This window comes from Camelus bactrianus, chromosome 10, assembly GCF_048773025.1.
Source record: "Camelus bactrianus isolate YW-2024 breed Bactrian camel chromosome 10, ASM4877302v1, whole genome shotgun sequence".
NCBI lineage: Eukaryota > Metazoa > Chordata > Mammalia > Artiodactyla > Camelidae > Camelus > Camelus bactrianus.
In genome coordinates, this window is record NC_133548.1 from 43,259,542 (window position 1) to 43,401,055 (window position 141,514).

Genomic DNA, 141,514 nt, shown 5'->3' on the forward strand with positions numbered 1-141,514 from the left:
CTGAAAATTTGGGTCTTATTTCACTGCTCACCACCATGATTCCTGTCTTTAATAATGGTCTATGACTCTGCAATGGGGTGGCCATTGTTCCTTATGGGCTCTTTAAAATTGTTTTCAGAGGCCAAGGTACATCCTTGGAATCTCCCCTGGGATGAAAAAGCATCAATCACAGGGGGAATTACATTTTTGGAAATAGCCAAAGTCACTGTATTAGTCAGAGTTCCCCAGAGAAACAGAGCCAATTGGATGTCTGTGTATGGAGAGGGAGAGAGAGAATGAATGTTGATTTTAAGGAATTGGCGCATGTGATAATAGAGGTCCAAAATCTTTGGAGTGAGGTGGCAGGCTGGAGACCCAGGAAGAGCTGATGCTATGGTTGGTTCAAGTCTGAAGATCTCCTGCTGCAGAATTTTCTCTTACTCTGGGGACATCAGTCTTTTGTTCTATTTAGGCCTTCAGCTGATTGGGTGAGGCCCATTTACATCATGGAGGACCAGATGTTTTACTCAAATGCCATCAATTGAAATGTTAATCTCATCCAACATACCCTCACAGAAACATTCGGAATAATGTATCACCATATATCTGGGGACTGTGGCCCAGCCAAATTGACATAAAATTAACCATTACAGTCATTAGTGGGCACATTTGGTGGATATGGTAGAGTGACCTATGGTGGGCAAAATCAGTGACTTTTTGATATGAGATTCTTTAGGGTGATTCTTTTTTTCTAAACCATGTCTTTTTTAATTGAGATGTAACTGACATATTAGTTTCGGGTATACAACATAATGATTCAATATTTGCATATATTGCAAATTGATCACCACAATAAGTCTAGTTAGCACTCATTACCACTCATAATTTTTTTTCTTATGATGAGAAATTTTAAGATCTACTCTCTTGGCAACTTCCAAATATATAATAATGTATTATTAACTATAGTTATCAAGCTGTATATAACATCCCCAGGACTGACTTATTTTATAACTGAAAGTTAGTGCCTTTGAAGGCAACTCCTCAAAAAAAAAAACAAAACAAACAAAAAAAAAAAACCTGATTGTCGATTCCTAGAAAGATGTGTAGTTGCTCAGAGCAGTGGCAGAATCAGTGTGTGTTTCTGAAACCAGCAGCCTTATACGTTAATAAGTGATTACTGTGAACCAATTCTGTGCTTAGTCATGGCATGGGGAGAAGACAATCTTATCCTCTTGGAGTTTCCACTTAGGTGAAAAGACCCAACAAGCCCATGAGAAAAAATGGCCACAGGAATTCAGTGAAGGGAAGACTCAGCATGGGCTGGAGTGTTCAGGAGAGCTTCCTGGAAGAGGCTCAATTTCTTTGGGCCTTGTATATTAGGGAAGATTGGCCATGCAAGGGGAGAAGGGAAGGAAATCAGGTAAATAATTGTCCTGAGAGAGGAATAAACTGAGCTCATGCTGGTCCAGACAGGAGGGCAGCTGGGGGCAAGAGGATGAATTATGCAGGTCCTTGAAAGGGAGACCAATGAGTTGGACCTTAATATGGCAGCCAAAAGGGAGTCATTGAAGTCTTTCAAGCAGAGGAGGGTCGAGAGCTTGGACTCAGGAATAATAGCCTTGTCTGGACAGGACCTGGGAGCCTGCAGGCAGGGAGTTCATGAGAAAGCTACTGTTTCGTGTCCATTCTTCTCCTTGGTCTTCTTTCCTCCTTGGTCTTCTTTCCTCTACTTTCTCTCCCACTCTCCCTTTCTTATTTTTAGTTCCCATTTAGAAATTCTTCCTTCAAATACCTTGTGTGAGTTCTCCTTTGTCCTCCCCCTCCTTCTTCCTTCACTTCCTCTCGTGCCTATCTTCCAGGGAGACCTCATATTTAGGAATTAATGAAACAGCTGTCAATTCAATCCTAGGAGAAGTTTACTTTATAATTATTTATAGGTAAATGCCTTAGAGGGAAGGGTATAGCTCAGTGGTAGAGCATGTGCTGAGTATGCAAGAGATCCTGGGTCCCAGTACCTCTATTAAAAAATAATAATAATAAAATAAATTAATAAACAAACCTAATTACTGCCCCCCACAAAAAAAGTGACTATATAAGTAAATGCCTTGAGTTATATTTCCCTTAACCTCCACTTGTCCCCTGTAAGAATTCAACTGGTGTCCAATGTTAAAGAAATTTGATGTTAGGGCTGATTTCGTGGACTGTCTTCCAAATCACCTTGATAAACATTCTGGGGCACTTCCTCACAGGCTGTCAAATGGGAAAAGGACACAGGGAAGCTCAGATTCCTTAAATGCAGTAAATGAAGGTTCTAGCTGTTACTTTCGAAGACAGTTTCCTCATTACTGCCCCAAAGAATTGGCAGGCATGCAGGGAGCATGGGAGGTGTAGAGAGAAGCCTGGTCTGGGAGTTGGGAGATCTGGGTTTCAATCCTGGTGCAGTCACTAATTATCAGGGTGATCCATGGCAAATCCCTTCCCCTTTGCAGACCTCAGTTTTCCTGTTGGTCCAATAACAAGACAGCTTACTAACTGATCTCTAAGGGACTCTCCAATTATCCGTCCCTCCCCTGCTCACCTTCGGTCTTCTAGCATGGGCCCCTTGGAGGCTGTCAGTCTCAGGGGATGCTTTGGAGATTCCAGATCCTACCCAGAATGTGCTGCTTGGAAGATGCTCTTAATCTTCAGGGAGAGAACAGGGAATCCCTGACTGTCTTTAATCCTCAAAGGGAGCCCCTTTGCTAAGCTGGAGTGAATTCTGAATGAATATTTCATCACATTTCCAAACCTTCACCACACTCAAGTCCTTTCCCACCCTGCTTGTTCTCAGATAATGGCATGACCATTTCCTTTACCAAAAAGACTGTGGCAATAGCAAGTGAACCCCTCTGACTTGCTGTCCCTATGCCACTCCTTTTGTGTGTACCTGAACTCACTCCCAGGAGATTTTCCTGATTCCTCCTCCTTCCAGTTAAGCTGAGCGCCACAGAGTCCAGAATATTTCCTGCATTTTCTTGTTTCAATAACTATCTACCCCATAGGGAACCCATTTTATTCATCAGACTCTGGAGTGCCATTTCAGGTTGTGATATACAGTAAGAATCACTAGAATGTTGATTAAATAAATGCATAAAGACAATAACGAATACTGTGGGGATACAGAGGAAGGAGAGGCTGACTGAAGAGGTTTCATGAGGGTAATATTTTTCAGCTGTTCTTTGAGAAGTTTTTAACAGGTGGAGATGTGTTAGGAATTTTCCAGGTAGAGGTAATAGAACAATCAAAAGACCCTTGAAAGCAAAGAAAAAGCTGGGGAAATAGCAAATGATCTAGTTTTGATGAAGCATTGATAAGGCCAGATCACGGAGGGCCGCGGGGTCATAGAACGGAGTTTGACCCTCGTTCTTAGAATAAAGAGGAGTATTCGACCGATTTTAAGCTATGGGGAGCTAAAAACGCATTAGACCTGCATTTTGGCTGCAGATGAGAAGGGATATGAGGGGCATGAGTCGAGCAGTAACTAGGAAACTGTTAGGAGTGAGCAGTGTGGTGAGCAAGGATGGAGAGAAGGGCACAACTGGAGGTTTGGCCGGTAGACCGCCCAGTGGGGCGTGGGGCAGAGGGAGGAGTTTCGGCTCGTACAAATGAGAGCGCGCAGGTGCGGTTCATCTCACCAGGCGACCGCGCGGGAGGAGCAAGTCAGCCCCGCATGACGGAGTTGGAGGCGCGGGCGCCGGGCTCACGTGTCCCTCGCGCGTCGCCGTCCGTGCAGCCCTCGGTGGGGTTGGCGGAGGCCGCGGGCGCTGCGGTTCCGGTTCCGGTTCCGGTTCCGGCTGGAGCCCGCGCCTGCGGCGAGGGCGGGCGACCATGGCGTACTCCACCGTGCAGAGGGTGACCCTGGCCTCGGGGCTCGTCCTGGCTGTGTCGCTGCTGCTGCCCAAGGCCTTCCTGTCCCGCGGAAAGCGGCCGGAGCCGCCGCCGGCCCCCGAAGGTAAGCGCGGCCCGCTTCCCCCTCCCCCAGCCGCCGAGCGAGCCCGGAGGGCGCCGCTCCAGGGACGGCGGCTTCCGGAGTCTCCATCCCTGCCGGAGAAGGCGGGCCCAGCGGCGACTGGGAGGTGCCAAACCCCACGGTTCTCTTGGCACCAGCGGGCCGCCCCCCAACCGGGTCCCTCCTGATCTTGCGCCTCAGGCCAGGCCCGGAACGCAGGCATCCAAGCCCCGGCACCTTCCAGCTGGCCTCTCACACACCGGTTGTTCATAGCCCCTTCCCCTCTCTGGCCTAACTCATTTACGCACCGTCCGTTCAGGTGCTTTGGGTTAAGAGGGCTCCCAGTTGGATTGCTCTCTTTAGGGTTTCCGTGTGCTTTCTGAATGAAATCGTCAGTTGGAATTGGTATTGTTAACCTTAATTCGTTGCGTACTTTTCAGTTTGGTGTTGGATGCTCACTGCTTCAGGCTCTTTTTGTGAATATAACTTGAAGATTTTAATAACCCGAATTTCAGTTACTGAGATGAACAAAGCTCTGCGTTCCCCTTACCTGTACAAATATTTGTTAATCCTTTGTTATTGGCATGCTGTATGTGCTGGCTAAAAATCCACCCTGTGGGTTGCATTCTAGGCCTTTTACATAATGAGTGAGTGTACGGGCAGGGATGCCAAAGGCCGGAAGCAGGAACTAGAACAATTCTCTATAGGTCGTGAAGTTCTGGTAACTTTTTCCTAGAAATTATCTGTGTAACATCCTTGAGACATGGATTTACAGTCTCCACACTTCCACTAATAGTCAACCTGTTGATTGTTGGACAGCTCCTTTTCAGCTGAAGTTCATTTCCTTCTAATTCGTGCACGCTGGCTGTCGCTCCGCCCTCTTTTGCGCATCATAGATAATAAAGACTACAAATGCAAAGCACCAAGCTCTAGAGGTGGAGGACAGATTGAACCCAGAATTCTGTTTATAGAATTTGCTTGATAGTTTTTATGTTTGTAAAACTATCTATCTGGGAGAGACTTCTAAAAAAAAAACTTACATATTTGGTTTTCTTTTTTTTTTCTGTCTTATTACAAAAACAACCTAAAAGATTTTACTCACTTTGCTTATATTGTCTGCGTTGACGAAGTCAACTCATGATGATCCTAAGCAATAAAGATTTGTCTAGGATAGTGTTTTAACACATTGAATTTTCATTATGCTGAATTATGTTGAATAAGTTCTGTTCAATGTGAGTGCCAGACACTCTTCTGAATGTTGTATAGAAAAGAGATTAGACATGGTTCTTTCTCTTAAGAACTCAAGTTCTAATATTCGGTGTCCTCGTCTTCCAATCTGTGCACTTTGTTCTGTTTATTCCTCAAGTGTTCTTCCTTCAGCTTCCTTCCTAGCACTCAAGTTGCAGCTCAAATGTAATCTTCTTAGAGAGACTTCCCCTGATTACCCTAGCTCAAGTAACTCTTTCCTCTCTCATCATTCCTTATTCTATCATGTTATTTTATTTTCTCTGTTGCAGGCATTACTATATGGTATGACATTTTCTTGTTCGTTTACTCATTTATTTTTTTGTCTCCACCTTCTAAATCTAAGCTCCTGAGGGCAAGCAGTTTGTCTTGTTCACCACTGTTTCTTTAGCAGTTGGCATATAATGGGCAATCAATACTTTTACATGAATAAGATGATGAAGCTACTGATATTGTGAGTTGTTTTTTGAGTTAGTTACCAAAGTAGTATAATCGAGGCAGAAACCTACCTTAAATGATGCATTCCAGTAACTGAAATTTGCTAACTAAAATCCCTGCCCTGGTACACTGACATTTTAAAAACAGTGAATCCTAGCCATTTTGGGGTTGTATATCACTTTGAGAATTTGATGAAAATTATGGATTTTTCCCCAGGAGAAAATGCACATACTTTTTTATACATACATTCAGAATTTGAATGTCAGTTCAGAGAATCCACAAAACCCAGAAACCTTTGCTTTGAAGAAAGGGACAGCCCTGATTATTTGAAAATTCTTAAAATTCATGTCATTGTAGTTTCCGTTTCTGCCCACTGGAGTATGTGAGACAAGCACAGTTCCTTTCCCACATGACAGCCATTAAGATAGTCTTTTAACAAATATTTATGATGTACCTTTAACATAGTTTACATACAATGTATAAATACTACAGATTCCATGAAAAAATGAGTCAGATCTCTGCCTTGATGAAGCCACAATTTAGTAGGGAGAAACAGACATTAAATAAGTGCAAAAAGGGTCCATTGCAGGTACTTAAGTCCTTTTAGGGAATGAGAGAGACACATGTTAGAATGATCAGTTTTACTGGTGGCTCAGGAAAGGTGTCATGGAGGAGGAAAGTCTTTTTTTGTTTTTGTTTTTGTTTGTTTTTTGATAATTGCTGTCTTGACATATAATGTGTGTACCATGGAATTCAGCCATTTAAAGTGTACTTTTGAATGGCTTTTAGCATATTCAGAGTCATGCAACCATCACCACAATCAATTTTAGAACATTTCATCATCCCCCCGCCCCCAGACTCATACTCTTTTGCCATCACCTTTCAACACCCCCCCCACCTCAACCCCTTCTGCCCTAGGCAGCCACTGTCTACTATCTGTCTTCATAGATTTGCCTGTTCTAGATATTTCATATAAATGGAATCATACAATGTGATCTTTTGTGACTGGCTTCTTTCATATAGCATGTTTTCAAGGTTCATTCACGTTGTAGCATGTATCAATACTTCATTACTTTTTATGCCTGAATAATATTCCATTGTGTGGCTGTACCACATTTTATTTATCCATCAGTTGATGGGCATTTTGGGTTTTGATTATTATGAATAATTCTGCTGTTAACATCTGTGTACAGGTTTTTGTGTGGATAAATGCTTTCATTTCTCTGGAGTCTATGCACTTGGGAAATGAGAGCATTTTAGTGTGGCTGGAACTAAGAGTAGAATTTCTGGTTCATATGGTTACTCTGTGAACAGTTTTGAAGAACCACTAGATTGTTTTCCAAAGTAGCTACACCACTTTACATTCCCGCTGGCAATGCATGGGGGTTCCAGTTTCTCTGCATCTTCATGGACACTTGTTATTGTCTGCCTTTTTGATTATAGCCATCCTAGTAGGTGTGAAGTGGTATCTTTATTGTGGTTTTTTCTTTTGCGTTTCCATGATAACAACATTGATATCTTTTCATGTGTTTATCGGCTATTTGTGTATCTTCTTTGGAGAGATGTCTATTCAGACTTTTGACCATTTTTAAATTGAGGTTTTGTCTTTTTATTGTTGAGTTACAAGAGTTCTTTATTTTAGGTACAAGTCCATTATCAGATATTTGATTTGCAATTATTTTCTTCCATTTCAGCCTTTGTGGGTTGTCTTTGCTTTCTTGATGGTCTCCATTTAAAAAGAAAAGTGTTTAATTTCGATGAAGTGCAACTTACCTATTTTTTCTTCTCTTCTGCTTTTGGTACCATATCTAAAAACAACAATTTGCCAAATCCAGGGTCATGAAGATTTATGCCCATGTTTTCAAGTTTTATGGTATTTACTCTTTAATCCATTTTGAGTTAGTTTTTATATATGGTGTGAGGTAGAAGTCCAGCTTCATGTGGATATGCAGTTGTCCCAGCATCATTTGTTGAAGACTATTCTGTTTACATTGTTTTGATGCCCTTGTCAAAATTCAGTTGACTATAAGTGTGAGAGCTTGTTTTTGATCCACTCTCAATTCTGATCCATTGATACAAATATCAACTATACTTATCCTTATGCCAGTACCATACTATCTCAATTACTGTAGCTTTGTGGTAAGTTTTGAGGTTGTGAAGCATTGTCTTCCTATTGTGTTCTTTTTTCTAGATTGATTTCTGATTCCTATGACCCAGCAGTTTTGTACACATTATAGGATCAGCTTGTCAATTTCTGTAGAAAAAGCCAGCTGGGGTTTTGATTGTGTGCAATCTGTAGATCAATTTGGAGATTATTGCCATCCTAACAATATTAAGTCTTTTAATCTAGGAACACAGGGTTTTTTAGAAATTTATTTGGGTTTTTATTTCAAAGAAGTTTGTAGTGTACAAGTCTTATTTTGTTAAGTATTTATATTTCTTATTTGTATTTCTAAGTATTTTATTATTTTTGGTGTTATTGTAAATTGAATTATTTTGTTAATTTTATTTTCAAATTGTTCATTACTGTTTTTAGAAACAACTTTTGTGTATTAATATTGATTCTGCAAACTTGGTGGATTGTTTCTTAGCTCCAATACATGATTATGTTGTCTGCTAGTAGAGATTGTTTTACTAATTTTTTTCCAATCTACATGCTATTCATTTTTCTTTCCTAACTGCCTGAGTTAGAACCTCTAGTACAATGCTGAGTAGAAGTAGTGAAGAGATAACAACCTTGATTGTTCCTAACCTTAAGAAACCTTTCATACCATTAAGGATATTGTTAGATATGGATTTTTTTTTAAGATGCCCTTTATCAGCTTGAGGGAATTCCCTTTATTCCTAGTTTGTTGAGTATTTTTATTATGAAGGGGTGTTGAATTTTGCTTTTTCTGTGTTTATTGAAGTGATGATGGGGATTTTGTCCTTCATTCTATTGATATGTATTACATAATTGATTTCTGAATGTTAAACCAGCCTGTATTCTTTGGCTAAATTGAGGAGGTAACTCTTGAAGTGTTTTATTAGCCAGATTAAGAAGGACATTCTATAGATAAACAACAAGGACCTACTGTATAGCATAGGGAGCTATATTCAATATCTATAATAACCTAAAATGAAAAAGAATATGAAAAGAATATATATGTATAACTGAATCACTATGCTGTACACCATAAACTAACACAACGTTGTAAATTAACTATACTTCAATTTAAAAAATAAAAAAGGACATTCCAGGCAGAGGGAATACAGAGCAAAAAAGAACACCCAGAGGCTTGAAATAGCCTTAGAGCTAGCTGTAAGAGAAGACACCAGAGAAGTTGTAAGGAGCCAAAGTGTAAAGGTTTTTTTTTCCGCCATACTTAAGGAGTTTGGATGTTATTCTAAAGACAGAAGAGGCCATTGTAAATTTGTAAATAGAAGAGAAACATCCAGTTTAGTTTTAGAAAGGACACCTTGACAACAGTGTAAAGGCTGGATGGTGAGGATTTCATTAGGGAGAACATTGTTGAAGTAGTCCATTTGAGACACCAGGAACATCATTAAGCCAGGGTCTTTGGGCTCATCCATTAGGATTCTCATGATAAGTGACAGAAAGTTCAGGTGAACTGTCTTAAGTCAAAAAGAGAATTTATTGTGCAAATGAATTGACCCTGTGTTAGAACTGGCCTCCTGTGTGGTTTGATCTAGAGATTCACAGTCTCATCAGGGCTTCTGTCTGATTTTCTGTGTCCTTTTCACTTCTGGGTTCTTTCTCAAGTTGGCTCTGTCTGATTTCTCTCTTAGGGTAGCAACAGTGGTTGCATGAGTTCCAGATACCACTTCCTCACATTCAATTATCCAGAGAAGGAGAGAATGTTTTTCTTTTCTTTTGAACTCTTCCTTCACTCCCCTCTCACTCTTATCCCCTCCTCCCATCTTCCCAGTTCTTTCCCAGTAATTCCTGCTAGCATAGCCACTCATCTTAATGGCTTGAATTAAGTTACTTGTAGTGCTGTGGGTAGAAACAATATGCAGATTAACCACTGTAGAGTTGAGAGTGATTCCCAAAGGGAAATAGGGGTACAGGAGGAAGATGGAGTAAATGGAGCAAGGGAGGCAGTCAATACTGGCTGGGAGGAAAGAACAATTCTAAGAGATGTTTTTAAATAGAAGTGGAAGGTAAAGGAGAGGGAGGCATCTTGAATTATTCTCAGTTTATTGGCTATAAACTGAGAATATATAGATTTATGACACCCTTTACCAAAATAGTAATGAAGTAAAGTAGATTAAAGGGGAAAGATAATGAGTTCAGGAATTTGAAGACTAGTATCATATCCCCTTCTTCCATCTTTTTTCCTACATTGGCATCCCTAGCTCCTTTATCTATTCCTCATATGACATAGTTGCAAGTATCTAAACATAGCCCTCTTAGAAGGCAAACAATAGAAAGAGTAATCCAGTTACCTCATGGAAGAGCAGCTGATTGCATTCCCCACCCTCTTTTTTAAAATTCTGTACTTCAATTAATGCATCCTGGGGATTGCTTTAGATTTTTTGGCACTTGCTGTTTAATTGGAATCTTAAACTTAATTTTAAATAGGAGCTGCTCATCTAGGTTTTGTCCATTTTGTACTGTTCATTTGATGTTTCAGAACCAAATATAGGACTTGGTAGCCTTCCCTGTCGCATTTTATCTATTTAAATTTGGTCCAGAATTCTAGCCTCTTGACATTTTTTCAGAACATTTATTGTTCTGTTTAGTGTATATGTTTACTATCTCTCTCAGCTATATGCTATTCTTCATTTTCTAAAACCTTTTTTTTGGTTAAAGACATTTTCAAACATAAGCAAAAGTAGAGAGAGTAGTAAAATGAATCCACATTACCCTGCTTCAACAACCATCATCTTGTGTCATGAATATCCCCACTTACTTTTTCCTTCATATGCTCAATTATTTTGAAGCAAATCCCAGACATTGGGTCATTTCACCCTTAAATACTTTCATATACATCTCTAAAAACATAAGAATTCTTCTTAAAATATAGCCACAATATTATTATTACATCTAAAAATCAATAATTCCTTAATGTCATGAAATATCCAGTTGGTGTTCAAATTTCTCCCACTGCCTCTTAATTTTTTTTCACAATTTCACCGTTGATTAGGATGGCATGTCTTCTTGATAGACCATTTAAATTATTTTTTTAAATGTATCAGTGTTTTGAAACTGCTTTTAGGATCACCTTCACTTTTTGTGAACTGGAACAAATTATCTATCTCCGTTCATTCAAGATTTCTCTTTTAATCAATATAATTTCTTAAATTTTTTTTAGTTCGGTGATCTTATTTGCAAGTTTTACCAGTCTTCTTGGTAGAAATTATTTAGTGGACAGACTTGAACTCCTCACCCATCTGGGACATTTTTTCCCTCTAGGACTATTAATTCTCCATTTAACCCCAAATTCATACCTTTTGGTAAAGAATATGTTAGCAGAATAGAGATAAGAAGTTCTGCTTTCTCAGCGTTACGTTTTATCATCAGGCAAACTGCCTTTTCACTCTAAAAATGCCCCTTTTGCTTTTGCTAGCCTTTTTGTAAACCTTGATTTATTTTGGACCTTGGCCTCCTAATGTGGTTCTTTCAAGATGTGAGGAAGACAGAGTCAGCTGTTGCTAGTGCACCACTTTAAGCAATGCTGAATTAAATATGGCCTCTAGAACTTCCTCAGTATTTAGGGAGAAGCTTACGTATCTTAAAGAACCATCCATTAAGACCTTTCTTGTATTGCGGTAATCAGAAGTATAAACACATCCAGTTCTTTATTGATTTATTTGCCCTAAGAATGAAATGCTGCAGATGGTTTAATGTTGCTTTCAGAAAGCTCTTTTGTTAACAGTGCTAGTTTTTGTTTTTGTTGTTAGCAATAGGGATGGTTATTAACAAGGGAAAGCAGAGCTTCACTCTATAAAACCCATTAAGTTTTTAGTCAAGCTTAAGTGATTTGCTAAGTGAAATTTTAATAATTAAATAAACCTAAATATGGGGAAAGCTTTCAATAAACAATTGGAATTTAGTCAAGTCCATTTTATAGAATATTTAAGTACATATGGAGATAAGGATACAGTTGTTTTCTATTTTGGAAAGTACAATTTTAATGTTCTAATATCTTAATGTTCTGATTTCTTTAGCTGTTTTTTTTAAATATTTTTTTTTTAGAAACCACAAATCCTTCTTGTAATGTAGCTATAAAGGAAGCATTTGTAATGATGAGAAATGCAAAATAGGTAACCTAAATGTTCATCAGCTTGAATGGGGGGTGGGGTAAGTGAATTGTGATATAGATATACAAGGAGATGCCATATAGCAGTTTGAATGAATGAACTAGGGCTCCATATATCAACATGAATAGATTTCTAAGATAAAATACTGATTCCTCACCTAGAAAAAAAGGCAAAAAGGGAAGTTGCAGAAGCATAAGTACAATATGATACTATAATATACATTTTTTTAAAATTTTGGTTAAAATATCCATAACATAAAATTTATCATTTCAGCCATTAGGTATACAGTTTAGTAGTATATAACCATCACTACCAACTGTTACATAACCATCACTACCATCCATTCATAATATAGTTTTAAAACACTCAAGACAATGTTATATATTGTTCATGGATGTATACTTACGTGTAAAGTGTAAAAGCACACATTCTAATAAGAATAAATTTGGAGTTGTGGCTATCTCAGGGTAGGTGGAAGAATACACAAGGGGCTCCAGTTAGCTCTGCTGGTAGATAGGTATACATGTGCTCATGTATTATCATCTAGAGTTTTTTGTACACTTGGATTATTTTCTTTAAAAAATTGATTTTTTAAAAAATCATTTCAACTAGACATCTCCAGGTGTTTTCTAGCCATTGACTTTTTCAATATTCTGGAATATTCAGTTCTAAGAAACATAGTGGCACCAAGATCCAAGAGGTGAGATTACTCCCTGTTGAGAACAGTTAACTTTACAAAGAGAATCTCTTCCAAATTCAGCATTCTAACCCCAGCCTGTCATCTCAAGTGTACCCTTGGTCCCAAGTGGCAGAGGTTATAGGTGTGATGCCTAAAGGTCTGAGAGAATGACTCTACAAAGAAAAGAAATAAAAAAGAGAGCAAGTTTTTGAAGGTCAAAATAAGTTTCATTTTTAGGTTTGAAGTGATAGACACCAAAGGACATATACACTAATGGAATTTAGAGAGAAGAGGTAAGAGCTTGGAGGAAGGTCAGAACTAGAGCTATACATTTTGGAAATTGTAATGGATACCTTGAGAATGAATGAGTTTGCCAAAGGATGAAGAAAAAAGAAAGAACGAAGTTTGAAACAGAATCTTGGGGAGAGAGGATTAAAGAAGAACCAGTGAAAGATGAAAAGGAATAGGTAGAAGGACCAGTCATTGGGGAAAGAAGAGATCAGCAGAGTGATGTTATACAGATATTAAGGCAGTAAAATTTGACAAGGATTTGTTCAGATTAATCCAATATTTGTTGAATGACTTGTGGTAATCACTTTCTTGTGTAGCAGAGGAGTCTTAAGAATGAGAACTGAGTAAAAGCCATTGGATTTGATGGTTAAGGTTTAGTTACCATGTTGCTATAACTATTCTTTTTGTCTATAAACTCTTCAAAGACAGGAATTCTGTTTTATTTATCATTTTAATCTCAGTGTCTGGCACAGTACCTGGCACATTAAGTACTCAGTAGCAAATCTGTGATCTACTAAACTGAGTATAAACTGCACAGATTTCTCCTAGGATATAAAACATATTTTACCATCTAGCCTGTCTGTTCCATTGCTCTCCAATCCCCTCTCCTACCTTTGAAAATAGTATTTTGTACTTTTTCAGTGCTTCTTTGATTCTAGTCTGCAACTGCTTTTTCCAAAACTTTTTTAAAAATCAATTTTAATGTTTCAGTGCTTCTTGCCACATCATGATTCATTTAGTGTTGCTTTTTGAAACCCTGTATTATACTTCCTTTCTTACTCCCATTACTCATTCATTAATTCAGTATAAAGAAGACAGTTCTAACAGTCAGAGCTGTACAGAGGTGGCCAGGGCTTCTAGGGGGCCAGGGGGAGTGGAGTACTGAGTTTCCTGTTCAATGATACTCAGCAGAATCAGGACCACAACTTAAGGGAAGTGAGGGTGAGGGTTTGAACAAAAGTAGTTAGAGTAGGTGACTCCTTCAAAAAATTTCAACTTCGTTGGGATATAATTCACATGTCATGCAGTTTACCTATTTAAAGTGCACAATCAGTGGTTTTTAATATAGTCACAAAGTTGTACAACCATCACAGTTTGCTATTCTGAATCTCATTCCCTCCTTCAGTGATGACTCCTATCCTCTTTTTGTTCCTTTTTGCATTCTTTCAGTACTTAGACATTTGGTCTGTCTAGTAATAAGATCCATGATACCCTGTTCCTTTTTTGCTGTTTTGGATATACTACTTTTTTAAAAGCATCGTTTGATGGGGGAACCATCGTTTCTGTTTCATTTATGGTTCTCCTCCTTTCCTACCCATAGCACAGAGTGCTGAACATAATAGCTGTCCAATAAATATTCTTGGATGACAGATCTATAAAAGTTTTGGGGGGAAATGTGTGATGTTTAGCATCATCATCATTTTTCAATTTTAGAAATGCAAACTAATGCCTTTTGTGCCATTACTTGGTTTGAATTTTTTATATCTTGTTTTATGCCAAGTTTTTAAAACAGTCTTCTCAGTACAGTAAAATGAAATTCAACAAGATATTAATACAGATATTAAATCTAGTATATTGAACACTAGATAAATCAGATTCTCTCACAAGAAAGGCTAGCTTCTCGGATGTTGGCTAGCCATTTGTTCAAAGTGCATTATAGCCTTAGAGCTAGTATGATATTAAGATCTTTGACAATTTGGTAGCAAAATAAGTCACCAGCACCCAAAAAAAGTAGTAGTGACCTGGTTTCCTCCTTCTGCTGTCTGAAGCTGTGCTTCTGTTGCTGCCCTACTCTTAAAAAGAAGCATTTCTTCTCATAATTTCCATGTCATTTGAAGTCAGTATCAGGAGGGAAAGGAGGATTGTTGGAGTGGAGCTTGGCTGAGAGAGGACGCAAGGCAGAAGACAGCTCCCTGGCGCAGACCCTGGCTGTCTCACTCCCTGCCTGCCCTCCCAGCATCTTACCTCAGGAGCAGAGAGTTGACTTAAAGATGGTTCTCAGTTCATAGCACCTGATTAACATCACAGTGCAAGGTTGCTTTCTTATTTTATTTTCTTTTTAACCCTTTATCTTCAATCCACATGCCCATTCCTTTCCCCATTCACGTGCACCCACTCTAATGTGTTTGTTTTATGTTCTTAGACCTACACATTTGTTTGAAAGACACATAGTATAATTATGATGTGTCTTTAGCTTACGTATGGTATTTGCTTATTTTTTTTACTCACTGCTGTGCTTCTCAAGATATATTCCTATTGCTGAAGGTACATATAAAGTGTGTTTTCTGAAAGCTATGTAGAATTCCATGATTGTATCTTCTCCATTTTGACTTTCCATTCTCACAGTTATGGAGGTCAGTTACTTCAGGCTCCCTGCTACAACATCATCACAGTGAACATTCCCACACAGGTCTCTAAAGTCTATAGCTCGCATTTGGATATAGGTAGCTTTATTTGAGAATTTCTCTGGAATTTATCCACCAGAGTGGGATCACTGGATTATAGGGCATAGATATACTGAATGTCACTCAGTACAGTTAGATCACTTAGCAGAATGGCTGTATCTGTCTACAGTCTTACCCACTGTAAGAGAGTTCTTGCCTCCCTACATCTTTGCCAGCGCCTGCTATTACCCACCATTCCAATCTTTGCCCTTCTGATAGGTATAAGTGCTATCTCATTGTTTTAATTGGTATTTTTCTTGTTGGTTTTAGTTTGAATTTGATCATCTCTTTATATACTTGTTAACCATACTAGTTCATAGCTACTCATGTCTTTTGGCCATTTTTCTATTGGGTCTCCTGTAATGTTCATATCAAATAGTGGGAGTTCCTTATCTATTCTAGAGATTTAATCCCTTGTCAATTTTAGATGTTGCAAAAGCTTCCCTTGTCTGTCCTCTATCTTCACACTATTCATGGTGTTCTTCATTGAACAGAAATCCACAGTTTTTTTGAGGTCAAATCCAACAATTTTTCACTGTATCATTTGTATTTTTAGAGTCTGATTCATGAATTCTTTCTGCTGCTTCATGTTTTTCTTTATTATCTCCCAGTGGTTTTTCCATGCAAGCCTGTTTACATAGCCTTTTGAAGAGGTATCTTTCCTTTTTTTCTCACCTATGACTCTCAGGAGACTTGGCAGCTGGTGTTAATGTTTGGCTGCTCCTGGTGGAGGAGAAAAATGTAAGAAAATTGATGCATCCTCCTTTCTCTAAGCCCTGCACTTCCACAAATAGGGATGAGTCCCTGTGACCCTAATTGTACTCCATGAATCTTGTCTACTCAGCTCCAGCTGATTGGAAAGTGCTGTATACCTACCCAAGCTGAGTACTCAAGATCTTCCTGCAAAGAATTTGAAATTAAGACCAGTCTCCACTGTCCTCTTGAAGGACATGCAAATTGAGGGGTTTGGGGGTGAACATCTTCCTGCATGTTCAAAAAGAAGCAGGAGCAATTCTTTGCAGAGGAATGAGAATGAGGAAGATATGCACAGAATAACAAGGAAAAGCCTTATGGCCCTCTTATAGAGAGGGAGAAAGATTGAGATAGAAAGTGAGGGTAGCTGTCTTGGACCCTAATGGTGTTCCAGTTTCTGGTTGTATTCTCTTCTGAGACCAGATTGCATTTCCTCATCTGTATTAGTTAGAGGTGGCTAACTGCTCTAACAGATAGACTTCAAAGCGTATAATGGCCCTAGCAAAATAGAAGTTTATTTCTCACTCACATAAACAGGTCCAGATGGTTCTAAGTTGGTAGGGTGGCAGCAGTGGAGGGCTCTGTGACACACAGTTACTCAGGATTCCAGGTTGATGGAGGCTCTGCCTTTTTTAACATATGTCCTCCAAGGTCTCCCTGGGTGCCAGCATCCAGCCTGCAGAAAGGAAATGAACATGGAGTTCAATACATAGGAAGCTTCATAGGCCAGGCCTTGAACCAGCACCTGTCATTCACATTCCTTTAGCTAGAACTCAGTTACATGATCCCATTTAACTGAATGGAAGCTGAAAAATGTCATCTACCTGTGGTCTCAAAAGGAAGAGAAGGTGGGTTTGGTGAAGAGCTAGAGATTGCCATATCGTATTTATTTTCTGTGAGATAACTCTTGTGATGCCTCTATAGCCTTGTAATCGAGTTCTTATATTTTTTAAACTTGTTTGAATTGGCTCCTATTTGTCTCAGTGCATGAGGTGTTTTCATGATAGCCATATTTAAAATGGTAGAGGAAATGATTAATGATTAAGACTGATTAATTTGTTTTCTCAGGGAAGTTGGGTCGATTTCCGCCGATGATGCATCATCACCAGGCACCCTCAGATGGCCAGACCCCTGGGGCTCGTTTCCAGAGGTCTCACCTTGCAGAGGCCTTTGCAAAAGCCAAAGGATCAGGTGGAGGCACTGGAGGAGGAGGTAGTGGAAGAGGCCTGATGGGGCAGATTATTCCAATCTATGGTTTTGGGATTTTTTTATACATACTGTATATTCTATTTAAGGTAAGTGGAATCATCCTGGTCATGTTACATCAATGAAAATCTAATATCATCATAATAAAAATCATTGTCAGCATTAAAACTCTTTACAGTTCATAACCCTTTTTCAAACCCATCATCTCTTTAAACCTTGCCTCCTTTTTATGAGGTACTTAAGATAGCTATTATCTCAGTTTTACAGATGAGAAAATTTTTGCTCAGAGCCTAAACAATTTGCCCCAGAATTCACAGCTAAAAATTCAGAATCAGGACTTGAACCCGAATCTCCTAGTTCCTAATCCACTGAGCAATAAGTAATAAAGTTCAACACCTCCCCTCCCTGCACCCTGCCCGCGCACCCCCCCACCTTTTTTTGACTGGGCATCTTTGCAAGCTGTAAAGGCACAAAGATGTTCTAAGAAGTCCTTTATTATTAGGATTGGCACAGTGATTTCCAAGTAGCCACTGCGAGGCCAAATAATGACTGTACCAACACTACTTTTTCCTTCTTTTACCCCCAAGAGTATGAGGTGCTGTTTTTAAAATCAGTTGCAGTAATTGGCAGTTCTGAAACAGAACTGCCACGTCCTGAAACTAAGCCTGATATTGCCTAGCTCTGGGTAGACATGGTTTGGGTCCTTTAAATGCAGACTTCCAGTTAAGTTCCACCTCTAGGCAGGCTTTGGTCGGCCATGGGGCTGGGCACCGTAAGTGGAGGCAGGAGATTCACTTGTCCTCCTAACAAAAGTAAGAGGTGGAATTCTTGAGGCAGCCCAAGCTGAATCTTAGGTGAACAGGGGATGGCAGATGTCCTGTAAAGAGATATTTTTCCTTGTGTCTCAATAATTTTTTACTTGGAAACCTTCTATTGGGTGGTTTTTGTTTTGTTTTGTTTTGTTTTGTTCAGGTGTTTCTCTAATGTTATTTCATTTGATTTCTCCCAACCTTTTTTTTCCTTCATTTACTATGAGGGGTTCCATGACTTTGAGGGTCTGAGCTGCTGTTGATGTGCTGTACCTCCTTCAATTCTCAGCTCTCAAAGGGGAAAAGTACTGCAGAGGACCGGAAATGCTCTCCTGCCACACCTGGAAACACCCACAGGAAAATTAGTAAGTGCCTCTTCAGCATATTCGTAAGTTTCATTGAGTTAGACAGCCATACAGCTGGAGGGACAATCTGTGGACGGGTCTTAAAAGCATTTCTCAAAAGTTGTCCCAGACGAATCTGATGCCATTTTTACCTTAGCTCTGGGAAGTCTCAGAAGTTTCCATATTGATATTAGGCTTTTAAAGGAAGGAGAGTTGTAAAAAGTACAAAACCACCAGTTTACTTTTTTATATATTAGCAAATTAATATTTACATTTGAAATGGATTACTTCTCATTTCCAGACTTCAGAATATGGGAGGAAATTTCACATAGAGGAAAACTGAGACAGTGAGATCAAGTCATTGCCAAAGTCAGTTATTAGATCTACGGACAGAGTTGAACACTTCTGACTCTTAAAATGTGATCATCAAATACTTATTGACCAATTAGAATATTCTCTCTGGAGAAATGAAACGTTAGTGGCACGGCTCTTCCCTCTGAGAATTTATAGTCTAAAAATGGATGTCAGGAAAAACCACTTGTGAAAAGTTTACTACCTAGAAAGAAGGGACTTGGCAAAAGCCTTGTGGGAAATCACGTCTTGCTGGGTGGCTGTGGTGGAAGGCCTGTTAGATAGGGCGCTTGAGGAAGATGCAGCCTGACACGGGGCACCTGTGGGAAAGAAGGCATGAAGGGTGGGTAGGTTAAGCCATATTGTTGCAGGCCTCGAGGGTCAGACTATCCTGTAGATACTGAAGCCTCATCAGAGGTTTTTAAAAGAAAGACATCAGCAAAATGAAGTAAGGCTGGGCCACTGAAGCATCTGCCCTCGGCCATAATTGCTTTTGTATTTCTGGATTTAGTCTGGATTCTCTTTGGAAATAGATATCCCAGTCACATCTACATCCTGAAATCTTAAATGTTCAGATTTAAGTGACTGATTCCAGCTGTATTCTTAACTGAGATAGTGTCTAACCAAAAGTGATGGTGAATATGTCATAAAAATCTTTTTTTTTAAAGATTTGTGAACTCTTTAAAGAGTAGCGAATTCTGTATCCTGTCACGTAATACATTTAAAATAGAAGTAAATAAAATGAATTCCTAAAAGTAGCCATTTTATAATGTAGTAGCAGTTATGTCAGCTTCTTATGCTTCAATTTTGAATTATATGGAAAATAAATACAACCTAAGCGTTTATGTGGCACAGATGTTAACTGCATGCATAAGAATTTTTTGTAGAAGTAGTAAAAGGCCTTTGAAATATTACATTTTATGATGACCCTCTAAATATATGTGTAGAATGATACTCGGGTAGGAAACAGAATAACTAAATTATCTACATAATGAACAACATTTAATTTTCCTATTGCTTTAAAGTTCATTTCTTGTACTGAATGAGTGATTTACTTTTTATGCTCTACTTTTAGAGTCTTAACATTAGTTTCAATAGATAGATGTGCTCCTTACTGACCCTTGTTGAGGGAACTGCTTCTGGAAGGCAGGGTTACACCCCTTCACCCCAGATGACTGAAGTAGAAGACCGTGGGCGGGAAGGTCTCAGCCCTAGTTCAAGACTTCTTCTATTGAAGAAGAGTAACTTTCAAACAATTATCTTTCATATATATTTTCAGATCTTATGTAGCTGTAAAATATTGCTCATTTCAGGGTCGTAACTCCTGAAGTCCCTTATGGTTTGGTACTTTATCCTGAAGCATCATTTAAATTAGAAATGATATGTTGATCTTCATTTCTTTTTGGCTGACTGTGTAAGGCTATGTTTTTCACTCCTAGGTGTTTTCTTTGGCTGGTCCTGCTGTATTTCTGTGTGTCAGAGAGAGTGATTTATTCATCACTCACTCAACGTGTATTCTTAGATCTTGGTGCCTATACCTCTGGACCCTTTCTTTGTGTCCTGATTGAATTAACCAGAGGACTCTCAGTCTCTTCTCTGAGTCTTAGGCCAGCCTGGATTATTGTAGTGTCACAGCAAGCCGAGCTTCAGAAAAGAGTTTACGGAATTGTATATGATGGTTCTTAGATCGATGCTTATTTTTCAGCCAATTTTGAGCTTGTTCAACTGCAAGAAAAACTGAAGGAGACAGAGGAAGCCATGGAAAAATTAATCAACAGAGTGGGGCCTAATGGTGAGAGGTAGGTTTTGACATAACAGGAATCAGACTGTTTCCCATTTAGAGAGTCAATTCAAAAATTTGTTTTTCTTTGATTTCTGGCCCACTTACTTTCATTTTATGTAATTGTCAACATATTTGTTATTTACATATTATTTTTCACTTAACATTTCCATTTTCATGCTATCAAGTAATCTCATTTTCAAGAGTATGTTCAGCATTGTGCATATTATTGGGCGAGTGAGTAAATTTGTGAGCAGAACCTACAGGGTAAAAGAACTGGGTTTTAAGAAAGACAGTTTCCTAGCTGGCTAAAAAAGGCATAATTTTAAGTAAAACCAGGTTATTAAATATTATGCTTTCTTCTTGAGACAAAATGAGAGAAGAGAGCTAATGTGATCACAGTAGGCATTTGTTTCATGTTGGCTGTGCCAGAACTGAATTAGACGTGTCAATAGGTGTCAGGAGCAACACTAGCCCTTTAGGATGCCCTGCAGTGAAGGCGTTCTTCTCTTGCTGCAGGGCTGCTGAGGGTCTGAAAAGGTGGCTTCCAGAGATTGATAGAAAGTGAGCATCAACTAAGAAAACATGGGTGTTCGAAGGCCAGGGAAGAGAAACTAGAATGTGAGATTAAGAACAAAGAGGGATTCACTTTGAGCTCGGCCTTCTGACCAGAATGGAGGAAGAACTGGGAGTGAATGGCAGAATCCCATGTAGGAGGATGCATTGAAAGATCCCTCTTACAACCTCATGTGGAGTTTTTGCCTCAGAAAACTTCCGCTCTTGGCCTCTTCTGTTTACCATCCTTGGTGGTACTAGTGCCCCATACTCTCTTCCCTGCTTCCTGGCTCCTGCCTTGCCCATCTTTGGCTGGGTAGGAGAAGAGTAAACATCCTCGAATTGCAGCCCCTTGGCTTGGCTTTTCCTTGCATTTCTGTTGAAATGACATTTATGAGGATGAACCTTGCCTATCTGGGCCCAGGACCCTTGACTTTCTTTTGGTCCAGAAAGCAGAGTGACTGTTTGGACTTTTCCCAAGTGGTAGAGATAAGGGTGCATATCTATTCGTGAGTATACCTGTGTGAGCAGAGAATACTATTGGGTATTTATTGAGCACTTACTAGGAACCAAGCTTTGAGCTAAATGCTTTATCTACATTATCTGGTATTTGAGTGTTTTGTATGAGTGTGACTAAACCAGTTTGTGCAACTATACTTTTCTGGCCTTTTCTGCCCTTACCCTGTACCCCTCACAGTCTGGGTGGGGAAGTACCAGACTTATATAGACCCCAGTGCCTCACAAAATACCTGTACCCTGGACCTGGTCTATTTGAAGCTCTAGGCCACACCTAAGGGTCGTGAAAACTATAGATGAATATCCGTGGGCAGGGCCTCTCACCTGGGAGACCCAACCCCTGGGCCTTGGGGTAAGAAATAAGAAACCACATGAAGATATTTTCTCACTATTATTCACTGCCATTCAGACTCCCTTAGCTCAAATCAAATAACCCCACCACGCACACCATCTTTCCATTGCCCAAGCTAGGGATGCAGCACTGTGACCCCTAACTACTGTTTGTCCTCTCTGTGCCAGGATTGCTTCTCCTCATTGTATGTGCAAGGGCAGAGGAGCTGTGTGTCCCCTCCACCACCCCACACCATCACTGCAGCTGGAGTTGTGCCGTCTCACTGTTTCTGGGGCCACAGATCCTAGCTAGGATCATTTATTTACTCCTTGTAAGACGCCGGAGTGTAGACTCTTTGAGAATATACAGATTCCAGACTGCCACATGGCAATGACTGTGTAAAACGTTTCCCCCGGTACCTCTCAGGAACCGGAGAGCCTCTCTCCTTCCACTGCGGAGAGCAGAGCTTGTGTCTTTCTTTCCCAGGTCTCTCATTTTCCAGGCCATAAGGATGTGCCTTTCTCTCTGAAAAGCCTTAATCTAAGACCTTTTATCCTTATAGGTAGGCCCTCTGGGACTTCCGCCTTCAAAACTGGAAGGGCTAGGTAGCTGCATGTTTTACATTCTTTTCCTTTTTATACTTAAATCCTTTAACCTTAGTTTCTGCGGCATTTGTTCTTTTACAAGTCTGTGCTTCTAGGATTATTAGAAGAGCCCAAAATACCCCTGTATTTTTTCTGTCAGATCAAGATTTTATCACATCTCCAGGCTTCTGGGGGTCAGGGAGAGGATTTCAGACAAAGAAGACATGTTCGTTTACAGCCTTCAAAGTCCTTTTATATAATGTCACTCCATAACTGTAAGACTTCGCTTAAAATTCCAGTATAGTTACTGAAACTTCATCTCAATGTTTATGTAAGACTCAAAATATGAAAAAAAGAATCAAAATATGGGAAAGATTTTTGATATTACCTAATAAAACTTTTCAGACAGCTTTCACCTGTGAACAATGTAAGTCTGCACACATTTTTAAATAATTAAGCCTCCTGGAAGGTCGGTATTGTGCCAGGGTTTGTCTAATATTAAGCACATTCTCTAGCCCAAGGATACAAAGGCTAAGGAAAGGATCTAGGAATCAGAATTGAGGTGCCCTCATTTCTGTCCTTGTGATCAGCACAATTTCCTTCCTGGAGCAGCATGTCCAGCTGTAATTATTTACCTAGAAGCATGGCATAGACCAAGAGGAGAAGCGAGGGTGCAAACATGTTGGCAGGCATGTTGAGTGTGTGAGACTGTAGATTTCTGGCATCATTGTTGGGATATAAACTCTTTGAGGACAGGCTTAGTCTGTTTTGTTCACTGTGTTCACTTAGTAGGTACTAAGTAAATATTATTGGAAAAGAGTAGATACTCACTTGTGATACAAGCATGTGTACATATATTATCACGGTGGAAGAGTAAATCATGATTATTCTGTGTTGAGCTTCTCTTCATTTCCTAAACTCTGTGTTCAGGGTCCTACTAGACATGTCTCATAGATACCTCCCCTTATCCTCATCAAACAATAAATGTCTTTTGAGTGAGTGAGTGTCCAAAATGGAACTCACCATCTACCCGTGGATGAACCTGTACTTCCTTTAATGTTCCCCATCTCAGCAAACGGCTCCACCATCTACTTAGTTGTCCAAAGCAGAAATTTAGATGTCATCTTTGATTCACCTTTTCCTTCATTTCCCATGTCTCATCAATCACCATGTCTTGCCATTTCTTCCTAATTAATAGGTCTGTGTCCCTGCAAATGACTTTAAACTCTACTAGGCAGGGATTATCCTCCTTTTTCCCAGAGCCTAGCATAGGCCAATAGTAGCCTTTAGAAAAGTATTAGTTGAAATGGAAGAATAAGTGGGTGAGTGGAGTATGCCTTTACTTTTTGACATAGGTCAGAACTATCTCATGTAGTTTCTTTTTCTCTAATGTTGCCTCCTTCTAGTTCACTTTCTGCTTTCCAACCCAGTGGGTTACATCTTTTGTTTTAACCCTTCAGTAGGTCCCTGTTGCTCTTGATGAAGTGCAGAATCTTTAACAGGACTTGCATGGTCCTGGGTGACGTGGCTCTGCATACTTCAGTTGCTTTAACCTTCTCCATTCTTTTCTGTCTGTGGACCAGCCACACTGACTGCTTGCTGTTTGTTCCTCTGAGGAACTGTGCACTTTTGCTTCTAGGACTTTACGTATACTTTTTTCCTTTGCTTGGGTGTCCCCCCAACCCCCTCCCCACACACACTTATTTTAACTCTTGCTTGTCTTAAAGTCTCAACTTAGACATCATTTCCTCCGAGAGCCTTTCCCTGAACCCACAGCTTGGTTAGGTGTTCCTCCTATGTGCTCTCAGGCCACCTGCTTCTGCTGGATATTGTAAGCATATTACTTCCTTATTTTCTGTTAACTTTTCTGTCTTCCCTAATGCCCTGTAACCTTCTTGAGGATAGGGAATTTTCATTGTTCAAATTTGCATTCCTAAGTGCTGGCACACTGGCAGTGTCTGTACATGTTGAAGGAATGATTGAGGTAGATGTAAAGAAACTACTTTAAAGCAGGCATTTTCAGCAATAATAAGAATATTTTGGTACCTATTTTGATTTGTTCTGCACAGCCCTAGATGGTTGTCAGTGGCAGGTGTTTTCTCTATAAGGAATTGATCTCAGAGAGAAAATACACGCTCTAGGAACATGTTTTCTATGGCTGCTGTAACAAATGACCCCTAACTTGATGCCTTAAAACAACACACATTTGTTATCTTACAGTTCTGTATATTGGAAAGTCCTACCCTGGACTAAAATCAAAGCGTTGGCAGGACTGCATTCCCTTCTGGAGGCTCTGGGGTAAAACCTATTTCCTTGCCTTTTTCAGATTTTCGAAGCTGCCACATTCCTTGGCTCATGGACTTTCCTCCACTTTCAAAGCAACAGTGGGTTGAGACTCTCATATCGTATTATTTTAGCCTCTTCTGCCTCCCCGCACTGCTTTTAAGGACCTTCATAATTGTATTGTGTCCTCCCAAATAATCCAGGATCATCTATTTGCAATCTTTATTCCATTTGCAGCCTGAAGCCCCCTTATGTGTGAGGCAACGTCATTATAGGTTCCAGGGTTTTGGATGTGGACATCTTTGGAGGGTGGGGAGGGGATGTTACTCTGCCTACCACAGAAGGTCTAAGGGAAAGGGAGAATTTGAATAAGCCTTACAGGAGGGAAGGATTCCCTCAGGCAGAGTTTGGGGAAAAATGTTTCAGAGGGAGGGGCTGGCACCAGCAGCAAACAAGGTGAGAGAATCAAGGCATGTTTTTTGGAATAGCAGGTCATTCTGAGTAACTGGAGTGAAGTACACCAGGGCTGTGGTAGATGGGAGGCAACTGATGGGAGAGAAAACGAGACAAGTAAACGGGGCCAGACTGGAAAGCCCTGAATGGTAGGCTGAGAAATTGGAATTCATTGTCTTTACAGTAGAGGGCCTCTGAAGGCTTTTGAGGAGAAAGGCCATGATCTGCTATGCTTTAGAAGAGTAAATCATATGTAAAGTGCTATATGCTAGGATATTGAAAGAGTTCTAGCAAAGGTAATAAACAGGCCGGGAGAGAGGAAAATAGGTGGGGGGCAAATTAAGGGGACTTCAAGGAGGAGGAAAAATCATAGGCTGTATCAGGATTCCTTGGATGCAAGCAGCCAACTCTGGGTAGCAAAAATTTGGAGGGCGCAGCAGAATTTGTTGGAAGAGTATGGGGTAGCTTACAATATCAAAAGAATAGCTGAAGATTAAGTGTTAGCAAGAAGAGTGGGAACCAGAGTAGGTATGAGTATTTAGGGAATAGGAACAAATGGGCAGTCTCGTCAAGGACTGCTGCCAGGATGAATTAATGTGAAAAATTTTCAGTTCGGGCTTCACTGTGCTCAAGATCCAGTTTTAGAAAGTATAGTTGGCCCAGCTCGGGTCATATATTACTGAATATCACTGAATCGATCACTGCAGCCAAAGGGATGGAGTGTGATGGTTGGCCATGGGCTACGTGGCCAACCTTGAAAGAGAAGTCAGGGGACGGATGGCTTTAACATCTACACCGTGAGCAGAAGAGGGATTGGTTTTCCAAAAGAAGACTAACTAGATAAGAGAAACAAAGGACAAGAGAGAGATGATTTGGAGATTTACAGCCCAAACTAGAAGGAAGATTATGGCATCAACCAAAATAAAAGCACAGAATGACGGTAAGGTGTTAGGATAGGATCATGAGTTCAGCTTTGAATGTGGTTGAAGTGCAATCAGAACACCCATGTATGATGTATCACAACAATAGGAAATTTGGGTATTGAGGTCAGAACAAAGGACACAAGTTAGGAAGTCGTTTGACTGGGTGTAAGAGGTAAGGGCCAGGGGGAAAATGAGATCACCAAACCCTTGAGGCATATCACACTTTGTGGGAGTCACCTGCATTCTTTTGCTGGTCTGATTTCTGTGCTCATCATGAACGGTGTTGTAAGAGACTGTTTCATTCTCTCTGGGTTTAACTTTTGGATGATTCCTCTGGGTTTGTAGCCTTCAGAAGTCTCAGTTATCTCCCAGCGTGACCTTTTATTTTCTAATATCTTAGAATCTGCCCTCCCCGCTCTCACCTAGCTTGCCTGGTCGTGCAGAGCTGCTCATGATCCTGGGCCAACTAGGATATGGTTTTGAAGGGTGAATTTAAGATTAACTTCATTACAGTGGCAAGGCCTCCTAGTAGAAATGCCCAAGAGATAACTGGTGTTATGAGACTGGCCTTTGTGTCAAAAGTCCAGGTTAGAGGTAGAGTTTGGGCATCATCTTTGTAGAGGTGATGGTTTAATCTGTGATAATTGGGTCTGATTACTGAGGGCATGACTGTAGGAGTGGAGAACGAGATTCCCAGGATTGAGCCTTCTGGAAAACCATGTTTTAGGAGGGGACTAAGAAAGTGAGCCAGGATCAGATTTACAAGGAATGGTTAAATAAGTGGGAGGAATACAGATGTCTCCGTAGCCAGAGGAGGAGGACCTATCAGGAGAGGCTGGTCCACAGAATGAAATGCGAGCAAGAGACCTTCGGACTTGAGAGTAAATTGGGCATTGATATTCACAAGTTTTGGTAAAATGATGGAGCAGAAGCCAGATTTCAGGGAGGCAGGAGAAGATGGATGTTGGGAATGTGAGGACTGATCAAACACGTTTGTCGAGCAGTTACAGCATTCATGGCACTTGTGCCTACGCTGTTGTGAACTTACCACTTACTGATACACCATCCAAGAGTATCAAACCAGGTTGCCACAATGAAGAATCCATGAGTGTTCATTGCAATAAGTTCAGAAGACGTAAGTGGATCATGATTAATTGCCTAATGCATGATATGGACACTGTGAGTACATTTGAGGGCACTTTAGTTTGGAATTCTCTCTGAAAGCTTCTCTTGTCTGTTTCTGCCTCTCTTAGCCTACCCATCCCTCTTCTAATTAAGGGTTCCAATTTTCCATGAGTTAGGAGACAGTCAAGACCATTTCATTCAGTAAAAATCAGAATATACTGAGTACAGTCCAGAGAGGTAACATGTGCAGCATGTTGTGACAAGCATATGGGCTCTTTAGCTAGGGGTGGCCTAGCCGCCTCAGAAGCCTCCCGGAAAGTGGGTTGTTACAAGAAAGAATTAGGGGTTATGAAACAGGTGCGCAGTTGTGGTGAGTCAGGACTCCGGTCCTGATGGGAAGAGTAACGCAGCCGTTCAGCTGCTTGCGGGACAGCCTGGCTTCTTCAGATCGTGGCTTTGAGGCCATTCAGCGTGGGAAAAGTGGCACTCGTGGGGTTTTTGTTTTCCTCCCACTGAGGTCTGTAGAAACGTTGTGTCTTCATTATCTAGTTAACCATCTTAACGTTGGAGGGAGAAGCCCTTTTTTCTTTTTCCCTATCAGTCATTAAGGCTAACGTCAATGTAGGTTAAGTGTAAAAAGAAATGTAGGTTCGGGACTAGACGATTAGAACAATTGGTGTTACCTCCACAAGGCTAGTATAGAATGTAGCATGTCCCCTTCATGAGTGTTGACTTCAAATGCTTTGGGTTTTTAAGAGGAGAATAAGTAGCCTCTGTTAAATCCTGCCACTAGATAAAAGCCGTCCCAAAGCAGATGGCTCTCAGTCTTCTGAGCAGGGCCTTGCCTGCCTGTCAGTGTGAGGCAGTGCTTCCCTCTCAAAGGAAATAGTCACATCGTCATCCATGAGCCTCATCTCACTTGTGCCGACATCTCCCCAGAGCCACACAGCTAGGGTAGTACTCACACCCAGGTTTTCTAACCTGTGGAACTGGAGCGCTGTGCTTCAGTAATCGCACAGAATGCTCAGAAGTCAGGAGACTTTAGTTTCAGTTAGAGTGCTGACATTAACTAGCAATGTGAGTAAATGTGCATTTTCCCCTCCATGGGGCCTCAGTTTACCCAATTTCTCTGGTCTAGATGATTTGTCAGAATGATCCAGCTCTGAAATTTTAAGATCTATCTTTATTTCTGCATGAGTAGCTTCAGCCTGGTGATTCTAGGGTTGGCCTGGTAGCATATTTTTTCCTAGTTGAAGCTAATGATCCAGCACATTTTCTTTTGATGATCTTACTTCAGAGAAAAGTGGCTTGTAGTAAATGGAATAATGTGAGTAATGGTGAAATTGCTTGGAGATTAGAGAATCAGGGCAGTGAGGTGTACTGGAAGAACACTGAACTGAAAGCTAAGACATTTGGGGTCTTGTCCCAGTATTGACATTAAGTCATTCTGGGACCTTGGACAATCACTTGAACTATTCTGGGCCTTAGTTTTCCCATTTATAAAATCACAACATTGAACCAACATCTCTAGTTCCCAGCTGTGCAGTTCCAGGGTCAGTTCCTAGAATTATTATCTGTTGCTGTTGGACTTCCTATTCTGGAATCCAGACAGAGCATAGTGATGTTTATGTTCATTGCCTTGGAATACTTACCACTCACTGGCCGGATTGTCTGATATTTCTAAGCAGAGCACAGACAGTGACTTCTGACCAAGAAAAACGGTTGCTGCATCAGCTCCGAGAAATCACCAGGGTCATGAAAGAAGGAAAACTCATTGACAGACCCACTCCAGAGAAAGAAGCTGAGGAGGCCCCTTACATGGAGGACTGGGAAGGTAAACAGTGTCTTCTTACTTCTTTGTTAACCATCAGCCCAGAAGAGAGATCTTATAAAATTTTTTTAATCAGCTTTATTACTGAGGTATAATGTATATACAATAAAATTCACAAATGTTAAGTGCATAGTTGGATGAGTTGTGACGGATGTGTAGAGTTGTGTAATCATACCACAGTCACGATATTACCATCATCTCGGAAAGTTCCCTCTTTTGCTGCGAATCCCCTCCTTCTGCCCCTGCAACAGCTGAACTGCTTTCTGTCTCTATAGCTTTACCTTTTCTATATAAATGGATCATAGCACGTGCTCTTCTGTTTCTGCCTTCATTGATTCAGTGTAATGCTTTTGAGATTCATGCGTTGAGTGGTATGAGTAGTTCCCTGTCTTTTTTTTTAATTGCTAAATGGTGTTCTGTTGTCTGGATGTACCACAATTTGCTTCTCCACTCACCAGTTTAGGAACAATTGGGTTGTTTCCAGCTTTGAGCTATTATGAATCAAACTGCTATGAACTTTTGCATACAAGTTTTTACTGGAACATATATTTGTATTTCTTTGGGTATATACCTAAGAATGAGGTTTCTGGATTTTATAAGTGTATGTTCAACTTTGTTAGAAACTGTCAGTCTGCTTTCCATTTTGCCTTCCCACCTGAAATGTGTGAGAATTGCAGTCACTCCACATCCTTGGTAACACTTGGTACTGCCAGTCCTTTTAATTTTAGCTGTTTTAGTGAGTGTATAGTGGTATCTCGATTGTGACTTTAGTATGTATTTCCCCAGTGACTGATGATGTTGAATATTTGTTCACGTACTTATTTGCCATCTGTATATCTTCAGTGAAGCGTCTGTTCATTGTTTGCCACTTTCTTTACTGAGTTGGTTGTGTTCGTATTGAGTTGCAAGAGTTCCTTCTATATTCTGGGCATAAGTTATCAGTTACAAATTTTGAAAATATTTCCTCCTAATCTGTGGCTTGCCTTTTTCTTAGTGGCATCTTTCCAAGAGCAGATTTTTTTCATTTCAGTGAAGTCCAGTTTATCATTTTCTCTTTTATGATTCACTTTCTTGTGTGTCTAAGATAACTGCCTAACTCAAGGTTTGCCTAACTTCTCTGTTTTCTTCTAGAAATGTTATGGTTTTAGCTCTTACATTTAGGCCTATGGTCCATTTTGAGTTAGTTTTTATATGGACTGAGGGGTTTTTTTCCATTTGATATTTAATTATTCTAGCTTATTTTGTTACATTTTATTACCTTGGCATGTTGGTTGGAAATCAACCCTTCCCCTTTTGGAAAATGGAAAATCAGTTGACCATATGTGTGAGTCTATTCTGGACTTGCTGTTCTCTTTCATTGATCTGTGTGTCTGTACTTATGCCAAGACCACAATGTCTTTTTTCGCTGTGTCTTTATATTGTCTTGAAATCAGGTAGTGCAAGTTCTTCAACTATGTTTTGTTCAAAATTATTTCAGTAATTCTAGGCTCTTCACATTTGCATATAAATTAAGAATCAGTGTGTCAGTTTCTACAAAGAAAAGCCTGATGGCATTTTGATTGGCATTACATTGAATCTTTAAATCAGTTTAGAAGAATTGACATGAAAACAATATTGAATCTTCCATTCCGTGAACATTTTATATCTCTCCATTTACTTAGATCTTTAAGATTTCAGCAATTTTTTTAATAGTTTTCAGTATCTAGGGTCTTGCACATGTTTTGTAAATTTATCCTTAAAGTTTGTTTTTTTGATGGTGATATTTAAAATTTTTAAATTGCTTATTGCTATTTGTATAGAAACACAATTTATTTTTGTATTCTGATCTTGTATCCTGCAACTGTCCTAAACAGACTTAAGTCTAGTAGCTTTTTTTAATATTTCTTATAAAAGAAAATATTTAGTTGAAAAAAGACTCAAGTCTTTGGCCGGAAAGAACTCACTAAATGTTAGGCAAAAATACTTGGAAAAATCCACACATTAATAGTACTCAGACATATGCTGATGAATCTGTACAAATTCAAATTTTTCAGTGTAAAAAGAATACAAACTTCCATACAGAAACCAAAAACTAGCTAACTAAAAACAGGTTGCCCATTGAGAAAAAGACTCAGACTGGGATAAGATTTGTCATTTTCAACATCAAATGGAAAGAGAATGAAGCAATGTTTTCAGACTTATAAGGGAAAATGGCATGATCTATGATTTTATACCCAGCCAAACAATTCTTTCTATAAAGGTGAAAAGTGGTTATGTGTAGTACTCAGAAAGTACACCAGTCTATTGGGGGGGGTGCTTAAGGAAGTATTCTGACAGATACAAAAATTAAAATTCAAGGAAGAAGATACTGTATAGAAGAAAGTGTTGAACAATGAAATCAGTAAGAGTTACCTGCCCTCTCATTCTAGAATTCTGAGATTGGATCTTGAATGAGTCTTCTTTGCAGCTTATCTTTATAATTTCCATTTCTTTGTCATTTTTATCTTTGTCCTAGGAGAATTCCTCACCTTGAACTTCTAGCATATTATTGTGGTTCTCAGTCATGTCCATTTCAACCTGCTGTTTTCTTCTATTAAGTTTAATTTTGTTTTGCAGTTATGGCTTTCTTTTTCTAACAGCTCTTTGCTCCCTGTTTTAGAGTGAAGCCTGGTTGGTTTTATCAGTGCAATAACCTGTTGAGTATTACTGGCAGTCAGTTATAAGTTTGACATTAACTCTTTGTTTCCTGCGTTGACTTTTTTTAGGGCCCATTTATATAGTTTGCTTAGTTTGGTTTCTCTGTTTTGAACTGCTTATTTCCTCTTAGGACAGTGAGTTTTTGTTGCTTGCTCATATTTTTAGTGAAGTTCTTGAGTAACCAGTAATAGTGACTGACATGGGCTACCTTAGTAGTTACGTGAGTTACTATTTGATTTTTCCTCAGCAGGCTTCCCCCTCTTAAACCAAAGCAGATAGTCATGGAAGTCCAAAGGTAAGCTTTGCTCTTGGTGTGGGGAGAAGGCAGGAACATGCCAGAAAATGGACTTCTCTTAAGCATTCAGTGGCTAGGAGCTAACTTGCAAGTAGACTTGCCCAGCCTCTGCCCTTCACCAGGTTGACTATGAGGGCCTTGGGTAGCTGAGATCCATTTCACCAAGCCTTCATCCATAGTCAGTTAAGCCTAGGAGTGAGGACTGCGTTGACAAGGTTCCTAACGTACTACAATCGGTGCTCATGAGGATGTGATAAGATGGACAGTTTTTTACATCACTGGTAGGACTAAGAATTTATACAATTCTTCTGGAAAGTAATTTGGCAGAGTGTAAAAAAGGCTTTTAAAATGTCCATTCCCTTTGATCTGGTTTTCATATTTCTAAAAGTCTATCTTAAAGAAATAGGGAAGTGGACATGGATTTATATTCAGAGATCTTAACTAATATGTAACTTATAATGGAAATTTGGAAAGAAACTGTCTTAAAAAGGAGAGGGATGGTGTATCATGTCAGTTATGTAGCTGTGCGGTGGCATAATTGTAGCCAACTTTAAAATGCCTGATAACATTATTATATCGTGAGCATTTCTCCATGTTGAATGAAAAAAATCCGGGTACAACATTTATATCCAGTATGATCCTTCTTTGTTAAAGAAAAGAAAAATATATGTTTATATATGATAAAAAAGACCAGAGATAGTACAGCAAATTGTTATCAGTGGTGGGATTCTAGGTGATTTGTGTTTTCTTTTTAAAACTTGTGTTTTTCAAATTTTCTACAATGAGTCTGTATAACTTTTACTGTTTTTTGTTTGGTTTTTTTTTTTGTTTTTTTTTTTTTGATTATCAATGTTGTAAAAATGTCTCTTCACACCCACCACGGCACCAAAAAAGACCCCTGGTTTTCAGAATTTGTAGGTGAAAAAAATTTGCCAATTATCATAATGTGCAAGTGGATTTTGAATTCTCCAGCTTTCACATTGCGCAGGGAGCATGGCTGCTGTTGCCAGCACTGGCATATGAGCTCCAGCACGGCCCATCTGCCGCTCAGGCGCGGCTTGGCTGACACAGATTTATTTCATTTCGTTCTTTAATTTGGCACCATTTTCCCTTTTCTCATTATCGTTGCTGGGATTCATTTTGTTTACCAGTTTGTTGTTTTCTTTTGTTCCCTTTTGTGAAAATGGAGAAGCCAACAATGGGAATTCTGTCTTCTGAAAATGCAGTCCTTGTCCTTCGGGATCTTGGGCATGTCTCGCTGAAGTGCTCTGTTTCTGACACTTGCAAGCCATTTCAATTGTTTTGATGAGTAGAAGGCTTTGTGGTGTATTTTTCAAAGAGCTCAGCATTCCTTCCCTCCTCCCCTCCCCACCCCGGGAAGATTTAGAAATGGTTCCAAATAGAAATTATAAACATTAGCCTTGAGCTATGTGCTCTCCATCTGGTGTTTGGTACATTTTTTCCCCCTGTAACTGAGACTCACGTTGTTTGTTTAATCTTCATCATTACTGCAGAAGCTTGAGGTGTGAGACGTACACTCTGCCCCGAGCACCCTGCACTTAAGAAGGGGATTTTCACCTGAATTGGTTTGTGTTTCAGAGAGCTGGGGGACGGTCAGCAGACCGTCAAGAATTTGCTCAGGTGACACTTTAGCACTGTTAGAGGCGTTTTAGAGTTTTCTGGAATGGATTTGTTGGATAGGATGGCTGCTGCCTGAGAAGCCTCTTTAAGCCTGACGCTGTTTATTTTGAAGAGAAATTCTTTGTAAGACCTTGTGCCACTTTTTTCTCTAGGTTACCCTGAAGAGACTTATCCAATTTATGACCTTTCAGATTGCATCAAGCGTAGGCAAGAAACCATCCTAGTGGATTACCCCAACCCACAAGAGCCCTCTGCTGAAGAAATAGCTGAAAGAATGGGGGTGCTGGAAGAGGAAGAATCCGACCATTTGGGTTGGGAAATGCCTACTGACCCCAGAGCTCAGGAAGAGAATTCTGTTACCTTCTGTGACCCAAAGCCAGAAACATGCTCCTGCTGTTTTCCTGAAGAAGAGGATCCCGCTGTCTTGGCAGAAAATGCTGGATTCAGTGCAGACAGTTACAGTGAGCAAGAGGAAACCACCAAAGAAGTGTGGCCCCAGGGCTTCAGAGGTGAAGGCTTGGGCATCAGTGATGATAAGGCACATCCAGGTGGCATGTTGAGGAAGCGGGGCCCCCAGGGTCTGGAATGAAAACAGCCAGTTGGGTGAGGTATCCATTACTCTAATCCCAAGGCAACCTTTCTCCATCTCTGATTTCATCCTTGGCCCTGTGTCCTGTACTTCCTTCTCTGTGTTTGAATATCATAGCCAATCAGGCCACTACCATGTATATCATGTATCCTTCCTGGTGCTTACACACCTGTCACCTTGTAGAACATCACAGAGATTAGTATGAATGCAAGACAGCTTCACTCTTTCTCTTCCTGCCTGTCCTCCATCAGAATTGATCCACTGAGTCATCTTTGATCTGTTGTAATTACAGATGGCACCCCTTGGGGCAGAGGTCAGACTCTTCGCACTAGGAATAACAGATGGTTTACCTGTGAACGAACATCAGATTACACATGATGAGGACTTAAGATTACAAGAGTGAAGATTTCAGAGTCCAAGATGCCTTATTCTGTAGGCCTTGAGCAGGTTAGTGGTCCGCTGGGTTCAAGAAGAAAACATTTTGTTTGTGGGGCTGATGGGGCCAGAGCTGGGCGAGACTTTGCTGTCTGAGCTGAAGCCCCTTCTTCACGCAAGGGCCTTTTTTAGGAGCATCGAGGCCTCCTCAGATCTGCGCTTTTCTCCAGAGTAGCAGAAGACTCCCACTGACCCAAGAATGAGCCCAGAAGTTTGTTGGGACGGTTTTGCCTGGATCTCAAGCTTCCTTTATCCCTGTTCTGCTTAATGGAACTGCCAAACCCAGAAGCACTTTATACCTCTGGTCTTCAGCGGCCAGAGGACGCTTTACGTAGAGACTTTAGTCCTTGCCCTGCAGAGCCAGGGTTTGAGGCTGCTAAGGCTTCAGGAAAGCCTGCCCAAGGGTGGCAGTCCTGCCATGAGATGCTTAGAAGGCCAGGAGCTGGTGATGGGAGAGAACTCGTGCCCTTATGGGCAGTCCTTGCTTAGAAGCTGTTTCTGAATGTTGTGCCCTCTGGCAAATTTATTCTTCTAACAAATCAAATTCAAACAGAAACGAGGACTGAGCTTGTGGACCGAGTGTTAGCCCAACAGGGAAGTTGCAGGGACCCAACAGAGCAGTGCCCAGGAAGAGACCATTTGTTCTCTGTGTGGCTATCTGGGTCTTTTGAGCTGGGCAGAGTAGGAGGTGGGTTAAGACTGGGAGAATTTTGACCAAACCAAAAGCCTAATCTCTGAGCTGCCATCTGTCATGTGTCTCCTTGAGGTAAGATGTATTCAGTCTAGTAAGGGTAAGTGAATTGTTTACAGGAAAGACCTGAGAGTTGAAAGAGGACACCTTCCCGAGGACATTCCCAGTCATGAAATGTGGAAGGCTTGAAAATTAAGAAATCATATGAAGGTAGACTTGGTGGTACACTGGGCTTTTAGAGTTCCCTTGTGCCTGGCATGAGTAAGAGGCCGGGAAAATAGCTGAAATCACACATTTAAGTGTAGTCACTGCTGTCACAAGGTACAGGATCATAGTAAGATGATGCGTCAGCCACTGCTAGGCATTTGTTAGTTAACAGCTACAGAAAAAAGTCATTTAAGACTGAGTCTACAGAAAGTATATTGCATCTGTCTCTGTGTGGAACCTTGGATTCACTTGTCAAGAATGCAGTTTAAAATGTACTAAAACCAGTCTAGATGTAATATAATGCTGAAGGTAAAAAATGATGTAGGTGCTCTTTACTGTTTCGGTAAATTATTTTCTGTGCTCTTTCTCTTCATTCACAGTGAGGAGAGTTCTGGGACCCTGGTTCAAGTTTCTTTTTTGCCTTAGGATATGATTCCCTTGTTAGAGATGTGTATTTGTTTCCTTCTAGCTGATTCATCCATTTATTCATTTAGCAGACACTGCTCAGAGCAGTGGGAACAAAAGGCTCAATTCCTACCTTTAAAGAAACTCGGTTTAACATGGGAGCCTTATCCAATTTATTTTTTTTAAATGATATGTGAACTATAAAAGAGCTCAAGGTCATGAATTCTGCAGGCAGAGAAATGCCAGTCACGATTCCATCTCTGTCTGTCCTCACTATAGAATCTTGCCAGATCCCTAGCCCCACGAGCCTCGGCTTTCTCGTCTCTAAAGCTGGGGAGTCAAAGTGCAGGTCTCACGGGGTGGTTATGAGTGCCTATAAAACAGCACTGGCCCTGTCTGCTCGCAGTAACCACTCAGTGGGCAGTAGCTGGCTGGCTTTTATTGGACAAGGTTTTGTGCTATAATTGAGATACGAACCCAAATCTATAGGAGCAAAGAGAATTTTTGCTAACGTACTCGCAAGAAACTTCACAGAGAAGGTGGGTCTTGAGGGATGCCAGAACTTTTCCAGGTGGGCAAGGGAGAGAAAGGACATTCTTGGCAGTGGTGTTAGAGCAGCCGGTTGTGAAAGTAAATGGATGTTCAGGTATTTTAATGAGGCTGGTGTGTTAGGTGTCATATAACCAACTCTTTATTTGGAATGTTAATGAGCGGAAGTGGCTTATGGAAATAGTTCCTGCCTGAAGTACTAGACCTCAGGATGGCTCCTGCTGCCCTTGTTCTTGGTTGGTTTATATAGCAGGACTGTGTCTATTTATATTTCAAACATTTTGATGTGCTTTTTGGTCATTTCAGATTAGGCAGCCCTTTGTTGGATTTTCCATTTATTCTTCAGGGATGACAGCTATATTTGTATATACAACCCAGGAAGACCAAAATCATGGGACTGGTTTTTGTTGTGATGCCGGCTGTCTTTCTCCTGGTCTTCATTTCTCAGAACCGGTCTGGGCTGTGAATGTGACCAGCCCCCTGACACTAGGTCTACAGTGACCTTTGGGCACTGTGGCAGAGCACAGTCATATCTCTGGAGGCAGACAGTTGGCCTCAGAAACAGCTGCATCGCTGGGGACCATGGTGGGTGGTTTGGCCATGAGATCCCCATTCCTGGTCGGCAGGAGCACATGGAGAGCATTTCCCTCCAGGACTAGTGCAGAGTGAACGCTAGGAGCTGGGCCGAGTGGGGCGCTGAGGAGCGGGGCCGTGCTTGGCCTCTACAAGAGATGGCCTCTGAGAGTGATGGTCACTGTCTGTACCTTCTACTGGTGATCCGACAACTTATGGTCCAAACTGGGACACTGGGAAAAGGGAGCTTTAATAATAATCATGCCCCAATAATAGGTTAAAGCAGGACTCTCCGCAGGACTCTGTCATGGCTGTATAAGAGATCTGTCGTTAGCCTGACCACTAAACCACCACCACCTCCTTTCTTTTTAGTAATGCCCTGCATGTGCTATTTTCCAGAGGCAGAGCCCAGGAGCGAGGCCATGGTTCAGGTAGGACATAAAAACTCCAAATCTGGGGTAGTAAATAAACCAGCCCTACTTATTACCACACTCTTAAATTCCCTCAACCCAGACTATATGCTAAAGGAAAATCTAACACTTCAGCTACCCAGTGAGAATACCATGAAGTATCACTGATTTTGCCTTGATGATTTTCACACAATTCTTTCTAAAATGTACTTCATCTTTGCTATTTTTCCTTTTCCATCTTCTTAGATTTAAGCACTGATTTCCTCATGTATGAACTGGGAATAATATCCCCCTTGCAAGGCCGGTAGGATTCAGTGAGATGCTGTGTATCATGTCTGTCCAGGGCGTGCATGTGGTAGGTGCTCATGACAGTGTCATCCACAGGATCACACTGTCATCAAGTCCTGTGCTGCCTGAAACCCTCCACGGCTACTCTGCTGGGAATAGCCCAGAGCAGAGTCCTGCAGTCTTGGGGCAGCTTAACTTTGACCGCCTCCCTCAGGATCAAACCCGTAGCTTTCATGTCTGCTTCCAGCCACAACTGCAACCTCCCTTGCTCAGGCTTCATATTTGCCATAGGCTGAAAAGAAAATTGCCAAGCCTGCAGCGGGGTTGTCCTGTTGAAACAGGTTAGGCTGCTCTGCCTAGAGCTCGAGGAGTCAAGTGGCTGGGTCGTCATGTCGTTCCTACCACTTGGGCCCTCTTTTTGTTCCTATCGGCCAGGCCCACAGGGGTTTACTCAGGACCCAGCAGCCCGTCCTTCTCGCTGGCTCAGCTGGCCTGCAGAGGATGCTCTAACTGAAGTACCTTCTGTCCTTACCATTCTTCCAGCCCTTCCCGACCTCTGCGTGACTTGAAGAGCACGGCCAGAGGGAAGATGTGTAATTACTTCTAAACAAGCTATGATCCCTTGTTATCACCACCTTCCTGCCCACCCCTGAGGCTCTTAGGACAGAAGGAATGAATGGTGTAGCAAAAAACTTTTAGGTAAGAAATGTTATTTCTTTTATAGGGGAAAAAAATTGCACAGAAGTGTTGAAACATTTCAAGTTTAATTTGGTATAGGGTCTGTACTGAGACAAACACTAAGTTCTACAACATACATGATGTCAACATGGGAAAATACCAACTCTGTCATTGCACATACCAATAAATACATATATCTGCTCCAGAATACCAAAGAGTTTATTCAAAAAGTCACTTAATAAAAGCACAGTTTTGCAAGTTTGTCTAAAACTCCAGGTAATTTTGAACAAAAATAAAATGTCTGACCACTCCAAAATAGGAAAAGACAATCTTGTGCAAATAGACATACACATCCTAGGCATTATGAAAACTGGCTAAATGTATGCTCCCAACAAGAGAAGGTTCACCCATCCTAAGTCCCCTTTGTCACCAAATGGAGGATTAGAGGCCAGAGTTGGGCTTCCCTTTCTAAGCCACTCTGTCCCTCTCTAGGAAACTCAGATCTCGGCCTAATCTCCAGCTCTGCCTGGACCTTAATGGTGAAGGTTGGGGAGGGACGGAAGAATAGAAGAGGAAAGGGGTGTGACATCTTTCTTAGGAAAGATAAAAGGCACAGTGATGAGCTAGAAAGTGATGAAAACAAGGACCAACTTCCACTCACCCTGAGTCCCACTGCAAGCTGTAACAGTCCTACCTCCCGACTGTGGAGACGAGAAAACAGACCTAGAAAAATTACTTGTTGCTCAAATCACTTGGTCACTAAGTATAGTAGTGCTTTCTGTAAGACCAACTAACTTGCCTCCCAACTTGGGTGAAAAAAGCAAACCTGTCCCAGTACTCCTGCTGAACCTCTCCCCACATACCCTGAGATGACAGAAAACTGCCAACTGGAGGTGTGGAAGGACAGGTGACCAGTACACTCAAACAAGAGCCCGTCCTTTGGCCTGTTCCTGGGGGCAGCTACAGTTCTACAATCCGGGGCCCCGCACTGGGCTGAGTGCAGGGGAGTCAGGCTGTACTCTGTCCTGGACACCACAAGAAAGAAGACTCATTCAGTATATGAAAAAAAGTGTGCTCTTGGCATCCTGAGGTGACGGGGGTATCTCAGCTGGGGTGAAGGCTTACAGAGAGGGGAGGCCAGTGTTACTGCAGTAAGGGGAAAGCGGGGAGGCCAGTGTTACTGCAGTAAGGGGAAAGCAGGGACTCCTAGATGGAATTTGTGCTTGCAAAACAGAGCCACAGGCATGGCCAACCCAGCATCTCCCCTCACTGCAGGCCCCACTGTAAGGAAAGGATGGGCAGCTTAGTGTAAAATCATCATCAGTGTGGCTTATTAAATTCACAACTGCCTCTAAATAGACAGTAAATCCATTTAGAGGTAAGTGCCTTGCTATTTCCAGAGCAAAGAAAAACGTCTGCTTCTACAGCTTTGTTGCCCTGTCACTAAAGGAGGTGGGCTCCAAAGGTTCTCTTCTAGCCTGTGGCGCTCACGCTCCCGGGCTCCTAACACCTGTCCTCAGCACAGGTCTGGACCCTACGTGCTCCTTCGGAATTGGTGTCATGATTTTTAAGGCACGTTCAACTACAAGATGTTCAAATTCATCCAAAAGCATGCATGCAACACACCAGTTTCCTCAGCTTATGCGGACCGGGAACTGAAAAACATCTTTGGATGGTGTCTCCCCAGTCAGAAACGTGGCAGAAAGACTTGGGAGACCAGGTACACTTTCGGATCAAAGAGCATGAAATGAATGAACAAAATCCACATGTGATCATGCCTGTATCCTTACTCCTTTCCTACTCACCCGTAGAAATGATCGTATGATCGTATGATCGTAATAGGAAACCTCGGTTGATTGTTTGCAGATTGCCCTTTGCCCCAAATACAGAGACACAGACAAACACAGAGCACCTTGGAGCCAGAAGGGGGAAAAAAAGCTGAAATTGGAGAAGAGTTGGGGAAGTGAACTTCACTGCTCTGTGGAACTGTTTTGGGGCATTGTTTTGAGGTGTGGCACTGGGAGCAGTTACAGAGAAGCTGCCTAAGGTCCTAGCTACCCACCACCCTTTGGGACTGTTCTTTCCATCACCAAGTTCCCTGCCCAACTGAGGACCGTCTGGGTAGAGGGTATGAAGGACCAGAACTCTTACTATGGGAGAGGCTGAGCCCCAGGGGCCCTGGCAGCTTTATGAGTCTTTGGGCCCATGGCTGTGAAGCCAGTGGTCAAGGAAAGCCAGCATCACCAGGCATGGGGTCTTAAGAATAGACCTTGTGAGGCTGGGTGACTCAACTGCTCTTACTTGTCACTGCCCAACAGAGGGTTCTGTTGCTGAGCTCCCCTTCTCTAGGCCCGGGCTGGAGATCTCAGCCCACCTTCCCGACCCCACCAAAATACTCCTTCAACCTCCGTCCTGAATACGAGAGGAGAAAGCAGGGGGCAAGTTTCCCATTGTGCTTCTGATGAATTTCCAACTCTGCCACCAGGACCCCACCTCTCATGAGGATCCAAATTAGCTTGTTCTACCTTAAAACTGTAGACAGAGAAACAGCCTGACTAGACTTCAGAGATCACCTAGTTTCCATCATTCCAAATGTCAGCAGGTCTCTCCTCCCAAAGTCAGGAAAGGAAGAGCCAAACTGGGACTACGGAAAAGGAGGAAGGACGGCCCTACAGTGTTTCACTGGGAAGTGGACCAGCTCCAGTACAAGTGCTGATGCCCTCAAGATGGCCCCAGGTCGAGTGTCTAGAAACTAGGCCATGTGAACAAAACCTGGATCGCTCACAGAGACGAATGCCCCCGGCACAGGCAGACCCCTGCTAGAACCGGTACGCCCTGCTCCAAGCGTGCCACACCGGAGACCCAGGATACCAGGAGGTGAGGGCGCACTATTCCACTGAAGTCAAAACAACTCCTTCACCTCACTCAGAGCCCCGCTAACATGTTTAAAGTATGACTTTAAAAAACCAATTCCTATGTAGTTTTTCCAAGCACGTCTGTCTGCTCTGAAGTGAGGAACTACTGCCTGCTTCCCACTAGTTTCTGCTCTCCATCTGGGCAAGTAGCCCTGGTCGGGGTAAATGACAAAAACACAGGAGTCCCCAAGCCTTCAGAGTAGATGGTGCCACCTGAGGAGGAGAGATCAGGCCCGACCGTGCGCAGCCCACGTGTCACCCCGAGAGGAAGACGGGCAGCAGCCTTGCTAAGCCCTGCCCGCGGGGGGAAGCCAGACCCAGGCCTGGCCTGATCGGGGACTGCAAAACCAGACAGCTTTCAGCAGGGAACTGCCCGATTTCCTACTGAAATGGTTTCAACCTCATCAACTCTTGACATTTCTAAGTCTCTGGAAATGCACACAAGGGCATGCAGACCGGACCCAGGAAAGCGAGAGAGCAGTTTCTTGGGGGAGGGTGGGAACAAGGAAATCAAGGGAGCTAAAGTTCTGAATTCTGCCACTACCCAGCCAGGGGACCCAGGGCAAGCGCCACCTTCTAGATACTAAGGATCCTGCCACCTCTGATGTCTTGTGATTCTAAGATATCCCCTGCTCCCCTCCCCCATCCCATTCCCAGCTAAGGAGACCACACACAAGCCCTCAGCAACCACGGCCCAGGCTGACTGCTGCGGGGACTGAAGCACAGGCAGGAGCCCCAGGCACTCGTGCCTGTGCAGTCTGGGCTGGCGCCCCGAGGTCTGTGCAGGGGCTGCTCAGTACAGCATTCCTGGGGCAGCTGGCGGGGCTCCAGGTAGCCCTGTTCCCTGCCCTACCTGCGTGCTGAGCCTGGGCCCCGCGGGCCCCTCCTCTAAGACACCTGGCCTCCTGCCGCCTCTGTGCATACAGAGAAATCCTATCAAAGTCAAATCAACTTGAACCCTGCCCCCACCCCAGCCCATTCCCACAGCCACAACGGGGCCCCTGCGGTCCTGACGAGGTCCCATCACTCACCTTTTCTCACCCTTGTAGCTCCTCCCAGGCCGGGCTGAGGCCTTTGCAAGTTGCAGGACTTTCTGCAGTTGTCAGAGCCAGGCTCGGCTACTGAGCCCTTGGCCGTGTAAAGCTGACATGCCCTGCACACTAACACACACGCTCACTGTGCCCTCACTGCTGGGGACCCGTGATCATCCGACGTCTGGGCAGCAGCCCTACTTTGTGTTCCCTCCTCCCGCCTCCCTGGCTGAAGGGGCTGCCCAGCTTGGCAAATGTGACTGCAGCGGGATACTAGCCCAAGAGTTAGGGGGTGCACTGACCTTGGGGCACAGAAAGAATTCACGCTGGTCCCTTCATACCCACCCATCCTCAGCAGCGGAGGCAGAGCCAGTTCTGGATGGCTGGGCCCAGGGGCCCACTGAGAACCAAAGGTTCGTCTGCCAGGAGGCCTAGGTACAGGGGTCGGCAGGGCGGTCTCCGCAGGCAGGCAGCTCCACTCCAGGCTGGGCAACCCCAAGGGCAGGAGGCAGCCTCTACTCGCAGGCCAGCTTGCTGTCGAAGCTGGACAGGGCAATGGCAAAGGCCTGCAGCGCACACAACGGGTAGTTGTAATCCATGGTGAACACGTCCTCTGCTACGCGGCCAAACTGCATCACGATGTAGTCCGCTGGAACCAGGCACAGCGTGGACAGAGACAGGCGGGCAGAGCAGGGATGGTGCAGATGGGGAGGGACAGACACCCAGATCACAAAAGGGTAGAGAAAGCGAGAAGCAGAGATGCCGAGGGAATCCCAAAGGAGGTAAAACAGACCAATTGAGAGAAGCAGCAGGAGAGACAGAACAGATGGCAAAGGGGAAAGACGCACGCAGACAGCAGGAGACAGGGAAGGAGAGAGAAAGTCCATTCACAGGGGGTCCCCACACCTGAGACTCTGCCTAGTGCACAGGATCTAGGGTCAGAGCTCCAGAGAAGGTTCCTCCAGGGCCTTTATGGTTAGAAAGTTCTTTACATCTAACCTAAGTCGTATAATCCACTTCCTTAACCGCGGACCTACATGGGCAGGGCGAGGCGAGCTGAACCCCACTAAGGGCCCCAAGTGGCGCGTGAACATAACGAGTCAGGGCAGAAGCACTCACGGTCATTGCCGTGGATGATCTGGAAGTTCTTCACGGAGGCCTGTGTGACGCGCCCGTGGAAGTTGAGTACGTAGGACTGTGTGTCGTCATTCCAGACGGGCGTCTTGTTTTGCAGCTCAATGATACTCTCCGTGTTCTTGTTCTGCCAGCGCGCTAGCAGCGTCTCGTGCTCCTGGGAGGGCGGCATCAGCTGAGCCAGGCTGAGCCAGCACCCTGACCACCCCAGAGAGGGCTCTGCCCCAGGGGTGGGGGCCCTTAGAGTGTCCTGGACCTCCAGGGCTTCCCACACTGCGTCTCCTCCACATATACACACTAGCTGGAGTTCTGCCCTTACAAGCTCATGCAGAGGCTGGGGTGATGGGGAAGGCGGGCGGGACTGGGGAGAGACTCACGTTGCGGGGCCGGATAGAGACTCTCTCGTGAACCATGGTCATGCCGGGGACAATCACACTCATCTTCCGTGGCCCCTTGAAACCTAAGACATTTGTTTCCTAGGAAAGAGAGAAAACACTGGCCGTCTGAGGACTCTACTTACCTACTGGAGAGACCCAGGGGAGGGAATAAAAATGAGCTAGTTTTAACCACTGGAATGTCCACCAGACATCTCTAAACTTACCACATCCACAGCTTGGCGCCTGAGTCCCCACTCTGCCCAAACTGGCCTCCTCACCTCAGTTAAAGGCAACTCAATTCTTCTGTTTGCTCAAACTACTGGGACTCATACTTGATGCCCCTCTTCCTCTCCCACCCCACTTCTAACCCATCAGCAAATGCTGTCAGCTCTTCCTTCAGATTATAGTCAGAATTCAACCACTTTCCACCACCGCCACCTCTCGCCGACATCACAGCGCTAGCCTTTAACTGGACTCCTTGTTTCTTTCCATCCTTGGCCCCTTGCCCTCCTCATCATCATGTGTTCCTCACACAGCAGTGAGTGGTCCTGTTAAGTCAGACTGTTTTCCTCCCCAGTTCATTCAAAGTCAAAGCTGAAGGTCTTACCTCGACCTGCAATGCCTCACATAATATGGCCCCATTAGCGCCTCTCTTCCCCACTTCCTCTCTGCATCCGCTCCACCCTCCTTGCTCTTCTCCCTAATCACCAGGCATCCAGGGCTTTTGCCCTCGCTGTTTTCTCCCCGACACCTACATGGTGGGCTCTCACTTCCTCTGGCCTTTACCTAAGCGCTACCTCGGGGAGGCCCTCCCTGCCATCATTCCTAGAAGGGCACTCCTATCTCTTCCCTGCTTTATTTTTTCCTTCTTAACATTAATTGGGAATTATTTTGCTTATATGACGGTTTTATAGCTTATCTCCCCCACCAAGGGTTTAAGCCCCATAAAGGTATATATGTTTGTATCTCTTGTTCACTACTGTATTCTCAGTGCCTCCCTCAAACAGCACCTGGAACGTAGTGGAGGCTAAGTAACTGAAGAGATTCAGGCTGCCTCCCCAAAGCTGACCAGCAGGTGGCACCACGGGATCATACAAAACAGCTATGGATTCCCAATTAGCCTCCAAAAAATGCCCATGACCAGGCTGACGGTACCAGTCCCTCATTTCAGAATGAGATGGAGTAATCCCCTATTCATATTCGTTTGGTCATTTACGAGCCATAAATGGCAAGTGATCCAACCTCTGATCTTCAGATTCCTCATCTATATAATAAAATAGGATAGAGCTCTTAGGTTGAATATTAAGTGAGATGATTATACTAAGTGCCTGATAGTCCATTCAGGACCTGAATACCAGGGGGAGGGTTTAAGGGTGGCTCCAACAAGAACCCAGGCCTCTGCCTCCTCTCCAGGAGGCCTCCAGGCTGGGCTGCAGAGAGCCAGGCCTAGTTCCCAAAAGTCCGCAGGCAGGGGTCACTCCACAGAGGGCAGCCCGCTGCGCAGCCTTGTCTGTCCACAAAGATAGGTGGGATAGGCCACAGAACAAGTAGCAAGTCCTGAGTGTCACGTCTAGCCTGGAGATCAGAGACCCAGGCACCCACGACTCACGTAGCATACGGCAGCCAGCTCCTGGCGCAAGGTTCCACTTTCCAGAGTTGAGGAGGATGCCTTCTGCGGGTTGACTCCATTGTCATAAACGGTGAACTTAGTGCCCATGAGGTTGGACCTGGAGGACAGGCACAATCAGTATAGGGTCGTGCACCCTCTGCCCTGGGGCAGGGAGCAGCTCAGGGTCTATCCTATGAGAAGCCTGCAAAGCATTCTGGGCTGGGCCAGGAGCAGACCTGGGGGCACAGTGCCCACAGAATCCCCATCTGTGAAGGCGCTTCCTGGACTTGCTCTGAGTTGAGTCAAAGAGCATCTCAGTTCAGTTCAGGGAAATTTGGGTTCCACAGAAAGCCTCCCTGGAGGAACAGGAGTGGCTTCCCTCATGGGACATGAGCAGGCAGAGTGGCATCTGGCAAGCCTGTGAGGGGACTCAGCACCCCAAGGAGGGTGGAGGAGATGACCTGCTCTGTCCTGCCCAACCTGAGTTTGGGTCCAGCTCCATCTCCAGCTTTAATTCCTTGCCTCTAAGCTTGATTTATGCTCCCAGATCCAGTGCTCTTCCTCAGCAAACCCTCCCTCACCTAAGGCCGAGCTCAGGGCCTTCCCCAACCCAAGGGCTCACTCAGCCCTGCCCCCCTGACACCAACCATGGTGGCCTACATCATCAGTGACATCCTGGGGTTTGACCTATTGCCCTTAGTAGGCCTGCACCCCCCTGCCCCTGCCCCTGCCTGGGAGCAGCTTCGGGTAGGATGTGTGGGCTCATCTCCAAGTCTGGCTCTAGGCTGGCACAGATCTAGGCCTATGGTTGATCTGACAGAGAAGACCCTGGGAGAGCACCTGACCTCCTTCAGGGACAGGAGGTGCCCCCTACAGAGAGCCTGCCCCTGCCTCCCCCACCCTCGCCGGCTTCCTTCAGGAGTGCTGGTACCGCAGTTTCCCAATGTAGCTGTCCCCTCCTCGAGACAGGTCTGTTGGGTCCACAGAGATGAGGTAATTGGAAGTTTTACTCTTCTTCCTCTTCCTTCCCGCCAGGAGGAACACCTTGGGGAGTGGAGTGAGGTCACATTCCAGGCCCAGCCTCCAGTCCACACACAATCACAGGTGCCACTTGCACAAGTGACTCCCTCGCTCCAGCTCCCAAACACACACACATGCACCAACTAGGCACGAGGGCTTTCGTCCCCTGGGGGGGGACAGAAAGGAGAGTGTCGGAGCTGAGGCTTCCAGTCCCAGTCCAGCCCCCAGGACCTCAAGCCCATCTGGTGAAGCTGCGTGCCCAAGCCAATCTCACCTTCTTCCCATCCTCGCGGTCCAGGTGCAGAAAGTAAGTGGGGTACATGCCTCGGTCCATGCCCTTCTTGTCCCGTGTGATACGGCACTTGATGGTGATGCCCTGGGGTGCCGGCCTCAGTGCGAACTCCTCAAGATCCTGGACCTCAACATCCACTGATGGCTCTGGGGCTGTCGGGCTGGGGGCTGAGGCTGCCTCCTACAGAGGAGAGAGTAGGAGCTGAGCCCCAGGAACCCTGAGCAGCTAAAATGGACGGTCCAGGATCCAAAGCTGCCCCTAGTCGGGGGGTGGTGGGAGACAGGGCAGGGGCTCTGGGATGTGGGCCTGGCCACCCTGGCCCTGGGGTCAACAGCTGGCCCTTCCCTCACCTTAGCAGCCCCTGGGGGTGGAGGTGGATGAACCGGGCAGGTTCTAGAGGTCATCCTGTCCAATTCCAACTCCCCCACCCTTCTGGCCTGGCTGAAGAGAAAGGAGGCTGGGTGGGAGGACATAAGAGCCCAGTCAGGAGGAGATCTTGGTAAGTACCTGGCCCAGCCTTTGTCCCCAGAGAAGCCATCTCTCCATCACTTCTCCACACTCGCTCCCCTCCCACTGGGGGGATGCTGCTGGGCAGGAGCCTCTGCACTCACCCTGACGGACTTCCTGCTGGTGGCAGAGCTGGGGCGGGTGTTGCTGTTTAGTTGGGAGGAGCTGGAGCTGTTCTCTTCCTCCTCCTCCTCCTCTTCAAAGCTCATGCTGCCGGAGACGCCTGGGCCGTGCAGAGGAGCAGGAAGGGATGAGCCGTCAGACAGGCACACCTAGTCTCCCGTCCACAGGCTGTCACTTCTACACAAACACACACACACACACACACACACAGCGCCGCATGTACACACATGCACTCACACACTCCCACACATACATCCAGGTACACACAGGACACACTTCCCCTCTCTCAAATGTGATCTGGCGCTGGTCACTACCCTTGGGTGCAGCCCCACCTCCCAGCTTCAGCTCAGTCAGACCTTTCCTCTCCAGCAGTCAGGGTATCCCGTCTCCCATGTAGCAAGGCCTGAGTTGGGCTGACCCTGCGTGGGAGCCTCCATTTCTGGCCTCCACTAGAGGCCTTGGCTGGCATAGGCCATGGAATTTTCTTGGGAAAGGCCCAACTCCTTACTCAGCCTGACATATGGGGCCCACCAACTCCTCTCCAAAGCCCGCCTAGGCCCCCATCTACGTGCCTCTTCCCTCCTGGCATGCCATCTCCAGTCTCCAGCTGCCTCAGTAACCCTTTCTCCAGGAAGCTGTCCCTAGTGCGATTTCTCAGAACGTGTGCACTGCTGGGCTGCCAGCTGCCGCCCCATGCCGGGGGCTGCCACAGTCCCTGGGGCAGAGCTCATGGTGGGGAAACTATCAGGGCAGCACGCTTCCTGAGGGATCAGCCCTGCCTCTCAGCCTCCTGGCCCTGCTCCCCCTGGCTCAGTGGGCAGAGGGGGAACATTTGGCAAAAGCTTTTTCAAAGGAACCAAAGGGAAAGGAAATCTGTCCCTGAACCTGGGCCTCTCTGGGGGCATGAGACAGGGGTGAGGAGAGAGAGGACCAGGCTGTGGGCTGGTTGGTTACCTTCGTTCATATGTCTTTCCCTTAACTTAGCCTTATCAGGGGCCCCTGCCCAAGTTTCTCATTGGTCTCCAAGTGTGCCCCCTACCAGGGCCTGGAACAGACACAGGAGGGCCATGCTCTCCAAGAAGGGTGCATCTGAGAACCTGGGACTGAGCTTTGGGGGGTGTCACTGGACCCCCACGAGGCTCACCCTTCCTCTGCATCGCAGCACGGATGTCCTGCCCGCTGGGCTGTGTGCCCCCACCAGCTGCCGTCTCCCCCGCGTCCCGGTCGTGGTCCGACTGGCCCACAGTCAGGATCTGCACGGGGCCTCGGGCCTCAGACTCGTCTTCTGCCAGTGCTACTGGCCCGCCGGTGCCTGCAGGCCATGGACATTCCTGAGTCTCATCGGGGTTGGGGGGTGGAGGGCAGGAAGAGCCTGGATTCTCAGATGTCCAGGAAGAGGTTGAGGGATGAATGCAGGGACCCTCTGAAAACTTTATTTGCAAAACTGAATTTTAAAAACCGAATGACTGCTGTCAGCCTCTTAACCACCAGTGAGCTAGGAAGGGGCATGGGCTTCGTTTCTTCTGCTGTTCCCCCAGACTGGCTGCCAAGGGTTGCACTGAGATGCCCCACATCCCTAGGCAGACAGCAGCCAGCTACAAAACCAGCCACACAGTGAGAAGCATGAGAGGGAAAACAAAGCTGGATGCAGACACAGTGAGGCCACCACTCAGCATGGACGTGGCCAGCTCCACATCATCAATGCTGACATCCTCTCTCTCTTGCTGACGCGCATACAGACTCACACACGTCACTAAACATGTGGGACCCCTCGAAAAAGACCAAGGTCGCATACGCTTGCCATCTCAAATGGAGGGCCTTCCATTCCCCATCAACATTCCTGCCCAAAATGCCACAACCTCAGTACCAGAAGCAAGGCCTGGCCCACACATCTGGGCTCTGCCCAAAATGCTGTGGTCAGCTCCAGAAGCCTACGGACCCTGACGCCACTATCCAACCAGGACCCAGAGGCCTGGAAGTCACTCCCACAGACAAGGGTTGAAGAGACAGGGGTCTAGCCAGCAGACACAGGACTCAGGCCGGGGCCACTGAAACTGGCCTTGATCTCCAGGGATCTTTTCTGGAGGGAGAAGAGCAGAGGGAACAGACTGGTCTGTGAGCCAAGAGAGGGATTGGGACTAGAGGAGAGAGTGGAGGATGCCCAAGAATGGGACGGCAGCCTGGGAGCCAGTGAGCCCCACTGGAGGGAGCATCCTGGTCAGGATGGAGGTAGAGGCGCTCAGGCCAGGTGGGAGGGGCTTCCTGGGCCAAAGCTGAGCTGAACTTCACTTCCTGGCAGCACGGGAGGCTGGCCCGGGTGCCACATGAGCTAGAGGCAGCCTGTGAGCCGGCTGGGTGGGGGACCCGAGTGCCATTCTGTGCCCTCACCGAGGCCTTCCACCCGGTCCCTCGTGCCCAGGTCTGGAGGATAAGCCTCCCGCCAACCCCACAGCCGGGACCAGGCCTCCTGCGGAGGGCGGCAGTGAGGGCAAGCCAACCTTTGTGCTTCCCCTTCTTCTCCTTCCTAGAGGCCCCGCCCTGGCCCCCTGCTGCAGCTGCCTTGGTCCTCTTGGCTGAGGCTGGTGCTGTGGGGCGGGCGGCTCCCAGTGGCACACTGGCAAGCGAGTCGGCCTCTTGAACTGCTCAGGAGAGAGCCCAAGACAGAGAGAGAGAGAGAGAGAGAAAATGGGCACAAGGTGAGACCAGAGCTCCAGCACAACACTTCCCAGCTGCCCCACCATTGCCCAAGCCCCACCAGGGCCTCTGTACTATCATCTTTAATAGGCAGAGGCACACAGGGCAGGATGAGCTCGAAGGAGGCAGCACCCGCCCCCCGGCAGGGTGATAAAGTCAACAGCCTGGCCTGCGCCAACCAACCTAGGAGCAGAGCGGTCAGTGCTCTGGGTCAGCAAAGCTCTGGGTCAGCAAACGTTCGAGCCCGGGCAGGGCGAGGGAGAGTGTCTGCCAAAACACGCATCATCGGAGACGGTAGATGCAGACGGAAAAGGCTGCATCCCCTGGAAGAGACCTGAGCGAGGGCAAGCACTCCAGGGAGCCGAACTGCCTCACAGGGCAGCCCCTGGAGCAGAATAACCCACACAAGGAGCTGCACACCAGCAGAGAGGTCTTGGGAGGGCCACAGTTGGGTGTCTCCGCACCCTGCAAGCATCAGACCCCCACTCTGCTCAAAGTCCTTGAGTGCTTTCTCACTGCTGTTAAGAGGACGTCCAATGTTCTCCTGCAAGTCTGGCTCCTCCATCTCCCTTCCCCTAGGCCTAGCTGCACACTCACCTCGGGCACCCCAAGTCCCAGCCGTACCAGGCTCTTTCAGTGCCTCAGACAATCTGGACTCCCTTCTGCCACAGCCTTGCTCTGACTGTCCCACCGCCTGGACGGCCCTCCTGACTGCCGCCCCCTAACTCCCACTCCTGCAGATTCCAGCGCAGACCTCACTCCTCAGGGAAGCCGCTAGTCTGGGAGCAGACTCTCTGCCATTCACTCACTGAGCCTGGCTCCTTTCCATAAAGCACACCTAGGACAACCTGTTTAATTCTCACTCCCCTCCTAGACCTTAAGTTCATAAGAAAACACACACACCCATCTGTGCTCACCCATTTGTGGAGCCCCAGACTCTAATCCAGAGCCTGACACAAGGAGGCTCTCAATAAATATTTAGGAAACAGACGCATACATACAAGCACAGCCAGTAGGTCAAAACTCTACTGGGATAAACTGTGGGTTCTGATTTAGGTCAGACTCCCTCATCCTCCCCTGGGAATGATCCCCTTGTAGTTAACACTAAGAGCCAGCAGAGGGCAGAGCAGGAGGCAGCTGACGCTGCAGGGCGGTGGGGGCAGAGTGGGGCGGGGCTCTGGGAAACCAAGTCCCAGGTCAGCCAGCCCCGGAAGCAGCCTCCTCAGAGCTGGGGAACACTGGCCCCGGAGAAGCTGCCTGCACCCAGCCTGGTCTGGAGTCTCAACAGGGAACAGGGAACAGCATTCAGTGGATTAGACCTTGGAACGCACCATGGCTGCTTCAACTTTCAAAGCCATAAGAGAATTTTCTTCACTTCACAGAGAAGGAAGCAGATCCAGAGAGTGTAAGTGACTTGCTTATAGTTACAAGCAAGCAGGTGACCAGAAGCTCTGTCTTCTGACTTGGGCTGTGCACTCTATCAGGGGGGCTGCGATCTTTCTGGGAACCTGGCACAGTCAGTGCACAAGAAACACCCATCAAAACGACTGTACAGCTGTGACCTGCCGGACTCTGTCAAAGCCTCCAGATGCCCGCTCTGGCACAAAGTGGCAGGGCCCCGAGTCCCAGGAGCTGGCTCCCCTCCCATGTGCAGCCTCAGATGGCCAAGCTGGGCAGGGCAGGGAAGGGGCACTGATGCAAGGCTCCACCAGATGCAGATCAGGTTCTACAGGACCCAGAACAGTGGGGCCTTCTCAGCAAGGTGTTGCCACCACCCTTGGGATGGTGCTCACAGAGGAACATGAGAAGGCTGCCGGTGAGGGCGGGCCAGGGGGCCAGTTCCATGGGGAGGCAAGTTCCATGTTCCTTCCTCTGAAGGGCCTCTTGCCACAGGTGCTGAACTGAAGCACATAACAGGGGCATCACTGGGAAGGAGCCCCAAGAGGAGGCCACTGCCAGTTGTCTGAAGTGGCTGGAGGCTCCAGGTCCCAAGGAAGCGGGAGAAGGAGGAGAGCACCATGGTGGCTAAGATTCCTTCCAACTGCAGAAGCCAGATGCCTGCAACCTTCTTATAGTCAATAGTTGACACAGAAGACATGGTGATTACCAGCACCAGCAGGGGGCAGTGGGGACTGAGTCTGAGTCCTTCTTTCAGGCTCACAGAGACCAACCATCTGCCCAGCCTGACGTACTAAGCAACAAAGAGGGTCCTGAGCACAGGGAGGCAATGGAGCCACCCACCCTCCCCACCCCCAGGATGAGTGCAGAGAAGTCCATGCCCAGGGGACTCTGCTGAGAACCAGAGTGGACAAAGATGAGAGCTGGAGGCTGCTGGTCACCACGGCTGCATGCAGGGAACTGCAGGCTAGAACCAGGCACACTGAGGGCGCGGGGAGCCCAGGGAGGCGAGGCAACAGGTGTCTGTCACCAGAGGCACTGGGCGGGCAGGGTGATGGGTCCCTCTCAGGAGGCAGAATGCTGGCGGGGAGCAGACTATTCCACTCCTAGGCATTGCCTCTGGCTCTCAGTGAGATGTTCCAGATCAGAAACCTGGGCTTTTGGACTCCTAGATCCTTAAAGTTGTACCTTCTGGCCCCTGCACCTGACTCAGGAGCCCACGGCTCCAAGTCCCAGCCTCCCTCTGCCTGCCCCACTCAGCTGCCACCTGGGCTGGGTGCCATGCTCCGCCTGGGCACCCTGACAGCACGAGCCTCTCACCTGTCCAGGTCAGCAGCAAGTCCCTGAGGGGCCCCCCCAAGCAGTGCCAGGGTCTAAAGCTGTGGCACAGGGGCCACCCCAGGCTGGCGCCCCGAGGGCAGGGGTACCTTGGTAGCTGGTGCTGCCGCTGCTGCTGAGGTAGGACTCCACCAGGGGGGCCTGCTCCTCCGACTGCCGGGCCCGCCGGCTCCGGGGCCGCCCATCGGCGTTGGCCTGCACCATCAGGGGCTCCTGGCGCTTCTTCTTCTGCTTCTGCTCCAGCAGAGCCCGCTACAGAGGCACCGGACAGGCACAGGGGTTGGGAAGCCCCAAGAGGGCTACTGCCTCGCCCGAGGGAAGTCGCCCAGACTGGGACTGGAGGGGGCCCTGCTCACTCAGCTCGGTTCTAGAGGTCACAGCGGGGTCCACTGTGGCCTCATGTTCTTGGTGCCCCAAGACTTGGGGTACAGGGAAAGCGGGCAAAAATCAGGCCAGGTAGCTGCCCTGGCAGGATCACAGCACAGACTGCAGTCACCCGAGCTGCCTGCCGGCAGAAGCCCTGCATGCTGGGGCAGTGCTAACGCTGAGCTGGTAAAGGAGAGAGCTTGCTAGTCTCCTGGGAGGGGCCCCTCTCCCCACTAGACAGGATCACCCTAGGAAGGGGGCCAGCCCTTCCCCTGGCCATTGGACATTCCAGCTCAGACTCAGGCCAGGATGGTGAATCCACCCTTCCACCTGGCTCCAGCCTCACTCACCTGCCGGTCAAGCTTCTGCTGCCTCAGGTTGCTGCCCTCATCATCTAAGACACTGCAGGTGGAGAGAGGGGTATTCAGGGCCTGGCCACGAGGAGCCAGGACAGCCCAGAGCCCACGCCCAGCACGTCTGGGTTCTTTGAGCCCCTCCTATCATGGTCCCTGGGCATGTGGGAGAGGGAGGAAGGGTGAAGCTACTATCTGAGAACCAGCTCAAGACGTAAAGGCATGAGCCATCTTTCTGCCTCTTTGGGGATTTATCACCTGCTGGGATCCCTGCTGCCCCAATGACTTCCCAGTCTACCATGCCCAGTAAATACAGGAGGACACATTCCCCTTGGGCCCATGAGCAGGGCCAGGCCTGACTGACATCCAGAGGCATCAGGAACAAGCCAGGCCCAAGGCCAGGCTTCAGACCCAAGGGCCTGCCCCTCCAGCTCCACCCCTCCCTCTGTCTTTCCATCCTTTCTGGAGGAGCGTGGGTCTTCCAGGACAGACTCTCTCCCCATCTGTTTAAGGCAAACTCCTAGCTCTCCAGGTGGTAAAGTGGGGGTGCTGACACTGCCCCCCTTCCCCACATATAGAGGACTGAGAGTCCCCTCATTTGGGAGAGTGAAGACACTGACCATCCCCTCAGGACATGAGCAGGTTTGGGTGTGGGGCAGACACAGCACATCAATGCACAGCCCGGCAACTTGCCTCTAGGCCCTTCCCTGGCCACAGATGCAGCGCAGGTGGTTGCAGGGCATCAAATCCTGAGTCCCTAACTAAGGTCTTGGGATGGGCAGCATCGTCTCATACGGACCAGCCCCACGTCCCAGGATGGCAGAGCATGAGAGGGAGCTCCCACCACCTAGCTTGCTTTCTAGTCTAAGATGCATGCGTGAGGCCTATGCCCAAATCCTATCAAAGCCAAGGTCAGGACAGCTGCATGGGATGGGGTTGGAGCCTGAGGATCTGTGCTCTGGGAACCTCCAGGCTGCTCTGTCCCAGTTATTCTGGAGCCTGCCCCGAACCAGACCTTGTGGGGGTGGCTGCACAGGTACGCCCAAGTGTGTTGGGTTTGCGTGTGAGGCTGCAGGTGTATCTCATGCGTGTGCACATACCAGGAGATGTCCAAATGTGTGAGTGCATCTACGTGTGTAAGCACACCTGGATATATATGCATGCAGACACCTGTGTAAGAAGCAGTGTGCCCGTGCGTGCAGGTGAGTACAGCACACACGTCAGGGGGAAAGCTGACGTCACAGCACCCTGAAGACAAGGTGGGGCACTTCCACCTCCTCCTGACTGCAGCAGCCCTTTCTAGCTGGAACAATCATTGACCTGAAATGTCCTTTCAGCTCATGCAAACTACTTGTGCTGGGGGAGCCAGCCAGAGGGTGGCAGGAAGTCCATGGACTGCAGACAGCCCACCACCCATCTCTGGCTACACCCACCTCTCTAGCCACAACCTAGAGAGACTCTGCATATTTTGAACTAGCAGCTGTCCTACCTACTTGACATTTTGGAAGGATCTTCCTGATGCCTACAGGCTGCTCTGCACTCAAGAGGAGCCCCAGTGGGGACCTGGGGCCATGCACAGAACTTCCTCCTTCACCAAAACCTCAGCTGCCAGAGCACAGGAGAAAATACTCCTCAGCAGACATGCTTCTAAGTCAAGGCTTCAGTTTACCTAAAATAGTCCTCCTGTCTAAGAGTGCACATGGGCCTACCTGAGGGCATCGCCAGGCCCAGAGAACTGGGAACAGCTCTGAAAAATCCCAGATGGCTGGGATGGTGAGTGTCCCATCACAGAAGGCACACGCCACAGGCCGGGGGTTGGGGGAGTGGGGTGGGCAGCACGAGTTTTGGACAAAGGGTGACGGCACCAGGGTAAGCAAGATGCCTGGGAGCCCTGCCAGGTCCGAGAGGCTACAACTCCCCTACCTCCCTCTCCACCGTCGGCTGGCGGCCCAACTGGGTAACGCAAGGGCAAAGCAGCTCCAGAGGGTCAGTGTGCAAACATCCCTGTCCACCGCAGCTTGTGGCTTCCAGGGTATGGGTGACATCTGCAGTTTGGCTCTGTATGCCACCTGGCTGAGAGGGGCAGTGGGGACTGAAATCCAACTGTGTCCTGATTGCCAAGCTCTGTTCCTGGGCACACACAAGGCGGCCTGCCATCTCAGACATGTGCTGGTGGCCTGGCCACAGGAGCCAGTGTCATCTCCACCAGGTAGTGCTGGCTCCCCTTCCTGCCAGGAGAGGCCGGTTCCTGGATCCTGGGATGATGTGAGCCATCATGTTCTCCCAGGGCAGGGCCAAGGCTGTCATCTGGGTCACCCCTGGCCCCAGGCCTCGCTGAGCAGAGCAAAGATGACAACTTCCATGGTGCTGACACCACAAAGGTACTGACACCTAATATAAAAGGGGGACATCCTGCTGAGAGGTAAGCTCCCATTAGCAACGCCACCTCCGAACTGCTGGTCACAGTGGCTGCTCGACTGACAAAAGGTGGTCCAGCCACGGTGGCCTCCCTGCCCAGTGCCCCATTCACATCCTCATCCGTGCAGAGGGGTGTCTTCCCACCACAGACCACTGTCCTCCGGCCATGGACTTTCCACAGTTCCATGAAAGCATCACTTCCTCTCCTCCGTCCCCACCTCCATTCCCCAGTAGGGGAGAATGACAAAGAACTGCAGGCTTCAGTAACACAGGTCACTAGATGTGATCATAGCTAGAATGGACTTAGCCACCAGCCTTCTAAGAAAGATGGATGGACACAAGGGCAAGGCTTCCGAGATTCCAGAAACTCAGATACCCAAGGAGTGCCTGGAGAGCCGCCCACCACCTCCCTCGGCACCAGGCAGGCTGGAGCCTCGGAGGAAGGGAGCGTGCAGGGCTGGGGTTGGCGGGCAGCTGGGGAGAACCAACATGTGCCTGGTGAGTAAGAACACGCCTGGCTGAGCAAGACCCATCCAGGAGGGCCGGCAATAAATCCAGTGAAACGAGGAGGCTCCAGGAGTGGGCAGCAGTGCCACGTGCAGGAAAGCAGGCTCCTGGTACAGCCGCAAAGGTGCCAAGTTGACTGCAATTCCCCAGCCAGGGCAAGCTTGTACTGGGCGGTGTTTCTGCCTGACAACAATGTATCTGGAACACATAACAGCTGTCCCTGGTGATTAACAAAAGACTCCCCTGCATGTAGCTGAACAATGACAAGAATGACGGCTGTCTCCAGGGAGAGCAGAACCAAAGCTCCTCTCACCTCCTCAGCAGGCCCCATCCCCTCTTCATCCCCTCCTCCCCTACCAGACCGCCCAGACCTGCCTTCTCATTTCCCAATGTGGCACCTTCCCTCCTCAAGACTCTCCCTGGCCTGCCGCCTTCCGATGGGCACTGTTATAGACAGCACTAACCGATAACCACGAGAGGAGACAGTAATGGCTTTTTAATGACTCGGACTCCAATTATGGAATCACTGCCAAGGCCAGGCTGCCAGCTGCAGCCCTGCCAGGAAACTCGGGCGGGAGACAGGGCCCTGATGATGGGTCCTCCAGCTGCCCCGGGCGGCTCCTTCAGGACAGTCGCCTCGTTGAGGGGCCGGACTAGGGAGGCCCAGGAAAGCACTGGCCACAGGCTCGTGAAGGCCAGAGAAACCCAGTCTGCTATGTCCACCCATCCATCTGCTCTGTCCAAGGCCAACCACATGGCCCCTCTCCTCCCAGGGAGACAGCCCCTCCACATCCCCTTGATTCTTCAGAGGCACTGAATAGATACCTGGAGTGAACCACGTGTGATGACAAATGAATCAGGGACACTTCTCCCATGGGCTGGAAAAGCCAGGTCCCCCTCTCTTCTTAGACCCCACCGTCCACGCCCCGCCTAACCCACCAGAGCTGACCAGAGGCCTGTGGGCGAGGCCAACCTTGGGGCAGACCCACTCTCTATGCCCACTCCCTGCCTTCTGCCCTCACTCCTTGCCCTCGGTCATGGTGGAAGCCGCCCCTGCCGGACTCAGGCAATCAGGGAAGTGGGCTGTCAGGGGAGGAAATACGACCCAGGGTGGCTGGCTGCGAACTCCATGCCCAGTGCCAGACCCCCCAACACGTCCAGATCTGTGGCTTCTGTTGCCTAGTGGCTACTTGGAACATCGCGGAAACACAGTGGTGGAGGTAGGGGGCAGCTCCAGAAGGGAGAGGACCACATTGCTCACAAGAGCTCCAGCCTCCCAGGATGAGGTGTCTCCCTTCCACTGGGAGCCACTGGCTCCCAAACTTACCAGGTGCTGACTTGATAACTCTGAACTGCTGGGGAAGATGCCCCAGAATCAACCCTCCACGTCACACTTTTTTTCTAAAGCAAGTGACACAGGTGATTCTAATGCTCAGCTATGCAAATGGACACCAGGAGCCACAGCTGGTGATGGCTAAAGAACAAAAAAGTAATTGAGCAGCTACAAAGCTGGAAGTATGCAAATACAGCCTTCTGCTCAGATAGGGAAAGAAATTAGAGTGTGTGCAGATGAGTGTGTCTAACGCAGCCCCAGGTAAGACTGTGGAGGGGTCAGCTGAATAGCTAGAAGGGACGTGACCAGTGGAGCAAGGCCAGGGGTGCCAGCAGGTCAGGGCACACTTGCTCAGGCTGATCAGAAAGACAGGAGCACAGCACAGCCAGGCTTCCGCAAGAACTACTGGGCCCGGCGACGATACCCTGTGGGCAGGACGGAGCCATGGAAGTGGTGTGTGAGGCCGGTTAGACAGTGGAAGGCTTTGGCAACAATGCATCATGCCATTGTCAAGGACAGTTTCTAGCATCACGCTTCACTTGGTTAGCAAGCTTACTGATGACCTGACACAAGGCAGGCCTCTCAACAGACTTACAGGTTTCAGGGTAGAAGAGATACTGACTGTTCACTAAGACAGTATGCATTCAGAAGACCCTGGAAACCTAAAAGGGGGTGGTTAAGTCTTACAGGCGGGCCGCCAAACCCAGGCCTCCCCACACAGGCAGAACAGAGGAGATGGGGCTTCACACCAGCCTGATGAAAGACTGCAGTTTTGTTTACAGAAGCCTCGAGGTGACAGGTCAGTATCAAAGCCAGCTGACAGGACAGGGAGGGCAGCGACAGGACCAAGGAAATAACGGCCTCACTCTGCTCAGGGCTGGACAGGCCACACCGAGGCCCCTGCATGCAGCGCCAGGACCCATGCAGGAGGAGGGCATCCACAGCATCCCTGCTCCCTGAACCACTGCTATCAACCTTGAGTGTCCTGCTCCCTCTACCCCAGGCAGCAGAAAGATTTCCCAAGGACGCTCGAGCTGGGGGGGTGGGGGTGAGGGTGGGGGTGGAGAGAGAGTCCCTGTGGAACTGGAAGCAGAGGTCCTGCTCCTCCTTCCTTTGCCGGAGGTGAGGCGTGGGCCAGAGGCCCAGCACCGCTGAGGCTCCCTGCAGCAGCAGAAATGAGAGAGTCGGGGGTCTTACTTAATCAGTAATCATTCTGCGTCCCCGTAAGCAGAGAAGTATGTTGAGAATCTTGCAAGAACCAAGAAGAGGGGAAACCCAGAGACAGGATTGGGCTCACCCCAAGGGAGAATTTTCTAATGGTCTTGGCCATCTAATAAAAGGCCGTTTGCAGGGAGGCTCCAGGAGCCTCAGAGCCACACAGGGGACTGGACAGCCTGGGAGGACCCCTCCTGCCTGAGATTCTCATTCTCTGAGAGCCCTGCTTTTCCAGCAGCACCCCTGAAGCCCCACTGTGAGGGCAGAGTACTGCATTCCTCGGGTGTGGGGCCAGGAAAGCCAGAAGTCCTAAAAGCTACCTGGGGATGCCACTCTGATTCAAAGCAGTGGGCATCCTGTCTACGCTGGGTCACGCCAGGCACTCTCCTGCTCTCCAGGAGTTCACTGCCTGGTGAGGGAGACACCAGGCAATGGTCGCAGGACCATGCAGACCGAGCACCCAGGACAGGGCCGGCCATAACTCCCACCCTCAATACACCTGACTCTCTGCAGTCCACCTACAACTCATAAAACGTTATCAAGTCATGAACCAGAATCAGTTACTGTGCCTCAAGAACACAGGTGATAAGAATGGCAGAAATAGAAATGATCAGTAGTAATAACAGAAAAAAGGCAAAGTTATTCTAATTGTTACACTTTATAAACTAAATGGTTCCCTTCTAAGTCAGAAGGTGAGATTAATCCATGATTATAAACTGAGTCTCAATTATCCTTAAGAAGATTATCACCATCACTGCTTCAAAGAAAAGGAGCCAGGCCCAGAGAATGCAGGTGCAACCACTGCAGAGGGAACAGAACCCCCATCAGGAGAGCTAACAAGGTATCGACTGACCTCTCGTCCCCAAACCACATGACACATTCCAGTTCTGACACGCTGTGACATGAGGGAATCCCACACCACAGCCTGCACACGCGCTCATCCTCTCATCTGTAAGTGCACTGCCTTGCCGTCTCCTGCCCCAGTTTTCTCTGTGATCAAGCAGGCATGTGGCTTTGACTGCAATCAGCAGCCTCGTTAGTGCAAGAGGCAATTTGCAGCTCCTCCTCTCAGCCAAATCTTCCTCTTCTGGAAGTCTACACCCAAGTCCAGCACTTTCCCAGGCTCAGAAAAACCCCAGGAATGCAGGAGAGAGTCTGGCAACTTCTGACTACAGCCTGCCCCCTGCTATACCCTCCCTGCCCCAGACCAAGAAGGCAGGGGTGGCAGAGCAATGGGACAGTGAACAGCGTAGAGCCGCAAGAGTGCCAAGCTATTGCTTGGGGCTAGGCTTCAGGGTGGCAGGACTCGGTGCTCCAGGTGGAGTGTGTGGGCCCAAGGAAGGAATGAGGGGCTGGAGTGGCCGGGCCTGGGCACTTGCTGGAGGACAGAGCCATTTTCCACAGACAGCCCCACCTTCTAGAGCCCCCTTTCCCAGAGGCAGGTTAAGCCTCCCCACTTTGAGGCAGGCCTTCTCTGAAACCTGTGTGCTCACTCTACAAGTTGCCTTGGTCCTTGGCTCCTGGGAGAGGCTTCCTTGAATCATGACCTGGCCTGGCCCCCAGCTAGATCCTAAACACACCATCATGTCCACTGCCCCAAGCACTGCCCCCTTCTTTCTCCTAAGTTTGTGCTCCCCACCCTGCCATCAACACCCCCATTCAGGTACTTCCACAGCATGTGAGGCCTCTCCGCCCACAGGCGCTGCCCAGGTACTTCTGCTGGATGGTTAGAAAAGGTTAATGAAACTTTGTGTGGTTGTGCTGTCTTTCAGAAGTCCTGAGCCCACATGTGTCAAGAAAGCCACAATGCTCCAGGAACTACTTGTGCCCCCCCGCCAGGATGCCTGTGCAGGGTGACAGTCCTCTCCTGTCTATGAGACTCTGAGGTGTGACTACACATGTCTGCAGGAAACCACGGGTGCACGTGTGTGTATCGGTGGGGGGGCACCCACAAATCCTACCTGGGAAGCCCTGAAGCCCCATAGGAGCTGAGATTAGAGACAACAATTCTTAAGAGAAACCTTGAATCCCCAGGCCAGTGACAGGTGCTTGTTTGCAGAAAGATCTGCTTTTAACAAGCCTCAGGCGGTTTCAGCTGGTTTCCATTTTGGATGCTGTCTGGACAGACTCATAGAAGAGCTCTGTCAGAATTATTTTCTATCAGTGCCTGGAATCAGGTCCCTTTGAGAGCAGTCTGTTACCAGGCAGGTCCAGAGGTTCTGTGCCTACCAGCCACAGGCATGTGCATCTGGGTGGGCAAGAACATAGTGGACCCTTGCAGTGGGGCACCCCTTTTACACACAGGCTTCTCACGGGAGGCCTGGAGATAGCCCCGTAGCCCATGGCAACCAAAGAGCCAATAGGTGGCCAAGGATCTGGCGCTGCCATGGCGATGAGCTCTTTTCCAGTGGTAATGGAGAGAATAGAGTTGAGCGGATGGGGAAGGGCCTGCACCTGTGCAAAGCCCCAGAGACTTCTCCCCCACTTCAATCTCTGCTCAGGGGAAAGCCCAGCTGTCTTTGGGACAGACCACAGCGTCAGGGAACACAGGGTGGCTGTGCTTCCCAGAGCGTGCCTGGGTTCGTAGGTGCTCTTGTGCATGCAAGGCAATTCTCATGTACTGAGTTGGTATGTGTCCAGGTGTAACCCAGTTAGCAAGTGGATTTCTCAGTCTCTGAAACACATGAGTAGTACTTGTGTGGGAGTAGTAGGTGGCAGGTATCCTCCAAATAGTTTGTTTTTGTGCACAGATAGGAGTGCATCTGTGTAAGCCTGAGAATCAGTACGTGCGTATGTGTGTGTAGTGATACACGGTGCATGTATATACGAGCAGCCTGTGGTTTGGGTTCGGAATGACTGTCTCCAGGAATTCACGCTCTGAGTGTAGGAACCGACCAGCAGGAGCGTTTTATGGTCTGTGGGTGCATGCCTGCGGATGTATGGGTGTATGTGTGCACACGGATATACTAGAGTGTGACCCTGTGTGCTGGGCCTAGGAGGGGGCTCAGCACAGTTCACTCCCTCCCCAGGCGGTCACACGGCGCTGCCGGCCCCAACAAGGCCCACACAGGCCCAGAGCACTGGCCCCTTCCAGCAACCCAGTCGTTTAAGGGGGCAGAGCAGGCGGGTTCGGTCCACCAGGGCCCCTAAAGTTGAGGTAGAAAGGCCCAGCGCCTCCAACCCGCGCCCCTCAGTGTTGCCCCACGCCCCGACCCGGCGTCCCCAGCCAGCCCTGCGCCCCGAGTTCGGGTAGTGGGCACCCCGGCCCGGCACCCTCGACCCTGCCCCACCCTCGGCGTTGGAGGGTGGTGGGCTGGGCCCGCGCCCTGGAGTTAAAGAGAAGGTGGGGGCTGGCGCCCGCGTACCTGTAGGGAATCCAGTCGGAATGCGGCTTGGAAGTCATGTCTCTCGGGGGCGGGGCGGCGGCTGCGGCTCGGGAGGCCGGGGCCCGCGGGGGCCGGCGCGGGGGCCCTGCTCAGCTCCCGGGCCGCCCCGGGCCGCATCCTCCCGAGCCGGGGCGCTGAGCCCCGCCGAGGCCCGCGCAGCACGCCAGGGCCCCGGCCCCGGGCTCGGCGAGCGGCTGCCCGTGCGGCGCAGAGCGATGGGCGAAGCGGCGGAGAGCGCGGGGGCGGCGCGCGCGCGCGCGCGCGCAACTGGGAGAGGCGGCCCGCACCGCCCGGCCACCAGTGGGGCTCGGTCCCGCGCCCGGGCCGGAGTGCTGCGTGTCAGCGGCGGCCCGCCCCCGACGGAGACCCCACCCCCAGGCCGGCTCTGGCGTCCCCAACGCTCCGCTTCCCGAAACCTCGGGTCCCCAGGCTCTGCACACGTGACCGCGCCCGCGCCCACCTTGGGTGAACAGGCGCCGCCCCTGGGCGGTCCCAGATCTCTGAACCTCAGTTTCCTCCTCTGTGAAACGGGGATGATTCTAACACCCACCTACCTATCTAACTGGCCTACCTATCTCCACTGATGAATGGGAAACCGCTGCTCATATTGGGGTGCGGGGTCGGGGAGGGGAGAAGTGGGGGTGGGAGTCCATTTGCATAGGAAGAGAATGATGCCAGAAAAGACCGAAAGAGGTCCTGCGAACCTCCGGGTTCGCAGCATGGAGGCTGGTCTTCCCCGTTCCCTGCCACTCCGACCGCCTCCAGTTCTCACATGCCCCAGAGAACCTTCTTTCTTAGGTTTTAGTACAGAAGGTATTTCCTCACTGCGGAGGAGTCCATCCCCTCTAAGTTAAACAGTCAAGACAAGAATAACATTTACTGTCAATTGCATCCCCAGCCCTCATAAATTTATATTATTTAATCTTCACAATAGCCTTGGGAGGCAAGTAGTTACCCCTATTTCCCAGAGAATAAAGCCTCAGGAAGGCCAAAATGCCCAAGGACATAAAGCTAGGAAGCGATAGAACAGAAAAGGAACCAGGATCTCTGTCCCCCAAAGCCCTTCTAGGGTCTACACTTAAATGCAGGCAGAAACCTCCCAACAAAGATAATCTAAAAGTCTCAAGAGTGCTGAGAAGGTCTTGGCTGTGATGGGCACCAACTTTAAAGCAAATTGTGGCATGTTGAGGTGAAGGGTACAAGTCTACAGCAGGGCTGGCCGGAGCAGGAAGGAGAGGCAGGTGATCAGGGAGGGAGCTGCCAAGGGGCACAGTCCCATGCTGCAGGCAGGCACCCTGGATTCAGCAGCACCATCCCCCAAACCATGCCAGCAGAGTGGCCACGTGGGATCCTAGGACTGCCCAAAAGTGGGAGAGAGAGTGTGAGGACAGCCAGCTGGGCTGAGGGAGGGGCCCCTCCTGCTGCTCTGGGTCCACAGCCATGACTCTCCACCCCAGGACTCTCTCTCCCAGGCCTGCAGCCTTGCTCATTAGCTATAAAAACAGTAACCAAGATATCTGGAGCACTTGCTGAGCACCAGGTGCTAGCTATATACTATAACTCGTGTAATTCTCACAAACACCCGAGGAGGTAGGCGCTGTATTTATAGCAGAAGAAACTGAAGTACTGAGAAGGCAAAGATCTTGCCCAAAGTCACAGGTCAGTGATGAAGCCAGGATTCACACAAGCAGTCTGGGTGCACAGGCCTGGGCCTTAGCCTCCTTCCTGCCTATCACAGCTCTTGCACTGCACATGCAGGCACGTACACACATCCAGTCTCCCTCTTCAGGCTTCCGGAGTGCAGGACAGGTCAGACCCATGTCCGTCTGGCACAGCATCGAAGCTCTCTGAAGGCTGTGACCTCTGATTATTTATCAACTTCCAAGAGCTATCACGGTCAATGAGGACAGACAGCTGACCAAAAAAAATAAAATAAAATCATCCCGGTGGGGGGCTGGGGGGGTGCGAGGAGAAAGTAGGGCTGTCCCCTTGCTGCTGGGACACCTGGCCTGGGCCTCCATTTTCACCTCTCTCAGGCTCCCAGGACTGGTCCCTGCCTTGGAGGCCCAGGCAGCACAGCAAAGCATGCCCCAAGGCTTCTGTCTGTCAGGACCTGTGGACAGAACCCTGTCTAGAAGCGAGAGGTCAGCCCCATCCTCCAGACCATCAGCAGCTACCACTTCAGAGATGAGCTCAGAAGACTTTGTCTTCAAGAACTTGAGGCTGCCTTTCCCCTTTAGTCCCAAATTATCTGACACCTTAAAGCAATCAGAATCAAGTTGGAAGGTCTCAGGAGCCTGGAGTAATTGAATCTATTAAATAGACACTTTAGGTTCTGTCCTAAGGGAGCAAAATCTGGAGGCAGAGTGAGGTGCAGAAATAAGACGGCTTTCTACGTCTCCTCCTGCAGAGCTCTGTGTGCACTTGGGATGTGGGGGAGCCAGTGGGGCTGTGTGCCACAGCTGTGTGAGTGGGTGAGTGGGTGTGTGTGGGTGTGGGTGTGGGGGTGTGTGTGTGTGTGTGTGTGTGTGTGTGTGTGTGTAAGGTGTCCCTGCGGTCAAAACATTTGTTAGTTGGTACACTGCTGTGTGCACATGGGAAGGATCTAAGTGTGTGCTTTCATGAGTTCTAAGAGGATGTGTGAGTGTTCATACTCAATTCAGAACAGGCAATGGGTTTTCCTGCTCCAGTGGCTTCCCTGGTTGCCATTTTAAGCATGTGTCCTTGGCTTCCACTAAAATGCCACTCCGGAAAGCCACGTGAGGAATGTTGCACTAGGTCAAAGTTAAAATGCAGCTGGTCTCTACATGACCCTTGAAGAAGTATCTAAGCTTTTCAAATTTAGCTCAGGAACAAGCATACCATGCCTGAAACGTGCCACACCCAGTGCACCCTCCTCACCACCTGTCCTGTTCCTCAAGGATGAGGTATTGCTGTGAATTTCAATTCTCCTGATTGCATCGTAGGCATTTTCAAGCATGGTCATAGTTTGTGAGGGGAGTAAAAGAACACATGGGGACAGAAGCAGCCCAAAGGAAACCCTCACACCTGCCACTCCAGCTGGAGAGGACCCCGGTGCAAGCTCCCCTCAGCAAGGCCAGTTCACCTGAGGAAGGAGGTTAGCTTTTTGGCAACTTGCTACTTCCCTGTGGAATCTTAAATTTTCTATTTCTAATTTAACACTTTTATTGAGTGTGGGCCACCTCTCCTCAGTTTTGGAAGCAAAAGGATATGAATAATAAGTGAATATCTCTTCTGATTGGGCACCCAGTCCCAGGGGGCCCTGCCTCATAGCTTGGCATTCCACCCTTGCCTTCTGAGGAAGGTGGTTCAATCAAGCAGACATCGACTCCACCTGGCTGGGCTCAAGGGTCCAGGCAGCACTTTGGCCAGCGTCAGGCTCAGCCCTGCTGTCAGGGAGCTCTCAGTTTGGGCAGGAGAGACAGAAAGCACCAAGATGCTGGTGTCACAGTCCAGGTGCACAAAGTGCAGGCGGTGGCCCACAGGATTGAAGGGAGGGAGTCAGATTAGGGCAAGAGTTTCCTGAGAATGAAAAAGGATGACAGTGGAATCAGGTTTTGAAGGATGAGGAGAGTTTCGATAGATGTGAGAAATGGGGGGGGGGGGGGAGTTGAACAGTTCCTGAGATTCTACACTGGCCAGGTGCGCTGCTGGGCTCAGTGACCAAGGGGCATTCCAGACAGAGAAGATGATGCGAGGCAACACATAGAGATGTGACAGTATGTGACCAATGCACTTGAAAACCTTGGCAAACCACCTCACGTGGTGGCATACAGGTGAGTGGCTGAGTGTGGCAGAAGGGCCTGGAAGTTCAGGTAGGGCCAGATCGCAGGGCCCCATGAGCACCAGGCTGGGGGGCTTGGATTTTATCCTGTAGCTAATGGGGAATCACCAAAGGGTTTTTTCTTTTTTCTTTTTTTGATTGAAGTATAGTCAGTTGACAATATTGCATCAATTTCTGGTGTACAGGATAATGTTTCAGTTATACACATACATGCATATATTCATTTTCATATTCTTTTCATTACAGATTCCTACAAGATATTGATTATAGTTCCCTGTGCTATACAGAAGAAACTTGTTTATTTTATATACAGTTATTAGTATCTACAAATCTCGAACTCCCAACTGGTCGCGTCCCACCCCTTTTCCCCTCTGGTAACTGTAAGTTTGTTTTCTATGTCTGTGAGTCTTCTCTATTTTGTAAATAGGTTCATTTGTGTCTTTTTTTTTTTTAAGATTCCAGATATGAGTGATATCATATGGTATTTTCCTTCCTCTTTCTGGCTTACTTCACTTAGAATGACAATCTCCAGGTCCATCCATGTTGCTGCAAACAGCCAAAGGGTTTTAAGCCAAGGGTAACCTGTCCAGATGTAACTTTTAGAAAAATAGAATTGAGAGCAAGATGGAGGATACAAGGAGACAAGACTAGAGGAATTGAAAACTAGTAGATGATGAATAGGAAAGTCCAGAACAGAGATGAAAGGCCCTACACCAGAGCCCAGTGCCCATTAAAGCCGTGGGGCAGACATCATGGCAAGATGGTGGCACACGTGTGGGCAGCCAGAGTGCCCCCTGAAACCCCCATTCCAGCAACTGCAGAATATGCAAAGACCATCGCCCTGTGAGACATGATTAACGTGGGATGAAAAGGCTTACTGCTGTCTCTGAAAAAATGTAGGGTAACCACTAGTAGACTTAAAAAAAAATGTCTATTTTCCAAATCACTACTGAAGATAGTAACAAATAAAAATCTCCACCACAACAGAAACAAGCATAGACTAAAGGAAACCTTCAACTCAGAAAGCATAAAACAAGGCAACAGAAAGCAAACCAAGTGTAACAGCGATGAAGTCCATGTAAATGGGGAGCCTGTGACACGGGGTCAGACATGACTCATTTGTGGAAGACACGCTCTATGCCAGGCACCCTCTACGGGTTTCATAAAAGCAATATGCACAACAGATTGATGAAATGGGACTCTCCCTCTGAGGTGCCAAGTTAATAGATGTCACATTCCAGAGTGAGGTGGGACACTGTCAAAGGTGACACAGAAAAGAGGCTGGACCATTAGCCGGCACTCATCTCTGGTACATCAAAAATATAAGAGGCTGAACAAAGGGTTGTTGGAAGATTAAGAGGAGTTTTAGAGAGAGCCCCCAGGGTCCAGGGAGCCCCAAGTGGGAGGGAGAGAGGGCTTGAGGAAGTCCACCAGGGGAGCTCACTGGGTGACAGTGGTCTTGGGGCCACCATGCTGGGGCATCTAGGTGACATCTGCCCTGATGGCTGAGAGGGTGCTGCAGCTTCAGGGTCAGCCTGTGCTCTCACGTTTGTGGGGTGATGGATACAGGAGTGTATCCTGTGGACCAGTGTGGACCCAGGCATGAGGGATGGGTGTAATTGTCTTAGATCCCAGCCAAGAGGGCCCCCTCGTCGGGGGAGGTCACAGTTGGGGAGGGGATGAGCCCAGCTTTCCCATGGCCTGAGAATGAATCCATGGGACGAGCCATGGGAAGAGAGCATCACTCACATCAAGGGAGCTGCCCTTGCGGAGACACCCGAATGATGGAAGGGTCTTCAAGAACCCACACAAGCGCCCCAGCGAGAGAGATGGCCCAGAGAGGGTGACACCAGCTCATCAGTCAGGCAAGAACTTTCCTGCCCCTCTCCTCGCCTGTCCCCACTTTGTGCCTTCATCTTGGACCCTGGAGAGAGTCGGAACCACAAGATGGACCCTCTCCCACAGCAGTCGGCCTGCAGCAGACTGTGATGGGAAAGAGAAGCTGGGGTAACTCTGAAGTTTACATTTTTTTCTTATCACAATAGAGAGAACATATTAATTACTGACAGGACAACCTTTGGTTACCTGGAAATGGCCAGGAAAGTCATGGGAATTTCCCTCAATTTCATCTAGGTTTAAGGGGAAAAACAGACCCCCTAGAATAAAATTCGAGAGACCACGGGAGACAAAAATTAAGCTGGCTGAGTGACTCCAACTCATGAGTCATGCCTGTTCAACCCAACAGTTACACGTAGCTTCCCTCATTTAATCTGCACAACAACGCTGTGAGGTAGCAATCATTATTACCCCCATTTTGCAGGTGAGAAAGCAGGTTATATAACCTGCTCAGAGTCCCACAGATAATAAGTGAAAGAGTTCAAATCCCAACTCAGGCAGTGGAGACTTCTAGAGCCCACAGGCTTAACGGCAATCCTCTGGAGAAAACCCAGAGATGAGAGCCTTAGCCCTTCGATTCATTAATTCCTGTCCTAGAAATCTAGCCAAGAGAACCATGCACTGGAGTCAAAAGTTAATACACAGAGACAGTCATCACAGCTTTATTTCTAATGGGGGAAATTAGCAGGAGTCGGGGGCCCAGAAATGTCTATCAGTTGGGACTTGGTTGGGTAAGTAATTCTACATTCACTACGCATCCTTTACAAGGAATTTAATGACAGAGGAACAGATGTATGAGATGAGATACAACACTGGAGGAAAGTATAATGTCCTATAAAGAACCTCCGCACATTAGCACGTGCATGAATGATCTCAGAAGAGGTTGTCCAGGATGAGAAAGACATAGTCTAGTCCCTCTGCAAGGCCACCCTAGGACCACATCATCCTTTCCAGGTGGTTCCTCCTTCCAGGTCTCTGCTTCCTCTTACGTCTTTCCAGCTTTTGGCTCCTTAGACCTCCTAGTGGCCCCTACCCAGCCCAGACAACACCCCACCACTGTGGTCAGGGGAGACAGATGGTAAACACACTTGGAGCACAATGGGACCGGTAAATTAATAACTAAGACTTGAAAAGCTGTGCAATTGAGCTATTATAAAGATGACACCCAGGTGGCCACACTCGAATGCACGCAAGCATAAAAAGCGTCTGCAATTTTGAGCAAGGTGATTGATCTTGGAGGGGCATGGGGAAGTGTGGGAAGGATGCTTAACACCTGCTCTTCGCTCAGTTTACCAGCTCCACTTTGAGGATCTGCTGAGCATTTTCTGCTCAGAGGTCCTGGACAAGGGTGGGGAGATGACTGGGAATCTAGAGCTGAAGCACAGTGTCCCCATCCTGGGGAGGCTTGTGTTCCCAGCCAAGTCTTCCTGCCTACTTCCCCACAGGGCATCTAAGCCCAGCTCTCCAAGGAGCAGGGGCTGAGTTATAAATAGGAAAAAGCTTCAGGGGAGAAGCGCCCAGGCCCCTGTGCTCAGCCAGCAGGAGGGGTTTGTTTTCCCAGCATTATTGGATTTGCAGATAAGCAACAAGGAATTAGGCTGATCAGGAAGAGAGGGAGGGAGCTCTCATTTGTTCATAATGCGGGATTTAGCTAGCAGAGCCCTCTCCTTTGTCAAACAGAGAGCCACTGCCTTTATATCCGCCAGCAAAGAACATTTTATTTTGTAACCTTTCAGAAAAGCCTATGAGTTTGCGTTTTTGACCTGGTTTTTTTCCCCCTAATCTAAGAAAACCATGGTTGTTTAAAATGTGAAATGCATTTTAAACAACCCTACTCAGAATTCACAAACCCATTTCTCTAGCAAGAGGAATTAGACCCTGAAATGCAATTTAAATTATTTGCAAAGTTTATTACCCTCAACACATCATCTTTCGCTCCACAGCCCTTCCCTTTTGCGGCTAATGGATCATAAATACCACACTCTAAAGCCACCAGGTCACTGAAGGACCAGCATCCTGTCGGATAGTGCTGTGGGATTGGAACCAAGTTGTTTCACCTCTCTGGCTCGTTTTCCCAACTCTAAATGGGAAGAAAAGTTCCAGGACCTACAGAGGCAGCAAGTAGAGAGGAAAGAACACCAGACCCAGATTCCAGCCCTGGCTTTGTCGCTACGGTGCTGTGTGACCTTGAGTGTGTATGTCACACTTGAGTGTGTGCCTCGGGAAATTCAGGGGGTGGGATGTTCTCAAAGGCTACCTTCCAGCCCTCAATTTCTCTGATGTTTTGACTCTTTACAGCAAGGCTGTTAGGAGACAAAAGAAGGTGATTAGAGTTTGCTCAACTCTGAAATAAGGATAGGAGTCTTGTATTTTAGAAAAGAAACACACAGCAGTGAAAACACACTAGACTTAGAACTGAATTCTTGTTTTCTCTGCTTAAACTCACTGGGTGGCCAGGGACCACTCACCTTGGCTCACATCAGTTTCCTCATCTGTTCGATGGGGACAATGCACACCTTGCCTACTGCATAGGGTGCATGAGGCTGAACGGAGAGCAGGAACGTGAACCTGTGATCACTGTGTCGAAAGTCCAAAGCACCACGGAGGTGTGACAACATTTAGTAATTTGAGCTCCCACTTACTGAGCCCTGGCGCAGAGCCCGCACTGTGCTAAGCGTTACCTGCATTATCTCATCGCTTACTCACAGCAACCCTGAGGAGCTATTATGCAAAAGAAAGCTTAAGCACTGTGGGTGGTCACAAGAGCAAGGATTTACTGCCTTGGTCAAAGCCTGTGCTTTAAGGCCAGATGAGGATGAGAACAGGTAGTCCCAGGGGCTGCCGCCCCACCTGGGCTCTGGGAGGAGGGAGGAGAGGACCACTTCCCCCTCAGCATCTCTGAGCTCTGTGCCACCCCTTCTAGACTTCCTCAGGGAAGATGGTGCCTGGGGCTGGTGGGGCTGGTGAGTGGTACCCAGCTCTGCCTTTCTCCAACTCCAGGATGCTCCGGACCTCTCTCAGCATCTCTCTCCCGGCTTCCCAGGCCTCATCATTGCCCGCATTCTCTCTGCATTTACTCTGCAGGCACCACCCTCCCTGCTGCTGAAGAGCCCGCCCTTCCAGATCCTGCAGCTCTGAGGCTGATATGGGGCGAGTGACTGGGAGTGAGGGGCTCCAGTCGGCAGGATGAGTTGGCTTGATTTTCTCAGACCAGTTGGCCCTGTCCGAGCCCTGACACTCGTCAAGACTCCGGGGTCTTCCTGGAGATGGGCAAGCTGGGCTAACCCTCTACAAGGACTCCAGAGGTCTCCCCTCCCCAGCAGGCAGGGCTCTGGGTGGTGCTGTGTGCTCCTCAAGCTCTGGTCCCCCTCCACTCTGCCCCAGCCTCCTGACCACCTGCTCCAAAATCCCCAGGTCCCTGTGTTGGGTCCCAGCTCCCCAGACTCGCACCTCAGTCCATCTGGTTTTCACAAGCAATCGGTACCTATTTCTCTGGCTCAACGCAACCTATTTTTAACTTTGCCCCACCCCACCTCTTGGCTCTGACACTCTGTAGGATCCTCCCCTGGACCCCAACCAGGGCAGCTGACCAGACACTAGCTGATGCTGTTGGTTGATGTCCTCACTTGATCTGAAGATGCCTTTAGTGTCTTGAATGTTGGGAAACCCAAATTCTAGGTCTAGGTCCCTGGCCTCCTACATGACCAACAACAAATCTCTTCCCAGTTTTCTTGGCCTCAGTGTGTCAATCTATAAGATCAGAAGGTTGGATTAATGTCAAAGGCCTCCAATGTCACTCGAGTTCCATTATCCAGGGCCCCAGCTGACAATTAACATGAAAAAAACCACACATTCCTCACCTCCCCCTCCAAATGCCCTGGGAGAGCTGATCAGAAACACTGAGACTAGGTTCACCTCGCTCTCACATCCCTAAGCAGAAGCATGAGGAGCAGGGACCATCCCTTACTCAGTCACACACCCAGGAGACAGGGTGCAGAATGCACCCTGGCAATGGGTCTGAATCCCCTCCCTCCCCATGAAAAAGAGTAGAGGTGATAAGCACATATGAACAACCCAATGGAAAAGTAGATAGACAAGTCCCAGAGAAACTCCAAACAGCCATTAATATGTGGAAAAACACGGTATTTCCCCCCACTAACCCCCCATATCCAGCCCGTCACCAGGTCCTATTGATATTGAATCCTAAGTGTCCCTCCAGTTGATCCCCTTCTTCAGTCTTCTCACCATCTCCAGTACCACCGCCCTTATCCATACTAGTTCATCTGTGGCGTGGGATAACCTGTGTGCTTCAGGTGTGGACTCTGGAGCCAGATCTGCTGGCTTCAGACCAGGCTCTGCCACAAACTCCCTGCGTACCTGGAAACTTAATAGTTAATACACATAAACCACTCTGAGCAGCGCCTGGCACATAGTAAGGAGACGTATGAGTTAGCTGCTGTTACATAATGAGCTGCACCCCCTTTCCCTCTGGCTCCCTGGCAGGCTGTTCTCACATGGCAGTGAGAGTGATCTTTTCCAAATGCAAATCTACCATTGCACCTGCTGCTTTAAATCTTTCACTGACATCTCTTGCTTACAGACCAAAAACATTTTTAAGTGTCCACAGAGCTGATTAAGTTTCTCTTCTCCAGCCATACTGGTCTGCTTTCAGACTAGCCAAGCTTGTGCTCTCCCAACCTCTGCAAATGTTGTCTCCTTGGTCTGGAATCTACCTCGCACCCTCTCTCCTTCTAGTCCCAGCTCCTGTTGCTGAGCCCGAGGGTGGTGGTTCAGTAAGGATGAAGCCAAGCCAACTACAATTTTTTAAAAGTTCCTGAGGATGACATGAACAGTCATTAGTCCACTATATTAGAAAGCAGAGTCATAATTTATATGATTGAAAATGGCACATGGTCCTGGGAGCCTGAGAAAACTTAAATGGATCAACAAGAAAACCTCTAGAATCAGAAAATTCATCAAAGTCTATATTCAATACCTTGTAATAGCCTATAATGAAAAAGAATATGAAAAGGAATATATATATGTATAACTAAATCACAATGCTGTACACCAGAAATTAACATGACATTGTAAACTGACTATACCTCAATTAAAAAATTTTTAAATAAAAATTAAAAAAGAAAATTCAATGAAGTCACCAGATAAAAAGATAAAGGAAATAGTCAATAACATTTCTATTATTACAAAATAATAATCATTTATAGACTGAAAAAACATCTCATTTACAATGGCAAGATTATGTAGGAAATCCTTTAAAATCACATTAATACAATTTCTTTGTGCTCCATACAAAGAAAATTATAAAATATAACTGAGATGTATAAAAAGAACTTGAATGGAGATTCCTAATATAGTCCTACAAGATGAGAAGACTATTTTAAAGATAGTAATTCTTCCTAAATTAGACTTCATTTAGTTCAAGGCAAAATTCGAAGGGGATTCTGACACTTGATAACATGCAGGGATTTCTTAAGGTTCCCTTAGGTGATGATCTAAGGGAGGGAAGGCACACGCCAAGACAGTTTGTGAACCAGGCTTCCATGTCAAGAAAGGCAAAGGCATCACTTTGCCTTGCCGGCTAGTGTCAATCAACAGTGGTCCTAAATTTCGTCTCACAAAGCAGTTGGGTCAATGATTCAATTAGGTGTCCACTCAGTACCTCAAAAGTGAGGGCTTTTAGGAGTAAATGAACTAATTACAGGTGAGGTGTTGTTTTTGAGTTAACAACTTGGGGAGACTGGGCAGCAGGAGGCAGACTCTTGCACCAAAGCAAACAGATCTAGGGATGGAGACAGACCGGGCAGGAAGCTTGGGCCCTTGCTGGGGAGGGGGGAAGGGTGCAGGGCTGGTGGTGCATGTTCAGAGGATGTGTGGGCGGGGCATGCTCCCCAGACTTCCCACCTACATGGGAAGCTGCCCAGAAGCTCCTGGTCTCAGGCAAACCCTCAGTCACTGTGCGATCACCAGCACCAGCTACATCCATCCTGAGGGAGCACGCCCACACTGTGTGGGCGCCCTTCCCTGCATCCTGGGATGGCAGGTGAGGGCGCTAGTGAGGGAGGGGGTGGTCAGGGACTTGGGACCACTACTTCTTTTTTTGCTTATTTCACCCCATCAGTGGGCCTCTTTTCCATTTTCAGAGCCATGAGTTAAGAGTGCCCAACTCAACACAGTGCCCTGTGTTGACACCCAAGATCAGGGCAGCCTGGGATAAACTATTTCCCCGCCCTTGATTCCTTTAGAAAACCCAGGTAAAAATTATCAGGAGGAAAAAAAAAACAAGTAAGGAAAGCAAAGGACATTCTGACGATGATGGCTGATGAGAGGGGCAGTCCCACTAGATATTAAACTATATTAAAGTGACAACAACTAAAACAGTGTGTTGAGGGACATGAATCTCACATGAATCTTCAATGGAAGAAAATAAGCAACCCAGAAATATACCCCATTCTCTGTAAGAACTTAATTTAAATGTTAATTACAAAAAGTACTAAATAAGAAACTGGGAGTACAAAATTGTGACAACAGTGTAAAATGAAGTGTGCCTGTGGTTATCTGGAACGGGCAGAGGGAAACGTTCCAGAGCTGTGAGCTTTGGGCTGATTTTCAGTGTAAGTAATTGAGGCTACTTTAGCAGGTGGTTTGTGTAGAAGAAAGCAAAGCAAAGAACAGTTCCACAAAGCAGAAAGTACACTGGAGTCTGAACACCAGTCACAACTTCTCGCTGCTGAGTGATTTGGGGCTGGGTCTTCCCCTTTGTGGGCCTCAGTCCAACAGTTCAGAGATAAAGGATTAACACAAATGACCTCTTCTGGCCGTTACCAGCTCAGCCATTCTTCTGCGGTTTGACAGTCTGGGATGTCATCCCCCCTTTTTGGTTTCTATAGCAGGACTTAATGGGAGAACAGAAACTCAGACCTTTCCTGCCCCAAATCGTTGAGTGATGCTATAGGCCGGCTCTGTGCGTCCCGGCATTGAGGCTCGCTCTGTACCCGGCCCTGTTTGTTCCTGGGGCCTGAAGATGAGTAAGACATGGTGCCGGCCTGTGAGGATCTCAGGGCAGTGGGGGACACAGGTGGATGCAGACACAACAAAAGATAATCCCAGGCAGAGAGAAGTCAGCCAGCGATGGGGTCCAGAGCTACGGGGGCACAGGGGAGGGCAACGCAGTCTGGCCAGGGGTCAGGCAGGACTTTGCAGCAGAGCCCACACTTGAGGCTGGAGAAAGGTTTAATGAAAAGGGGGTGAGGGAGACACAGGAGGTAGGAGAGAGCATTGGGGTGGGTGGTGTTGAGAATGGAATGAATGGGGGGAGAGGGGATATGGGGTGAGTATTTATGGCCAGGCTGAGTGTTTAGCCTTGAATCTCTTAGCAACAATGAGAAATCGGGGAATTGACATGGTCCTGCCCCGTTCAGGTCCCAGGGGCCTCAGGGCAGCTTCCAGCTGCATCCTCCCTCCTAGGCTGATGCTGGGATGACATATTAGCCACAGACCGAACCAGCCAGAGCGCTAACTGCCATGCCCGGGCCCCATTCCGTGTCTATCAAACCCAAGATGGACCCCGGGGTCACAGAGAGAAACCCCTCATGGTGAGCGGATTCTGAGGTCAGCAGGAGTCAGCAGCCACAGAAAGCACACTATCACACAGGAATGGACCTACTCTGTGCAGGAGGGGTGCTGGCACCTTCCATGTATTATCGTTACTCCTTACTCGACTCTGAATGTGAGGTGTTAATAAACCCATTTTTCAGATTCAGAAACAGAGACTCAGACACTTGCCAGAATTTAACCCACCCACTTGCTGCTTCCCATGTTGGGCATCCACTGGGCTAAATTCACCATGATCCACAGGTGAGATTAACCTAGAACCTGAGGTTCTATTCCAGCTCTGTCCTGGGCTTGCCAGCACGCATGCTGCCTGCAACACCCCCCCCTACTCCACTCTCCAGCCCAGGGCCCTTCTGCACCACACATGCACATACACACGCACACACACACACACGACCCTGCTCTGGGGGCTCCAAGAGACAAAAGGAGGGAAACTGGCATCTGTTGAGCATCATCTGCCTGTGCTAGCACTTTTGTGTATTCTTTTCCAAAGTAATCTCTTCAATCACCCTAAAGTGAATACTCCCATTTTACAGAAGAGGAAGTGAAGGCTCAGAGATGGTAAACTGACATCACACAGTAACATGGAGTGCCAGGATCAGACCAGGTTATCTGAATCTGAATCTGTGCTTCTGCTGCACCAAACCACTTCTCAGCTCTGTCGAATTGCCATTTGGGGCCCCTTCCATGTCCCCTCTGTCTGTTACCACCTGCCACAGCCCCACCCAAGCCCTGGGCCCATGAGCAGCAGGCCAGGAATGAGAGGGAACAGGATTCGCTTCTTGCCCAAAGCCTGGAGGACCTTGGAGCCCAGGACTACTCCCCGCTGCCCCAGCAACATGCCTGCTGCACCCTCAGCCCCATGTCCATGATCCAGGCCTCTGCAGACCCAAATCCAGGTGCCTGGCTGGAGTGCTGATCCCTGGCCAGCTTCTCCCAGTTCCCCTCCAAGAGGCTGGGCCCTGTTGTCTGTATCACAAATTGGCCCTGTGTCCTCCCTCCCCAGCACCCTGCTTCAACGTAGACAGGCCCTTGGACAGGGACTCCAAGACCCCCTTGGCTACACAAACTGCCCTATGGCTCCATCCTACCCAGAATACCCTTGAACATCCATGTCTGACTCTTTGTTCTCCAATTTACCGAGTCCTTTGACACTGTGACTGCCAACTTCACACACTCCTCTAGATCCCGCTGCCCCCCCAGCCATGTCTGCCTGGACTCACTCTCCTCCCTCATCTGGCCTGTCTGCTCTGAGATCCCCAGATGCCCTGTGGCCCTGCCCATAACAGCCTTGGCACCCAGTTTCCATCACTGGATATATCTTGCCCCTGAACCTCACCGTCTCAGTTTTGGGTCCCTGATATCACCAGTGAGCCCTCACAACATTATCTGCAGCCCACAGCCCTAGATCCTGACTTGGGTTAATGTTCCTAAGGCCCTCCTGGTCCCAAACTCCTCATGCTTGGACCTCAGCCAAGACATGAGAGCCCAGACCTTACAAACATTCCTGGCCTTACCCAGCTGGCTTCTCTGGCCATCATCAAAGCCCTGGTTTGACAGGCAGTGGCAAACTCTCAGTGCAGCTCCCCAGTGGTGATCAGGATCAAACAACAGGCAAGTATACTACAAAGCCCAAATAGGGTTCATCCCCCATGACCACAGCCACAAGCACAACATGGCCATCTTCATATCCAGAAGGCCCCAGTGGGTGCAGGTGGCTGTGAGTCACCCATCGCTCAGCCTCAGAGCAAGTGGAACTGTGGTCCTGATGTGCACACTGCCCTGATGCTGGGGACGGAAGGATTAAGTCTAGAAAAAGAACGCTGTGCATTTCCCAGCCCTGGTCCAGCTCTGTGACTCAGGACTGATCCTACTATAATCCTTGCCCATCAGGTTCTTGGGGTCCTTCAGAGAGAAAGCCCAACTCCACCAGTCACTACGCAGGACATACTCAACTTCACAGCATCGCTCCAGACCGATCGATATGACCAGGCAGGGAAAATCAAACCAAAATAAAACAGCTCCAAACAAATAAAAACAACAAACCTTAACACTGGAGGGCTGTGTGGACAAGCCATCCATAATTGGTGTCACGGTAAACAGGTTCAATATTTCCAGAGAACTCTCTAGTAATACGTGACAAGAACTATAAAATTGTGCACGCCCTTTGACCCAGTGATTCCACATGGGGAATGCTTCCCAGTAAAATATTCAGAAAGTAATTTGTACAGAGATATTCATAGCAGTGATATTTATAATAGCAAGAAATTGGAAAGGGCCCAAAGGTTCAGCGCTTGCGGACTGACAAAGCAAACTGGGTCGAGTGAGCATCTCAGATGCACTGCGGCCAGGAGGCGTGGAAGTGAGCAGGGGCGGGGGAGATGAACGCGCATCCCTGGGCAGGCCGGATGGGAAACAGGGCTCAGGGCACCCCAGACTCCAGCTCCACCGTGTAAATGCTCAGTTACCTCATGTTGTCTTCACGTTGACTCAGTTAAGTCAGTAACCTTCGTGTTAATTAGGAGAGCTTTAAAGGTCACTTTTCAAAAGGCATTATAAACGTTTAACAAGGAACTCCACTGATGAAATTCTGTAACTACCCTTGGGTCTCTCTCTAACCTCCATTCTCTTGTGTCTGTGCGGAAGGGGCCAGGCTCACCCGCAGGACCACACGGGGGTGGTGGAGGGGCTGTCATGGGCCTGGGTGCCCTGGGCTCCGGGTGGGCTGCGAGGGCCAAGCCTGCGTGGGAGGCCCCACACAGGTGCGAGAATGTGGTGCAAGAATCCCACCCTTTGGGGCTTCGTCCTCCTCTTCCTGAGTCCTTCTCCCTCCAGGGCCCGCCCCATGCACCATTCTTTCTCTTCTGTGCCTCAGGAAGAGGTCATTGAAGAGCATGTTGGGTTCTCCCCTCACGTGAGATTCCGGAGGGCCAGACCATCCCCAAGAGTCCAAGCACAGGCATCTAACAGGGGCACTGCGGGCAGAGGCCTGGGCTTCCGCACGGCCAGTCAGATGGCCCGGCGGTGCTTTCCTCACTCAGATACAGCTGCCCAGCACAATACCCCAGGGGGCTTTAAAAACAGAGATTCCTAGGCCTCATCCTCAACATTTAGGGGGCCTGGGAACATGCATTTTAAAAACATTACAGAGGTTCCCATGAGGCAAACCACTGTCAGAGCCTTTGATGCCTAGGAAAGAAGTCATGGGCCTGCCTTCCTGGGCTCCGGGGTTCAGAGGGCTCTTCTTTGGGCCGAAGGCCAGTTTGCAGTCAGCAGCCATGGCAGAGACCACAGCCCCTCACACACACGCACACCCACGCACACGCACGCTGATACACACATGACCTTCCAGGGAAGGCCCCAGCTCAGTAGCCTATAACACTGGGGAGGGTTCTCAGGCCCCTGAAATGGAACAAGGCTCCTTAGTTCCCCAGAGACCTAGTTTCCCGGCCTCTGCGTTGACCCAAGCAGAGTGTTCCCCTGACACAGGCTGCCTCCCAGCTGTCCGGGGTCCCCCACTGCCTGCTGCAGGGCGGCTGCAGAGGCTCCTGGTCCACGCCCGCATCCCAGGTGGGGCAGTGGGGCCTGTGGCCCCGGCCACCCAAGCCATACTTACGGAGTCATCTTATAAAGCTGCGTCCTCCTCTCAAACAGCGACCCTCCCCAGGCCCAGGGCCACACCCCGGCCACGGGAGTGGCCTGGACAGACTCGGTCTCACCGCCCCCTGTCTCCACGACTCTCTTCAGCTTCACATTGCTGCTTGCGTCCCCCAGCCTGTTGTCAGGAAACACCAAGAGTCGTCATCCCGGCCCCAGCCAACCACCCTGCCAAGTGACAACAGGCTGCAGTGGCCTCCCTGGTCCCTGGGAACAGAGAGCGCAAGCCGGGGGAGAGGGAGGGACTCTGGGGTGGGGGGGGGCTCATCCCAACGGTCCTGGAGTAACTTTCTGAGCCCCATCGAGGATGTCAAGGAGGGGACAGGGAGGAGGTCACTTCTGCTGAGATTTCCTCCAAACTGTTTCCGAGGGAGCAAGAGACCTGGGGACCTTGGAGCCTCTCCAAGGCGCAGTCTTCAGGCCGGGGATCCGATGCCTTAGGAGGTCAGGGCAGAGGCAGCACAAGTTTCCCAGCAACGGGAGGGTCGTATACGCTGGGGTATGAGCTTGGGCTGGAGGAGCACGGGGCAAACAATCATGATCTCTGGCCCGTCTGGGCTGACCTCCTCCTCCTCCCTCAATGCAAGATCCCAGACCAAGGGCATGCAGCGGGCCCTCCCCAGCTCAGGGACCCTGCCCTGAGGGAGGGAAGCCAGGCGTGGGCTTCTTGGGGATGTGAGGTCACACGGACTTGAAGGGTCCAAGTTTTCCCTGGGGGCACTGGAAGGGCATTTCCTCTCATGCCTTCTGACACACCAGACTAGGCCCAGCCTCGCCTCTCGTTTCTTGACAGTGCCCAGCTGAAAGGGGTGCTCAGGGCAGCTCTGTGGGGTTAGGGGAAGCCAAGGTTACCCGCTAAGGCCTCTAGCACGTGGCGGGCATCGTCACTGAAGCCAGACTTTAGAAAGAAACCAAGAGTTCTTCATCCTGTGCAGAGAATCTGTTCTATTCTTATAGCAACAGTGGACAGAGAACAGCAAGGGACAGGGAGGCCCCTTGCTGCTTCGCAGCCACCCTCACACTGTGTTGTCCCTGGGAGCCATGGGGAAGGGCCTGTGGCCATCAAGGGACAGGGACCCTCACCCCAGGGGCACTGATGGCTGAGGCTGGTGACCCACCATCCAGGAGAAGGGAGCAAGCTGAGCTGCATCGACTGCTGAAATTGCCCACAACTAGGCCGAGTTCTGCATGACCTTGGGCACGACCGTGACTGCGCTACATGGAAGTGGGCATCGGGGTTCACACAGCCTCTGTCTGAGGGTATTCAGTTTTCTCATCATGCTTTATTACCCTTCAATCTCCACAGTTCTATGTTGACAAGGCTTCTCAGACTTGGGATCCTCTGACCCTGTGGTTTTAGTTGGCAGCCAACATAGGAAATATAAAAGCAAGTGGTTCTGGGTGAAGCTGGGGCTTGGGTGGGGACTGGAGTGCCGCACTCTCAGCCTCTCTCTTTCCCTCCAATGATTCCCTGGAGATAGTTCTGGGTGACCCTGGGGCTCCAAATATCATTTGAAAGTCACCGGTCTGGTCCAACCTTCCCATTTTCAAATAAAAAAGCTGAGGCCCAGAGTGGGAAATGATTTGCCAAAGGTCACACAGCAAGTTGGCAGCAGAGCCAGGACTGGAGCTAGAACTGAGGCCCCAAGACTCCTTCGCACTGTGACCTCCAGCTCTTACCTAAGGCAGCCGGCCACACCAAACCAAGGTTCTGAGCTCCTCCAGCGTTCTCCCACCCACTCTCTGGTTCTCTTGAGTGGAGGGACCTGGTGTCTGGGCCACCTGTTCCAGAAATGAGGCCAAGACAGGCACCTGAGTTCCTGGCCCTTCAAGACTGGATCCAGACACCTGTTTTGAGATTCTTATTCTGTGTTCTCCCAGGGAACCTTTCCACTCCCATGCCCCCCACCTACCTGCTGGGGTTCCCAAACTACATCCTGATGGCTCCCCTGAGCTCCAAATGCCTCAGGGTCCCTCCAGAAGTACCCCCAACTCTCCAGGTCCAAAACTGAACTCACCTCACTACAGACCTGCTCTTCCTCCCGTGTCTTCTGGCAACATGAATGGCCCTGCCAGCTACTCGATCCCTCCAGAAACCCAGAGGCCACCCTAACTCTTCTCTCCTTCCCCAAGCTCTGTGGATTTGAACTTCAACGCCCTTCCATCGGTCCCCTCCCCTCTGTCCCCCATGCCTCTCTCTGGGTTTAGGCCTCACATGTCTCCAGCTCCTTCCAGTCTCCCGACCTCCAGTTCACCCCACTCCAAGAGCATCACACTTTCCAAAGTCAATCTGAGCACATCACCTTTCTGCCAACCAGGATGTTTCAACAGGCCCTCCTTCCACAGGATAGAATCCATACCCCCGGGGGGCTACGTGAGCTGCCCCTCTGTTCCCTGCTCTTCTCTACCCGCCCCTCCAGGCTGGCCCACCTCTGCTGTGCTCCAGCCACCCACCCTCAAGTCTCCTTCCATATCTCTCAGCGCAATGTCACCTTTCTCATCTCCCTGCCTCTACACACATCCTCCTCTCTCCCCAGATCAATATTTCTCCCAGAGTGGCCTGAGGGGTCACCTATTTCACCATCCCCAAGCACACGGCAGAATCCTGGGCACTGCACTGCCCAGACCCACCGAAGGAGAGTCTCTGCGTTTGTAACAGAGATCCCGTGGGTGCTGTGCACCCAGGTGCTGAGGAGCCCCTGTATCAAGTCCACTGCTTTTATCCCCGGCTCCCTCCTCTCCTAGTGGGGTAAGGGGCCCCCTTTCTGCCCCACACTCTCAAGGGCTGGGACTAGGTGTCTCCCCCACTGGGCTGTGAGCTCCAAGCAGGCAGGGACCATGTCTTCTCCCAACTTGTAAATCCCCACCACCCGGCACACAGCAGGGGCTTAGGTAGCTAGTGCTGAATGAATGGGGCCTCTGGGTGAGCCCCAAAGCCCAGGAACAGGAGGAGGTCACAGTGGAGCTGGTGAGCAGCTGCAGTTTGTCTGGCAATCTGAGAAGCTGCCCGCAGGGTCTCTGAGCTTGCATCTGCCCCTTTCCCCTCACCCCATGCCCAGTAAAGGAGACATGTTAGGGGGGTAGGTAACGAGGACCTATTGAGAGCTTTAAACAGTGGTGTTTAATACCTAACTCTCCAAGAAACATTTGCATGCATACATACATAAGTTGATTATAAATTTTGCTGATATAAAGGGTGTAGAGCACATAACTCACAAATAAAAATTCTTTATAGCCAGTTGATTGTCCCAGAAATCAATGTGTTCATTGATTTTTGCTTTATGCCGTGTCTAAAGCCAACCTATAGTTTCAACGACAAATGAGTGTTGATATTTTCATTTAACAAGTAGGATGAGGAGGGAGGGGTACAGCTCAGGGGTAGAAGCCTGCTTAGCATGCACAAGGTTCTGGGTTCAATCCCCAGTACCTCCACTAAAAATAATAATAATTATAATTTAAAATTAAATAAATAAACCTAATTACCTCTCCCCAAAACAAACTACAACAACAAAACAAGTAAGATGAAGGTGAAAAAACAAAACATGGGTTAAAACCTCACTCGTTCATCAGTGATATGAGAGATTTCTTTGCTGAACTGGTTAATAGTTTTTGAGTACTGGAAGACTATTTCTTCATTAGTTTGTGTTTTCACAATGAAGCAGATACAGACATGATCAGCTTTAAAATGTAATTTGCATTCGTAAAATGGTTTTCCATCCCTTATGTCTAGACAATCGATGAAAGAATAACTTAAGTCTTAACTTGTAGCATTTACTGACTTACATGCACTAAACACTCTGATTTTGCGACTTGACTGAATGCGGAGCTGGGAACAGGTGCATGGCAGTGCCTCACAGACACAAGGGACACAAATCACCCCAAGAGCACAGATGTAGTCAAATGTAGTTAAAAAAAAAATTAGGAAGTGGTGAGTTTTGAGTATTTATCACCTTTGTTTTTAACACAATTTATTTAATTTTACATGTATATAGTTTAATTCTTAATAACCGATATATTTAGCAACTGGCTTACAAAAATTTTCCATTATTGTACCCTTGATTCTCCTGGGGTGACGGGAGCCAGCTCCAGTAGGGTAGCCCTCAGGAACTGAACATGACCGGCTGTAACCCACCAGGCCATCAGGGGGCCAGTCCTCTCCCCAACCCTTACGAGCCTGGGTTGTGAGCTGCCAGGGATGGGATCACGCCTGTCTCCCCACGTGAGTCCCAGTTTCCTCAGTTTGGCGGGGAAAAGTCATGCCCACCAGCGCCTGTCCCTTCTCCATCCATGCTCTGCACACTCGTGTGCTAGTCCATTTCCATCGCTCCCTGAACACACACACATTACCTCGGACACCACACACAGGGTTTGGACCCACACATAGTGCCACCTGTCCCAAGCCACACCACGTACAATGACGCGTCAGCCCCTCCCAACACCGAGACAAACTTACGTGTATACAGCTGCCCCCTACACATCATTTCAGACAGTCCAGGTACACAGTTTGCCTCCAACTACATCTCATACGCACCCACTACCCTGATAAAAGAAATTTTCACATAATGAGGTATGGGAAAGTCATTCTGGCTTATACATGAGTTAACTTGAATTTTATGCTAACTGAAACAGCCTGTTTGTGGCCTATCAAACATACATTGCACATCTGCTTTAATTATTAAAGAAAAGGGCACATTGACCAGAAGTAAAGAATGCCCACATTAAAAATAAAGATTAAATGCCTCTCTTCCTGGGACGCCAGTGCTGGTCCTCCTCTGATAAGACTCCCCTCCCAGGTGCCAAGGCCACACGGCATGTGCTGGACATGTACGTGCGGGCAGGTTTTTGGAAACCTTGAAGAAATGTATCCCTGACTTGTTTAATGTTCTCTGTTCTGACAAGATAGAAAACAGTGCCAAAAACTCTGCTTCTCTGGAGCAGTTTCTCAGAGGAACCTGAGAATCGGGCTTCCAGGCTGGTCCTCAGTTTGGTTCAAATAAATCTCTTTTCTATTCTTATTATTGATTGTTTATTGATTATTTTCATCCACAATTCACATACCTAAACCGCCACACCACAATTCTGACACACACACACGTACCCAAAACTCCTCCACATTCTTCATATATGCACACCCCCCGTACCTGTTACCCCCCACTCAAGGCACTTCCACCTCAGTGGGTACCTTACCCTGCCCACCACACACCTCCACCACTCCAGACACGCCACCCCCACCGCCCCTCCCCAGCACACACGCACACACCCCATGCATGCACGCATACCATCACCTCCTCCATCTCTCTCCACGCTCACACGGGCCACCCCTGTACAGAGCTCACACTCCAGGCATTCTCATATCACCCTTATGTGCCAAGACAGAAGACTCCCCACACCCCTGCCCCCACGAGGCCTCTAGGCCCATCCCCTGGACCAAAGAGCATGAGGGGGAACCTGGCAGCAAGAGGTGGGAAAGCTGGAGTGAGCATCCCTGGGGCCGCAGCTCCCTTCCTGAAGGTCAGGCCCCGGCCTGAGGCACAGGAAGGAGGACAGAGGACTGGGAAGGGAGGGGACAAGGACTGGGGCTAGACACTTCTGTGTCCTTCAGACGCAGCCTCAGGCACCACGGTGAGTCCAGCAGCCCGCCTCCTTCCTGCTCTCCCTAAATCCCACCCCTAAACAAAGATGCCCCACCTGCTGCCAGACCCTCTTCCCATGCCCCGCAAGAGCAGGCCTCCCTGGGGCCTGCAGGTCTTGCTCAGGTGCAGTGAGTGCTGAGCTCAAGCTCTCCTGGGCTGGCAGGGAGGGGTCAGAAGGCAAGAGGTACAGGACCCAGGTGGGGAGGAGCTGGCAGGAAGGTGACGGGGAAGTCAGGGCTCTCAGCTACAAACTCCACAGATGCTCACAGGGCTCAGGGACAGCCCCTTCCTGTGCCTGGCCAGACGGAGGCTGTGGCAGAGGCACACCGGGGCCTTGGCGGTCCCAACCCTCAGCTCCACCTGAAGGTTGGGCCCCGTCCTGTCCGCCTGCCCATCATCACCCTGAACTCCTACACTGTCCTTGCCACCCTGCCCATTATCAGCAGAGGTGAGTCCTGGGGTGAGAGGTCTCTCTCTCTGCTCCCGTCACCCCAGGATCCATGTGGCCTGGGTGAGGGCCTCCCTTTTGGGCCTGGAGGGAGAAAGAACCAGTGTCCAGCAGATGCTAGCTGGGCTCCAGGTCCCATGATGGGCAGATGCCAGCACTACTGCCTAGAGCACTTCCAGCTCACTCTAGGCGCAGCCTCGGACTGGGTCTGATGGACACAAGAAAGCCATCTCAGTGGCACATCACCCCTTCCTACAGCACCAGCCAGCATTAATCCAGAGTAACAGACCAGGCCTTAGTGGACAATGGTGAGGCGGACACCTCTCTCTTTAGAAAGTGTTCCTCTCTCTCCCTCTCTCTCTCTCTCTCTCTCCCTCTCCCTCCCCCTCTCCCTCTCTCTCTCTCTCTCTCAAACACACACACACACACACACACCCTAGACTGGTCCCACCCTAGTGCAGCCTGTTCTCTCTGGACTCCACATCCTGGTCCTCCCAGAAGATGCTGCCTCTAGGTTTCCGTGGCAACAGTAGTTGGCTCCCTGACTGCTGAGTTACAACAAGCCCTCCTCTTTGTCTAACTTAGGGGGTTTCTAGGGGACACAAACTGGGCATTTAGGCCTGGGCTCCAGACTTGACTGGGCCATGGCTCACCTGGTAGCCAGGGGCAAGTCCCTAAGCCTCTGGCCTCAGTGAGGATGAGGCTACACCTTGACCCTTTCAGTTCTGACATACTGACTCCAGCTCAGACAAGCCGACTCTAAACAATTTTCTTACATACCAGAAACATCTAGTTAAAAATATAAGAGATCCTATTCACAAAAGCAATAGAAGAAATAGCCTATCTAGGAAAACTGCACAAGAAACATCTCAGATATATGGGAAAGCAGACTAAAATTCTAAAAAAACAAACTAGAAATCTTACCTATACAAACATTTAAGGAGATGCATCCTCTGTTTCTGTCTGGTGTTATAATTTTGGCAAATGAGTTTATAGATTTGATACTCTTCTAATCACAAGTGCAGTGGGATTTTTTTTTAACTGGACAGATTTATTCCAAAATTCATCTGGAAAAATAAGCTAATTTTCCAAGACAGTTGAGAATATTTTATAAAAGAAAAAGAGTAAGGAGGCACTCGCCACACCAGTTTTCAAACCTTCCTATGACTCTGAAAGAACCAGAACAGCAGTCCTGGCTCAAGAATGACCAAACAGACCAACACTGTGTGGGAAGAGACCCACATCTGCAGAGGAAGCTGATTTACTATAAAGACGGCCTTTCAAAACACTGAAGAAATGTTGCACTTTTTACTAAATGGTTTAGAGATCAGCTTGCTATCCATTTGGGGGGAAAAAGTTATATCTCTACTTCATATCAGACATAAAAATAACAGATGGATTAAGATTTACTGTAAAAAAGAAAACATTTCTACAAGGAGTAAGCGTTGGAAAATATTTTTCTAATCATGTGCAGGGAGTAGGGGAGCTTTTCTAAGCAGGTGCCTAAATGCAGAAGCCATACTGACTTTATTAGGTTCAAAAAGACAGTCTTCTACATGACAAGAGACACTGTAATCGAAGTGAGTGCAAAGTTGGAAAACAGGCAACAGGGAGGCATGTTATATATTGCTGCGGAGAGTGCTGATTGATGGTTTTTCTAGAAGGAATGTCTAATACCAATGTATCAAAAACCTTTAAGATACTCACTCTTTTTCCGCCATTAATTTCACTTCTCTGAGGCTATTCTAAGAAGGTGATCAGGTGAGCATGGAGATTTAAGTACAAAGATGTTCATCACTGAGAATTTAGAAACTATCGAAATACCAAAATAGGAGAATGATTAAACACATTTCAGTAAGTTCATAAAAAGAAATGAAACATTTAAAATATTTAACGATATGGGAAAACATATTACATAAAAAACTTAGATGTCAAAACAGCCTACACAAGTTTGTGTTTGCTTTTGTCTGAAGGATATTTTATTATTTGGTACATGAATACTCATGACTATCAGATCTATATTGCTTAGTGCTGTACTTCCTGTTCTAAGGTGCCCCTCTTTGACATATCTGGTGCTTTTTGACTTATGCTCAACATTATATGATATTGCTATCATAAAAAATTAAAAATTAAAAAAAATTTTAAAGGATATATGCACAAACATATATAATTGCTTTGTGAACAAACTCCAACTGCATATTCTTTTAGATAATGTCCAAGACTTTTTTTCCCAGAATAGCACCTAAAGAGGATTTAAATCCATTTTTTCAATTAACAGTTTTCTGCACTAGCAGCACAAAACAAAACAACCTTATTTTAGACTTCACTCTGCACTGTTCACAACTCCACTCTGCTCCGCTCTGCAAAGCTCCTCCTGTTCCCAGTGGAACAACAGTAACTAGCCTGGGCATTAATGCCCCAAGGCCTCCTTCCTGACCCAGAGTTTAAGTTTTTCCTTTGTCACAATGGCCTTTCTTTGAAGAATATTAGTGTGAAGTTTATAAAAATGCATCCCCTAGAAGATACAAATGCTGCTGGTGGAGCAAGTGAAAATGAAGTGGTTGAGAAAAGCACAGGAAGAAAGAGCTAAGAGACAAAACAACAGCGGAGCGTATGTTTTCCTTTAGGTCTTAAAGTCAGACGGAACTTATTTTGAAGATGACAGACTTCAGTGAAGGGAAAAATATCATAAGACTTTACCCTGATTTTTTTTTCTCCTCTCAGATGTTTTTTGCTTTATGGTCTCACTCATTTTCTTTTTCTTTCTTTCTTTCTTTTTTTTTTTTTTAATGAAGCAAGGGTTACCAAGGGTTGGCATATTATAAAAGACTGAAAAGAAATACAAGGAAAAGATGCTCAACTTCATTATTCACCAGGGAAATGTAAAGTAAAACCACAATACTATACACTACACATTTACCAGAATGGCCAAAATAAAAAGAAAAGACAGTCTTGATGAGGACGTGGAACAACCAGGACTCATATACTGCTGGCAAAAGCACGTTGGTATAGAACCATTTTGGAAAACTTTGGCAGCATCTGCTAGGGCTGAGTGTAAAATTCAGCAATTCCACTCCTAAGTGCATAATACCCCACAGATACACACACCCACGTGCAGCAATAGACATGTACAAACGTGTTCACGGCAGCATGAGTCACAGTTGCCAAATACTTGAAACTTCCCAAATGCCCATAAATAATAGACGGACATACAAACTGCTACATACAAATCAAACAAACAACAAGGTCCTTCTGTACAGCACAGGGAATCATATTCAATACCTTGTAATAACCTATAAAGAAAAGAATCTGAAAAAGAATACATGTATATATGTATAATCACTATGCTGTACACCAGAAACTAACACAACACTGTAAATCAATTATATTTCAATAAAAAATAAAAATAGTAGATGGACATATAGAGCGTGCTGTATTCACACAAATACTACACAGCAACAATAAACGAACTCCTGTACGTGCCTAACACAATGAACCCCGCAAACACAACACTGCCAAGATGAGCCAGACTCAAAGAGGAGATAACAAATTTTTTCACTTATATAAATGTCAAACACAGGCAAAATTAATCTGTGATGTCAGAAGTCAGTTTAACCGCTTTGGAGCAAGGAGTTACCAGAAAAGAGTTCAAAGGAAGCTTCCAGGGTGCTGGTGATGTTCTGTTTCTTGGTCTGGGTTTTGTTAACGTAACTGAGTTCAGCTGTGAAAATTCATTACAAGCTGTGTACCTAAAATGTGTGTGTTGTTAGGTGTACATATATAGATACACTTCAATAAAAAGTTTAAAAATAGAATTAATCAAAATGCTAGCAGGAGTTACTTCTGGGTGTTGGGATTATAGTTTTGGGCCAGTGTTGCCCAAATCTGTCTGGACATCAGAGTCCCCTGTGGAACTATTTAAAAATTCAGATTTTTGGGGCACTCCCCAAGAGTCTGACTGAGGTGGTCTAGGAGGGGCTCCAGTGTGGCACCCCTGAATTTCTAGAGTACAGCACTCCATACCAGGGTCTGAACTGTTGAAGCTTCAGCTCTCCCTGGTGGACAGGGGCTGGGAAAACCTGCCTGGGGTACTGCCCGTTCCCCGTGGGTAGGGCTGTAAGGTGCGGACCAGGCCCTAGGATTTGGGAGCTTCCTGGGAGAGTGAGAGAAAGAGAGCGCAAAGCCCAAGGCACCCGCACTTCAGCCAGACTGCAGGAGAGGGAGCCTAGCAAAGCCCTTAAGAGAATGGTCAGGCAGTCAAATAGACGTGGGCCCAAGTCCGGCTTTGTGATAAGCTCTGTGACCTTGGGCTTAACCTCTCTGAGCCTTACTCACATTACAGGAATTCACAGGGATTCTAACAAGTATGTCACAGAGCTATGAATGTTAAAAAAAGACAACTTATGTAAAACACTTAATACAAAGCCCAGCACGCAGTAAGATCATGGTGATAACAGTGATGATATATGCCACATGTGAGCATTGCTTAATGCTTAAAAGTTACAGGATTATTGTATTTAATTGAGTATTATATTTAATAATATATATATAATAGAGACATAAATTGATATTAAGTATGGAAAGTCCAAATTATGGAAAATCTGATGTTCTGATGATTATTATGGTCTCCTTTTGTAGACATTGCATATCAAAATACTCATTCATTCATTCATTCATTCCAGAGAGGTTAAGGGTACAAGCCTTTGAAAGCCTGCCTCACCACTTATGTGACAATGTGACCTTGGCCAGCTTACTTAACAACTCTGTGTCCCAGTTTCTGCCTCTCATATTGAGAATGACAACAGCACCTACCTCACAATGCGGGCGTGACTATTATTCGAGTTAATTTGTGTAAATGGCTCAGAACTATGCAGTACACTGTTAAGTGCTCAGTACATATTTGCTGTTAGTGTCCACTCAACAATGATTTACTGAGTGCTTACTGTGTACATGCACTGCAGGCTGAGGACACAACAATGAAAAGACAGACATGGCTCCTGCCTTCATGGAGCTTATAATCAAATGCCAATAATGTATATAAACTAATTTCTAAATGGATGAGCAAATGGGACCTTTCCTAACAGAGTTCCATTACATGGGGCATGTCCCAGGCATCAAAACCCTTCATCAGTTCATTCCATCCTATTCTAAGATCTCTTTTCAATAAGAATATCCTGTGACACACTGGGTTCCTTGTGGTACTTTCTGACCCTCACACAGGAGACAGCTCTGCCCAGGAGCCTAAAACCCAGCCACCAGTAGACCCTCCCTGGAGCTCAGATCTAAGAAATCACTCTGACTTCAGTGTGGCCCAGCATAGAATTAGACACTGAGAAGAACAGACCAGTGAATTTAAAGACACAGAAATCCAAATACTCCAAAATAAAGCTCAGAGAGGAAAAAATACTTTAAAAAGAAAACCCAAAGTATCAGTGAGCTGTGGAACAATACCAAACAGTCTAACACACGTGTAATTATGGGGTGAAAAAAGGAAAGAGGAGGCAGGAAAAAATAGTTGAGGAAATAACGTGTCCCCAATTTTTTCAAGTTTGATGAAAACTATAAACCCACAAATCCAACAACCTCAAAAGACAGCAGACAGAATATGAAGAAAACTACTCCAAGATACTTCATAATCAAATTGTTGAAAACCAAGGTTAAAGGAAAAATCTTAAAAGTGGCCAGAAAAGGGGGTGGGGGAGGCAGACACTGCAAACAGAAAGAAAAAAAATGCATACAAGCAAAATCCAAGAGACTGCATCATCAGCAGATCGGCACCACAAGAGATGTTCAAATTAAGTCTTCCAGGGAAAGGGAAAATGATCCCAGATGACAATTTGAACATACATATGAAGAACATTGAAAATGTAAATATGTAGGTACATGTAAAATGTTCTTCCTCATTAAAAAAATAAAACACCTGAATTCAACACCATATAAAAAGGATTATACATCTTGACCAAGTAGGATTTACTCCAGGGATGAAAAGTTGGCTTTCATCCAAAAATCAATTAATATAATACACACTATCAATAGAATAAAGGACAAAAGACATTATCATCTCAATCAAGGCAGAAAAAGCATTTGAAAAAAGTTGGCCTCCCTTCATGATAAAATCATTTAACAAATCAGGAATAGAAGGGGATTTCCTCAACCTGATAAGGGGCATCTATAAAAAACTAAAAAGTATCATACTTAAAAGAGAAAGATTGAATACACACCTTCTAATATCAAAACAAATTTGTTCAACATTGTATGAGAGGTACTAGCTAAGATGAATAGGCAAGAAAATGAAATAAAAGGCATCCAGATTATAAAAGAAGTAAAATTATCTCTATTCATAGGTGACACGGTTTTGTGTAAAGAAAACTTAAAGTATCCACTAAAAACTACTAAAACTAATAAACAAGTTCCGCAAACTTTCAGGATACAAGATCAATATACAAAATCAGTTATATTTCTATATACTTGCAGTGAAAAATCCAAAAATAAAAATAAGAAAACAATTCAGGGGAGGAGGATATAGCTCAAGTGGCAGAGCGCATGCTTAGTGTGCACAAAGTCCTGAGTTCGATCCCCAGCACCTCTATCAAAAAATAAATACATAAACTAATTACCTCCCCCAAAACAAAAACAAACAAAAACAAAACAAATTTAAAAAAGAAAACAATTCAATTTACAAAAGCATCCACAAAAATACTTAGGAGTGGATTTAAAAAAAAAAAAGTGTAAGACTGTTCATTGAAAATTACAAACTTCTTTCAGAGAGATTAAAGAAAACATAAATAAATAAAAAGATTAAATATTGTTAAGATGGTAAAACTCCTAAAATGGATCTACAGATTCAACACTATCTCCATCAGAATACTAGTGGGTGTCTTTACAGAAATTGACAAGCTGGTCCTAAAATTCGTATGGAAATTCAAGGGACCCAGCATAGCCAAACAATCTTGAAAAAGAACAAATTCAGAGAGCTCACATGTCCTGACTTCAAAACTTACTGCAGAGCTACAGTTATCAAGACAGTGTGGCACCAGTATAAGGTCAGACTCATACATCAACACAGCAGGAGCGAGAGTCCAGAAATAAACTCGCATTTATGGTCAACTGATTTTTGACAAGGATGCCAAGACTGTTCAATGGGAGAAAAAAATAGCTTTTTTCAGTAAACGGTGCCAGGGCAACTGACTATCCAAAATGAGAATGACCTGGGACCCTCTACCTCACACTGCACACAAAAATTAACTCAAAATTAATGAAAGACCTAAACATAAGAGCTAAAACTATAAAACTCTTAGAAGAAAATATAGACATAAATCTTTGCGACCTTGAATTGAGCAATGATTTCATGGAGACGACACCAAAAGCATAAGCAGCAACAACAAAAAATAGATAAATTAGACTTCATCAAAATTTCAAACATTTGTGTTGTAAAGAACACCATTTTAAGAAAGTAAAACGACAACTCACAGAATGGAATAAAACATTTGCAAATCACTATCTGATAAGGGACTTATACCTAGAATATGTAAAGAATGCTCACAGTTCAGTAATAAAAAGACAAATAACCCATTTAAAAGTGCACAAGGGATTTGAATAAACATTTTTCCAATGGAGATATACAAATGGCCTAGAGGTACATCATTAGTCATTATGAGTCATCAGGGAAATATAAGTCAAAACTACAGTGAGATACAACTTTATACTCGCTAGGATGCCTATAATCAAAACCCCAGATAAAACATGTATTGGCAGGGACATGGAGAAATTAGAACTCTCATACATTGCTGGTGGGAACATGAAATGGTGCAGTCACTTTGGAAAACAGTCTGGGAGTTCCTCAAAAGCTCGAATGTACGGTCTCCCAGAAGTTCTACTCCTAAGCACATACCCAAAAGAAACAAGCATGGCCACAGATGTTCACGGCAGCATCATTTATAATAACTACAAAGTGGAAACAATGTGAATGTCCATCAACTGACAAAAGAATAAACAAACTTATAAGCTTCTGCACAGCAAAGGAAACCATAAACAAAACCAAAAGACAACATATGGAATGGGAGAAAGTATTTGCAAATGATGCAACTGACAAGGGCTCAATTTCCAAAATATATAAACAGCTCATACAATGCAATAAAAAAAAACAAACAACTCAATCAAAAAATGGGGCAGAAGACCTAAACAGACATTTCTCCAAAGAAAACATACAGACATAGCCAATAGACACATGAATAAATGTTCAATGTAACTAATTATTAGAGAAATGCAAATCAAAACTACAATGAGGTATCACCTCACACCAGTCAGAATGGCCATCATTAGTCTACAAATAATAAATGTTGGAGAGGGTGTGGAGAAAAGGGAACCCTCCTACACTCTTGACAGGAATGTAAATTGGTGCAGCCACTATGGAGAAGACGAAAGCTCTATGAGACACATGCACCCCAATGTTCACAGCAGCATTATGTACAATAGCCAAGATGTGGGAGCAACCTAAATGTCCACCAACAGATAACTAGATATAGAAGTTGTGGTATACACACACACACACACACACATATCCAATGGAATACTACTCAGCCATAAAAAATAAGGAAATAATGCCATTTGCAACAACACGGATGGACCTAGAGATTATCCTATTTAGCGAAGTAAGTCAGAGAAAGACAAATATTATATGAAATCACTTATATATGGAATCTAAAAAAAGTACAATGAACTTATTTACAAAACAGAAGTAGACTCACAGACATAGAAAACAAACTCATGGTTACCAAGGGAAAGGCAGGGAAGGGATAAATTGGGAGTAAGGGATTATGGGACATGCACACTACCATTTATAAAATAAACAAGGATATAAAATAGATAAACAACAAGGATAAACAACAAGGATTTGTATAGTACAGGGAACTGTATTCAATATCTTATAATAAACTATAATGAAAAAGAATCAGAAAAATCTAGATATATACATATAACCAAATCAGTTTGCTGTACACCCGAGACTAACACAATACCGTAAATCAACTATACTTTAGTCAAAAAAAAAGAAAAACAAACAAAAAGAGTTACAATTAATAAGCAAGCTAAGAATAGATATAAAATAGAATCACAAAAGATATACAATCTCTAAGAAAGTAGGAAAAGAAGAAAAAAGAACAAGTGGGACAAACAGAATACTAATAGCAAGATGGTAGATTTAAACTCAACCACACTGGTAATAATATTTAATGTAAATGGTCTGAACATTCCAATTAAAAAGCCAAATTTGTCTGATTGGATAAAAATGGCACAATGGTATGATTTCTAAAAGAAGCTGACTTTATACATAAAGCCAGAGAGGCTAAAAGTAAAAGGATGGAAAAAGATGCCATGCAAACACTTTCCACAGAAAGCCAGAATGATTATATTAATGTCAGACCAACTGGACTTCAGGACAAGAAATACTACCATAGACAAAAAAGGACATCTCATACTGATGAAGGGGTTAAGCTCTTGAGAGGATATAACAATCTTAAATGTTTATGCACCTACGAACAGAACTTCAACACACATGAAACAAAAACTGATAGAACTAAAAAGAAAAAGTAAAATTAAGGAGAAAGGTCAAAGGAGCAACTCTAGTCATCAGTTAGAGACAGAAGTGAAAGCCATGGCCATCTGTGAGCTCACCAGGGACAAGCGTAAGGAAGAAAAGGGACAGGGACGGAATCCTGGCCCACATCAGCATTCCCAGGCTGAACAGAAGAAACTCTCACAAAGAAAACTGAGAAATAATTATCAGCATGGCAGGCAGAAAAGGAGAGGGTGGGGTCACAGAATGCAAACGAAGAGGGCTTCTAAAGGCAGAGTGCACTCAGTTCCAACAAATGCTGGTGACAGGTCAACCAGGAACTGAAAGGCTTCAGATGAATTTACAGTAAGACTCCCTGGAGACACAGGCAGGAGAAGCTCGAGGGGTGAAGAGGGCGCAGAAGCCAGGTTGTAGTGGACTGAGGACTCAGCAGGAGGTGAGGAAGTGGAGGTAATGAACACTGACTTTGACTTCAATAGACTTGGCTGAGAAGGGTAGGAGAGAGAGGAGGTTGTAAAGTCAAGGTATTTTGGTTTTATTTCTTAACTGGGTTAGAAAGCAACAAGCCAGGAGAGTGGGGCCAATGAAGATGCAGAGGAGAGAAGCAATGAGCAACAGAGGGAAGAACCTGGGTGGAGGGGCAAGGACCAGGCAACAGGGCTGCTGGGTACTGCTGGGGGCTCAGCGAGGCTGTGGACCATGAATTTGGACTGGTGTCAACTCATGAAGGGATTCCCACCTCCCACCCTCCACCCCACCCCTATAAGCCAGGACCAGAGAACGCAGGCAGGTACTGTGTTCTAGGGATGGTGTGGGAGACTAAGGGGCCAGGTGGTGAATGGTGAGCAGTTGAAATAACGGGTCGTGGGGTTCAGATTGGATGGGAACAAGCGTTGATTCAAGGTGAGGAGAAAAACTAAGAGGCAGGAGCCTGAAGTTTTCAATGAACAGACATAGTGGAGGGTGGTGGGGACAGAGTGCATAGGAAGTACAGAGAGATTAAGACTTCAGAGGTGGAACAGTTTCACATGGTGACAAGATCCCAGTGATGGGTGACTAAAGTAAAGGAGACATTCAAGGAGTTGAAGACAACAAGAAACTCAGAGGCCAGGGTCCAGAAGAATTGTCTTCATAGACGTGGAAGCTCCCAGTATGACTGGTAGAACCTACAATAAAAACACTGGGACAAGATTCTTTTGCTCTGGCTACAACCTTACATGGCTGGACCATCTATCTTTGCCATCAGTTATGACTATTCCCAGCCTGTGGAGGTTATGTCCCTGTGACTCAGCCTTCAACCCCGAGGCTGCCTGGCTCCTCCCCTCCCTTGTCCATCAACTTAGAGCCCTGTGTACCCATACAGGACTGGCTACCATGGATGAAACGTCACACTCATCGGCACCATCTTGACATGTGCAGTTTTTAAGGGATAGTGGCAGAAATCTTTCAACATGAAAGAGCCAGAGTGATTGGGGGAGGGGGGCCTGGAAAAGCAGAGAGACACCAAATCCCAGAGAGAGTCATCCTAGAAACCAGTATGGCCAGGCATCCGCTGTGGATATACAGTCCACAGCGCGCTCAGGGCCTTCATTCACATGAGGCAAGGTCATAACCAAAGGACCATTCGCTCCCAGTAAGCTCCCGACTCCCGCACAGCAAGTCTGGCTCCCAGGCCTGTGGTGCAAAGTAAGAGCCTTGAGCAGGGGGCCTGGGTTCTAGTCCTGATTCTGCCGTGAGCTTGCGGTGTGACTCCGCCCTGAGGCCTCAGTTTTGCCTATTAAACAAAGGGCTAGATGGATCTCAAAGATTCTTGCAGCCTTGACAGTGTACAGGTCGTGGGTGTTGGAAGGAGACTTAGCAGCTCACATCACTCAAAATGCACCAGCTGCAGAAGACAAGTGAGCGGAAGTCTTCAAGCCTCATAAGAGTCAGCAGAGTCAGCCCCCTGGGGTTCACTCTGTATACCCTCCTCCTCCTCCTTCCCAAGAGCCTCTGAAGTAGGCTCAAGTGATCCACCAGCTCCCCACCCCTGCCTCCCATTTTTCTCTTCATGAGATTTTCTTTAGGCTAAAAAGTCAATCTGGTTTGAGGCTGTATGTAGAGAAGGAGAACATGGGGCCATACCCGAGACCCACAGCTCTCCACAGAGCCCCCTATGAGGACCCTTCGTCAAAGACCCTAACAGAAACCCAGGGCCAACATCCATGAGGGTGCGAACCAGAGCCCCAGATGCCCCGCTATGACTCTGGCCTGGTCCCTGTAAGGGCAGGCAGATTCTGCAGGTGCGGGAGACCCTCAGTAGCCACAAGGCAGCTGGGAGGGAATCCATCATCTTTTCTCACCTATGAGGCAAGCCCCCTCCTTCACATGACAGCTGTTCCTGCCCATCCTCTGGGCCAAGAAACACATCCGAGGGATCCCGCTATCCATAAAGCACAAACAAGGCTCTAGTCAGCGGCCTTAGAAAAGACCCATCTCCTGACTATAGAAGGCAGGCCCGGGGGTGACAGCCTCGGGCAGGCAGTGTGCAGGTCTGGGTTTTGAACAATGGGAAGGAACTCCCTCACTGGTTCTGGGAATGCCTGGCTGAGAGACCCAGGACGGGCTGGGGAGAGGGGCTCTGGACTCTGGGCCCTCTCAGCGGCATCACCTGGCTGGAGTCCCTGCAAAAGGACCACAGGAGGGTCCGGGAGGAACAAACCAAATCCACGACCATCACAGTGAGTGAGGACCTGGCTTAGGGGTCACCCCCTCCCCTGGACCCCCTTTCCCACACACATAGCTCAGCACATCCGGGGTCCTGCCCACCCCCGCCCTGCAGGGTCTCCTGCTAGCAGCCCTTCCCCAGCCAGCGCTCCCTCCTCCCCTGCCGGCTCACCGAGCGATCTCCCTTCCTTCCTTCCAGTACTTCCTCCTGGTTGTTCTCCTGAGGAGAAAAAGCAGGGGTGACTCCACGGCCTGGTGCCTCACCTCATCATCCCTGCCCCTCGCCTGGCCAGACAGCGGTCACTCAGGGCCTCCTCCGGGGTCTCGGTCCCGGCCGCTTCAGGCCGGAGTTAGTGGGATTGGGCAGAGGGACTCCCGGCAAGGGCTGGCTCTGTGGGGCCGGAGCCAGCAGGCAGGCAGCTGAGAACGAGGGCAGTAATGACCGAAGCCGGGGGAATGGAGCACGGGGGCGGGGTGGAGGCTGCAGGAGGAGCCCACTAGCAGAGGAGCTGCCGGGGGCAGAGGCCTCACTCCCGTGTTGGAGGAATCCCCCCAAGATCCTGGGCAAGCAGAGGAGCGAAGCCCCCTGTTCACCTGTCTAGAGCCCGAGGCTTTGGAAGGATAAGGATAGGACCCCGTGTGGTGGTGGGGAAGGGGAGGCCTTGGGACTGCAAAGGGGTGAAGTTGTAGGGGGTATAGTGGACAGGGGCTGGGGGCCATGGGCTGAAGGCGGGGGTGTCGAGTGCTTACCGATCTCTTCGGTGGCCCCGTTTCAGGGGCCCAGGTTTCCTGTGTTGCTTGGAATGCTGAGATCCCATGGGCCGAGGAGTGCCTCCTGGGAACAAAATCCCTGTCTCGGCAAAAGGGTGCAAACCCAAAAAGAAGGCAAAGGGGTCCTGGCCCCCATGGCAGCCAGGGGATGGGGTGTGTTTGGGGGCTGGTCCTGTTCAGGCTGCACACAAAGACCTGGAGCCCGTTGCAATTCCTTGTTTCACTCAGCTCAGCACTGAAGCTAGCACAAGCCACCTGGGTGTCTTCCTCCATCACCGTGGCAACAGTCAGAGAAAAACCACCATCACTGATTCATTAGGATGTGGAAAACCTCTCCACCGTCACAGTCTCCTTCTCAGACCCTTTAGGACAGATTCAATCCCTAAGGCTTCAGTGGCCATGCTACTCAAGGACACCCAAGTGCTCGTTTCCACGGCAACACAGAGACTGTGTATCCCTGTATCTGTGGTTACTATAGCAACCCCCACAGAGCCAGGTGCATTGAGGACAAAAGCCCCATCTGGAGGAACCAGAGCCAGACACATTCACTGATGCCCTCTCTGTGGCCAGCCCTGGGCTAGGGGTCAGTGGCCGGCTCTGTGCTGGGGGCACACTCATTGTGCCTTTGAGGGACTGATGGGGGATGGAGGATTTCCTTGTCTGTGTCCTCAGCCTCTTTTCCTCTCACTCCACCTGAAGTCTACCAAGTGAGCTTATCCCCTCATAGGGCTTCAGTTCCCACAGCCCTGACATAGAGACCACACATGCCTGCGTCATGGACCCACCCCCTTCCTAAACTCTAGACCCCTCCCCCTACCTGACCTCTGGACATACACCCTAGATGTCCCCAGCACCTCACACTGAGGTACACAGCCTGGGACTTCCTGTGAGTCCCATCATTCATTGTATATATTCTGTCTCTGTGGGTGACACATCCAGCCCGCCAGGTGCCATTGTTGCTTCCTGTGTTTCTCTGTCCACCTTCCTCAGCCAGTGGAGACAAGCATCAAGCCCTTCTGAGGGTATCTACCAAGCATCTCTCACTCCGCCCTCCCCCTTCCCTAGACCCACATCCTCTGTGGGGCTTCCTTGTCTGCTGCCCAGATCTTCGCATCAGGATTGTGTCTGCCGCCAAACTTGCTCCTCTCAAATCCATCCTCTGACTGGCACCCAAGTGAGCATTCTAAATGCAAATCTGATCATGCCTCCTGACCTGCTTAAACCCTCCAGAAGCTCCCCACAGCCTCAGGACAGGATCTAAGCTGCTTTACTCTGCCCAAGTCTTGCCAGCCCCTCCAGCCTCCTTGACCACCACGAGCTCCTGCTCACATCACCTTCTGCCTCTCGCTTTCCCACCTCCAGCCCTGCTTCTTTTTTTTCTTATCCATCCTCAGCCACTCTCTTATAAAAATTATACTCACATTTTCCACAAGAGCTCAGAATAACAATTAGGAATCTTTGGGATTCAATTTCAAATTTCTGAGCAGAAAATAACGCCTCATTGCAAAACCAGACATCACTGACCCCACCCTGCCGGGATCCTGGAGCCCTTGGCCCCCAGGTCTGCCAAACAGGCAGAGAAAGATGTGTGGGGAGACTGTAAGTGGCCGAGAAGGGGAGTACAGAGATGAGCCCATTCTGTCAAAAATTCTCATGGCCTTCAGAGAACGGAAGGACTTAGACTGTTAGCTGAGAGGGCATCTCATCCCCTGCCCTTTGCGTTACAGATGGAAAACTCAGGCTCAGAGTGAGGAGGGGCCAGCCAGGTTCCCAGCTCTCAGTGTGATGTTCTCTCCACTTTGAAACATGCCTCAAACTTCAAAGCCAGTGCCAGGAAGACAGCACAAAACATACGTGCACAGATATACTGCATGTGGCAGCGTCCAGGTGGGTACGTGTACATGTGTGGCCACCTGGAACCAGAAACCGCATCCCTCCATCTCTCAGGAACTCTTCCAGGTGTCTTCTGTCCCATTTCTGGCAGAACAGAACTTTGCAGCCAGAGTCAAAGGGCACCTCAAAGTCAATGCTGAGGCAAGCACACTTTCTCGAGCACAGCATCCCCCTGGTCCCCTTCCCACTGAAGCTCTCAGGTTTATACACTGATCCACAGAAATATGGACCATGAAAGACCATACTAACTAGATGAAGCCAGCCTCCTCCAAGGAGGCCCATCCTCACCTTGAGGCTTCATGTCACCCTGGGGGAGGACTGGGGCAGGATGGAGAAAAGGAATCACGGAACCTCAGGGCTGGATAGACTGTATCCCTCAAGAGTCACCCCTCCTGCGGCAGGAAGCCCTTTGGAAGCTAAGCTGATCGGCAGGGGATTATGAATCCTGTGAGTGGAGTGCACGCTTCCCGCATCGGGGTGCTTGTTCTTTCCAGAGCGATCCCTCCCCCTGCAGTCAGCAATTTCTTCTCCTCTTCAAGCCCAAATACATTTCCCTTTAATTCTAGTTCTGTCCTCTGAGGCCCCGCAGAATGTGACCCTGTCGTCAGTCATGATACTTGGCAGTTTCTGAGCCCTTGTACATACATTAGCTCTTTCAGTGTGAGTGCAACCCTCAAAGGAGGGCACGGTTGTTGATACCTTCCCAGAGGAGGAAACTGAGGTCCAGAGAGGGAGTGACTCACCCAGTAAGCGTAAGCAGCAGAGCAGGCACTGGATGAACTACTGCCATGTGGGGAGTGGAGACAGGGGAGCCTGGGCAAGGAGGTGGTGAGAACAACCGGGGGGAAGTGCTTCCCCTGCATTTCACCTGAGCTCCTTGGGTCTCCTACTGTGACAGCATCGGGACACCGAGTGACTGAGTGACCTAGGCCTAGACCTTGATGTGACAATGCCTCAAGTCCAGATACAGTTTGGTGTCCTGGGCTCCCCTTCAACAAAGATCTTTCTGAAATGTTTGTTTAACCTTCAGTCATGCTAAGCACAGTGGGGTGGGAGGGCGGGGGCGGGGAACAGGTGTGCCTTGTCTTAAAGACCAGGTTCAGCAAAACCAATGCCTTTCAGTGAACCCAGACCTACCCTCTGCAGAAGGCTGGTTAGCCAGCATCCATGTTTCCTTCCACCTTTCGCCTCCCTGCACAAACAGATCATCACAGCCTGCCTTTAGCCACGCGCTGTCCTCAATCTGCCCCACCCGGGAGGGATTCAGGTAATGTAATTCTCTCCAGCTCCATACACATCCAGCAATGTTTCAGTCCTTTGAGACCAATGTGTCAGGGACACTGTCAAGCATGCCTGGCTGGATGTGATTATAGGAGTGGGGCAAGACCAGGGTGTTCTGTCCTCCAGTTACCGCAGCAGTTACCATGGCAACCTGCAGGCCCTCTGGGAGATAGATGATGAAGGCTAAAGCAGGGTCCAGAGGCATGGAGTGGAGGATGGGCAATGGGTGGGACAGCCCATGGCGGGGACCCAGGCGCAGAGAGAAGCTGAGTACCTCCAACCTGAAGCAGTAGACAGAACAGAAGAGGCGGGGGTGGAGGCCCCAACAGTAAGCAGGGGAGCAGGGCCAGAACTGGGGTGAGCTAAATGGGGTACTTGCTCCTGGGGTGCAAAATTTAGGGAGATACTGGAAAACCCAGTGATAAATCATATTTAAATCAAGATGAGTGCAAACGTATCATTGGTAAAATATCAAAATTATAAAGGCAGTCCTACAAGGCTGGAATTAGAGTGAGGCCAGTGAGGCCAAGTCCTGCTCTCCAGGGTTGGATACTGTCTTTATTACAGTTTTCATGTTGTTCATTATGGATGTTTTTGCATTCATTTTGGTTGTTAAAAATCACTGCATTAAAATATGATTTATCAGGATCACTGAGCTTTTTGGCAGTCCCTTAAATTTTGTACCCGACGTAAATGACTCACTTGCTTCACCCCAGTCTCAGGCCTGAAGGGGAGGACAGACTAAGTTAGGGGCAGGAGGGGCCCTTGCTGGTCATGTGACAAGTTACCAAGAGACATGGGTTCATGTCTGTAAACCGCAGGGATTCCTCTCAGTTCTGAAAGAACCAGATTCAGATATTACAAGAGTCTGCATCGTGCAGATTGCTGTTGGGGAGCACAGGTGCCCTGCATGCACGTGGGCCCCCTGCATTCGGGGGTGACAGTGACTCAGAGGGTGGCTCCCTTCTCTGGCCCTCCCTCAGACTGGCTGCTAAGGGGAGGGGAGCGGGGAGAAGAGGAGAGGGAAGGGAGGGGGCGGGCAGGGAAGAGGCTGGCAGTTTTGCATGGCTGGGAGCAGGAATGGCAGATTAGCTGTAATTGCCTGAAGATGAGAGGCTGTTGATAAATGTTCCTAATAATCAACCTTCAGATCTGACACCAGCTCAGGCTGGGATTACTGTTTTGAATGGAAATCGAACCCAAACCAGTAATTACCCTGGTGAGCGATGCCAGTCTCGCTCTGGAGCCTGTTCCAGGCAGGGAAATGGCACCTGAATGTCGATGTCAGATGTCAGGGAGAGGATTCTGCAAGGGGCCCCTTCCCAAATGCACAAGCTGGCCTGGCCTCTACTGACTCCATGGGGCCTGGTCAACAGAAACACCCGCCCGTCATCCACAGCCTCTAAGCAGCATCCAAACCTCAGACCTCATTTGCACTGTCTGTCACCCTTGGGCTGGGTGAAGGCCTCTGTGGACACCATCGTTAGCTGTCAGAAGCAGTTGCCTGACTGATGGTGGTCCTCCCCAACACAAATGCAGCCCTCTGAGCCTCTGTCTGGGACCCCTGGACAGCCACACAGCTGTTCGCTCTTAGGCTAGGGGGCTCCTGGAATGGGCTGAGCTGGGGCCAGATGAGAGGGGCAAGGCCACCACAGGTGCTAGAGCCCACCCTAGCCTGTCTCCACCCCTGAGGAGCCTACTCTGGCTTCTGGGGCCAGACGAGGACCAAGTGTGCCTGGGAAGTCTTCCTGGAAACCAGCAGCACTCTCTGGCCCTGGCCTGTGTCTCCATCCTATCTAGAGGACCCCCCAGAATGCTGGCACCACCCAGAACAGGACAGAGAGGGAAAGGCTGTCTCTGTCTCTGAACCAGCTCCCCTCCACAGTGCACTCGTGCCTGGATCCTTCCCCCTGACTTCCCAGCAGCGTAGCTGGACACTAAAGAAGCACTAGACACACCACGGCAGTAAACAGTGATGGCAAGACTCTCTCCACCACCAAACACCTTCTGCCCCCTCCGCTGTGCCAGGCTCTGTCAGGGAGGATAAGTAGGCAGGTGATGACAGATCATCCATCACAAGTGCAGGTTGTCCCAGATGGCCTCTCTCTATGTCCAAGTAAAAATGCCCTGAATTAGAGTCTGGAGGTGTCAATGAGCTGCCTCAGGGATCAGACAGAGCTGTTCAGGCCTAGGGAGATTCAGAATGTGTGTGACCACAGCCTTTCAGGCTAGAACTGGAGAATAGTGGGCAAGAACGCTCAGGCTTCCCCAGCAGGAGCCGACACCTCAAGGGTGCCACCTAGTGGCAGCATAGCAAGAATGCAGCTCTGTCTTCAGGCCCTGGGGTTTCCCTCTTACCCTTGAAACAGACCCCTGAGCTCAGCAGTGCGAAGGGGAACCAAGAGACAAATTTAGCTTTGCTCTCAAAGACTCGAGGCTTGAAGGAAAAAAGGGCACAATGGGCCCAGTCCGGTCACCTGCTCCTGGCCTGGCCCACAGAGAGGTGACAGGAAGCCCAAACCCAGAACCGACCTGCTCATCCTCTCAGCTGCGGTGACAGATGTGGGGTCCCAGAGAAGGCGTGCTCGCCATCAGCTAACTCACCCCGTTCCTGCGGCCTAGGAGGGGCTCACCATCAGTTCGGGGTCAGGTGAGGGTGCTGCAGGGGCTCAACCCTCAGCTCTCAGATATCCTATTGATTCTGGAATACCTGTTGCTCCCAACTGTCTTCCTCTCTTACCAAGGAAAGCAGCAGTGAGGAGACCCAGCGTATAGGTCCCAGGTGTGAGGAGCACTCAGCCTGGGGAGAGCAGATGTGTGGGGATGCAGAGGGGGGAGAGGGGTGTGCCCCGGTGTGGGGGGCGAGCTGGAAGTGTGGAGGGTGAAGGGGAGCATGCACTGGGGGATATCTCGGGTGGGTAAAGTTTTTCTTAAAGGGCCAGATGGTAAATATTTTAGGGTTACAACTCTGAGGTTGTAGAGTGAAAGCAGCCACAGCCAATATGTAAACAAACAGGTGGGCCTGGGGTCCACTACACTGTTTACAAAAACAGGCTGCCAGCCAGCCCACTGCTTGCAGATCCAGTCCAAACTTACTACCACCAAAGGGGCTGTTCCCTTTCCACTGCCCAGGCCACATCAGGGTAATAACCTCATCCCAAAGGCTGCCAGCAAGTACCAGATGCTCAGTGGACTACTAAGCCCGTTTCACCCCTGTCTCTGAGGGCGAGGCTGGAGGTGGTGTCAGAAGGTTTAAGGTGCAGGGGCTGGAGTAGAAAAGGTCAGGGTGGTGAGTCGCGGGGCTAGTCGGGACCCCCAGATCTCAGTCCTACCCTCCTCTCCCTTTCCCCCAGGCACTCAGGGCAAGGGCACTCACCTGCAGGGAGAGGCTCTGCGTAGCAGCGGCTACTCTCCCTCCTTCCCCTAGGGGACCTCTCTCCGTCTAGCTGATGCCCCTCCAGCCCCTTCCCGAGCAGGAAACCCCCAAAGCCGGGCGGGGGGATGGGACTGAACCGCCCCGAGGACACGCCGCCAGGACACGCCGCCGGACAGATGACACCCCAGGGAGGACGAGGTGGCCCGAGGGTGGAGGAGATGTAACCCGGCACCAGGCCCCAAGGGCCTGGGAAAGGCCAGGCTGGAACCAACCCCCGCCCCGCGAGGCCGGGCCAGTCGGCCCCCACCCGGTCCTGGGACACAGCCTTGGGGCCTGCGCCAGCCTCCCCACCCCAGCTCCGGTCCCCCCGCAGGTGGCGCCGTCGCGGGCAGATCGGGAGTCGCGGGCTCAGGCTGGTCCCTGGGCGCTCCGGTTACACTAAAAGTGAGACCGAGCAAGATGGTATCTAGGCCTCGCGGAGGCAGCGCGGGCTCATCCAACATTGATGCGGCCCTGGATTGCCCCAGAACCCCTCGTGGCGCTGCGGACTCAGGGGCCCCGCTCTCAACTCCTTTGGGATGGGCGCGGCGGGCAGGAAGGGGTCCGCCCCGCCGCTCACCACCCAAGGTCACACCTGCACCTTTCAGCCCCAAGGAGATCTAAGCGGACCCCTCCAGCGCCTCGGGGCCTTGGTGGGTCCCCGAGCGCTTCTACCCTCACCAGCCGCACAGAAACTGCCCAGGCAAGGTGACTCTCAGAGCAGGCTCAAGGCGCAGTCCTTGTGCCAGGCAAATGGGCAGTGGACTGGTCCCCTCCCCGCTTCCCAAACTTCCCCGCTGTGTCCAGGGGCAAAAGGGTGGGAGGAAGGGAGGCAGGGAGGGAGCTGACCAGTATCTCTCTCTGTCTGTCTCTCTGCCTGTCTCTCTCTCTCTCTCTCTCTCTCTCTCTCTCTCTCACACACACACACACACACGGAGTCAATTCTCTCTAGCACACCACTCCCACTCAAATACACATCACTCTCACACTTCCACATATAGCCAGGCTTGGTGGTGCACACACCCTTCTCTGCAAAGGTACACAAACTCATCAGTACACACAGTGGTGCACACACCCCAGATATACTCTTTACTGGTGTACACACTCAGTTGCACCCACCAGCACACACTCACAGAAGCTTTCTCCTAGAGGAGCCCGACCCATCACTGCATCAGCCCTCTGACACTTGGTGTTGGAGAGGAGGGAATACCACCCAGAATGTCCCACCCAGGGCAAGCCAGACTGGAGGGAGGGCCCAACACAAGAGCAGGGAGTGCCCTCTCTGTGCGTGGTGCATTCCTGGCCTAGTGTTTAGTTGGTCTGCAGGGCTGGAGGAGCAGAGCCAGGTTGGGATTAAGTCTTTGCTGAGGAATGTGACCTTGTAAGAAGATAATCCTAGCTCCTGCAGGCCCTCCCTGACTTCAAAGGTTCCCTGGCCTGAACTCCAACCCTCATCCTGACACTGGGTCCCACTGGGGCTGGCCCAGTTCTCTGGTGGTGTTCACCTGCCGAAATCTGCCTCCCGTGACAACAGCATGGGCAGGCTGTTCCCTGAAGCCTGCTGACTCCCCACAGCTGACAGACCCACCTACACAAACGTGCAGGGTTTTCTTTGTTCGTCTTCAGATTAGAAGACCAGATTGTCTGCCCAGGACCTCGGAGAGGGGCTGCCTGGGAACACACACCTGGCTCAGGATGGAGAGCACAGGTGTGCCCCTCTCCCAAGCCCATGCTGGACCAGAATCTCCCAGATGGGACCCAGGGTCAGTTGCACTTGTCAATCAGGGCACCAGATTTTCTAGAATGAAGAAATTAAGATATCAACAGGTACCCATGAGCCCCTACATGGCAACTGCTCTCCGGACTGTGGGCATAGCTGGCCTTTCCTTCCACCTTTGGTCACAGATATGAGCCTCTGTCCCGGGACCTCTCTGCCTTTGCTTGCCTGCCTCCAGTGACCCTATCTGAGAAACTGCAGTGACTGATGACTTCAAATCTCAGTGGGCACAAGTCCTAAGGGACTCAAGAAGTCTTTGCCTGAAATCCACAACTGACTCCTCTTCTCACCTAATCATCCTGAGCCTCAATCATACCAGCTACATGGGAGACAGACCACCCCCCTCACTCACTGTCCACCTTCAGAACTATTCCCCCACTCACTCCAGTACCACCTGTCCCATGGGCCCCACCCAGTCCAGCTGTCCAGGTCTTATACTGCTCCAACTCCATCAAAAGCTCTGGAATGAGGCAGTGCCTCCTGTCTCCAGTCACCTACCTCTGGTGGCCGCCGAAGCCTCCCTTGCCCAGCCACCCCTAAGCTGGCACTGCCACCCCAGGGCTTCCGATCCCAGCCTGCCCTGTTCTCGTCTCTCCACCCTGGCCTTTCCAATCACAGAGCACACACTGAGGCCACAGGTCATGAACTCGCAGAACACCAGAACTACAAGAGTGCTTCGTCAAGCAGAGCCCAGGGGAAGCAGGCCCAGATGGCCAAGTGGCTTGCCCAGAGACAGAATGGGAATGAATAGGGCAGGCAGAATCAGATCCTGGACTCCTGACTCCCTACACAGTGCTCCTTGCAACACATCTTCCTGCATCATAAGACCCAGTGTACAGACAGGAAAAGCATCCCGTCCTTATCAGAGAAATAGCTACGTGTGAACTTCATGCCACAGTGGTCAGCCCATGCCCCTCCACACCGCCAGGCCTGGTCTGCCCTGCCACTACCCGGTCCCTTCCAGCTTCTCTGCTGACACTGACCCACCAGCAGTGCGGACTGGAGTCAGCTGGCTGATCCCTACAGAACCCTCTGCAGTGGCCCCTCGACAGCTGTGGCACGGGTCCAAGTCCTAAGAGTCTGTTTCAGTGTCCTGGTTTACTTGTGAATTCTCCACTGAGGCCAGAGGCCCAATTGCTCTTGGGGAAGCTGAACCCTGTCACCCACATCTCAGGCACTGGTTAAGGTTCCCAGCCCGCAAGTCTCCATCTGACCCTGCTTCTCATTCCCACCTGGAGGTCCTCCCAATGTGCCCTCTCTCCCCACTGGTCCCAAATGGTGCCCAAGGGGTCTTCATTAGCCTCTGCAATCCCTGGCCTGCTCCCCTCCATGCAGTCCTGACCCATCACAGCCTCCTTCCTCCGCTTTCCTGCCCACTCTTCCCACAGAGCGCCTCCTGCCTGCGTCACACACCTACCCTGCACCTACGAATGGCCCAACTTTCAGATTCAATTGGCCAGAAAAGTCCTGATAGTAGTGGAGGAGCCCTGCTTCTGTGCCAGTTCAGAATGACAACAGCTAACACTTAAATAGCGCTTTTTATGAGCCACACATCATCCCAAGCACTTGGCATTTATTAAGCCTTACTCATTTCATCCCCACAACAACCCTGAGACTAGTACTATTATTATGTCCATTTTAAAGAAAAGGAAATGGAGGCTAATGGCTTTCCCAAGGTCACACCTGTACTGTGCAGGTTGAATAGTGTGCAGTTTGAATACTGTGAAGGAACAAAGCCAATGTTCAGGAACATCCAGGCTCGACTCTGGCTGCCCCTCCCAGCCCAACACAGCCCCGCCAAAGTTTTGCTGACATCAAGTCAGATTGAAGAACCAGAAGAGACTAATTTTTTTTTTCTAGCGACTGGAGAGCCTACTTCTGGAAAACAGAAACATATTATTTCATTAGTACCATGTTCTCTCAGAATGGCAAAGTAAGCCTTAAATACCAAAGGGCTACTTTTATAATAAGATTTTGGCTACTTTCTCAACTTGACAGAAGCTGTGCAGAGAGCATCACCAGCAGCTTCGTGCCCTGTGTGAGAACCAACAGGCAAGATATGTTGAAGAGGCTCCTGGCCAGCGTGGTACCTTGTCACCAATAAGCCCCAGGCTGATTAAATTAGGAAATTCACTTTACCTAATCCTATGGTGGAGATGTGTGTGGTCTGTTTCTGCTAATCCAAGCCCACCTGAGAGGGTATATGAACATTATCTCATTCAGTTCTCACAATGATCCTTCACTGTAAGAAAATCACCCCATTTTACAGATAGGGAAACTGAGACTAAGGGAGATTAAGGAACTTCATACACTTCATACACTTCTAAACTGTGAGACTTTTGTTTCTTTTATTTTCACAAGTGGCAGATAGGATTTTTATAATTAACCAAAACAATAAGGGTTTTCCATGACTGCTACATTTACATAGCTAGTAAGAGATGGAGCTGGGATTTGAACCAGGTCTGTCTAATACCAAAGCTCAAGCTCTTTCTACTGCTCCTTTTGTGCCATCTCAGTGATCCAGTCTCTTGAGAGTCACAGCCCTGTTTAGTACAGGTCATGTCTTGCTTCCATGCCCTTCTCTCCCATTCAAAACTCATTACAAAGCTGCAGTAATCAAAACAGTGAGGTACTGGTATAAGGACAGACAAGTAGACCAGAACAGAATTGAGAGTCCAGAAATAAATCAATGTATCTATGTCCAACTGATTTTTTAAAAACATTTTTAAATTGAGATATGGCCAATTGGTTTTTCACAAGAGTGCTAAGTCCATTCAATGGGAAATGAAAAGTCTCTTAAACAAATGGTGCTGGGACAACTGGATCTCCACATGCAAAAGAATGAAGTTGGACCCCCATCTCACACCATATACAAAAAGTAACTCAAAATAAATCAATGACCCAAATGTAAGCTCTAAAACCACAAAACACTTGGAAAGAAACAGTGGTAAATCTTCATGACCCTGGATTTGGCAATGGAGCTGTAAATATGACACCAAAAGCATAAATGGAAAAAAAAAACAGATAAATTCAGCTATGTCCAAATTAGAAACTGCTGTGCTTTAAAGGACATTAACTAGAAAGTAAAACATTGTATGCTGTTGGTGGGAATATTAATTGATATAGCCATTGTGAAAAACAATATGGAGATTCCCCAAAAAAATTAAAAATAGAACTACCATAGGATCTAGTGATCCCGCTTCCAGGTATACCCAGAAAAAAATGAAACCTAGATCTTGAAAGGACATCTCCATTCCCATGTTCATGGCAGCATTATTTACAATAGCCAAGATATGAAAACAATCTAAATGTCTGTTGACAGATAAAGAAAAAGTGAGACTATATATATATGAATAGTATTCCATTCCACAAAGAAAGATAAATACTGTATAGTATCACTTATATGTGGAATCTAAAATAGTCAAAGTCATATAAGCAGAGAGTAGAATGGTGGTTTCCAGGGGCTGGAGGGACGAGGAAAATGGGGAGATGTTGATCAAAGGGTACAAAGTTTCAATTATGCGAGATGAACATGTACTGAAGATCTAGTGTGCAGCACGGAGACTACAGTTATGGACACTGTTCTGCATGCTTGAAATGTGCTAAAAGGATACACCTTAAGTGTTTTCACCACGAAAACAAAGTGGTAACTATGTGAAGTGATGGATATGTCAATTAGCTTGCTTGTGGTCCTCATTTCCCTATATATGTATATCAAAACATCAAGTTGTACACCTTAAATATAGGTAATTCCTATGCACCAATTATTCCCCAACAAAGCTGCAAAAATCAAACAAGCAAAGAAAATCAAATAAAATATACTGATTAAAATGTCCGCTATCAGCAATAGCCAAAACCTGGAAACATTCAAAGTGGCCATCACAGTGGAATGGATGAATCATAGCAGAACACTACAAATCCTGCTGTAAATTCACACAGTAGAACACTACAAAGCTATGAGAATGAAAGCTGTAACTTCATGCAAAAACACAGAGGAATCTGCTGTCGAACAGAAGGATGACACAAAGGAATATACCCGGTACTCTTAAGTCATGTTAAAAATCAGCAAAACTAATCTTCGCTATTAGAAGCCAGCCCAGTGGAAGTCAGGATGGTGGTAACCCTTGTGCCAGTAGTGACAAAAGGGGTTTCTGATTATAAGAGTGTATTCACTTTGTGAAAAATCACCAAACTCTTCCCTTAAGACTTGTGCGTTTTTCCTACGGAGGTTACACTTCAATGAGAAGTATTAGAAAAACAAACAAAAAACACGGGCAAAGGACTTGAATAGACATTTCTCCAAAGAAGAGATACAGATGACCAACAAGCACGTGAAAAGATGCTCAACATCATTAGTCGTGAGGAAAGTGCAAATCAAAACCACAATAAGAAACTATTTCACTCATCCTAGGATGGCTACAATAGTAACAGTATTATAAAAAATTAGAAAATAACTGGTGTTGGCGAGGATGTGGAGAAATAGGGATCCTCATATGTTGCTGATGGGAATGTAAAATGGTGCAGTCACTGTGAGGAACAGTTTGGTGTTTCTTTGCAAAGCTAAACACAGAATTACCATATGATCCAGCAATTCCACTTGGAGGTATATACCCAAAAGAACTGAAAACAGGGACTGGGCAAATACTTGCACACTAGTGTTCACAGCAGCACTTTCACAGTAGCCAAAAGGTGGGAACAGCCCAAGTGTCCATCAACAGACGAACGGATGAACAAAATGTGGTAAATGCATACCATGGAGTATCATTCAGTCAAAAGACGAATGAAGGTCTCATACATGCTACAACATGGATGAACCTCAAAAACATTATCCTAAGTGAAAGCCAGAGATAAAAGGAAAAATCTTGTATGATTCCACTTATATGCAAAATCTAGAATAGGCAAATTCATAGAGACAGAAAGTAGATTAGAGGACAGCGGGGGCTGGGGGAGAAGGAATGAGGAGTTATTTGGTTTTTTTTTTTTTTATTGAGTTATAGTCAGTTTACAATGTGGTATCCATTTCTGGTGTACAGCTCAATTTTTCAGTCATACATGAAGAGGAGTTATTTGTATTTTGTTTTTTGTTTTTGAAGAGGAGTTATTTGTGACTGAGCACAAAGCTTTTGGTTGGGGGTAATGAAAGTTTTGAAAATCTATCGTAGTGATGGTTACACAAAATTGTGACTAATTGATGCCACTGAACTGCACATTTAGAAATCACTGAAGTGGCTAATTTTATGTTAAGTATATTTTACCACACACACAATAACTGTATTGCTATATGCTAAGAATGAAGTTTAGAATGAATTTTTTAAATACATTTACAATTTATTGAAATGTATGCAATACTTAGGAATAAATCTTCTAAAAGAGGTTAAAGACTTGTACTCTGAAAACTACAGAATACACCTGTGAGAAATTAAAGATAATCTAAACAAACAGAAAGATACGTATTACGTTCATAGGTTAAGAGGCCCAATATTACTGAAGAGTCGACTCTCCCCAAATTGAGCTATAAATTCAACACAATCCTAATCAAATTCCCAGTAGCCTTTTTGTTTTGTTTAGTTTTGTTTTTGTAGAACTTGAAAATCTCATTGTAAAATTAATGTAAAATTTAAAAGACCCAGAATATTTGCAAATGTTAACCATTATATATAAAAATAGATAAACAAATTTCTTCTTATAGCACAGGGAACTGTATTCAATATCTTGCAGTACCTGTAATGAAAAAGAATATGAAAACAAATATATGTGTGTATATATATATATGCATGACTGGGACATTATGCTGTACATCAAAAATCGACACATTCTAACTGACTATACTTCAATAAAATAAACAAATAAAGTACTTTTTTAAAAAGACCCAAAATAGCCAAAACTTTGAAAAAGAAGAACACTCTGGTTTCTCCAGGGCTTAGGTGAAAGGGCCTCTCCAAATCACCCGTTTCATCTTGTTTTGACTCCACACTCAAGGAAAAACCTTCCAATTTTACTTGCCAAGTAGCTTGATTCTGGGTTAGGGATGGGCCCCAGGCAGGGCCACAAATCCCGTAATAAGCAGAAAGGGATCTTTACAACTGTGGAGTAGTAAATAAGTATTCTGGTTTGAAAAAGAAAATATAAAAAGGTGAGCAAAGTTGAAGTTCCTAAACTACCTGACTTCAAGACTTACTATAAAGCTACGGTAATCAAGACAGTGTGGTATTGGCACCAAGAAAGACAAATAGATCAGTGGGACAGAATAGAGAGCACAGAAATAAACATAAGGACAGTGATAAAGGTGCAAAGGAAGTAAAGTCCTTCCAACAAATGGTGCTGAAACAACTGGATACTCATTTTAAAAACTGAACTTCATACTACATACAAAAGTTAACTCAAAATGGAGCACAGCTAAAATGGTAAACCTAAGGAACTAGAAAATTCCTAGGAGGAAACCTGTGGCACTTTGTGTTAAGCAGTGATTTCTCAGCTATGATACCAGAAGCACAATCCATGAAAAACAAATTGATAAACTGAACTGCCTCAAAAGTCAAACCTCTGCTCTTTAAATACTTAAGAGAATGAAAAAAAAAAGCCACAGACTTGGAGAAAATATTTGCAAGTCACATATCTGATAAAGGACATGCACCCAAATTGCACCTCTTGGGAAGGGATGGAAACGTCAGCTGTCTTGATTGCGGTGGTGGTTTCACTGGTGTATATGTATCTATCAAAACTCAAAAAAAAAAAAAAAAAAAAAAGACATGCACCCAAACATGCAAAGAACTCTCAGAACCCAATAACAAGTAAACAACCCATTTTGAAAAATGGGGAAGAGATTTTAACAGACACTTCCCCAAAGAAGATATATGACTGGCAAATAAGCACATGAAAAGATGCTTAGTCATCAGTCATTAAAAATGCAAATTAAAATCACAATGAGATACTACTACTTACCTATTAGAATGGTTAAAATTAAAGACTGACCCTACCAAGTTTGCCAAAGGATATCGAGAAATTGGACTCTTATACGCTGCTCCTGGAAGTATAAATGGTACAACCACTTTGGAAAAGTTGTGCAGTTTCTTAAGAAGTTAAATGTATACCTACCATATGATCCAGACAGTCTGCTCCTAGGTGTTTACCCAAGAGAAATAAAAACACATGTCCATACAAAGACTTACATATGAATAGTCACATAGCTTTAGTCCTAATAGCCAAAAAGTGGAAACCACCCAAGTGTCTACCATCAGGTGAACAGATTAACTACGGTATTTCCATATAATGGAATACTACTCAGCAATAAAAAGAAATGAACTACAGATTCACACAATATGGAAGAATATCAAAATAACTATGCTACACGAAAGAAGCCAGACCAAAAAGAGTACACACTGAATGATTCCCATTATGTAAAATTCTAGGAAATGCAAAGGAATCACCCAAGCGGTTCTCTGAGGATGGAGGGAGTAGGGGTTTGGGGGAGCAGGAAGGAAGTATTCTAAAGATTAGGTACAAGGACACACTGGCTTCCTCGCTATTCCCAAATATCCACTAGGCACACTCCTACCTCAGGACTTTTTCACTTGCTGTTCCCCTTCCATGGAACATTCTTCCCCATTAGCAACATGATTTGTTCCCTGGCTTTTTTCAGGTCTCTGTTGAAATACCACCTTATCAAAAGGGTCTCCCTAACCACACTACACAGTACAGCATATTTACCAATGCCCCAACACACATGTAGTCACACCCTATCCTTCTTATTCTTTTATTTTTCTTCTTTACAATTAGCATAGCATATATCACTTTGCACTGAAATGCACGCACACACACACACACACACAGTCTATCTCAACCCCACCCTGACTCCTGCTGGCAGTAAGAACTTTGGGACCAGGCACTTTGTTTTGTTCGCTGCTGTGTCTCCAGTGCCTAAAATGGTGCCTGGCATTTAGGAGGGGCTCAAAAAATACACATTAAATGAACAGACCATCTCAAGAGGCAGGTACAATTACTATTATCTTTTTTGTAGATGAAGTTAAGTCACTGGTCTAAAGTCACATAACCAATAATTGAGAGAGCTGCGCTTTGAAGTCAGGTCACTTTGATTCCAATATCCAAATTCTGAGCAACCATGCTCCATGGTCTCAGAGTCAGGGAGATCAAACTCAGAAACCAACATCGTACCACTGTGCAGTTCAAGGGACTGACTGGGAGTATAAATCAATTCACTCCTTCTGGAGACTATCTGGCAACAATACCAAAATCTGAACCTAACAACCCCCTTTAATCAAATAATCAGACATGGGAAAAAATGTTATGTTATACAAGGATGTTTATCTTGGAATTGTTTCTAATGGCAAAGATTTGCAAACAACAAAAAGGTCCCCACAAGGGAGTGACTGAAGTGCAGTAGATTATCTGCTCAGAGTATGGGGGTGTGGAGTAAGGGTCAAGGAAGAGTATGATGAAATTTTGGGGAAACTGTTGTGGGGAATTGGAGGCAAGGTAAGGCAGGAGAAGTAAAAAGATTGAGAGATGATGGAGGTGGATGGCTAAGCTGAAGATGAAGACTATGAAGGTGGGGACCACCTGCATAGCTGTATAGTTTTTTCTGATAATGTTCTGATACCACAATAAGAAATGGGGGTGGAGATCCTAACACTGATCCATGCAGGGCTGGGGTTGCAGCAAGCATATGTGAGGGAATACAAAGTGACAGTAGTGAGTGATTCAAATAATCTCTCATGTGGTGCAGGCTGGGAAGGGAACAAGAGAGGCCAAGTAAAGGCTGAAAGGCCGGGAGAAAATGCAGAGATGAAGGCACTGGATGACCCTACAGAGTGGTGGGAGTGATGTATGAGGGGGATGCCAGAGGCCAGAGACTGGGATGTTCATGTGTATGATATCAGAAGTGAAGCAATCCCAAGTATCAACATCTAGGGATGCATCCTGTAAATAACGGAAGAGAAGTAAGTCTCTAGAATGGGAAGGTCGGGAAACTGTAAGGAGTGCTAGCTTGGTCATTGACGTGGGCACTGAAACCTCTGGGGATAATGACTGGAGCTTGGACTTAAACCAAACAAGATGGTTACCAAGTGCCAACAAACTTGTTGAGATCACTAGGACACTGGGCCAGTTATTTTGCATACACTGATTCATTTTATCTTTATAATAAGTAGCTCTATATAGATAAGAATAGACAGATGAAGTGACTAGACTTGGAAAGTTCAAGGTCAATGTCAAAGTCTTGAGGTAGTCATCTGACTGTCAGGATGTTAGACTGAGTATCCAGAGTTATCAGTGAAGGGTGTGATGTTGAACATGCGGAGTCAGTTGTGTTGGTGGAATATCTAGATGGAGAGGTCCACAGGCATATAGAGACGTAGGGTTAAGGCTCAAGAAAAAGACTGGGGTTGAAGATATGGATGTCTATGTTAAAAGCATTGAGTTGACAACTGAGAACAGAATGGAACAGTATGGAAAAGAGGAGAGTGCTTTGGTTTCATTTAGACAGTGGACACCAAGAAGAATCAGCAATTTTAAAAATGTAAGCAGCATATCATAGTAGACCATAAAATGGCCATGAATTGTTTGCAGCTCCTCCTTTCAAGAGATGAAGTTTGTTTCTCTATCCTTCGAATGTGGGCTGATGTTTTGACTTCCTTGGGGCAATCAGCAAGGCAAAGTGATGCTGTACAAGTTCCAAACCTAAGAGACCTTCCAGCTTGTGCTCTCTCACTGGGAGCCCTTCCACCAGCATGTGAACAAACCTCAGTGAGCCTGCTGGAAAATAGAGGGCCAGCGGAGAGAGGGTGCGATGTGCAGCCTTCACAGCTGGGACACCAGCTAGGGGAGTCAGTGAAGCCCAAGAAAAACTGAGTTTGGCCCAGACCATGAAAACTGCCCAGCTGAGCCCAGCCCAAATTGTTGACCCATAAAATCTCGAGTTAACTCAAAACAGTTGTTATTTTAAGCCATTAAATTTAAGAGTGATTCATTATACAGCAACAGATAATCAGTATCTAAATGGCTTCAGAAGCAAAGGGAAAAACAGCTTAAATGAACAGGTTATATATTGCAGAGAGATCACCTTGGATGGAATGTGACAGGGAGTGCTTGCCCAGGTTTGAAGATGTGGTGGTGGCAGAAGCCAGAGAACAGGGTTGGAAAGGGAGGGTTAAATGTTAGCAGTGGTTTACTTCAGAGGGTTGGGGGTGGGGACTGCAGAATCACTGAATTTCATTTTGAATATCTGTGTACTACATCCATGTGTTGCTTGTGTAATCTTTTTAACAGGTTTATTGAAGATTATGTAATTATTTTTAATAATTCAATACTTAAGTTTTAAAAATGAAATAGTAACTAGAAAATGGAGGTGGGTGGTATAGATCAATGGTTCCGGCTGTATCAGAATCATGTGGGAAGTCGCACACAAATACGGATTCCAAGGGCCCATTCCTGGACATTCAGATTCAGTTAATCTGGACCAAGGCCAGAGAAAGTGTTTTCTTCACACAGCTTCCCCAGATGCTGAGGTTGTGAGGGTGAGAAGAGTTCTGAGGACAGAATCCCAGGAAATGTCTTTATTTTGGGGTCTAAAAAGGAGAACAGTGATTTTCACACTAAGCTTCTGTGGAAAACTAGGGTTCCCAAGAGACATTTTCAGTATTTATTAATAAAACAGCAATAGGTACCACCTATTAGTATGTCCCAGGCAGAATTCTAAGCCCTTTATATTTATTACCCCATCTAATACTCATGATACGTCCCCATTTTACAGATGAAGAAACTTAAGTCTGCAGAGGAAAAATAATCTGTTCAGGGTTAGCTAGGTGGAGTCAGGATTTGAATCCAGGCTAATTCCAGAGTCTTGCTTTTGTTTGTTTGTTTTTGCAGGGAAAAAAATTTTAGTAAGTATATAGAATTATCTCAATTAAAAAATTTCCTTCCATATATGCATTAGACCTGTGGTCTACACTACCACATATTTCGACTAGAATCTAGACTATGAGCTCATATGGGGGAAAGAATGAATGTAGTTTTATCTCCTAACCTCCAGGGCCTGTTTGTACTCAATACATGTTTGTTGAATGAATGTGATTCGCGATCTGAATACAAGCTTTAAGTTTTTGTTATTTTATGTTTAATATTCCAATCATTTTAAAGTTCCTCTCCATAGGGAGCATTGCTTTTCAAAAGAGCAAGTTCACTGGAATTGTGAACAGCTGACAGCAAGCTGATTGTTAGGATGGCGCAATGAAGGGTTGATGAAGAAACAGAATCAAATTGATATTTTTTCCTTAAAGAAGGCAATGAAAGCGAAAAAAGAGATGACTCAGTTTCACCCACCTTGCGGAGGGAGACAGGACAGATTCAAAGAGGTTTCCAGGCTGAGGAGAGATGGCCAGTAGAGAGGGGAAGGTGAAGATGAAGGAGATGGAGTCAATTGGGAGGTGAGACCTAGTGAGGGAGGGTAAGGGGGGCTCCTAGGGGAATTAACCTGCACCTGTTCCTCTGAATCTCTGAAAACCAGAGCTGTCAGAGATGCAAGACAGTTTTAAGCAGGGGAAAGAGCGGCAGGAAGCAAGACTTTGGGGAGGAGAAAGCAGCCCCTCTAATGAAGTTTCTCTTCCAGCCCTCACCATTTAAGGGCCGTGGATCAGAAAATTTAACTTCAGAATTCTAGAGATTGACGTGGGATTACGAACCTTAAAAACAACAATAATATCAGCAAAAACAGAAATCTACTATTTACTATCATCATAATTTCATTTAAAAAGGGGGGGGTGGCATTTAACACACCAAAATAAAAAGTAGGAAGGACAAAATCTCGGAATAAATCTACCCTACCTTATGACCAGCTCATTCAGTTGTCCTTATCTTTCTCATTTCGCCAGGAAGGATGTAAGATCCCTTCCTGCAGGACCAGTGCGTGGGGAGCGTGGCTCCAAAACGCCCACGCCGGCAGCCGCTTCGCATCCCCGCGGGGCGGGAGCGGAGCCTGGCAACCCAGCGGGCGCCGGCGCCTCTCCTGACGCCCCGACAGCCGGCCTCAGGCTGCCGTCCCGGTCCGTCCAGCAGGCAGTGACTCGCAGGTTCCGGGCAGTGACCCGGCGCACTCCGCCCTGGGCTAGCTCTCGTCCCTGCCGAGGGTCCAGCGGTTCGCAGATCCAGGTGGCGGTGGCGGTGCCAAAGTGGGGGCGCGGCCTGGACTCGAGGAGCGCCCCTCCTCGCCCCACCCGCCACGGGCCCGCCCCGCCCCGCAGTCCCTCCACTCTATTCCGCGCTGTTCCAGCGCGGATCGACACCCTCTACGTAGCGGGGGGTGGGTGGGGGAAGGGTGGGGGGTGGGTGGGCAGCTCGCGGGTCCCAGTGCTCAGTGCCCTCCTCCGACAGCTCTGCTCTGCGGGTGAGAACACCCTCTCTTAGCTCCAGTTTCGGATATCTGAGGCTCTCGGTACCGATGTCCCGGATGCTCGAGGGACCCTGGGGGGTTCTGGGCGCTGAGGCCCGCTCTCACCCCCCGAGGGCCCACTTCTCCTGGAGAAGTACGAGCGTCGGAGGGTGCCCACACAGGGCCACCCGGAGGGGCCTGGCGGAGCCCATCCTCCAGGCGTCCACCCTACCTGTCGTAGCTCCAGCGGCTGTAGGACAGGGTCCGGTGGCTGCTGACACCCTCCATCGCCGCCTCACGACTCTGCTCCGGGCTCCGCTGGCGGCGGCAGCAACTGCGCGGGGCTCGGTGCTCGCTTGCTGCGGGCCCGGCCAGGGCGCGGGCGGAGGACTGTACCATTCGGCCCCCCGGGGGGGTAACCCCCCCTCTGGCTCTGCCAATGGCGGGGACGCGCGGGCTGCGGGGACCCAAGCCCTTGGGGGCCCCCTCCCTCGCGCTCGAGTCCCGCGGGGCCGCGGCTGCTGCAGCCTGGACCGCTTATTTATTTATTTCCGATGTGTGCTCCACGTCGCCAAGGCAACCGTCCCATCTTTTCCGGAGTCACGAGGGCACCGCTGTTTTCAAATCTTCCCGGGACAGGGACTACTTAGGGGCTTTCCCTTCTGCTAGCGTAGGAGTCTGGGATAAGCGCCTAGAACTCAGACCCGCTGGACAGAGACGCCCCCCTCCTTTCCTGCGAGAGATCTTCATCCAGTCACCCCCTCCAACCTGCCACGGTCAAGCGCCCCCCTTCTCAGGAATGGGAATACCCATCCATCCTCGAGTTTCGAAGATTCCCGCCATCTACCCGCCTCCTTCCCCCCAGCAGGGAAATCCTTTAACCAATGAAGTGCCCCCTCTCCTAAAACTGTCGAGACTCAGCCGCCTCCTTACCCGAGTGAAAATCCACTTCTCCCTCCCTCTTCCACCACCAGATTCCCTTCGCATATTATGGCCCCCTTGGGTTTCAAGGACCAAGCTGTGTAAACATGCCCACTTCCATGCCTTCTCTGTTTATTTCCTTTTGTGCTTTCCCTTTTACTACTAAAAAACCTTTGGCAAAAAATCCAGCTGTGTTGGCTCAACTTCGTCTACAACTGTCTGAGGGTGGCCCAGGGAAGAGGGCCTTGGAGAAGTGCCTGCTGGGTGGGGCGGGCTACTGCTGGGTAGGGAGAACTGGAGTAGGGAGTCTTCGGTCTGCTCCGCCCCTCTTTCCCTTCCCTTCCCTTCCCCCATCCTGGGTTGCTGCGCCTGGGATTTACAGGTATAATCTTCTTGCAGAGGTCGTCGAAGCCTAAGAAGGACCTTTCAGTGCCGCTGGGGTGGGGAGGCTGCGCTAACACGCAGCCAGGGTCCCGGTGGAGGTGCCAAGGTTCCCTGGAGGTGGAGTGCAGGGCGGTAGAGTCTGAGCTCCACTAATCCAAGATCAGGGTCAACTCCAGTGAAACTAGACTTGCCTGTTAACCCTGTGGGTCACAGGGCTTGCAACTGGCAGCACACCTGTTGCGTCCAGCTCACAAATGTGTTTTTATTTGTCTGGCACAGTTTTTTTTTTCTTTTTAATTAACTAAGCTGACAACACAAAAATAGGGAGATTTAATAGTTTGGGCTTTGCATTCTGCCTTAAAAACTAAGAAAATCTGGCAACTTTGGATCTGCCTTCAGCATGGCAGGCACAGAGCAGAGAAGTGGCTGCTCTCCTTACAGGGAGCATGTGTTCTGTCTGTCTCAGGCCCCAGCCAGCAGGCTTCTCTCACTTATATAATTTGCTGGTCCCCCCTATAACTTTGAAATTTGCCACCCAGTGCAATACAATCATCTATAACCACTGAAGTTTCCCAACTGGCCCTCAGAGCTGCCCCAAAGCATCATTAACCAGTATTTACCAAGGACCAGGTGCTCAGCAGAATGCTGTATATAACAAGCAGACACTGTTACTCCCTTTGGGATTTACAGATTGACAGGCATGGACTGCCTCCCAAACAGAACTACTGCTTCTGAACCACATCTTAATGGTGAGATGCTCAGCATACTCATGATGACCTCATGAGTGGTGGATTGGGACTCCAGAATCAACTTGTGACTCTGTGAAGCATTATTTCATTGTCTGGGTAGGTGTGATGGGTGAGCCCTATCTGGAGAACATGTGAAGCTTATGGGGCCTCTCATAGACACTGAAGAACCAGAAGCCACTGCTCCTGACCCAAACGTTGTAAGTCAAGCCTCCAAGGATGTCTTTCCTCCAAAGCACTGATGGAAGGGCAACAAGACCTCAGAAGGGACTCCCACAATAAGAGAAGTCCTGCTCCAGCAGCACTGTCCACTCCAACCCGGGCTTGCTCAGAGCCAGCAGTCACAGAGACCTCCTGAGATTGACATTGGGCACTGGCTTCCAGGCTCTGGCAGCCTGCTTTGAGGAAGACCCTGGAGGTGGTAATAATAAACATAGATTCTACCTCCCCAAGGAGCCAGGCTGTTGGCACAAGATAAGAGTTCTCTAGCTATAAGAGCCAATAGCAGGTGTACTGGACCCGCAGACCTCCACCTCCAAATCCTGAGACCCAAATAAGAAGAACAAATAAGCAGCCCAAAGCCAAGTGTCCTGAACCAGGGCTGAAAGTTTTAGGGAAGTTACATCCCAGACATTTTGGAGGAACCTAAGCTAGGCAGATGGAAGAGCCTAACAAAGGTCCAGAGAAAGGACCCTTGAATCTTACCAATGCCAGGAGCTACAGGTCAGCATTCTGTGGGAGGGAGTTGTGCAACAATCTTAAAGCATGGTCACAAAATCTTTGAGAGCTCTCTCACTGAGAAGTAAAATCTATGTTATCTTACCTTGATTCTGGATGCATGAGACTTCTGAATTTAGGTAATAAAAGGCCTTTCGAGTGTTCCCTTGTTCACTGGAGCCCTGAGCCACCATGTAGAAGTCTGACTTCCATGTGGCCACCATGCTGTCAGGAAGTCTAAGCTACAAGCAAAAGTCATATGTAGATGCTTCAGTTGAGTGTCAGCTGACCCAGCCTCGAGTCACCACAGCTAGGCACCAGACACATGAGCAAAGAGGCCTTCAGAAGATTACACCCCCTAGCCCTTCAGGACGGCCCCAGCTGCTTGAGGCTCCCCAGCTGAGGCCCCAGACATCACGGGAGACACGTCATCCTTGCTGCACCCTCCCCTGACAGAGAATCTGTGAGCATTATGAAATGGTGGTAGTTTTACACCCCAGATAACCAGGTGGGCAGAATTCATCTGAGGAACTAGCACTTTTTCCTTGAAAGCAGATTACTGGGCCTTTGGGTTATGAGGGGAAGGGCCTCAGTGAGACTGCACAGAAGAGCTCAACAAGGCTGCTTGTTTTAGGGAAGCTACATCCCAGACATTAGGAAAGTATTAGAAATGTAGGTGCTGTCGGACGGTGGTTACATGATGGGTGGGAGGAATAAGTCTGGAGCTGGAAGAGAGAGGATGCAGGAGAAAGGCTTGGGTAGGAAGAGAGGGTGAATGGCAGAAGGCTAGAGTCTAAGAGGAAAAATAGCTGGTGAGAAATTCCTGAGTAGGGCTGGCCAAGGAACTCGAAGAACAAAGATATCAAATATGCTGTTTTAAGTTGGTTCCTGCTCCATGGTGCTGCGCTATTATCCCCAAGCCTTCAGTAGGTGTCTGCTATGTATGCACCGTCACCTTGTTGAAATGATGCTTGGACAACGCAGAAGGCAGGGCACTGTCCACGTGTGGGACAACGTGCAGTAGGAGGCCAGCAAGCCGAGCAGCTAGTTGGAAAGTGAGAATTAAGTGAGGAGCAGGAATGTAAAAACAAAGGAGACCAGGAGAACACACTCCTTCCTGGAAATTCTTGTGCATGTTGGGGAAGGCATACTAGACTTCCCCAAATAAAAGGAGATAGATTGGAGACAGTCTATTTGCATTTGAAAGGAAATGTATCCTTCAAAGGCTGGAGGGTTTGGGGCTACTTGTGAAGAAATGCTAGGACAAGTGGTCCTGGAATCCAGTAAGGTGGAATCCCTCAGCCACGCAAGGCCAAACCACCCAGCACATTTCTGGGAGAGCAAAAAAGCAGTGGAGAAACCCAAAACAAGGACTTAGGACCCAGGGTCCACCATGGCAAGATGAGGAACAGGGACCTGGGAGTCTACATCCCCAGAGAATAAACCCAGAAGGAAAAGTCCTCTGATGCAACAGAGATGGAAGGCTGTGAAGGGAAACACCCCCTATACTAAAACAAGCTCCATTCTCTCCAAAGTAAAGCTCCGGGGGAAAGAACCAAGTGCGCCCTCCACTGTGCCCTGACGGTGACCTTTCCCCTTCAGTTTCTGTTCCCATTGCTACCCTAAGGAGCAGTGCTTCCCCCTTAACACTCTGGCCCTGGGGGACACAGTCCCTGTGTTCTCAGATCGAGAACAGCCTAGATCCTTAACGACTTTATTCATTTTAGAGGGAAAACAAGAGGGAAGCAAGCAGAGCCATCACAGGAAACACATCAATGCAGGGTCCCTCTGGCCATCTGTACACATCTATGTTCTGATTCCAAAAGGGAGACTCCCCTACAGGATTTCTCCCCTAGTCATCCTGACACTTGCAAGCCCAAGGTCAAGAGATGCAGATGTCTATCTCTGTTCAGAGAGATGGGCCTCATCTCCAGGTGACTGGCACTTTGAATGACCTTGCTGATGTCACGGGCCACCCGCACTCTCACGCTCACAGAGTGCTGGCTTCACCTTCACAGGCCCAGCTGAACAACCACGTCACAACCTCCCACATCAGCCTCCACCCCCTTCCTCTCCATCCCAAACAGGTACAGTGGCAGGAACTTCTTCACAAGAGCATCCCCTCAACCCTACTCTGAGTCCTCAGGGCTTTCTGTAAGTGAAGAAAGGGGTGGGGCTCGCGATCAAAGAAGTCCACACAAACTGGTCACTTTTCTTAACCTCCCTGACTCCGCTGTCTGAGGCAGGAAGAGGCCTGTTCATCTCCCAGGGTAAGTAATCCCTGGTTCTCACTAAGTCGGGGAGATGCCTGCTGTGGGCTCTCTGGAAGCCTGAACAAGGGGCCAGGCAGGGCTGGCTGTGAAAAGATAGGCACCAATGTCCACATTCAACCTTTAAACTGCAAAATAAGTAAACAAACCAACAACAGCAACAACAAAAATGCTCTTAAATTTTGGGGTAGAAGTTTTAAGAACAATCACAAGAGCTGACTATGCAATGAAAAGGTGTGCTGAGTGTTAGGAATTAAGATTCTGGTATTAAAAAAAGAAGGTTTGGGGAAAATATCTGCCTCTAAGCTTTGTTATTGTAGTTCTGCTTTTTGATTTTGGTTTTATTCTTCTCACTATAAACAGCAGTGACAGAACTATGTATAAACTCCAGTTTGGCTTCAGCTTTGTTGGAAGCCAGGTCACTGAATGCCACATCTGGCATCCCTGAACTTGTGAATGATCAAAAATCACATGATGGTGTGGGCTCCCATCACCTGTAACTTGCCTACAACATCCAGAGTATGAGGAAGGCATGTTGTTTGGATTTATTATTTTTTTCTTTTTTAGGGATTTAATATTAATATCTGAATATTTGCTTTCAAATACAGGCAAAACATTCTAGGCAGAACTTGGAAGAAAAATCACCTCATGTGCTTTATAGCTTGCAATTCTGTCATGTATATTTATAATTGCATGACTCTATGCTGCCATACTTATGATAATTGTGAGCGCTCTTAAATTAATGAATCAATTATTGAGAATTTTCAAAAAGTTGTCTGAAAATAGATAGGCAGTTAGTTTGAATATTAAGAGTGAATTAGCTAGATAACTTTAGAAAAAACATTACATTCTTTCTGAGTCACAAATATTTATAGTGATGTAAGTAATTCAATGTGGAATAACACAGAAAGCTTGGAAAACAGAAACCCCAGTGAAGTCTGTGGGAATCCAAGTGCAGTCCCTGCTCCCAGCATCCTTTGCCAGAGGTGGGAACGTCAACAATGGCTGATTCAAGACTAATGGTCCTGAAGGCTGGGGCCTCAAAGAGTTTTGTTTCCTTAATCTGGGGCCAGAAAATGCCACAGAAAGTTCTGAGCTTCCTATAAGAGAAATTAAAGGACTAAGAGGGCTGGTAGACCCAAATGGGCTTAAATGTTTGGGTGAGGAGGATGCAGAGTACATGGGCCAGGTGACCAGAGCAGTCATGGAGAGATGGCAAACATGAACAAAGTTGACGGGTGTGACGATAACCAGCTGAGACAAGTTAGTTCTTATGGAGAAGATGATCACAGATCAGACACTTTCCTTTCCCTAGAAGACAGGGTGATACAGAAACCACCCCCGTCTCTTAGGAGTTTGGGAAAGAAGGGGGATGGGGAATAACAAGGATCCCCCAAGACTACACCCAGGTTTGATGATTTGCTAAGAGAAGTTGCAGGGCTCAGTACATAGTTGTTACTCGTGACTGTGATTTATTACAGGGTAAGGATACTATGTCAGTGTCCCAAGGACCACCTTTAGGCTCAATGATTCACTAGAAGGACTCCTCACAGGGCTTAAAGAAGCTCTTATCCTCCTGGCTATGGTTTATTAGAGTGAAAGGATTCAGATTAAAGTCAGTCATGGGAAAAGGCTTCGGGGGAACGCAAGAAAAATCACATGCAGACTTTCAGCGGAGTCCCATGAGGACACATGTAATTCTCCAGCAACAACGTTGCCAACTAGGGACTCTCACCCAAGCCTTGGAATCCGAGGTTTATGACGGAGGGTAAGTCACATTGATATGCAATGCCTGTCTGACTGATCTCAGCCACCTGACAATTTCCCTGCTTTTCCAGATCAGAAACAGGAGTTTACCACAGATCATTCTGTTAGAATAAACTTATCTGGTCAAACTGGTACAGGATGGCCCAAAGCCTCGGGTATATAAACACTCTTATCAGGCAGAGTATTCTAGGGGGCCAGAGGTCATCTCCTAGGAGCCAGGCTAAGGACCACTCCTGAAGACAAGCCTTTCTGGGGGAATGTGTAGGCTATAAGCAATGCAGGCCTGCCGAGTCAGCCCTTTCCTGCCCGGATACAAAGATAATTAGCAGAGGAAAAAGACTCATGGGATGAAGCCTGGAGAAAACCAGGCATAAGCGTCCCCAGGGTCCTCTCCCAGTGGAGTCACACAGGACAAACCAAATGCCCCAGCAGCAAGTTGTGACAATGTGTGTGAAGTGTTGTCTACCAGAGAAGCTCACTGAAGACTCAATGCCCCAGGGTTTTATTGGGGGCTGGTTGCATAGGCACCCTTTGCCTAGAATGTACAAAAATTTAGAATCCTAAAAGAAATCATAAACCATATTGTTTGTAAACATATTAGGCACAGTAAGCCATTCAGGAAATGGGGGGAACACTCCCGAAATCCCAATTCCCAGATGTTAGCCAAGAGCCAGCCTTGCAAAAACGCCTTCCTAAGGATCGCAGCCTCAGACCTGCTATATTTACTCCTTTTTGTGCAGGGGGAGAACCCCAAATTGACTATTCACCCAAGTAAGATCGGGCACCTGCCAGAAATGCCTGAATTGGCAAGATTAAATTTACTCTCATTGGTAGGAATGGATGTTAAAGAGCTGTTTGTAAGAGGGAAATAGAAGGAAAGTTCTGTTTTTGCTTACCTAGTTTTATTACTATAGCATTTGTATTCAAATATATAATTACAAATTGTGTTTAAAATTATGACAAGAAAGTATTGAATGCAGAAAGGTGGGATTCAGGGAACTGGCCTAGTCTGATGAGATGTAAAATGCCTTTCCTGAGGAAGTAACATTTGAGCTGGGATCTGAATGATTAACATAAGTTAATTAGGTAAAGTTGGGGATGAGAGAATTTCAGGCACAGAGCTCAGCATGAGTAAAGGACCTGAAGTGGAAAGAAATATTGTAAGTTCAAGGAAAAAAAGTGTACCACTGGACCTGGAATCCATGGCCCAAGGGTGTTGGTGGAAGGAAAGAGGAAGCAGCTGAAGTACTGATCTGGAGGCAAGTGATACAGGCCCTTGAAGGCCACAAGATTCTGGTCTATGTCCTAGAAACTGTGGGAAGTCATTGAAGGGCTTTTTAAGCAGGGTGGTGACATGCTCTGACTTGCCAGACCTTGGGTTGGGACTGAGAATGTGACATGGACTCCCTTGACTGATTCACAGTTTGAGTGCAGAATTAGACCCAGAAGGTTTGTCACTGGCCTCTGGCTTCTTTTTTTGGGTTCAGACCAGCCAACTAGATTGCCTTATTATCCCTGGATATTAAGGCAATGACTGGCCCCCATTAGAACCCACATCTACAAAGTAGTATCGTACCTTCAAAGCAGTCCCTCTCACAGCTTGCAGAAGGTATGTGATACTTCTCTGGGTACTGCCTGCAGAGCTGGGCTATGTCCAAAACCTCCATGTCATTTGGTCCTGTCCAAAACATCCACAAGAGATTTGGTCCACACAAAAGGCCATTGATATTTGGTCATATTAGGTCCTGTCCAAAATGTCCATGGAGACGTTTGGTCCAAGCCAAAAGGTCCTTGATATTTGGTCCTGTCCAAAACCATCTAGCATGGACAACTATGCTCACAGATGTTCTGGACAGGACCAAAGGTCCTGCAAGGGAGCTAAGAGTCACATCTAGAGGTAGACCCCAACTTGGTAACTTAGCAACATCAATGACATTGGCTGCTCCTGCTAAAAAGATTCCACTGGCTGAATCTCAGATTTAAATGTGATTTCCACTGCCCCAACGGGACAGTGCAGTGGAGGTGGGAACCATCCACTGCCCTGAAGAAATGCTGATGTGCAAAGATCCCTTTGTGCCTTGGAGTGCAGGTGGGGTTCTAGGACAAGTGTTGTTGGCTCAAAAGTGGCCAATGGAGGCACCACCAGTAGCTTTGGTCATCTCAGCCCAGGGCACTGTGCCTGGTCTCACCACAGTTGAAGGTGCTGGCTTCTGGGCCAAGACCTTCGCAGACTCTACCTACCTAGGCAGAGATCCCCATAATCCTAGGCCCCATTAGTGCAGGAGGTATCAACCACCTTTGCTGTTCAAAATGCATATCACTTAATCCCTCTCCTTTTGGTAAACACCTGCTTTTTAGGTTGCAGACCTTCAGAAAGCACCTTTTGGTCTGGGCCTAAGAATCTTGGGTTCAAATCTTCCCTTTGTTTCTAAGTTTCTCTGAGGCCTTGTGCAGGTTTCTTCCTCAACAGATGGGAGCGATACCTGGGTTGCTATCACAATAAATCCTTTAGGAGTCAAGCCCTCTGCAACAAGGCTTGTGGTGCCTTGTGCCCCCTCCCTGGACCCACCGGATTTCAGTGCAGCTGTTGTGGAGAGTTCTAAGCATATTACTGGCATCCCACTTGAAGAACCTGCCATGGTGTTTCTGCTTTTCTGGCTCAGGAATTTCTTTGAAGGAAATGCAGAGCCTGGACAGGCACAGGTGTTGCCTCGAAGTATAAGAGAGTTACCCCAGGACAAACCCCCAAACCCCCAGTTGGTGGGGAACTGGTGGTTGTCCTTTCTACATGGCTCTTCATGGTGTTCTTGCAGGAGTGAGCCCCAGTTGCTGCAGAGGTAACCAACTCAGTTAGGCTCTTTCCACCCCACCCACCTCATTTTCTTGCATCAGTCTTTCCACTCTCTCACATCTTGCTTCCTGGTTCAACTTTCCAAAGAAGATCTGGCCATTAAGCACATGGTGCCTTTGTACATGTCAAATTAGCTAAGCTGGAACTGTTTTCCAGAACACCCCTCCCTGTTTGGTTCTGTATTATAATGGCCCCAGGAAATAGTTTGTATGAGATATGGAAGGTGGACGTGAGGCAGCAGCCGTGTGTGTGTGTGTTTGTGCACGCGTGCACGCACATGCACACACATGCTCTGAAGATCTGTGCAAGGACCAGGCACTATGGCAGCTCCATATGCTGTGGCTGATCTGCTTTGATGGCATGGGGCAGCGACCATGCTCCAGCTCTTGCCAAATCTCCCCTTCAGCTTCTTGAAGACAGCTCCACCAGCTCCCACAATTTCATAAGGTCTAACTCGTATGGTAAACTCCTTACTCCATTATCACTCATGGTTCTTCTGCCTCTGATTGACCTCTGACTCAATCAAATGGTTCCAGAGGGACAGAACTTAGGATGGGGTCTCTGAATTGGTTCTGGATTACCCAGCATTGACTCTGATTAGATTTTAAATTATTAATAACCCTATTTCCATAGGTAAAGGCCACAGTGGTAGAACATGGCATGCAGGAACAAAACGGTCACTCAGATTATCATCTATAGACACCTGCAGTCAAATGCCTATACGAGACAAGGCTTTGGATGACCAAGTCACTGCGGCCATGGAACACCTCAGTGAAGACAGAGTATAATGGGGCTGATCATCTGCTTCTATGTGCAGATGGAGAGCTTGGGGGAAAAATGGTTATGAACTATGTTTTAAATTCCTAGTCCAAGGTCTCCGCCCTTGTAAGGGACATACAAGCTTCTAGAGTTGCCCTGGAAAATATGGTTAGCCTCAGGGCCAACATTTCTGAAAACTAAACCTAAATCCAAAGACTAGTACTGTGGGTGGTTGAATTACAATGCAAATTATAGTCTCAACCTCCCAGAGTCTCATTAAAGAGGCAGGGGATGGGCAGGACCTGAAAACTGGGATGAGGACACATGAGCAGATTTTGATGAATTTGGGAGCCTTGAACCCCTAAATTACGCTGAGCCTCCTTTGCTGGTAGAAAGAGCTCTTCCTCTCTTGATATGAATATGTTTGTGTATATACTAAGCAATATTTTTTCCTTCATCTCTCATTCCCTTACCATCTAATACAAGATATGCAAATAGTAATTTCATCTCAGGATTTAAGCTACATCGTATCAAAAGGGGAGTGTGACTCAGCTAGAAAGGACATCACCCAAAGACAGATAGAGGACTCTGTCCTCTTTCAGAGAGAGGGTTCTCCACATCTGATACACAGTAGTAGGAACATGGAGAATAAATGTGGGACCAGCTCTTGAGGATATTGGGCTGGGGAGAGTGGAGTATCAGGTTGCACAGGGGAGAAATTACTGACCTTGAAAGGCCAGGAAACTAGCAGGATGGCTATTGAGTTGTTCCAGCCTGTACTTTTAGCTAAATTGATCTTATGAGTAACATGCTCCCCTCCCTGTGCATTCTTTTCTTAGAATAACTTATCTTTTTATCCTAGAGGCCTTGAAAGAAGGTTATGGACTGAACCTCAAGAAAATGGGCAGACCCTCCTAAAATCCTCCATAACAATAGCAAGTTCTTATCAAGATGAAAAGGTGTTAATACCCTGTAAAATATCCTGATTGTTACCACCTTTTCTGTTCCACCCAGTTTTTCTATAAAACCTCAAGGCCCCAACCCCAAGATGGGCAGGTTTCAAGGCATGAGCCTGCTGTGACTCCCTTTGCCCGGCAAAACAATAAAGCTGTTCTTTTCTATCCTCCCAAAACTCTGTCTCCAACTCTCAATTGGGCTGCGGGGTACAGCAACAACCTGGGAGCACTGTCCAGTGATTCAGGTTTGAAAGCTCAGGCAAGAGCAGCTGGAGCTGGTCTAATACATTTGCCATGACTGCTCCCTGAAGCTTGCATATGGTGACCTTCCTGCAGTGAGGTGGTGTAGGGGACAACACTGGTGCTTCACTCAGATCCTTTTGGGTCTCTTTTTACTGTTCCTAGGTGTGTCCTGCCCACCTTTCACTCTCACCAACAGCTTTGATGTACCTTTGTTTCTCAAACCCAACACTTGCACCTCTTCTTCAGAGGGACAGAGCCAGCCATAGGTAACTAGGAATTTATATCCACCCTGGGTGCTTTGTCTAACACCTGACAGGTGCAGGGGTTTGAAAGTGCAGCATCCTTGCCTTGGGCACATGCAACACTGAGGGGTAACTTGTACCCCAGTCTCCCTGTAAGATCAGATGACTCTGACTTCTGCGGGATGTTGTCTGAGATCACATTCCTGCTTCACTTCCTTGTCCTCCCGCACCCACTCTTTTTCTTGTATTCTGTACCAGCATTTCAGCAGTGTGCTGGAGCTGGCCAGTACCAAGAGCCAACTGTTAGTATCTCTTCCCAACGCATGTTCAGAAACGTCACATTGGTAGCTTTAAATTGGCCCTGGTGGGAACATTTGCCATGGAGTAGTCATGGAAATTATCAAATGCTATAAATCAAGGCTTTCTTCCTAAAGAGCCAGCTGTTAAACATTCACCATCATACCACTAGGGCACTTTCTTAATAAATTACTTGTACCTGAGTATTCACTTCAGAGTCTGTTTCTGGGGAACCCAACCTAAGAAAGGAACTACACTGCAGTTTATTGAGGGGTCTCAGGGGGGTAGGTAGGTTGGAATGGATTTATTATATGAGACAAGAGAAACCGCTGTCTATTTCAGTTCTAAATGTGGACTAAAGCAAGAAAGGCATCTTCAGCAGGTCCCAGTGGCCCTGACTCTTGGGTTCTATAGCCTGAAAGTCTGCCAGAGGCCTCTCTGTTAGATGAGAACACTCTGTGGAGTCCGTGGAAAGCTCCAGTAGGAGATCTTTTAGGTCTGAGAGCTAAGCCATGCCTTCTGCATCACAGAACTACTCATATTCGAAAATATGAAAAAGCAGCTCATGGTGCGCTACGGGGTCCAAGCGCAGCCTGTGAAGAGCTGAAAGTGCGGCATGGAGACACTGTGTGACTAGAAGTGCCCATTGTAATCTGGGCACCAGTTATAAACTGGGTGATTATGTTCACCAGGTCAGCTGTCTGAAATAGGCGATTTGTTGTACGATGACAATGGTACACAGGGGACAGGTTCAGAGGGCAAAAGTAACCTGCAAGGAAAGGTGGTTCAGACTCCAAGTCATACACTGCTGTTGCACCAACCTGCTCCCTCAGCTCACACTCACACACGTAGGGGTTCCTGAGCACCACGGCTGTAGGAAGAAAACATTTGGAACCTGGTGTATGGATGGGTAGGCTTGATACGATGGTACAAAACCCAAAATGAACTTCAGCCATACCACACACCCTCTTGGGACAAGTCCTAAAAGGTGAGTGGCGACAGACGTCCTCCTAGAGGGCAGTACACTTGGCCATCAGCTTTGCATGCAGGGAGGCATGGCCTGAGGTGAGAATAGACATGGACTTCTGGGCAGCAGAGAGTAACTCAACTGGTTGGTCAGAGGCCTGGATAAAGCCTGATTAGAATATTGGAGAAGGAAGTTTGGGGAAAAGGCGTGTGGATGGACTAACAGGAGAGGCGTCAGATTGTGCAGACCTTTGAGGCTCAGGTCAATGCTCATCAGAAAACCTCAGCTGCAGCGGAGGCGGCACACAACACCCAGGCACACGGAATGACTTCTCTGTGGATATTCATCAGTTTCTATCCTCAACCAACTAAATGCTTGGGCCCACGATCAGAGTGGGAGCACGGCAGTGATGGAAGCTTTGCGTGGATCCAGTGACAGGGTCATGAAGGCTGTTTTACCTACTGCTGCTGCTGAATGCTCGTCACAGAGGCTGGATCCTTATCCTGACCTCAGTCCTTGAGAGGACTGCCCAACATGGTCGACTAATTGCATCAGACTCCTCCCGCCCTGGAGAGGGTGGCAGTGTGTCCTTAATGGAACTGAAAACTTTTCTGAGTATGGATTTATCTTCCATGCTTGTAGTGCTTCTCCGATGACTTATGGAATATCTAATTATCAATCTGGGATCTTGTAGAGTTAAATCTCAGCTGAAGGGTGTATTTTATGGTAAAGGATGTATGACAATGATTTTATTAAACAAGTGGTCTTACCATACACTTCCTTACTTGGAAACAAAGAATAGAAAGTAGGAAAGAGAAAGTCCTTCTAAAAGCTCAGCTAAGGAGTTGGCTTTGGGATGACACCCTGTGGATTAGGTCACTGTCCTCCAGGATGTAGTATATGCCTTTAACTATCAGCCCGAGTACAGTGCTGTAATCCAGTAGTTAGAATACGCAGGCCAAGAAGCCAAGGGGTGAAAGTAGGATGGACTCCTTTCCTCGTTACCTTGGCGACCTCCTTGCAGAAACTGTTTCCCATTTGTGACTGGCTCTGCTGGATTAGAGGTTCTGATTCTCTGGGGGACATGTTCCACTGGTTAACACAGGAAGCTTTCCACTTGGGGCTCCTCGTGTTGATGGACTATCAGGTACAGAGAGTTACCGTACTGGATGGAGCAATCACCCCGAGTGTCCACAGGAGGCAAAGGCTGTTGCTGCTTGATGGCATTCACAAAATGCTGGAGTGTCTCTTGGTGCTTTCAGGCCTGGTGATGGCAGTGACCAGGCAATCACGGCCAACAGAGCCTGATAAGGCCCCAGACTCTCAGGAAGAGCAATTCAGACCAGCTTTGGTGGCTGGGTTGTGGGGAAAGGAGAGGATAAATATTAATTGTGTCTTAGGAGCAACCATAGCAGGGGAACTATTATCCGCTGTTGAAAGTTTTGTTTTTTTTTTATAAAAACAAAGAGCTTGCAGCTGACCACTGCCTTAAAGACTGCGCGGCAGAGTAGACTCGTCGCAGGGTATGAGCAGAGCTGAGCAATGTAAGGGGTGTACCTTCTCAGACACCTTTGCTGCCCTGGGCCACAGCCTATGGCCACCCTGACTTCAGCACAGCTGTGGTGGACGGCTCCACACACAGTGCTAACATCCCACATCCCACTTCAAGCTCTCCTAATTAGCTGGGGAAAGATGTTCAGCCCAGCCACAGATGCAGCCTATCAGTATGAGGAAGTTAACTTCCTAAGAAATTCTTCAACCAATGGGAGAACTGGTTAAATGTTCCAGCCTTCAAGTCATTCAGTTGGGGAATTGTTTGTTTGTTTGTTTTCTTCAATAGTTCCTTAAAGAGTTCTCAGTGGAATGGAAATGACAGCTTAATACCTTACTTAGATTGTATTGGTTTCCCTCCATTCCTTGTCTTCATCCACTTCTGCTGCTTCGGAGCATACTATGGGTTCCCTGGTACCTGGGAACGTGACCTTATTTGGTGAAATATGGTCTTTGCATACGTAATTCAGTCAAGATGAAAAAGACTGGTGTTCTTACAAGAAGAGGGAGAGGTGGACACAGACACACAGGAGGATGCCATCTGACGGGGGCACAGTGAAGCACTGGAGCTGCAAACCAAGAACACCTGGGCTACTAGAAGCTGGAAAAGGGAAGGAAGGAGCCTCCGCTAGAGGCTTCAGATGGAGCCTGACCCTACGAACTCCTTGATGTCAGACTTCCAGCCTCCACAACTGTGAGAATAAATTTCTGTTGCCATAAGACACTAAGTTTGTGGTACTTTTTTTTGACAACTATGGGAATCTCATACAGATCACCTTCCACATAAACCTCCTTCCCCCCAAATCCCTGTCACATGTTCTGAGTATGTCCCCCCTCCAGCTGAATTTTAGGTCTAAATATGGGGTTTCCATCCTCAGCTAACCCTTACCTCACCTGTCTCTTGTACCTTGCAGTCAGCTGAGCACTGTTCAGATGTGATTTTCTGTTAACCTCCAGAGTTTGGTGAGGGCCCCTCATTTGCCTGCCCCAAATTCTAGTAACACTGAAGAGGCCAGGCTATTTCACAGAGGTCCTAGGACTAAGTCTGACCTTCTGCACCACTCCTTCCTTGGGCAGACAGCCCCAGAAACCTCAGTCTGGTAGTCAAGGTCTGGGCCAGGGTTTCTCCTGGTAAGTGGACGCTCCAGGATTTCTGTATAGAGGGGCCTGTACATTAAAATCTGATTGAAGGAGAGTCGGCCCTAGGAAATTTACTGAAAACTTTTCAAACCATGTTTTCAAAATGAGTGTTTATTTGGAATGATTTTGGAGTGGGGAATGGAGTAAGATACTTGGGTGTCATCACTCTGTGGCTCAAAAGTGACCAAGAAGCATCTCAAGAAGCTCTGGTCTCCTATTTTGCACCAATCTAGCCTCTCCAAAGCAGGAGGTGCTTTTTCTTTCCCAGGCCCTTGTAAAACTACTCCGGAAAAGGAACGTGAATTGGCAACCAAGACTTTAAGTTGTGCATGGACGCCCTCAGGTGGCCATGACTCAGAAAGCCGCAGGCGTAGAGCTGTCCATTACCACGGACGGAAGGACCAACATTGCCGGACAGAGACCATTATAAAACTGATGACCATCATCATGAGATAGAAACACGAGCACAGGGTTGACAACCCTATGAAGCAGAAGATAGACCAGGATGGATCATACAGACCATCATGGAACAAACAAACCTAATCACAGCCTAGATCATCACCAAATGCAACTGTTTTTACCCTTCTGGAAGAAAACACTGGAGAAAGGGGGGCACAACCGGAATTTTGTTAGCCCTGTGGGAGCTTACATTACTGAGCGTGTGGATTCCTAGATGTTACAGCGAGAAGCAACTCAGTTCTGGCAGGGCCCTGTTGAACATTCCTAGAAATGCTGACCATGGCTAGCATGTGGGAGAACTGCTAATTTCCTCAACAGATTTGCTCAGAATCTGATGTCACAGTCATAGGCTGTGCCAAATAAACCTGAAGTAAGAACGGATTCCCTGACTCCTCAAGGAGGCTTGAGCAAGGCTGGCTTTAATAGAGCCTGGCTGTTGTTGGAAGTTCCGTGGGTGTCAGAAGGTGAAATGGTCTCACCACCTGGGGTGGTCCAGGCAGAGCCAAGCAAGATGCCAATCCCCTGCTGAAGCCCTGTCTCAGAGGGTGGGATGACTCAGTTTACCTGTTCGATCCTTCTTGGCCAGAGCAAGAATCCAGGAAGACCCCACACTTGATTCCCTCAAGGGTCCACACGTGGCTGTGGGCCACATTCTCCACAGGATCCAGAACTCTCTGGTCGTTGCCAGAGACCCCTCTGTCCCAGCCTCCCAGCACTCCCCCAGCCCACCAGGGACAAAGTTTTAAGTAATTCTCTCTCTGGGGGCTCCAGCAGAGCCCAGGACCTCTCCTGCACCCAAGCAGCCCGCAGGCTTGAGAGCACAGATAGGCTGGAGTTAGGAACACGACTGTGTTCAGATTTCCACATACCTAGAACCTCCCTGGCTCTCCAAAGAGACTCTGATTGAGCTCATTTTCACAGTGCCTCTGGTTCTGGCTAATGGAGAGGTGTATGGCACTTACCCAGAGGGCAGAGGTGGGATTATGTTGTCTCAGCTTCCTATTCCCTCCATCCGCAGTGGTGAGAGGGCAAGCGGACACCGTGATGCAGTCTCCTTCACATGCAGAGGCTGTGCTTCCCAGGCGACATGTGACACAGATCATCCCAAAGAAACGGAAAGCCTGACATGCATGTCTGCACTGTTGTTCACCATGGAATATTGGAAATGACCCATATGTCCAGCACTCAAAAATTCTTTGAGTTTGTCCACATCCTAGAAACTTAGGAAATTATTCAAAATAAGGTTTTTGAAGACATAATGGCATGGATAAGTATTATTTTATGATGTTTAGTTAAAAAATGTTTTTAGTTGAAATTTCAAAATACTCAATCGACTCCAGGTTCAGAGGACCAGTGAGACACCTGACAACTTCTGGGAGGAGCTGAGGAGGCAGGTGTCCCCACAGAGAAGGTAGGGCACACAACAGAAGTACTGTCCTGGCTGTTACTGCAACCCTATTTTTACTTCTGGGCTGCTGTGTCCTTGGAAACACAACTCCCTATACACAGGCCCCTGTAAAACTGAGTAGTATTTTGATCTTCATCCCTTTCTTCAAAGCTCTTCTTTGTGCTCTGTCAATTCCCAGTGTCTTTCAAGACTGAATTCTCTTTCTAGCTCTCAGGCAGATTTCAGCATGCCCTCTGCTGTCTTCCCAAGACTTGTTCCTATCTCTTTTATAGCAGGTATTCCATTTTGTCATAATTTCCTATTTTTGTGTCTCCACTGTAAGGTTGAAACCCAGAGGGCAGAGGGCACAGTCTATTTCTGAACCCCTAGCATCTTACACTAGATTTGGCACTTATCAAGCATCACTAGACATTTGTAGAATGAGTTAAATAACCTGTCTGGTGTGCTCCCTCCCTCCAGCCCCTCTCCAAAGGACCCCAGTGACCCCTGAGGAACTCATGATGTCCAGTGTCTTGTGGTAGTTGTCCTACAAGCCTCCATGCATTTACTCCTGCCACATACATTTAGTGAGGACCTGCTCTGTTTGTATCACTCTGGGATCTAGGAATGTGACAGCCAGCAGAACAGACACAGAGCTTGTGTTCTAACAGAGGGTAAACAAAGTCCAAAACGGTGAGATACGCTTAGTAGGAGAAAGTTGTGGGATTGTGGTAGAGGAGTACCTTTCAAGAGGCAGCATGCAGACTACATCTAGAGGAGTGGTACTAAGTCAGCTAAACGGGCTGTGCTCCAGGCAGGGGGCAAAGCAAGCGCAAAGGGAGCCCAGGTGGGGCCGGGGTGGAGCTGGAGAGTCAGGCAAGGTCATGATGAGCCTACAGGTTGTGGTGGAAGAGTGGACTTCATCCTGGGGAATTAGACACCTCTGAACTTCACCTGAGGTCTGTCCCAGCCACATTTACAAGAGCAGTGTGGCTGCTGTGAAGAGAATGGATGGAAGAGGGGGAACAGGGCAGCTCTTTTCCTCTACTCCACACTGACTACTCACGTCAAACACTCCTGTGACCAGATGTGCAGCTGATTTCCCCACACCAAGCAATTCCAGACACCAACTGAGTCTCCTACCATCTAACTCAATTCTGACATCGACCTGGAGATGGCACCAGATCTGAAGGATAAGGACTCGGTCCCGTAAGACTGCCTCCCCTCCACCCCCACCCCCACTTCAGATGCCAGTTACAAGCCCAGGCTGTCACCAGTGCTTCAATTATTGCTAGAGCAGCTCACAGAACTCAGGAAAAGTTTACTTACCGTTACTGATTTGTCACAAAGGATATGAACCAACAGTAAATGAAGAGGTGCCCAGGGTGAGGTCTGGAAGGGTCTTGAGCACAGGAGCGCCTGTCCTGTGGAGTCTGAGGTGTACCATCTTCCTGGCATGTACTTTGTTCCTGGACACGTTTTTGTTCACCAACCCAGAAACTCTCCAAACTGTGCTTTTGGGTTATTAATGGAGGTCCCATCACATAGGCTTGATTAAATCAGTGGCTATTGACTGGCTCGACCTTCAGCTCCTCTCCCCTCCCTGAGCTGAAAAGTTCAAACCTCTGATCACAAGGTCGGTTCATGTGGCATCCAGCCCCCATCCTGTGGTTATCTGGGTGCTTTCCAAAAATCACTTTATTACCATAAACTCAGGTGCTGTTGAAATGGGCTGGTTAGGAACAACAAAACTCTCTACATCTTTATAGGTCTCAGCATTTAGGAAACTCTAAAGGGTTTAAGAGCTGCATGCCAGGAACCCAGAACATGGATGAAAAGCAACATATATATTTCTTTTTATATCGCAATATCACAGAGGGCAAGACTGATGGCAGAGCTGTGATAAACTGGTGGAAAGGGGTGGGGAGCAGGACAATCAAGGATTTGGCCAAGGTTTCTGGCTTTGACAACTGGGTGCATGGTTGTGTCATCACCCGAGGAAGGGAATTAGGAAGATGAGACAATCAGTTCAATATGAAACATGTTGAATTTAAGATGCTTTTGAGGGGGGAGGGTATACCTCAGGCGGTGGAGTGCGTGCTTCACGTGCATGAGGTCCTGGGTTCAATCCCTAGTACTCCCTCTAAGAGTAAGTAAGTAAACCTAATTACCTCCCACCACCACCAAAAAAAAAAAAAAAAGGATGCTTTTGAGACATCCAGGTGAGTTACCTAGTGTCCATTTAACTAGTCTGGAATCAGGAAACCAGTTCTGAACTTGGGCCAGAGCTGGAGCCTGGGCACAGAGGCAGTCATCACCCCAGGCTTCCACGAGGTCTTCCAGGCAGAGGACCCAGGATGAAAGCCTGGGGAATGGAAACTTCAGGGGCGTTAGAGGAGGAAGGACCAGTTAAGAGGGTTGGGAGAAAATCAGGGGAGTGTGTTGTCACAGAACTCAAGCAACACATGATGTCACACCCAGACACACTCTGCAGTGGATTTAGCACAGGCCCAACCACATACAGAGAATGTGTGCACACACACTCACAGGAAAAACAAACCTGTACACATATGAGCAAAGGCTGGGGGGAAAAGAAAAACCCAGTCATCCCTTTAGGCACAGAGGAGTGTCCCTGCCTTACAAACACCTCAGTAGCCAGGAGTGGGCAGCGACGGAGCAACATTGTGACAGCCTTCCTCTGAGCCTTTGCACATATTGTTTTCTGTGCTTAGAATGCCCTGTTTTCCTCTCTCCTTTTTCAATCTGTCTCTTTCTCATTCTTCAAGTCCAGCTTGGATTTCATTTCCTAACTGGAGGCCTTCCATGACCCCCAGCACCCTGTGATTCCCAAGCTGACAATCTCTTTTCTCGTCTGTCCCCCTAGTGGAATCTAGGCAGGCGCCAAGACCTCCTGCTTAGCACGCTGGCTGGCATTTGATAAGCATCACACAAGCAAACCGCTAACTTGAATTTTTCAGCCTTTCCTCAAAGGATGTGGTGCAACCCCATAGTTTACGAAGTAAGTCACAATTACTTAGTTGCATTTAAGACTTCACTGTTTGGTCCCAAACTACCCTTATAACCTTAACTCTGCACACACTTCTCTGCTTCCTCAGCTTCCACCACGCTGGAGTAGTCAGGGTTTCTATATACCACCATTCCTTCAATCATCTTTATCAGAAACCAGGCAACAGGGAGGGTATACCACAGTGGTAGAATGCATGCTTAGCATGCACAGGGTCCTGGGTTCAATCCCCAGCACTTCCATTACAAAAAAAAAAATTAGCTTTTTATATGTATGTGTATGTATGACTGAAATTTTATGCTGTACACCAGAAATTAACACAACATTGTAAACTGACGATACTTCAATTAAAGAAAAGAAGCCAGGCAACATCCTAGACCCCTCCCCTCTTACCATCCAAGTGTCAACCAGGCTCCAAGTCCCCCCGAGTCTGTCTTATCCTCTTGAAGCCAACTCTTCATCACCAACCCACTGGCCCTGCCTTAGTCTGGGTTCTCATCATCTCTCAACCATCCCAGCGGCCCTCTGACTTGTCTCCCTGCCTTCTGGTTCTCTCCCTTTCCCTCCTTCTCTACACTACTACAGGGTGATCTTCCTGAAATTGAAATCTGATTAAATCTGCTTAATTATCCAGTGCCTTCCCACAACTTCTACAAACTGAAGGCCCTTATGCTTTGGCTCCTGCATATGCCTTAGATTCTAAACAGGTTGAGCTTTTTTTTTTTTTTTTCATGTACTCCTCTGTCCTCATCACCCTTTCCTGATTTCCTGGTTAAAAAACAAAAAGCTCCAATATCATGTCCCAGATAGACTCTGACAGAGCTGGTCAATCCTTATGATACATTCCTGTTATGTTCTATTTTTGTCTTATTATTTATTTCATGGGGCCACTAAGCTGTGAAGCACAGGGTAGCACACGAAAACAAATTCAGACCTGGATTCAAATCCTATCTCATCACTTACTGTGTCACCTCAAGTAACAATTCAACTTTTCTGAACCCTAGCTCCTTCTGCAATATGAATACAAACCGCTCCGAACACAATAGGAGCTCAAAAAACAACAGATCAGCACTTTGTTTTGTAACTGATTATTTACTTTTCTGTTTTCCCCACAAAAATGGAGGGAAACCACCTACAGATCCTACTCCTACCTCCCTGGACCACACGGTGAACCGTGCTATCCTATCATGCAGGTGCTGTAACACATGGAGCTCACCTCACCCTTTATTCTTTCGGTTCGGATTAAGTATCCAACTCACTCAATTATTTTCCCTCCGTGGATTCTCATTTTGGTTTCCTGACCCACTAAGAAATGGCCCAGAATTCTGTCAGTA

The 141,514-nt window shown here is 47.3% G+C and overlaps 2 protein-coding genes across 18 annotated transcripts; one reads left to right on the forward strand and one right to left on the reverse strand.

The window, feature by feature from the left end:
- The first annotated feature begins 3,644 nt into the window (after positions 1-3,644).
- RIC3 (RIC3 acetylcholine receptor chaperone) lies at positions 3,645-38,873 on the forward strand. 11 transcript variants are annotated; one of them, XR_012509695.1, is made up of 9 exons: positions 3,646-3,970; positions 17,153-17,379; positions 18,389-18,464; positions 20,500-20,593; positions 29,030-29,178; positions 33,940-34,296; positions 34,669-34,823; positions 37,609-37,667; positions 38,478-38,873. XR_012509695.1 is itself a non-coding variant. In XM_074372451.1 (7 exons), exons 1-7 carry the CDS (start codon positions 3,847-3,849, stop codon positions 34,752-34,754), a joined length of 1,074 nt encoding a protein of 357 aa, XP_074228552.1. In that variant the 5' UTR covers positions 3,645-3,846; the 3' UTR covers positions 34,755-36,044. The 11 variants fall into 11 exon arrangements, 5 of the variants coding, with proteins under 5 accessions (XP_074228552.1, XP_074228551.1, XP_074228548.1 ...); XR_012509694.1 differs by having other exon boundaries at positions 37,636-37,667; XR_012509692.1 differs by having other exon boundaries at positions 37,609-38,873.
- Positions 38,680-119,848, reverse strand: TUB (TUB bipartite transcription factor). 7 transcript variants are annotated; one of them, XM_074372443.1, is made up of 12 exons: positions 119,731-119,837; positions 53,767-53,818; positions 53,140-53,302; positions 50,119-50,259; positions 48,765-48,932; positions 47,602-47,720; positions 46,973-47,170; positions 46,610-46,722; positions 45,679-45,796; positions 44,070-44,168; positions 43,678-43,849; positions 38,680-43,207 (listed from the first exon to the last, which is right to left on the reverse strand). In XM_074372443.1, exons 1-12 carry the CDS (start codon positions 119,784-119,786, stop codon positions 43,074-43,076), a joined length of 1,533 nt encoding a protein of 510 aa, XP_074228544.1. In that variant the 5' UTR covers positions 119,787-119,837; the 3' UTR covers positions 38,680-43,073. The 7 variants fall into 7 exon arrangements, with proteins under 7 accessions (XP_074228544.1, XP_045380075.1, XP_045380071.1 ...); XM_045524119.2 differs by lacking the exon at positions 119,731-119,837 and adding an exon at positions 79,578-79,740; XM_045524115.2 differs by lacking the exon at positions 119,731-119,837 and adding an exon at positions 62,608-62,975.
- Positions 119,849-141,514: the final 21,666 nt, after the last annotated feature.

Excerpts from the sequence above, each read along its gene's own strand:
- RIC3 (XM_074372447.1), top strand. The coding sequence starts at position 3,847 with ATGGCGTACTCCACCGTGCAGAGGGTGACCCTGGCCTCGGGGCTCGTC. Across the intron at positions 3,971-17,152 it reads GCCGCCGCCGGCCCCCGAAG|GGAAGTTGGGTCGATTTCCG; the intron begins GTAAGCGCGGCC and ends TTGTTTTCTCAG. Across the intron at positions 18,465-20,499 it reads AAACACCCACAGGAAAATTA|CCAATTTTGAGCTTGTTCAA; the intron begins GTAAGTGCCTCT and ends CTTATTTTTCAG.
- TUB (XM_074372443.1), bottom strand. The coding sequence starts at position 119,786 with ATGGAGGGTGTCAGCAGCCACCGGACCCTGTCCTACAGCCGCTGGAGC. Across the intron at positions 47,171-47,601 it reads CCAGCAGGAAGTCCGTCAGG|GAGGCAGCCTCAGCCCCCAG; the intron begins GTGAGTGCAGAG and ends TCTCCTCTGTAG. Across the intron at positions 43,208-43,677 it reads GATCATCCACGGCAATGACC|CGGACTACATCGTGATGCAG; the intron begins GTGAGTGCTTCT and ends GCCTGGTTCCAG.